Source organism: Oryctolagus cuniculus, chromosome 19, assembly GCF_964237555.1.
Source record: "Oryctolagus cuniculus chromosome 19, mOryCun1.1, whole genome shotgun sequence".
Lineage (NCBI taxonomy): Eukaryota > Metazoa > Chordata > Mammalia > Lagomorpha > Leporidae > Oryctolagus > Oryctolagus cuniculus.
The window spans coordinates 15,017,046-15,138,941 of NC_091450.1; the positions used below are offsets into that span (position 1 = coordinate 15,017,046).

The 121,896-nt window shown below is 49.2% G+C and overlaps 1 protein-coding gene and 1 pseudogene across 1 annotated transcript; both read right to left on the bottom strand.

Annotated features, from left to right (window-relative positions):
- Positions 1-22,055: 22,055 nt before the first annotated feature.
- Positions 22,056-121,361, bottom strand: CACNG3 (calcium voltage-gated channel auxiliary subunit gamma 3). The gene is made up of 4 exons (XM_002711827.5): positions 120,095-121,361; positions 34,103-34,186; positions 29,379-29,519; positions 22,056-23,177 (listed from the first exon to the last, which is right to left on the bottom strand). Exons 1-4 carry the CDS (start codon positions 120,303-120,305, stop codon positions 22,669-22,671), a joined length of 945 nt encoding a protein of 314 aa, XP_002711873.1. The 5' UTR covers positions 120,306-121,361; the 3' UTR covers positions 22,056-22,668.
- LOC127491500 (U2 spliceosomal RNA) lies at positions 72,969-73,100 on the bottom strand (annotated as a pseudogene).
- Positions 121,362-121,896: the final 535 nt, after the last annotated feature.

Genomic DNA, 121,896 nt, shown 5'->3' on the forward strand with positions numbered 1-121,896 from the left:
CTAGTTTTCCTTAGTCTCTTGATCTCCTTCCCTTAGCTTAAATCTTCTTTGCCAGTCAACCTTTTACTACGATGCGTTCACTACTTTGAGGGAGTGGTCATTCCCTATAGGTAACATCTTGGCATCCCATATGGATGCCGGTTCTAGTCCAGGTTGCTCCTCTTCCAGTCCAGCTCTCTGTTGTGGCCAGGGAGGGCAGTGGAGGATGGCCCAAGTTCTTGGCCCCTGCACCCACATGGGAGACTGGGAGGAAGCACCTGGCTCCTGGCTTCGGATCAGCGTAGTTCCGGCCATTGCGGGCATTTGAGGAGTGAACCAATGGAAGGAAGACCTTTCTCTCTGTCTCTCTCTCTCACTGTCCACTTTGCCTGTCTAAAAAAAAAAAAAAAAAAAAAAAAAGAGAGAGAGAGAGAGAGAGAACAGATTTCATGTATTTCATAGACACAATTTTTTTTAAAGATTTATTTATTTGGAAATCAGAGTTACAGAGAAAGGGAGATACAGAGAGAATCTTCCACCCACTGGTCCACTTCTCAAGTGGCCACAATGGCCAGGACAGAGCCAGGTCGAAGCCAGAAGTCAGAAGCTTCTTCTGGGTTCTCCCATGTGGGTGAGGGGCCCAAGCACTTGGGCCATCTTCTGCTGCTTTTCTCAGACCATTGGCAGGGAGCTGGATCAGAAATGGAGCAGCTGGGATAGGAACTGGCCCATATGGGATGCCATTGTGGTAGGTGGTAGCATTACCAGCTACGCTAAAGTGCCAGCCCCGAGAGGTACAATTCTAAGGTGTCTGGTCTTGTCTTGAGGAATTTTTTCAGGCATTTTACAGGCACTCCAGGCCCGGAACAAGACATAATGACAACGTGACTGATGGACACTCACTCTGCCACCATCAAGATTCCCAAGGGAACATGGGATCCCTGGCCAATGGATCGAAGGAGGGCTACAAGTACAGCAGACCCATCTGGAACTTGCACATGGGCCAAGCACAGACATCTCAACTCCAATTTCAATCTATAATAACCGATGCTCCTAACTCTGTGGGGAGCCTGGAAGTGAAGTGCCAGCTGCCAGCTCTGTGCTGTGCAGTAAATCTCCCTTTCTTCAATGACCCCGTTTCAGTGACTGGCGGCTGCATGTTGGCTAAGTGGGCTCAAGTTTTAGGGGGGTTCCATAACACTTTCCCACAAGCTCCAGCCACCCAGCCTGCTAAAAATTCACTTCCCACGGGTCTATGATCCTCTGCTGTCTCCTGCTAGGGGAGAAGGGTGAGCTTGGATCTCTTTTTCCTGGTGGTGAGAAAGAAGATTCCCAGCCCCATGGATCAGGGGTATAAGCATCAAGCAGAGAGACAGATTGTGGGCGTGTCTGTGTGTGTGTGTGTGTGTGTGTGTGTGTGTGTAGAGAAGAAAAGAAATATGGGAGCCGGCGCTGTGGCTCAATGGGCTAATCCTCCGCCTTGCAGCGCCGGCACACCGGGTTCTAGTCCCGGTCAGGGTGCGCCGGATTCTGTCCCGGTTGCCCCTCTTCCAGGCCAGCTCTCTGCTGTGGCCTGGGAGTGCAGTGGAGGATGGCCCAAGTGTTTGGGCCCTGCACCCCATGGGAGACCAGGAGAAGCACCTGGCTCCTGGCTTCGGATCAGTGTGGTGCGCCGGCCGCGGTGGCCATTGGAGGGTGAACCAATGGCAAAGGAAGACCTTTCTCTCTGTCTCTCTCTCTCACTGTCCACTCTGCCTGTAAAAAAAAAAAAAAAAAAAAAAAAAAAAAAAAAAAAAAAAGAAAAGAAAAGAAAAGAAAGAAATATGGGAAGTTTGTTTAATGAGGGAAGGGATCTAGATGTCTTAGAAGCAAGCCAGGCAGCCAACTGATGCTGGCACATCAGAAGTCCTACCTGATCACACTGTCAGGGCGACTGGAAGCCCAGGAATCTTCCTGTCCAACACCACTCCAAAGGAGGGGAGTCCCACCTTGCTGGGGACATCACCGGGGCATCTTCCTGGCATGGTGCCCAGGGACCTTTCGGTCCTAGAACCCTGTGTGATGACACTCCCCAGAGAGGAATCTCGTGCCAGGAAGCCTTCAGCCAAGCAAATCCCCAGAAGGTGGCAGGGAGGGAGAGGAAAAACGACAGGAAAAGTTCACTCCCTATTCACACACAGCTGAGCCTGGATGCAGACGGGGTGCTCAGTTCTCCACTGAGCTGCTCCCGAGGCCTGTCAGGTGCAGCTCTTTGTTAAACCTCGCTAGCTTGCTCACTGCCAGCCTGTGACTCGATGGCATTTCTTCCTCTCTTCCTTCCTTCCTTCCTTCCTTCCTTCCTTCCTTCCTTCCTTCCTTCCTTTTTTTTTTTTTTTAAAGATTTTATTTATTTATTTGAGAGGTAGAGTTACAGACAGTGAGAGGGAGAGACAGAGAGAAAGATCTTCCATCCACCGGTTCACTCTCCAAATGGCCACAATGGCCAGAGCTGGGTGGATCCAAAGCCAGGAGCCCAGAGCTTCTTCCTAGCCTCCCATGTGGGTGCAGAGGCCCAAGCACTAGGGCCATCTTGTACTGCTTTCCCAGGCCATAGTAGAGAGCTGGATCGGAAGTGGAGCAGCCAGGACTCGAACTAGTGCCCATTTGGGATGCTGATGCTGCAGACAGAGGCTTAGCCCCCTATGCCACAGGGTTGGCCCCAGCATTTTTTTTCCTATGGGGACACAAGGACTTGAGTTCCAGCTGTACGGGAACCCAAGGGAAGAGGGGTATGGCTCCCATCCAGCTGCGGCCTGCCTTCCCCCAGGGTTGCTGGACTCAGATGCTACTTGCCTCTCTGAGAACTGACCACCTGCCATTAAGTAGACCCCCCCCCCCAAAAAAAAACCAGATAAACAGGGGAAACCTGCAAAAAACCAAACCAAAACAAAACAAAACCACACCCGGGAGATAGATTTCGACCCCAGCCAGGTGTAAGTTATTCTGGAGAAATGTACGGTTTATGACTGTACTTACTCCCATCCACTGCTGTGAGACGTTTAAAACTGAACACACTTAATACCGGAATAGGAAAGTGTTAATGTTTTAGAGGCCTGATGCTATCCTGGCTTAACATTAATCATGAGGAAGCTTAAGATTCAAACAGAATTGGAATGAACTGGGCTACTTTAAACTCCTTCCCTTGTGTTCAAAGAGGACATTATCTTCTCAAGGTGGAATGACCCCTGCATTTGCATAATGTCTTTCTTTTTATTCTTCCTCTTGTCCCAACTAATTGCTTTAGGATACTCAACCTCTGCTATTTCCTCTCTCTTTCTTGCCAATAGTGATTTACGGACCTTTTCCCTCTTGATATGTAAAGTGGAGAAGAGTTGAGACACTTCAAAGGCACAAGACTTCGTGGGACTCCCCCACATCTGGGGGTGGGTGGGTATTGATCCTGGGGTGCCAAAGAGCTGATCAGAATAGGGGAGCAACAGCTGGCTTCCTCGGCTTCCTGGCTTAGGAGAAGATCTTGTGTGATGGGAGGGTGGGTTCAAAGGAAATATTGTAGGATTTTTTTTTTTAACAGTTCTCATGGAAGTTCCTTTTCCTGGGATATGGTTGGAGTGGGGATTGCCTGCTTCTCTGTGGTTGATAAAGTCAGTGGAAGTTCCTGTGACAAAGTGGTTCTACTGATGTGGGCCCTGGTGTCTTAATTTTCAAGCCGGGTTCTTGCTCCCCACAGAGATCAGAATGCTAAGTGGAGCTGTATGTAAGGTGAACAGGTGGGAACTGGATTTACTTAAAAGGTGAGAGAGTGAGCATACATTCATGCTTACATGGAGAGATACCCATCATGACTATGCCAGAGGATTGCTGAGAGAGAGAGAGAGAGAGAGAGGGAGAGAGAGAGAGGCTGAATAATAATCCCAATGGCGATTAGAGGCAAAAAGAGAGGTCTCTCCCTTCTCAGCCTCTTTTAGAAGGTAGAGATTGAATAAACAAGTCGGTGGGGCCTCAACATGCAGGAAGACATCTGGTATTTTTATGGAGCTTCCACATGGAGTTTAACATCCGTGTGGTCACCATGATGTCTCCTCCTCCCTGGTCCCAGGTGGGACACAGGTGCATCTTGCGACAACTGGTGTTTTAGATTCACAAGTAAAGGGATAAGTTTACACTGCAGGGCTGGCAAGAATTCCAGCTCACGAGGCCTAGCTATCTCCCTTTCCAGTTCACACTGTATCACTGCCTTCTCTAAATTCTCCTAGAACCTTAAGAGCTAGGATCCTGGGGCTGGGGGCGGGTAGGATGTGTAACTGGCTAACAAATTCTCATTTTATTTATTTATTTATTTTTTAATGAGGAGCCCCAGAGGCCTCCTGATCCTTTTATTTAAAATTTATTTATTTACTTTAGAGGTAGAGTTGCAGACAGAGAGAGAAGTCTTCCATCCACTGGTTCACTTCCCAGATGGCCACAATGGCTGGGGCTGGGTCAGGCTAAAGCCAGGAGCCAGGAGTTTCTTCCAGATCTCCCACATGGGTGGCAGGGGTCCAAGTATTTCGGCCATTTTCTACTGCTTTCCCAGGCCATCAGCAGGCAGCTGGATCAGAAATGGAGCAGCTGGGACTTGAACCAGTGCCCATTTGGGATGCCGGTGTCACAGGCAGATACTTAACCTACTATACCATGGTGCCAGCCCCACAAAATCTCATTTATTAAGGGTTATGAGCCAGTCATGTGGTAGGTACCACCCAGGCATTTTTTGGTTAATCCTCACTGCATCCAGTGAGGTGGATCTTATTGTCATACCTGTTTTTGCAGCATAGAGGAGGTAAAAATATTCCCTTTAAGCATTTATGTTTAATACCTGAGGTCCTGCAATTAAACCAACAAAAGAGATTAACAAAAGAAAAGGCATACAAAAATTTTATTTTATATTAATTTTTTTAAAGATCTATTTTTTTTATTTATTTGAAAGGCAGAGCTACAGAGAGGGAGAGACAGCGAGAGATCTTCCATTCTCTGGTTCACCCCCCAAATGGCTACAAAGGCCAGGACTGGGTCAGGCCTATGCCAGGAGCCAGGAGCTTCCTTCAGGTCTCTCACGTGGGTGCAGGGGTCATCCTCCTAGTCGGCCTGGGCCAACCTCCACTGCTTTCTCAGACACATCAGCAGGGAGCTGGATTGGAAGTGGAGCAACCTGGTCTCAAACCAGTGCCTATATTTGTTAGGTAGGAAGTCAGATGTGACATAAAGGCCTAAAGAAAAGACATCTATGTCCAGCATATGCACCTGCATCTCAAAGTCATCCGTTTCGGGGCAGCCCAGTGTTCCGCATCCTGCCCTGCCCCTTCTACCTGATAACCTGCCAGGTGGGGGTCCCAGCCCCTTCTGCCTGACAAATCTTCCACAATCTCCCAGATGCAGCCCAGTATCTGCATGTCAAACACCCTGCTCCGGATCCTGATTCTCTAGGGGGTCTTGCTCACCCTTCCTCTGTACCCAGGATGACGCCAGCTAGGCTTCCTCCTGTCTGATACCTTCAGGGGAAAACTCAGATAGGAGCTTCTTAATATTTACAGCCATAAAATCCTTTGTGTCAGGAGGAGATGTGTGACGACAAAGACCCATCTCCTTAAAAACCCCCGGCCTCAACAGGACTACGCGCTCAGCCCTCTGCCTCTCTTCTGAGCCGCCCGACTGGCCTGCCCAGGTGTAATCTCTCCACTCAACCATGTAACCTTGCTCTCCCCCCGCTCCCCCCATCCGAGCAGCTGGGCACTCTCTCTCAGGTCCTGTCTGGAGAGGTGCCTATCCGTTCTTGCGGATGTCCCTACCCTAATAAACTTTGCTACTTTTTACTTTCCACTACTCTGTCTCACGCCTGAATTCTTTCTTGTGCGAAGACAAGAACCCTGCCATTTCTCCGGTAACATTATTGCAGGCAATGGCGTTAACCTGTTACACCACGATGCTGGCCCATTGATATGAATAATTTAATTTTCGGCATGTACTATATGGATGTCACAGAAAGGGAAGTCATGGGGCAAGAAGAGCACTGGGCAAGTCCCAAAACTAAGGGTGGTGCAGAGTCCCCGGCTCCACCCAAAAATGCAAATCACCTACCAAGGAAAAGCTGGATCATGGGGAGGAATGCTCACTCTGACTGAGAAGAGACTACGGTTACAGGATGCCTCCTGCCTTGTAGCGTGTGGTACAGCAGACAGCCTCTGGCTGTCCTGCCTGCTGCTCGCTTGCAGTGAATGGCAGCAGCTGTCAGTAGCTAACTGTTTTGCCTGTCACGCTGCTGCCTTGCAGTGTGTTCAATAAATCCAACTCTGTTCACTGTCTCCGACTGCTCTGGAGAATTCCTCCACCACAAGCCAACCCCAGATGACTGCTTCCCACAACAGAAGTGGAAAATGCAGAGGAGTGAGGCCTGAGAGTGATGTAGAACTCCCCCACCTCTAAGTCTTCTCACCTCAAACACAGCATGCAATCACGGGCATCAGGGTGCTGGGAGAAGTAGGCATTTACTTAGGAGTGCAGAGCAAGGAGCCAGGCAGAGTTGCTCAATTCCCAAGCTCCCCAAGGAGATGGGGGTGGAGGTTCCCACAGACGGAAGTTGGGGTTGAGAGGTAGCCTGCTCAGCTCCTGTGCAGGTCCCGGGTTGCTCTGCCCTTTGATTGGCCCATGATATGGGGTTGCTTTGGAAATGTTGCTGATGGCAAAGTGGTCTCCAGTCAACAGGGGGCAGTTACTTCTTCTTGCTCAGGGCCTGGGGTTCCTGAGTGTTGGGAACCTTCAAGACCAGACCAGACATCAAGGTGTTGTCTGTAAGGGAGATAAATGACCTCATGGGTCTTGCGTTTAGGGATCTTGTAGGGTCGGCTGTTCTGCTCCCTCCATGCAGCAAATTAATTGTAATAAGAGATTGATTTGCAGTCATAAAGGAAGGACATGGAAACTTGAGGCTAAGGGAGGAGGCTAGGAGACTCGGGGGCGGTTAGGATCCGAGAGTCTCTAACATCTACAGCCAAGAGACTTTAGACACCATTTTTAACAAAGAGCAACAAATTCGTGGAGGAGTGACAAGACAAGGGAAAGTGATCTGGGCTTCTGGGTAGGGGTGGCAAATGGCGGGAAGGTAGGACTATAGATATACAGGGAATACTAATGGAAGACCAGGGCTATTTTAATAAGATCCGCTTCTGCTGCTCCAAGTGGGACCCTCTCCAGTTCATCTCTTCTTCCTGGTACGGGGATTGGGGAAAGACGCCGTCACACAGGGACACGCACACCCTACCTTGAGGTTGAAAGGAGGAGGTAGCAGCTTTTCTCGCATCTGCTACTTCTTAATTGCCTTCAGCTCCGCGGAGTTTTGCTGCCAAAGCAGCAGATTTCAGGGTGCCATGCTCTGATCCCCTTCAGCAGCTGAGTAAACAGAAGCCTGAAAGACAGCTTGCTTGAAATCCCAGGGCGGGGCTCCAGCTGGGTCTGTCCTGCGGACAGGGAGGGTGGGCTGGAGGGGTAGGGGCAGAGCCTCCCGTGGCCAGGTGGGCGTGGCCGCAGAGCTCCCTCTCTGTTCTCCTAGTCCCGTAGCCTTGGGACACTCTGCCTGGGATAAGAAGCGATTTGACCTGTAAGGAGGTGAGCAATAGGAGGCGAAGGAAGGAGTCAAACCGGGAACCTGGGTGCGGGGGGCGTGGTCAGGACCAGACCAGAGGACCAGGAATCAGAGAGGCGCCAACACCGGAAGTGAGGAATAAGATCCAGGATTCACGGCTTTTAGCAAAGTGCTGGGGGAAGAGTAGAACAGGCAGAGTGGGGGAAAAGGATGTCGAGGATTAAGGCGGTAAAGAGATTTACCATGAAGAACCGGTGTATGTGGCGGTCTGAGATCTGAACTCTGCAGGGGAGGCTGGTAGGAAAGACAGGCTAGACGCTCTTGGTGCAGGAATGGACGCCGCTGTCCACAGGGAAGCCTCAGTTTGGCTCTTAAGGCCTTTCACTGATGGCACAAAGCCCCCACCCACCCACCCAGATTGTTGTGCACAGTCCCCTTTGTTAGACTCAACTTGAGGTGTTGATGGCATCAGCAAGAGTCCCTCACCGCTGTCCCTAGATTAAATCCTTCTGAATAGCTGGTTACTGGGGTTGGCCAGGTTGCCAAATAAAACTGACCATTTTAGTATGCAGTAAATGCTTGCTGACTTAATAACATTAAGCTAAATGCCAGATGCAGTCCTAAGAACTTTGTATGTGTTCATTCATTTACTGACCCAAACGAACATCTGAAGGTGGTGTTCTTACCTGTGTTAGATGTGAGGGCTGCTTCTTAGTCCGTGTTTCCTCTTCTCCCTTTTCCAGACAGGTGCAGGTTTTTATTTTGTAGTGTCCTTCTCACTTGGTACAGCCACATGACCTCGCCCTCCCCCCCTTTAAAGATGTATTTATTTATTTGAAAGGCAGAGTGACACACACACACACACACACACACACACAGAGACACAGAGAGATCTTCCATCCACTGGTTCACTCCCCAAATGGCTGCAATGCCTGGGGCTGCGCCAAGTAGAAGCCAGGAGCTTGGAACTCCATCCAGGTCTCCCACATGGGTGGTAGGGGCCCAAGGACTTGAGCCATCTTCCACTGCTTTCCCAGGAGCATTGTCAAGGAGCTGGATCAGAAGCCCAGTAGCTGGGACTCAAACTGGCGCCCGGATGGAGTGCTTGTGTCCCTCGTTGTAGTTTAACCCACTGTGCCACAGGGCAGGCTCCAACTCCATGACTTGTTTTGGTCAATGAGTTATGAGCAGATGTCAACATTTAATGACTAGTTTTTTCTTTTTTTCTTTCTGTTAACTGTTTTCTTGTGGGCACAAGGGACCCTAAAAATCAAGTCCTTCATTTGGTTTTGTGAAACTGAGGGACTGAGGGGTCATAGAGAAAGTAGGATGACAGGAATAAAGGGGAGGAGGATGATACTAAATTGGTTTTCTGGGAATAAGGGAGCCGCCTTTTTTTTGTCCTTTCATGGTCTCTTCTGTTGTGATGATTGTCAACTGTGAGTGTTAGTGTGGGACTGAGATTAGAATGAGTCTTCAGGATGTGCGAGGGCACATTGGCAGCCATCTTGGATCTCTCCGAGCTCCATCAGTTGGCTTGGGAGGAACTCGTGTTGTTAGAACCCCCTGTCGTCAAGGAGAACTAGTGTGAGGGTGGGCTAGAAATGCAGGCATTGCCCCTGGAGCACTCCCTGTCATTCTGACCAGCAATGCTTGGATGGTGGAGCCTCTATCAGCTTTGGTCTTCTGTAGTGAGCAAGACGGACGGAGCCCCCGCTGGCCATATGGGAGGCATAGCTTGTGTTTTAGGCTGATGATTTCAGAGGGTTATATGTTATTTCCTTTTATTGATAGGGAAACTGAGGCACAGAAAAAGGAAGTCATTTGTCAAGTCACACAACTAATAAAGGCTGCAGCTGTTGGGTAGCTGCGAGGTCCAGGTTCTTGTCTCTAATGCACAAAATCATTCAAGGATGAGAGGTAGATAAAAGCTGGCAGAGGGGCTGGTGTTTTGGACTAGCAGGTTAACTCACTGCCTGTGATGCCAGCATGCCATATTGGAGTGTGGGTTCGAGTTCCAGCTGCTCTACTTCCAATGCACACGAGAAGGCAGCAGATGTTCCAAATGCTTAGGGCCCTGCCACCCTTGTGGGATAGCTGGATGGAGTTTCTAGCTCCTGTCTGAGAGCTGGCCCAGCCCTGGCTGTTGTGAGCATCTAGGGAGTGAACCAACAGATAGATGACCAATGTGTCTCCTCTCTGGTCACTCTGCCTTTGGAATACATACATACATACCCTTCCTGGCCTTTTAAGGAAGCCTCAGGAGTTTCATGGCATCAGGTGCATTATGGGAGTAGGAGTGTCAGCCATGATAACCCTACAATGATATTGTAATGGGCTACAGGCCATCTTGGGGATCCATTCAGCAGCCATGTTGGATATTTCAGCTGACACTGAGTCTGGATGGCCACTTTGCTACAATAGTGATTCCAGGCTGAGGACCCTGGGCGGAGTTTTAGAGGAAGCCCTGGGGGAGGGTGTGGTGACATAGCTCCTCTGCCTCATTTTCTCATCCCTGATTGGATCCTGTATCTGTACAACAGAGCCAGAATTCAAACTCAATCATCTATTGGTCCTGCTCTCTAGAACCCTAGGACGACTCGGGTTGCCATCTTTCCTACAGCTTAGTTCCTCAACTATCTCAGCTTGAGGTGGACAACCGGGAGGGACTTTTGCTTCTCCCACTCAGGAAACCTTTGACGATGTCTGGAGATAGATTTAGTTTTAGGTCTTAGTAGGGGAGAGGAGTTGCGGTATTGGTATTTGATGGCAGAAGCCAAGGAAACTGCACATCCTACTGTGCATAGAATGTCACCTTCACAAGGCATAATTCAGCCCCAGGGGTCGGCTCTGTGGCACAGTGGGTTAATCCTCTGCCTGTGGCGCCAGCATCCCATAAGGGCACCGGTTCTAGTCCCAGCTGCCCTCTTCCAATCCAGCTCTCTGCTATGGCCTGGGAAAGCAGTAGAAGATGGCCCAAGTCCTTGAGCCCCTGCACCTGCATGGGAGACCGGGAAGAAGCACCTGGCTCCTGGCTTCAGATCGACACAGCTCCGGCCGTAGCGGCCATCTGGGGAGCGAACCAACGGAAGGAAGACCTTTCTCTCTGTCTTTCTCTCTCACTGCCTGTAATTTTACCTCTCAAATAAATAAATAAAATCTTTTAAAAAATAACAGAGTCCCAGATGTCAGTTCTGCTGCTGCTAAGAAGCCCCGACTTGCACTGAATCCTCTGTTGCTCACGTGAGCCACAGTTGGTTCCTTCTGCTTGCAACCAGACACTTGGTGGGTTGTTATGAGTTAGTTAATTAATTAATTGACAACAGCAGGGTGTCAGAGCTGGGACAGGTCTTATCTGACATTTGCCTGAGCCGGAGGTGTAAGCAGCGATGGCTCCTCATTTGCTGATGACACTTCACTGTGCCAGGTAGTGAAATGCCAAGCCGCTGGTGATAAGCCACAGGAAGATCTCACCAGGCTGTGTGAGTGGGCAGAGGAGTTGCCAAGGAGGAGCTTCAGTGTGGGCAAGTGCAAGGTGCTGCATTTGGCAAAAAATAACCCAAGCTATACTTAGAGTTTGGAAGAGGATGGAACAGGATGGAAGAAAATGAATAAAAATTTAAAGTATGCCAGAGGGTGATTCCAAACCTACTTGATTATCAGACTCACCTGAGCTCTCGCTAACGCTACGGTAGCTAAGCCCTCACCCACAAGTACTTGATCAGAAGTCTGGAAGCCGCTTCTCTGGGCTGCTTTGAATTTTTTTGCAGGAATACAGAGCCAGTTTCTTCAGGTTTCCTGATTTTTCAAGAGATGCCCAAAACCTTGGCTTTTCTGTATAAGTTTCCATTCCCCTCTCCATTTTTGGTAAGTTTCTATTTTGATGAAATTTCAATCCATTAAAAAAAAAAAAACACCTGGAAGGATGGAATAAAATCTCCTAGCTTTTATTTACCCAGATTCCCCAATTGTTAATTTTCCTCTATTTGCTTTATCACTTTAAGTTCTCAAGTTTTATAAACACTCTATCAGTCAAACAAGAATGTCAATGGAATTCGGTCCTTAAGTTATCAACTGCTGATTTCTAAAGTCTGGCTATCCTTCAGACCAATCAAGTAATACTGGGGTGGGGACCTGGACATCTGCATTTTTAAATTTAAAAAATTTTCTCCTAGGTGATTCTAATGTGCAGCAAGAGCTGAGATCCACTTGTCTTGGTTCCTCATGCTAAGTCCAGTTCCCTTGTTGGCTTAAGGGTGGACAGGTGACCAAATTCTGTCCAGTGAGAATTAAGCAAAAAACCTAGAAGAAACCTAAGGTTTCTTCCCTCTTGGAGACACACAGAAAAGAGAGAGCTCTTTATCTGCTGGACATGGTGTCTGGATATGATGGAGTAATGGCCTACGTTGGAAGTGTGGACAAATGGAAACACTTTGGGTCCTTGAATTTACTTCTAAGCTGCTGAATTAACTAACCCTGGTGCTCCCTTACTTTGAGATTTCTTTCTATGGAGGATACACTTTTCTTTTTTTCTTTTGAAGATTTATTTATTTATTTGAAAGTCAGAGTTACACAGAGAGAGGAGAGGCAGAGAGAGAGAGGTCTTTCATCTGCTGGTTCACTCCCTAGTTGGCCGCAACAGCTGGAGCTGCATCGATCCAGGAGCCAGGAGCTTCCTCCGGGTCTCCCACGCAGGTGCAGGGGCCCAAGGATGTGGGCCATCCTCCACTGATTTCCCAGGCCATAGCAGAGAGCTGGATTGGAAGTGGAGCAGCTGGGACTCAAACTGGCATCCATACGAGATGCTGGCACTGCAGGTAGTGGCTTTATGTGCTACACTACAGCGCTGGCCCCAGGAGGTACACTTTTCTTATTTAAGTTGTATGGTGGAGAGGAGAAGTCTCCTGCTGAAGATCATATAGAAGGAACTTCTTATGTAACGTGGAGTTATTACTTGGAAGCACCTCCCCAGGCATGAGTGACATTTCCAGCACCGTGTGGATTCATTTTTACCAAATGGAGTGCGACATGAAGTGGGTTACTTCTGGGACAAAGGAATTCAGCTTCTGTGTCTGATCCTTCACCATCTCAATACCGCCCGTCCTTCTCCTCCACATCTGCCAGGTGGGTGACACCAGGACACCCTTGAAGCCCACGATGGCAGAATGACAGGGCAGGAGCAGCGTGGGCCTCTGAGTCACTGGTTGGAGCAGAGCCACTCCGAAGTGCCGCTCCGCCAGGATCTCCTGCATTGGTCTTTATGTGAGCAAAGGGGAACAAAAAGGATTGATTGTTTGAAGCACCTGAGAATCTGGAGTTATTTCCTGTGACAGAGAACCTGTCTGCCTAATACGAGCTAGTTGACTCAGAGTTCAATGTTACTTGCACCAAATAGCGTTTTACCTAAATCATCAGATAAGAGTCCGTGAAGTCCAGATTATCAGCTCAAAACTGCCTTTGGTTTTATAAATTTTAAAAAAATTTATTTTCATCATCTCTTCATCAGTATTTTCACCACTTACTTTTTAAATTTGTAAATTGAAATTTAGAATTGTGTAAATTCATGATACAAAGCAATGGTGTCATTTATGAATACAATGTGCTAAATACAGCTACCTAACATAACCATCACCTCAAATACTTTTTGTGTAGTGAAAACGTTTGAAATTTACTTTCTTTGCAATTTCAAAATGTGCAATATTCTGTTATTAACCATAGTCACCACACTGTGTACCAGAACCAAAAGCCATGACATGCAGCCAAATTCCAAAGATTTTGACTTTGACTCTCTTTTCCCACTCCTCCCCTCCCACTGATCGATTTGTGTATGATTTGATTAAGTCTTTGATTAAGACCAACCATATACAGAAGCCCTCATACCCTGCCTCTTGATTTGTTTTTTTGTTTTCTTTCTTTTCTTTTCTTTCTTTCTTTCTTTCTTTCTTTCTTTCTTTCTTTCTTTCTTTCTTTCTTTCTTTCTCTCTTTCTTTCTTCCTTTCTCTTTCTCTCTCTTTCTCTCTCTTTCTTTCTTTCTTCCTCCCTCCCTCCCTCCCTCCCTCCCTCCCTCCCTCCCTTCCTTCCTTCCTTCCTTCCTTCCTTTCAGATTTATTTATTTATTTGAAGGAGAGAAAGAGAAGGGGGTGAGAGAGAGAGAGAGGGAGATACCTTCCATCCACTAGTTGGCTTCCTAAATGGTTACAATAGCTGGGGCAGCCCAGGCCAAAGCCAGGAACCTGGAGCGCCAGCTGGCTCTCCCTTGTGGGACAGGGGCCCAAGCACGTGGACCATCCTCCTCTGCTCTCCCAGGTGCATTAGCAGGAAGCTGGATCAGAAGCGGAGCAGCCAAGACTTGAACCAGCATTCTGATTTGCAGTGCAGGTGCAACTTAGCCCACGGAACCCAATGCCAGCCCATCTTAGCTCTTTCTGAAGCAGATCTGGCTTGAGGTTCTGATTTCCTCCAAACTACCTGAATAAATACCACTGTGGCCTGGTCATCCTGCTGTCTCTAAGAGACCCTCTCAGCTGCCAGCCTGTGGCTGGCTATTCTCCACTTCGGGGAGACATAGATTCTAGGGCATGTTCGCCCAGTAACAAAGAACAGAGACCCACTGGAGGATGGCTGACGGGAAAGAGAATTGTTAGAGAAACAGAAAGCACACCTGTGGGATCGGCCAACCACAACTGAAATACAGCTGGGCCTCTGGGCAGTGGGACAGGGGAGCTGTTAGAAACCAAGGGGCCATTCTCTTCTCCATTGTGATGTTTTTGCTTTGCTCTAAACAGCTTCTACTGCAATCTCCTTCCTTCTGGATGCTATTTGAGTATCTTCCAGGGGAATAGCTCCGCTCTGTATTAGGCAGGAAGGATACAATGGAGACCATGACGCTAAAGAAACTTATTCACATGGGGATCCCTATAACAGCTAAGTAAACAAATACATACAAAACAGAAAACCGCCCAATTCTGAGCTATCAAGGGAGAAAGTAGAGTAGAGCAAAGAGTAACAGGCCATCTACTTTAGAGAATTGGGGAAGGAACTCCTTTCAGACCTGAAGAACGAGAAGGGCCAGCCATATAAAGAGCTGAAAGAACATGCAAGCAGCAGGAACTGCAAATGCAAAGGCCCTGAGGCAGAGACGTGTTTGTTCTGATCAAGGAACTGAAAAGGGAAGACCACAGGACTGGTTTGCAGGTTGGAAGAAGAAAGAAAGCCCAGCATGCTTTCAATAATGCAAGACCTTGGAGCCCATTGAAAACTTAGGATACCTATGTGACACGGCGGGAAGCCTGTGTAGCATTGCCCTCTTTACCACACATTTTTTTTTATCACGTTCACTTGCATTTGGTCCACTACTTCCCTGGTCCTGCTCCCCCCGTATCCTTTCTGTGGGGAGCAAACCGGACTAGACTGAGTTACTGGAATTAAGACTTATTCTATGCATCTGCTCTCCCACAATATGGCGCTGGGAGAGAAGTAAACAGCTTCCGCACAGCTGCCTCCAGTTCAACTAATAAACTGTAGGACTTGCTCCTGATTGGAGGAGAGCAGCGTACTCGGCGTGTGGGCAGCCGAGTTAGGATTGGCGGAGGAGGACTATAAAGGAGGAGAGAGACGGCATGCACCAGGAACATCTATGGGGAACATCTATGGGGAACATCTAGCTGAAGGAACACCCGTGCAGCCCCCGAGAGACCCGGCCGGCGGAGTGCCGCTCCCCTGCGGAAGTGGGGAATGCGGCCAGGGGGAACTGCCCTTCCAAGGAGGTGGAAGGGATAGTAGCCAACCCGGGAAGAACCAGCAGCAAACCCGGGGAGGGCCGAGCAGACGAAAGAACAGCGCAGGGTCCTGTGTCGTTCCTCCACGAAGAGGGGGAGCGACACCTTTCCGTTCTGCTCCCCATAGCCAACTACCAATTGCCGTCTGTGTCTCTCAGTTACAATTCCTGGTAGAGAGCCTCTGATTGGCTGAGCATATCATTTGAGTGCAGTCATAAATCCTAGGCCACTGGCTACCCTGAGAGTGGATTGGCTGCTCCAACTTGTCATCCACCCCCTGTGGCTAGGGGCAGGGTCATGGCCAGAACTTGGTCATAGCCACCTACCAGGGACTGTGGATGCAACAGGCAGTGATGCCAGTCCTTAAGGAGAGATTTCCACAGATGGAATTCAGAGAGCTAATTTAATAGAGAGAAAGAGAGAGAGAGAGAGACAGAGAGAGAGAGAGAGACAGAGAGAGAGAAAGACAGACACACACACACACACACAGAGTCTTCTATCCATTGGTTCACTCCCCAAATGCCCACAACATCCAGGGCTGGATCAGGCAGAAGCCAGGAGCCTGGAACCCTACTGGGTCTCTCACATGGGTGGCAGGAACCCAACTACTTGAGCCTTCACCCTGCTGCCTCCTGAGGTGCACAGTAGCAGGAAGCTGAGACAGGGAGCAGAGCTGTGACTCCAGCCCAGGCGCTCTGATATGGAATGCAGGTCTCCCAAGCAGTGTCCTAGCCACAAGGCCAAACGCCCGTCCCTAAACTTATCTCTTAATTCCATTTTCTACTAATTCCATATTTCTCAAGTACTCTGGTATATGTTGAGATTATAATAATTTCTATCACATTATAGATACTTGATAACTACTGGATGAATGAATGAATTAATGAACGCCAGGAAATGAGCTACTGTGTGGACCGGGCAGGCACTAAAGACTTCGTGGAAAGCACGAGACTTGAGCTTGGCCAGAGAGGGTTGGTAGGGTTTGGAGAGGACAAGGGAAAACAGCAGGGCTAAAGCTTATTTGCAAAGGCAGAGAATTGGGAGTAAGTGTGATTTGGCAGGCACTAGCCTAATTAGAGTAGAGGCGTAGAATGACCAGATCTGGAAAATCAGATCCTCGGGGTCGGGAGCAACCAGGAAAAATATAAATCTGAGAACTGTATTAAATAATGACAGCTAGGGTGCGTGCTGGGTGTAGTGGGTTAAACTGCTGCCCGTGACACTGATATTGCTGCCGGTTCAAGTCCTGGCTGCTCCACTTCCCGATCCAGCTCCCTGCTAATGCTCCTGGGAAAGCAGCAGAGGATGGCCCAAGTCCTTAGGCCCCTGCACCCATGTGGGAGACCCAGATGAAGCTCCTGACTCCTGGTTCCTGTCTCCTGGCTTAGGCCTGGCCCAGCCCTGTCGTTGCTGCCATTTGGGGAGTGACCCAGTAGATGGAAGATCTTTTTTACTCTCTCTCTCCCTCTATAACTCTTTCTTTCAAACAAATAAATATCTTTAAAAAGCAGTAAGAGTTAACATTTACATAGTACTTACTATGTTTCAAGTCTCCCTCCAGGGGTTTAAGAATAATCAAGTCCATGTAATCCTCACTGTGAACTTATGGAGTTAGTACTATTTATCGTGCCCATTTTACAGATGGGGAGTTTGAGGCCCAGGAAGACTTACCAAAGATCTTACGGTTGATAAACGCAGAGCTTGGATTCAAATCTGAGCGGAGTTTGTATGCTTAAATGTTTTACCAAGCTACCTCTCTCATTTGGAAAGATAGAGACATAACTTGGCAAAAGATCAGTGCCAGGGGCTGCACATTAAATAAGCATGAGAGCGATACCCAGGGGTTCTGGTCTTGAGGCTGGAAGAAGGATGCTGACGGTCCAGAAGTAAGTGAGCTGCATTTAAACGAGGGAGAAGGAGACGGAGACCTCAGCGGTGGAGTCAGAGTTCTGAGAAGCTCAACGAGGCAAGCTTGGCAAGTTGCGACCACAGAGGCTGTGGAGGCTGCGGCCATGGGTACGTGTGCCTGCTCGCTGTCTGCTTGCAGGGCGGGTTCAACAGCAACATCTCCTTTGCAGATTAGGGTCGGGGCGAGTGTTTGGCACAGTGGGTAGACACTGTTTGAAGCACCTGTGTCCCATATTGCATAGTGCCTGGCTTTGCGTCTCGGCTCCTCCACTTCTGGCTCCAGCTTCCCTGGAAAGCAGCAGGTGGACTCAGCTACTTGGGCCACTGCCCCCTGACATGGGAGTCTCAGATTGAGTTCCAGTCTCCGGCTGCAGCCTGGCCCAGCCCTGACTGTTGCAGCCATCTGGAGAGTGAACCAGCAGATGGAAGATATCTCTCTTTCCCTGTCTGTCTCTCTGCCTTTCAAATAAAGTGAATGTAAATAAGTAAAAGATACTTGAGAAAGTTGAGAACAAGCGTTAGGATTCAATGAGATAAAGTCAGTGGAGTTCATGGCCCAGTGTGACACACAGGGAGGTGGCCTGGTGCATGGGAACTCTCTTTACAGGGATTTCAGTGACAATCTGCAACCCCAAAGTGGTCATATTAGTATTCATCCAACGCCCGCCAGCTGGGTGTGGCTGAGCAGTCTGCAAGCAAAGATGCTCTGAGGTCGGTGCTGCGGCTCACTAGGCTAATCCTCTGCCTGCGGTGCCGGCACCCCGTGTTCTAGTCCCAGTCGGGGCGCTGGATTCTGTCCCGGTTGCCCCTCTTCCAGGCCAGCTCTCTGCTGTGGCCCGGGAGTGCAGTGGAGGATGGCCCAAGTGCTTGAGCCCTGCACCCGCATGGGAGACCAGGAGAAGCACCTGGCTCCTGGCTTCGGATCGGCGCAGCCCGCCAGCCGCAGCAGCCATTGGAGGGTGAACCAACGGAAGGAAGACCTTTCTCTCTGTCTCTCTCTCTCACTGTCTAACTCTGCCTGTCAAAACAAAAAAACAAACACACAAAAAAAGATGCTCTCAAAGATACTCTGAGGCTCCCTGTGCCAGAACCTTGCGTGGAGCTGGTCTCGAGGGGGCAGGGGGATTTTCCCAGGGATCAGCGTCCATTTCTCCCCTCCTGCTCTCTAACCTTTGCAGAAGGGACTTAACACGTGGCTTCTGGGGCTAGAGCTTAGCTAGGCAAGGCCCTGGTAGCTTTCTCTCCATCCCAGATCTTGTCACCAGACACTTTGTTTGAAAATCTCCCTGTTCCCAAGGCAGCTAGATACTGGTCCTTCCCATCCCATGTCCACCATCTAAAGGTGGAGAGGTGTCTTCAAAAACTTCATTAAAAATTCATATTATGGGGGGCTGGCATGGTGGCACCACAGGCTAAGCCTACCAGTGATGCCAGCATCCCATATCAGAGTGCTGGTTCCAGTCCTGGCTGCTCCACTTCCCATCCGGCTCCCTGCTAATGTGCTTGGGAAAGCAGCAAAAGATGGCCCAAATGCTGGGGCCCCTGCACCTGTGTGGGGAACTGGAGTGGAGCTCCAGGCTCTTGGCTTCGGTCTGGTCCAGCCCTGGCTGTTGCAACGATAGGGGAGTGAACTGGTGGATGGAAAATCTCTCTCTGTCGGCATCTCTCCCTCTCTCTATTCTCTGCCTTTTAAATAAATACAAGAAAATTTAAAGAAATTCATATTATAGAAAAATTACGCATGGATTAAAATTATTTTTGTGTCAAAACAAATTTATGTTTTTAAAATAAATCTTTATTTAAATTTTATTTTTTAAAAAGATTTATTTTATTTATTTGAAAGACAGAGTTACACAGAGAGGTAGACATAGAGAGGTCTTCCATCCACTGGTTCACTCCCCAGATGGCTGCAATGACCGGAGTTGCACCAATCTTAAGCCAGGAGCCAGGAGTTTCTTCCAGGTTTCCCACGCGGGTACAAGGGCCTAAGGACTTGGCCCATCTTCTACTGCTATTCCAGGCCATAGCAGAGAGCTATGAGCAGAGAGGTGCAGCCAGGACTAGAACTGGCGCCCATATGGGATGCTAGTGCTTCAAGCCAGGGTGTAAACCCACTGTGCCCCTAAAATTTATTTATTTATTTGAAAGTCATAGCTATACAGAGAGAAGGAGAGGCAGAGAGAGAGAGAGAGAGAGAGACAGAGAGACAGACAGAGAGGTCTTCCATCCGCTGGTTCACTCCCCAATTGGCCGCAATGGGCGGAGCTGTGCCGATCCGAAGCCAGGAGCTTCTTCGGGGTCTCCCACTTGGGTGCAAGGGCCCGAGGACCTGTGCCATCTTCTATTGTTTTTCCCAGTCCATAGCAGAGAGCTGGATTGGAAGTGAAGCAGCCGGGACTAGAACCAGTGCCCATATGGAGTGCCGGCACTGCAGGCGGTGGCTTTTACCTGCTATGCCACAACGTCGGCCCCACAAATTTATGTTTTAATTCCATTTTCCAGGAACTTTTGGGAGTATCCTCAGCTCTCAGACGCTTCCCTCTCGGGCTGGAGTTCCCTTTCCCTGAGAGTCGGAGGAAGTGAACCTCAGGGTGCTTGGCCATTCTCCCACGGAGCACCAGCTGGCACGGTGAGAAAGGTATTCCCTTTCTGGTTCTCCTTCGGTCTGGGTAAGCCAAGAGAAGCAACCTCTTTTGGGGCTCGAATTGCATCTTTCACACTTCTCTAGCACTTGGCTTAGACATTTTTTACGCAAAGCGGAAGCAGCTGGCTTTCCGCTGGGGACAAGCAACAGGTCAAATCCAGCCCGATGGCTTTGTTTCTATCATGTTTATTTTCCCAGCTACTGTGTGCTTATGGTAAGTAACTCCAGGCTTCATTTTACACTTGTGATGTAAAGTTCACTTTCCAAATATATTTATAGAAGGAGAAGGCAAGTCAGTGCAAAGGAGAACATTAGGTAGATAATTGTTGCTGTCATCTGTGGACGTGGAAGACCTCCCAAGAGTTATACTCAAGTAGCTGACCGTTTGGAAAATGCTGGTGCAACGGGAGCAGAGGCCCGGAGACAAGTCCCACCTCTGCCTATCAGCATCCAGGACACTGCATCCTCACCCCCAGAAGGGAGGTGATAATTTCTGCACCCTGTGGTTGTTTTGAGGATTAAATGAGATCCTGTGATATATGCCGTATTTGCATGCAATGGCTCTTTTGTGTTGAAAGGAACTAATTGATCATAATACGCACTTCGTGATAAAATTCACCATTAGTGTGAGTGTGGTAAGTCACTAGTTTCTCAGGACTTCTGTTTCATAAAATCTGTTCATAACATCTGAGCAGGGCCGGGCATTGTGGTACAGCTGGTGCCAGTTCAAGTCCAGGCGGCTCCACTTTCCATCCAGCTCCCTGCTGACGCACCTGGGAAAGCAGCAGAAGACAGCCCAAGTGCTTGGACCCCTGCCACCCAGATGGAGTTCCAGGCTCTTGGCTTCTGCTTGGCCCAACCCCAGCTATTGTGGCCATTTGGGCAGTGAACCGACAGGTAGAAGCTCTCTCTCTCCCTCTTTCTGTCGCTCCCTCTCTCTGTGTAACTCTGCTTTTCAAATAAATAAATGAATCTTAAAAGATAAAATAGGGGCTGGTGCTGTGGCACAGCGGATTAAAGCCCTGGCCTGAAGTGCCGGCATCCCATATGGGCGCCAGATCAAGTCCCAGCTGCTCCACTTCCAATCCAGCTCTCTGCTGTGGCCTGGGAAAGCAGTAGAAGATGGCCCAAGTCCTTGGGCCCTTGTACCTGCGTGGGAGACCTGGAAGAAGCTCCTGGCTCCTGGCTTCGGATTGGCCTAGCCATTTGGGGAGTGAACCAGTGGATGGAAGACCTCTCCCTCTCTTTCTCTGTCTCTACATCTCTCTGTAACTCTGCCTTTCAAATAAATAAAATAAATCTTAAAAAAAAAAAAGATAAAATAAAACCTGAGCGAGTCACACGATGTCTCTTGCTTCAGTTGCCTCTCTGGGAAATGAAGATGGTGGCAAGATCTAGTTCATGGTTGCTCAGGAGTCAGGGAGGTACCATGTGTGGCACAGAGTTAGGTAAAGATGAGCTCTTGAGACCCTGCCCCTGCCTCCCGCAGCGGCTGGAGTCCTCAGGAGGGAAGCTCTTTGGAACTGTGCAGTGCTGGGGATATGCCAGAAACACCCCGGGGCAGGCACTGCGGGCACAGGTGCATATTTCTCACGCTCATACTAACAAATATCCGTGAGTTGTTCCACTCGCTCCTTGCAGGGCCCACAGAGGGGTGCCAAATGCATCTACTCCCTGCCCCTGTGGAACTGCTCCCACTGGGCGATCCTCTACCTGCACCAGTGCTTGCCATGGACTGGACTCTGCACCTCCTCCCTCAGCTGCCTGAGGGGAAGCCCTAACCCCCAGTGTGTGTGTGTGGTGGGGGGGTGGTTGGAGGTGGGGCTTTTGGGGATGGTTCCAGGGTCGGGTGAGGTTAGAAGCCGAGACTGAGGATATGAGCTTGCCTGGGGGACCCGCCCAAGCTCCCACAGCTCCTGCGTGCCAGAACTTCGGTGTGGAACACCCACCCTGGCAGCCTCCCGGGGCTCCAGTGGAGGACCAGAGGGACCCTGACATTCCTGGGGGTCCGGGCGGCTCCCTCCTGGAGGCTGGAGCCCAGATGAGCCAAGTTCGGCTTCCAAGACAGACAAGAGCCGGGTCCGTGGGCGGGGCAGGGGGAAGCACCCAGAAGACACAAAGCACCCCCAGGTCGGTTGGTTACAACAAGGCAGAACCTTTAATAACATAAGTGCTTATTACATTAGCTGCTTCGGGGGCTCTGACATCTTTGATTTCTGGTCATGTTTGTCTAACATGGAAAGGTGAACGCCTCCCTCAGGGCCTCCTGGGCGGTTGGTTTCCTGAGGATTTGTGGGAGTGGACGATGAGGACAGCTATGCACGCACCTGATGGGGATTCAGAAATCCCCCTCGCCCCCAACCCGGCCGCCGACCCATGCCTCGGAGTAGGGTCCTCTCCCAGGGAGGGGGGAATGCGGAGGTCCTCCCGGCACAGAAGGAAGAGGTGGGGGGCGGGGGGGACATGTGGCACAGTTACACAGAGAGAGGGGGTCGACACGAAGGGCTGGGTCCGAGGAGTGAGAGAGGCATGGAGGGGCCAGGACCTGGAGGGCCAGGGGCCCAGGCGGGCGAGGGCTGAGTCCATTTGGTTTCATTCTTTGCAAAAAAAAATTAATACCATCACGAGGACCATGCCATGCAACCTCAGCGACATCTCTGCGCACGCACGCACGCACGCGCGCGCGTGCGCGCCTCCCGAGGCAGGACGGGGCGTGGGGCAGAGGTCAGAGGTCAGAGGTCAGTTCAGACGGGCGTGGTGCGCCTGTTGGGATTGTTGTGCAGCGACTCTTTGAACTCTTTGGGCGTGGAGTTGTGGAACTGTAGAAAAGCGTGGTCCCGGTCGGAGTTGAGGAGGGTCCCCATGGTGATCTTGGAGGGGTCCCGGGAGAGGGTGAACATGGATATGTCGGTGGAGGGGATGGTGTGGAAACCTTTGCTAATGGGGGACAGATCTCGCGAGCGGGGCTCCGTGGAGCGGGAACTTGACCGCCGCCGGAATCTGTACCTGTAAGGCGGGAGGCGGGCGAAGGTGGATTTCTTCAGGAGCTCCGAGTGGGACTTGGCGCGGAGCTGCTGATGTTTCTCTATGTAGATGTGCACGGCGACCACGCCCACGATCTCCGCGATGATGAAGGAGAAGGCTCCGAAGTAAAAGGACCAGCCGTAGGAGTAGCTTTTCTTGGAGTCGCGCTGCCCGGGGTCTCCGGCGTTGGCCGATATATACACTATGATGCCGATGATGTTGCTTAACCCTAAGAGGAGGGAATTAAAAAAAAAAAAAAAAAGACACCTGTTTTATCAATCCCGGAGGTAACTGGCAGGTTACTGAATACGAGGGGCTTCCAAAAGTTTTTGGAAAATGACATTGTCCTTGTATTGAGAGGAAAATATAGGGGAGGAGAAGGGACGCTGGCTGGGAAACCCCACGGCTGAGGTCTCGCTCTGGGGAAGCAAAGATGCTGATGCCGGGACCCAGGTGCCTGGCATTCAGCTAACGCCGGCGCCCTGACAGCGAGTGTGGAGGAGCTCCCAAATCATTTATCTCCCCTTAGAAGCGCTCCGTCCCATCAACACCTAATCTTTGGCATTAATGCACGAGGAAGTGAAAATGAATGAGATTCAGGTCCTCGCGCTTGAATTCATTATCATTAGTGGGAGAGATTGACACGGGAATGCAATTACGGCAACATACAGTAAGGGATCTACCCGAGACACAGTGAGATGGCCCAGGAGCAAAGGCAGAGAGAAAGGCTGAGCTCCTCGCTTTGAAGACGGGCTTGACACTCAGGCTGGATCTGAAATTGGCTGAGAGTGAGCCTGTTGACTTCACTGTGAGAAAAGCAACTGAGAAGTTTCCTAGGGTTCTAGCTTGGGCTACTGGGAGGCTGGTGGCTTCTTGAGCTAAGACAAGAGACAGCAGAGAGCCCGGGTTTAAGGACAAGGGGAGCGCTGGTACACAGAGACTCCAAGTGGAGCTGTCTAGTGGAAAATGGAGTTAAAATATTTTGATTTGGGTGCAGAAAAAAATGTGAAAACCATGCCTACGAGGGCTCTTGGGAATGTTCATGAAAAAGCTATGCATAGATTTCGAAGTCTTTGGCCGTCTTGGTTTGAACCACACTTAATTCCTCAAACCCATGCAGATGTTTAAACCCCAGAGTCTTACACCAGTGGTTAACAGATTAAGGTTAGTGGGTCAAGGCTGCAGACTGGATCCAATAGTCACATCTGGGAGGTGGGTCTAGTGGGAAGTCATAGGGGATCGTTCTCAAGAGAGGGTTGGTGACAAACTTGCTCCCCCGTCACCCTCTGCTCCCTGTGTCGCCCTCTGCTCCCTATGTCGCCCTCTGCTTCCTGCTTTGCCATGGGAGCCTTCCTCTGTGTGTGTTCTGCCACCCAGCATCCACAGGTAAGAGCGTACACCTGATCTTGGACTGTGACCGTCCTAGCTGCAAGCTGAAATACACCTTCTCTCCTAAGTAGCGTCTCTCAGGTGTCTTAGAGAAACGGGAGGCTAACACACACACCAACATAGACTTGTCTTGTCCTCTGATTTTCCAGGAGCTTGTTGAAGAACCCTCATCCATGGGTCCAGAGCTGCATTTTGGAGCACTCGTGAACCCAAGAGGAAGGGGCAGTAGCTTACCTAGGCTTTTTAATCTGTGCAGAATCAGTTAATGGTCTGCATGAGCCACCGTGTGGGCATCAGGAATTGGGAACGTCATGCTGTTCTCCCCACTAGACAAGGCCTAAAGAATCAGTTCCCCACCCACTCAGCCCGGTAGAGAAGAATTGATTCCCTAGGGAGCAGGAAGACCACTCCTGCACCCAAACGTGGGAGCCCTGGATGAAGCTCCCAGCCCCAGCTGTTAAGGCCATTTGGAGGGTAAACCAGTGGATGGAAGATCTCTCTGTCTGTCTGTCTCTGTAACTCTTTCTTTCAAATAAATAAATAAATCATTTTTTAAAAATCAAGTCCTCCTTCTAGTTCCTGAACATTCTATATTCCTTCTGGGTGTCTCCCAGATCTCCCCAGAATCAAACAACTAAAGGTTTAAAAGCATGTCATAGCGTAATAGTTTGAATGTGACTGCTGGTCATCCTTTAGGGGAGATTTGGCCCTCCCAGGGCAGGGCCAGGGTCTGCATCTGTCTCCTCTTGACTGTACCCGGCCCAGGCAATCAGCAGGCAGGCAGCAGGTTCTCGCCACGGAGCTGTTTCTTCCTATGGGGGCTGACACATCCCGCTCTGTGTCAGGCTGCAAGAAACCACAGGATGAAAAACGGCTCCTCTTCCTGGAGTGTCAATTTGGCTTGAAGATTAGTAGGGAAGACACATTCTTTTATATTAAAATGAACATGGATATAATAAGAAGGAGAAATCAGAATTCACATGAATTTTTAAGTTAAACGAGAGGCAGACTTCCAAGATGTTTCGGCTCACGGAAGGAGGCTGCTGGTGATGCCGCCCCCCCCCCAACTCCCAGGAGCCATGTTGTCTCCTGCTCTGCCAGCAGGGAAATTTTGCTGGGAAAATTTGAGAAACCTGAAAAGGAGGTTTTGATGGGGGAGGAGGTGGGAAAGGTTCAAAGAGAGGCTCCGCCGCCAGTCTAGGCTGAAGGATACAGGGAGTGAAATGAGGTGCCTATTATCTGCTCTGTGCCAGGCACGGCGCAATGTCTTTATAGAAAGCGCCATCTCAGTTAACTGCAGCAAACAGGCCGGCTTTTCAAAACGTGGCTCCCCTTTCTCAGTTGGGCGAACTGAGACACATGAGGAACTTCCCACGTTGGCTCAACTAGGAAATGGTCAGTCGAATTCGAACCCAGGACTCTTAGGTGCGGTGGATCTAGGTTTCAGTAGCAACGAGATGTGAGTGAATAATTACTTTGTCTCATCCACTGGCGTCTCAGCACTATGCTCCCCGAGGGCAGGGGCTACACTTGTCTTGTTTATTGCTATGGCTGCAGCTCCTAGCCCAGAGCCTGACTCATAGCAAGAGCACAGTGCATGGTTTGTTCAATGAGGGAATGACGGTGTTGGCATGAGGATTCAATGGTGCAATGTACAGGAAAGCAGCTATTGCCTATTTATCACACCCTTTAGGTTCTTTAGTATACCAACTCATCGAATCCTCTTAAGAGACTCAAGAAGTAGAGCTGTTATCTCCCCCATTTTACAGATGGGAAGACCAAGGCAGTTGGAGTCAAGAATTCATAACAAGCAGCTTGGTTTCTTAGCTCTTGAGTTTCATAGCTCTTGGTTTCATGCTCTTGGGCACTGTGTACAGGGCCTGGCCCACAGCAGGTGCTCAACAAGGAGTTGGTGGTGGCGTGCCTGAAACCACAAAGCTGATTATAGCCGAGCCAAAAGGCGCCTTGGAGAGTGATGAATTTCTCGTTCTACAGGAGGAAAAACTGAGACTGTCAGGATTTGTTAGGGAGGTTAATGGAGGGGTCCCGGATAAGACCCCCGCCTTCTGCCTCACCTCTGAGTTTTCTCTTCTGTCTCACCTCCTTTCTAGTTCCCATGTGTCTAATCCACCCGCTCCCGTCCCTCACAGCACCCCTCTCCAGAACAAAGCTGCTGGTGACATGCTCTTCTCTAACTAGCCCCTCGGGGGACAAAATAATGATCTCCTTTTGTTCCTAGAAATCTGTCACATCAGCACAACAGTGGGACAGATCCTCTGGGCCAGCCAGAGCCGAGGATGGGGCCACTGGTGACGGAGACGCACTCACGCTTCAAAGCCGCACGGGTCCCTGATGTTGCCAGCTGTTAACATCTGGCCACACAGAGCACGGGCAGGGGGCACCGCCCTCAGGCTGACCACCTGCCTCCCGAGCTGCATGGTGGCTTCCTCCCTGCTCTGTTGCCTGCTCAGAGACCCGGATGCAGTGTCACTTCCTCGTTTCACAGAAGGGGAAGGAACTTCAGCCACAGTCTCGGAGGGGCCAGGGCTTTGGGCTGCAGCCTTGGGGTCTGTGCTGTGGTTACTTTAAAAATAACATAGTGTTTTCCTCTATTCAGTCTCCTTCCAACAACCCTACGAAGTTGGTATTGCTATTATCTTCCATGTTATAGTTGGTTGATGAAACCAACTTGTTGGGAGTCGGTAACATTTCCCAAGGCCCCAGAGGCGGAGTCAGGGCTCAAATCCAGAAAGGCAAGCCCTGTTACTGATCCCTAAACCCTCTCCTCCATTGTCCCCCCCCCCCCCCCATGAACTAGCCTGTCATTACAGCAGGCCCCTGCCCACCTGCTCGGTTTTGCTGCTGAGGGCAACCTGGTCTGAAAACATTACATGGAAAATTCCAGAAAGAAGCAATCCATACGTTTTAGATGACTTTCGTGAGAGGATATTCTTGTCATTGCTCTGCTTGATTATTCCTGCTTGTTGTTAATTTCTTGCTACCCCTAATTTATACATTAAACTTTATCATAGGTTTGTCCCAAAGAAAATGTTTCAAAATGTCTGTTGCAAATGGAATGGAAAGATAAATTCATTTTGGTGCAAAAATGTTTTGCAATCCATGCGTATGAAGAGTCTTCCAAAAGTTCATGAAAGATTGTGTATTATGAGAAAAACTGTTTGGATTTTAGGTCTTTTTTTTTTTTGTACCCAAGCATCTTATAATTCCATTTTCCTAAAAAATTAAAATGCATTCATTTATTCACTTATTCATTCAAAAGGTAGAGACAGGCAAAGGACTCTCATCCACAGGTTAACACCCTCTACCCTGGCAAATGCCCACAACAGCACCATTCAAGGCTTGAAGCCAGCAGCAGGGAACTCAACCCAGGTCTCCCACGTGGGTGGTGGGGACTCAACTACTTAAGCCATCACCTGCAGCTCCCGGGACGCACATTAGCAGGGAGCTGGAACCCAGGCACTAGGATTGGAGACTCAGACATCCCAAGGGGCCTCTTAACTGCTAGGCCAAACACCCACCCCTCCACGAACTTCCTGAAGAAAACTAGCATCAATAGGGCTCCGTACTGTCTGCACTGCAGGCATCCACAGAGAGCAGGGTCTTGGAAGGGCTCATCCCCAGGTGAGGGGCGACAGCTGTCTGGTGCAAAAGCTGAAAACTGTCACCCGAGTCGAGGCCAAGTCTCCCCCAACCCTGCCTGCTTCATTGCTGCGCCGTGGCATTCCATCCACAGGGCACTGATCTTCCTGGAGAGGGGCGGAGCGGAAAGAGATGTGGAAGAGATGAAAGGAAGCTCAGAGACCCAGAGGAGGGAGAGGAAGACGGAGACCGCAGGAGGGATGGAGATGAAAGGGTGAGAGAGGAGGCAGAGCCCAGGGCCCTTTTTCCTGAAGACCTTGTCTCCTCTTGTCTGCTCGTGTCAACTATGAAGTCCTCCCGGAGAGCTTGGGAGGCTGCTGGTCCTCTCGGGGCGCTGGGCCTCTTTGTGCACGCGAAAAACCCTGCATAATAGCCAAGTGGCAAGCATGCATCTCCAGGGGCCAGAGGAGTCCTTTCAAACAATGAGGGGGCGGGGCCTGACCTAGTAGTTAAACTGCCTGTTGGGACGCCAGCATTGTATATCAGCTGGAGTTCGTGGGTTCGAGTCCCAGTTCCCAGCTTCCGCTTAATGCCCACTCTGGGAGGCAGCAGGGGATGGGTCAGGTGGTTGAATCCCTGCCACCCATGTAGGAGACCTGGACTGAGTTTCTGGGAACTGACTTTGGCCCCTAGCCCAGGCTCGTTGTGGGCATTTGGGGCATGGACCGGCAGAGAGGGACTTTCTCTCTTTCTTTGTGGCTTTTTATTTTATTATTATTTTGAAGGTTTATTCATCTATTTGAAAGGCAGAGTTATAAGAGAGGGGGAGAGAGAGAGGACAGAGAGAGATCTTCCATTCGCTGGTTCACTCCCCAAATGGCCGTAATGGCTGGAGCTGGGTCAAGCTGAAACCAGGAGCCAGAAACTCCATCTGGGTCTCCCACATGGGTGGCAGGGGCCCAAGCACTTGGGCCATCTTCTGCTACTTTCCCAGGCGCATTAGCAGGGAGCTGGTTCAGAAGTGGAACAGCCAGGAATTGAACCATATGGGATGCCAGCATCATGAGTTGGGGCTTAACCTCCTGCACCACAATGCTGGCCTCTCTCTCTCTTTCTTAAATAAATCAATATTAAAAAGCAGAACAATCCAAATGCATCTCTCCATTATACAAACCACCTGTGCTCACTCTCCTCTCGTGTGTATTCTCTCATTAATCCACTTCTCTCTCCCCCGACCCTGCCGCCCTCTCTCCTCCTTGTCTTACCTTCACCCAACCCTTAGCTAGACCTGAACATTTTTGATTCTAACAATTCTTATCTTCAGCACAACTTGAATTTTGCAACCAGGAGGGAACCCTGGATAGCTCTGCTCTGGCCACGCCGTGGCTTTGGCTTCCATTTGGTGTCTGTGAAACGCTCCAGGCTGGAGTCAGACACTCACCTGCAGAGACAAAAAAGATGCCGGCGCTCAGAATGACGTTGTGTCTGCTGCGGTGGAACTCGCTGGCCGCCACGCAGAGCCCGCCGAAGAACAGCAGCGTGACGCTGAGGATGGGGAAGACGCTGGAGGCCCTCACGGCCCCTGTGGAGAGAAGGAGAGAAGCTTCCGCCTGCACCCAGCCAGCCCTCAGGCCACCCGCCCTGGCGTGGGTGTTGCCCGGGGGGCAGGCAGAGCCCAAGTCGGAGAACTGAGCCTCGTCTATGCTGAGCCCATGGTAGTTGTTTGGAGCCCTGTGCTCAGAAGCCCGCCTGGCCTTGACCCTCTGCAGTCACGCTCTTAAGAATCTTGACCACTTGCCTTTGAATTTGTGTGTTGCTCATTGATGCCTGGTGCAGCAATGGGGACCTGGAGCCTAGAGTCCTGTGGGACCGCACTATCACCAAGGCAGGGGGCAGGGGAGCAGTAGGGCTGCAATGATCCGGGGCCCCAGATTGCCTAGAACCCCGTGCTGGCTGACCTGAGGCGCCCACCTGCGAGGAGTCAGATTCAGGATGCACGAATGCACTTCAAAATGTGCAAAAATGGGCTTACAAGATGAGTTTATTGTGATGCAAGACACTTATTTTGAGTCCATGCATAGTTTTTTTTTTTTTCATAATATACATCTTGTGTGAAGTCTTTGAAGACCTCTCACACTGTACATTTTGAAGGCGAAGTCAGCATTTGCTGATGGACCAGCCGTGGGCTGTGAGGAAGAGGAGACAGAAGTGACAGCCGTGCTGGGTCTTAGACGCTGAGTGAGTGATTGATGGTGCCTTCAGGGGAGGCAGGGGTGGAGCAGGAGCTCCTTCCGGTCCTGGGAGGCTCCCAGCTTAGTCCACAGTACTCAGTGTAGGCTTCCGCCTGCACAGTCACGGGGAGTTTTTCTGGCTGATTGAAATCCAGCCGTTCCTGTTTGCCGCTGCACGGCTGTGCTCAGCTCCAAGTGCAAAACTCTGCAATGCTGTGTTTGCTTGCTCGTTTGTTTATTCAGGTGTTGGGGAGGGGTCGCTGGCCACCTAGACTTCCTGGGGCCCACGCATAATCCCAGGGGAGCGGGCACTGGGGTTCTGAGTGTGGGTGTAGTATGTTTTCAGGGGATTTATCTCCACGTATGGCCTGGGGGTTTCCATTTGACCCCACAAACATCAGGGGTGAGTTTGTCCCTGGTGGTCTAAAGCATGCATCTGGAACTTCTGAACCCACCTTGAAAGTGATCATTTGCGTTGTGTATCGACAGAAGTGCTCAAATCGTCAGCGCAATGAGTTTAATTGATTACAACAGCACACCTTTTTCTTTTGTTTTCTTTTAAGAAATTTCACAGGATGATTACCCTCTGAAATATGCCCAAAGGAAACAATCTGAACCTTTGAAGTTGCTGATCTGCTTTGCTCATGGAAGTGTGGATCTGAATGTGGCAACACGAGATATGTAAATGTGGCTGCTTCCCACGCACTCTAGTGAGCATTTGGGGAACCCAATGGTGGCTAGATCCCACTGTTTCCTCCACAAGGAGGAGATGAGCAGACTTTATGAACTCGGGCCCCTGTGGTGACATTGGTGGCTTATAAGAAGAGGAAGCGGGTCCCAGGCCAGCAGGTTTGCTCTGTCTCATCACGTGACACCCTCCACCATGTGCTGTTGCAGCCAGAGGGCCCTCACCAGAAGCTGGGCAGGTGCCACGCCATGCTGTTGGATTTCCCAGTGTCTAGAACCCCATAAGCCAAATAAACTTTATTCTTTCTAAATTATCCAGTGTCCGGTTTTCTGTTAAAGCATCAGAAACCAGACTCAGACACGTGGATTTAAGCGGCGGCCTACGCAAAGCACATGCAAGCAGAGGAGACAGAAGAAAAAGATGCAGAATCCCAGTCCCACCAGGGTTCTGGGTCATGACTGGAATTGGCAGCTTACACTCGGCTAGGGGCAGGAGACCCTTGTGAGAACGTGACCTTGGCCCCATGTGGCTGGGTCAAGAATTCCAAAATCCCTTGCAAAAAATCTCTGTGCACATGAGGGTCCTTCCTGCAACCCAGCCTGATCCTGTGGCTATGGGGGAAGTGTAGGTGGGTCATGGGGCGAGGGTGAGGAGAGAGGATGGGTCAGAAGGCCTCATCTTTCTGGGGAGTGGGGAGAGAAAAGTAGTTTACTGGAAAAGCAATTCAGCTTTGCAATGAATATAAAACCAGTTTTGCAGGTTGTGGACTGGAAGTCCCAGTTCTGTGCAGTCTCCAATGGGGCAAACATCACAATGCTTCATCAAAGTAGGAAAGGAAAGCAAAGATAAACTCTGGGCACCCTGGTAAGGCCCTGCCGGTCATGGCTTCCAAGTTATCTGTGTCCTTCTGCAAGGTTTGGTCCAGCTACATCTCTAGGGCTGGCTTCTAATTTCTTTGTCCTACTGGTGGGAGGAGCTTGAACCAATTCTACTGGCTAAATAAGGACCAAAAAGCGATAAATGGTATAAACTGTTCTAAAAATGGCCTTCCACTGGCTTTGTGTCGTAATGGGTAAAGCGGTTTTCTGTGACTCCAGCATCTGATATGGGTGCTGGTTTGTGTCCTGGCTGCTCCACTTCTGATCCAGCTCCCTGCTAATGAGCCTGGGAAAACAGCAGAAGAGGGCCCAAGTGCTTGGGCTCCTGAACCACCTGGGAGACCTGGAAGAAGCTCCTGGCTCCTGGCTTTGGCTTGGCTCAGTCCTGGCTGTTGTGGCCATTTGGGGGAGTGAATCAGCAGATGAAAGCTCTCTCTCTATCTCCACCTCTCTCTCTCTGACTTTCAACATAAACAAATAACTCTTAAAAAAAAAAAAAACTAAACTAAAGGTGGCCTTTCACAGTGACACCCGTGTCATTTCTATTGCTATGTGAGTAAAGGATCCTTAAAGACCCACAACCATCTGCTGAGGGGCAGGCATATGTAAAGCTAGAAATGATTTTAATTTGGGGCCAGCGCTATGGTGTAGCTGGTAAAGCTGCCACCTGCAGTGCCGGCATCCCATATGGGTGCCCATTCATGTCCCAGCTGCTCCACTTCCGATCCAGCTCTCTGCTATGGCCTGGGAAAGCAGTAGAAGATGGTCCAAGTGCTTGGGCCTCTGCACCCTCGTGGGAGACCCAGAAGAAGCTCCTGGCTCCTGGTTTCAGATTGGTCCAGCTATGGCCATTGCAGCCATTTGGGGAGTGAACCAGCAGATGGAAGACCTCTCTTTCTCTCTCTGCCTCTGCTTCTCTGTAACTCTGCCTTTCAAATAGATAAATAAATCTTCAAAAAAAAAAAAGTGCCTTTGTGTTCTTTAAATTTTAAAAACATTTTAATTTTAATTAAAATTAATTCTTTAAATTTTAAAAACATTTTAATTTTAAAAACATTCTTCATGAACTATGCATTACAAACCTAATCCTAATAAGACAATTATTTATAATTGCAATTTTAAAATCCACCTTAAATTTAACACTCCTGAACAGTAAGTTAGCGAATGCTTTAGAATGCTCCTTTTAAGTGCACACATATTTTTGTTGAAAAAACATTTTTAAAACCCAAATCAAGATCTCTCTGGGGCTGGACTCATGTAAGGCCTGTGTCTGCAGCTGAACTTGGCTACTGTTAATCTGGTGCAACACACAGAAGCCAACCCATGACCACGTGCTGGGCTCGGGGCGAAGGGTAACGTGCTTTAACTTATTTAATTTTTATGACCTTGTCAGATGGATGACACTACAATCTCCATTTCAGAGCAGATAAAAAAAGAAAGGGGGGAGGGAGGGTTAAAGCAACTTTGCCCCAGTGGCTCCAACTCAGCAAGCTGGGAGTCAAACCAGGGTCACAGCCAAGGTCTACCGGATACAAGAGTCCTTAGCTCAAAGTCACTACACTCAGCTGGCTCCCATGTGCAGCTGGGACAGCCCATGTCACATGCAGGCTACATCGACCTTGGAAAAACGCTATGAGACACCAGCCCTGTCCCAGTAGGACTGAGAGGGAAGCGAACTCAAAGGAGAGGTGAACTTGGGTCATTAGCACCTCACCCATTAGCACTTGCCCATTAGCACCTCGAATCAACCCTCTGGGAAAGGTGAAAGCTTTTATTTGGGTTGAAGAACATTCTTTAGGTTTTTTCCTAAGTGGATGAAAAAGAATCTTTCAGTGTTGACTCACCTATCTCTCCCCTTCCCCCTTTTTTTTGTTGACAGGCAGAGTTAGACAGTGAGAGAGAGAGAGAGGCAGAGAGAAAGGTCTTCCTTCCGTTGGTTCACCCCTCAAATGGTCGTTAAGGCCAGCGCGCTGCGCCGATCTGAAGCCAGGAGCCAGGTGCCTCCTCCTGGTCTCCCATGCGGGTGCAGGGCCCAAGCACTTGGGCCATCCTCCACTGCCTTCCTGGGCCACAGCAGAGAGCTGGACTGGAAGAGGAGCAACCGGGACAGAACCAGCACCCCAACTGGGACTAGAACCCCAGGTACCAGTGCCGCAGGTGGAGGATTGGCCTAGTGAGCCAGGGTGCCGGCCTCCCCTTTCTATTTCATTGAAACCGAAGTGACTGGGCTATCAGAACCCTCTGGAAGTCTCTGTCTCAGCTCCACTTAGGGCTGGAGACAGAGGAGCCTCAGGCTCAGAGGCAACTAGGTGGTGGCCGGGGAGCCCTCCCTTCATCCCAGGGGACACTGGGGAAGCAGAGAACTTACGCAGGAGGTACTCAGCCGTATCCTGTTCGTAGTCAGCATCTTCAGGAAAGTGATCAATTTTCTTGCACACGCCTCGGAAAGCCCCTGCGGAAACAAACAGGATCCTGAACCAGGGCTGGAGACGGAGCCCTTGGGAGAAAGCTGGGTCCTCACCCACCCTGGTTGTTAGGGACCGCACGTAGGCTGGCCCAACAGCATCTTTCTTTAGGCACACACACACAAAAAGACAAAAGACTGGAGTCTTTGCATGATGTTGCATGAGGACTGTCTTGTCTCCCTAACTAATGCAGGGGAAAGGAGGTGAGTCTAAGCATATAAATCGATCCCCCCACTTTACAGATAAAGAAACTGAGTTCTGTTTGCACTCACGCAGGTGAGTAGTAGAGCCAGAATTCCAATCAGGATCCAAAGCCAGGCATGCCAGAATCCTCCGCTCTCCCCAACTGCACTCTGACCTCAGGATCTGTCCTTCTCTCCCCTCACCTAGGATCCCAGGTCCACCTGCCCTGGCTGGGTGGCTCATCCCTTTGGGAGCCATGAAGTTGCCCAATGCTGTATCCTAGAGATACCAGGAGCAATTTGCTGCTTTTCCATTTTTCAGGATGAAGGGCGCTTAACTGTTGGCGGATGTTTGATCATCGTGGTAGGTGTTTGTTAACCAGCCAATTAACCAGTCTCTGGGGCAGCTCATGGCTCTGTCAGTTATTATAAATGACAAACGGCTTTCACGGCTTCTCACCACCACACAGCATGCAGTTGGCATTCCTGGCCCCATGCCCGTGTGCAAAGACAGCACGTAGGTGAGGGATGGCGTGGTGTGGCACAGAATGGACGCGGTTCAGAAATCACACAGGCTGGGCTTGCATTTCAGAACAATGATTGTAAGAATGAGCTAAGGACAGACAGGAGTGTGAGATAATTTTTGTTAAGCTGTGGGTACATCATCATAACGGCTGCCACTCAACTACGCGATGGTCCAGGCACAGAGCAGATACCTGTATTCCTTATCCCGTTTACTCTTGCTTGCCACTTACTCCTTTTTTTTTTTTTTTTCTTTTACAGGCAGAGTGGACAGTGAGAGAGAGAGACAGAAAGAAAGGTCTTCCTTTTGCCATTGGTTCACCCTCCAATGGCCGCCGCGGCCGGCGTGCTGCGGCCAGCGAACCGCACTGATCCAAAGGCAGGAGCCAGGTGCTTCTCCTGGTCTCCCATGGGGTGCAGGGCCCAAGTACTTGGGCTGTCCTCCACTGCACTCCCAGGCCATAGCAGAGAGCTGGCCTGGAAGAGGGGCAACCAGGAAAGAATCCGGCGCCCTGACCGGGACTAGAACCCGGTGTGCTGGCGCCGCAAGGCGGAGGATTAGCCTAGTGAGCCGCGGCGCGGGCTGCCACTTACTCTTAATAGAGGCTATTGATATTGACATTTGATGATCAGACAAAGGAGGACCACAGAGGAGAGGAAGGTGCCACAGCCGGTAGTGGTGAGATTGATATTTGAGTCCAGGTTTCCAAAGACTGTGGTTTCACCGTAGTGCTATGAGTACCAGCTGTTATTCCTGTAGTCACCATTGTTATGGCTATTAGGATGTTATAATAACAAGAGTACCATGACTTTAATCTCTACTAGGTCCCAATCAAGAGATATTTCAGAACAAGTGTGGAATATCGCCTTGGTTCTGATTGTTGGCTCACCAGGCCATGAAGGGGTCCAGGAGTGACGGCTCCAGTTCTGGGAAGAAAGATCCATCATCCCACCCCTGAGGTTGGAAAAAGGCCTTCATTGTTCTTGGTCAAATTTCAGAGTTTCATTCACACAGTCCTGTTGCTGCTGACAGGATAATAAATCACAACAGGGCAGGCGTTTGGTGCAGCAATTAAGACACTGCCCGAGATGCCCACGTCTCATATCAGAATGCCTGGCTTCCAGCCCCAGCTCAGCTCCTGATGCCAACTTCCGGCTAATGCACACCCTGGGGGGTGAAGGCCACCCACGTGGGAGACCCGGATTGAGTTTGGGCTCCTGGCTTTGGTCTGACCCAGCCAAGGCTATTGTGGACAGCTGGGGAGTGAAGCAGCAGATCTCTCTCTGTCTCTATTTCTCTGCCTTCCACATAATAATAATAATAATAGTAATAATAATAATAAACCAGAAACAACCATAAGGAACTAATCTGTTGAACACTTACTATATCCCAGTGCCATTCGGAGTATTATAGGTGTTTTATCCTCTTCAGCTCTCCAAACAGCCTTAGGAGGCCTATTTTACAGACAAGGAAACTGAGGCTTAGCTAAGTAAGTGATGTTAGTTAAAGACCTAGCTGGTAACAGAGGCTTAGAGCGGTGGTCTGGCTGACACCAAAGCCAAAGTTCCTAACCACTATCATGAATTGCATCCTCTTTACCAAGTTTTAGAGTTGCAAGCAGTATTCTCTCCTAGGTAGCTTTATGATAATTTTGTGGCCTATGCCCTGCTGTTGATGGTGGCAATGAGACAGACTGTGGGGAGCAACTCGGACTAGACTAAGTTACTGGAATTAAGACTTATTCTATGCATCTGCTCTCCCACAATATGGCGCTGAGAAGGGAGTAACAGCTTCTACACAGCTGCCTCACACCAACTTGACAAGCTGCAGGAGCTGCTCCTGATTGGAGGAGAGCAGCGTGCTCGGCGTGTGGGTAGCAGAGTTGGGATTGGTGGAAGAGGACTATAAAGGAGGAGAGAGACAACATGCACCAGGAACATCTGGATAACATCTGAGCAGCCCCCGAGAGAGCCGGCCGGCGGTGTGCCGCTCCCCTGCGGAAGTGGGGAAAGTGGCAGGGGGAACCGCCCTTCCACGGAGGTGGAAGGGTCGGTAGCCAACCTGGGAAGGACCAGCAGCAAACCCGGGAAGGGCCGAGCAGACAAAAGAACAGCGCAGGGTCCTGTGTCGTTCCTCCGCGAAGAGGGGGTGCGACAACAGACCAGTTATTTTCCTATCAACTTTGTGTTTTCTATGCTGTATCGTGGGGGTCAGTGGGTAGGGCACGGGTAGCAGCAGTGGTACAGGCTCCCTGCTAGCTGTTTTCCATATCCCACGAAAGGATTCCTGGGAAGAAGAGGCTGTGGTGGAGACAGGGTGTGAAGCTCCTAAAATGGCCTGGTCAGAATTAGGAAGTGCCCGCCCACCTGCATCTTCTCATGAAATGGGTTTAAGACGGCTTCCAGCTACAACTTAGAATGAGCACACATCAGTAGCTCTTGGAGAAATTCACTTTTGGAGGTGGGGATGGAGGAGGCAGAAAGAAAGAGAGAGAAAGAAACTCCTATCAACTGGGTTCACCCCTAAATGCCCAAAATAGCTGGTGCCGAGCCAGCTGATGCTGGGAGCCAGGAACTTAGTCCAGCTCTCCCACCCGGGTGGTGGGAACCCAATTAGCTGGGCCATTGCTGCTGCCTTCCAGGGTCTGCATTAGCAGGGAGCTGGAACCAGGAGCCAGAGCCTGGAATGGAATCCAGGACCTCCTATGTGGGGTGTTGGTATCTTAATTACTCAGCTAAACACCTGCTCTTAGTCATCAGTTTCTAACGGTCAAAAGCAGCCCAACAGCTGAGAATATTCTTGTATATTTAGATGGGGAAAAAAAACGCACACTACTTCATGACATGTAAAAAACATACAGAATTCAAATTTTGGTGTCTGTAAATAAAATTGTATTGACGCACAACCACGCCCGCCTAGTTTCAGTGGTGGCTTTCCTAACACTAAGGCAGGGTTGTGCATCTGTGGCTGAGATAGCAAAGCTGAAGATATTTAGTCTCTGGCCCTTTAAGAAAAATGTCACTGAGCCCTGGTCTGATGAGTTCTGTCCTGTGAAGGGAAAAGAGCGAAAGGTTGAGCAGTATCTGGGCCTTCCTGGGATAAAGGACATAACCTAGGTCGCAGCTTCGGAAGTAGATATGAGGGGTGTTCACAAAGCCCTTGGGCAACACGTGTTGTGAAATTAGCTATGCATGGTGTGGATTTCAACTTGTTTTGCACCAAAACAAACTTCTCTTTTGACTCCAAATGCACGAAGCTTTTGAAGTCCCATCATCAGGGTGGGCTTCTTGAGTGGACTTGTTTTGTTCCATGGTTTTGTTTGCTGGCTTGAATGTTTTTAATCGGCAATATTTTATTTATTTATTTATTTTTTTGACAGGCAGAGTGGACAGTGAGAGAGAGAGACAGACAGAGAAAGGTCTTCCTTTACCGTTGGTTCACCCTCCAATGGCTGCTGCGGCCGGCGCACTGCGCCAATCCGAAGCCAGGAGCCAGGTGCTTCTCCTGGTCTCCCATGCAGGTGCAGGGCCCAAGCACTTGGGCCATCCTCCACTGCACTCCTGGACCACAGCAGAGAGCTGGCCTGGAAGAGGGGCAACCGGGACAGAATCCGGTGCCCCGACCGGGACTAGAACCCGGTGTGCCAGCGCCGCAGGCGGAGGATTAGTCTAGTGAGCCGCGGCGCCAGCCGTCAATATTTTATTTTATTAATAATATAATTCCATAACATATTATAAAATATCATAAAATAATATTATTAACTATAAGATACAATATTATATATTATAATAATAAATTGGTTATTGCTGGTTAAAAAAGTTAAATATGCTGTTGAAGTTTAGCATTCACAGTCATTGCATTTAAATTTAATTTGCAATGGCTCTTAAAAAATGGGGGGCTCTGGCCTCCCACGTTTGTTTGCGCCAAGAAGCCCTCTCTTCTTCCACTTGGGCACGTGTTCCCCAGTTGGCCACCGTCCCCACCTGGTCCTGTGGTACCTGCCTGACCCTGTAGATATTAGGGTTTGCAAATAGGGTTTACTAAGAGCCTGGTCTTTTGCATCACACTTGGGTCTGAGTCTGGACTCCATCACTCCCTGGAGGTGTTATCTGCTGTGCATCACCTCTCCCAGTCGCAGTGTCTTCTACAGAATGCAGATAAGCACAGTAGCTCCAAGGACTTGTCAAGAGAATGAATCGAGGCAGTGAGAGTATTCCAATGCCAGTCGCCGCACTCAGCCCTCTGCACAGAAATCTTTTAATCAGGCTGTGACGTAACGCGCTTAGCGCTGTTCTCAGCGTTTAGTTAAGAACTCAATAAATGACAGTCATTGCTACCACTGGTATGGGTAGCTATTTTAGGATCAGAAGAGACACATTGGCTACATGGTGAGGTTTTAAAAAGCAATAGGAAAGGAAAAAGAATCAAGAATTCCCCTGAGGAAGACACCACACTGAAAATGAAACTCTGGCACCCCAAGTCATACACCCATCCCAAAGTGAACTTGGCCATTCATATAAGTAACATATTGCTAGCTCCCAGAAATAACCACTGCGTAGCATTTCTGTATATTCCCTTCCAGGCTTTTTTTTTTTCCCCACCCCGTGCTTTCACACAAAAATGATTTTGCAAAATTGGGATCACGCTGTTCTTACTTACATTTTCTTAAGAGTATTTTCCCATATCAGTAAATCTAAGAAAAATCGGATGGGGTTGGATTTGCCTGTGAGCAGCAGAGAATGGAACCAAATACACCGATGGTGAGGATGATGTCAGGAGGCCAGGACAAGCGGAGACCAGGGATGAAGCCAGCCAGCAAGAGGCCCGAGTGTGGCTGATATGAGCCTAGGGGTGAGGGGTGATGGGAACCCAGCAGGGTATGTGTGAGACTTGGGCTGTGAGAGTTAACAGACAGGCAAAGAGGTTTGCAATGGAAGAGAGAACTTAGGAGAGCTATCTAGAGGTGATGAAGTGTGAGAGTGCTTTGAAAACTTAGTGGAAAATGGATTTAAAGGATACGTTTATATTCGTGCAAAAAAATCCTTGAAATCTGTGCGTTGATTTTTCATCAAATAGTTCATGGCAAATGCATCTTCTGAAAACGCTATGCACTCGTTTTCACAGGTTTTTGCACCAAAACATACTTATCTTTAAAAAATATTTAATTTGGAAAGGCAAAGCGATAGACGGAAAGAGAGGGAGTTCCCATCAGCCCCTAAGTGCCTCTCACAGCAGGGGGTGGGCCAGGTGGACGCTGCGAGCTGGGAACCGGGAACCCAATGTGGGTCTTCACATGAGCGGCAGGTGTGCAAGTACTTGGGCCATCACCTGCTACCTCCCAGGAAGCCGGAGTCAAGGGCAGAGCCGGAACTAGAGCCCAGGCACCCCAATATGGGATGTGAGAATCCCAAGCAGTGTCTTTAACCACTACACCAAACACCCACTCCTAAATACTTGTCATGTAATTCTATCTTCCACGAACTTTCTGGAGTGCTCCCATGGAACCATGGAGACTACATCCTCATTCTGGGCGGAGGAGATGGTCCCTCTGTTTCGTCTCTGTCCATGATGATGGAGCACTTCCTGAACAGGAGGAAGTGGTAACAGCTGATGCTCCTTCGTAAAGGCCAAACCTTTGGGATATTCCAACGAAAAGCAAAAGTGCAGAAGAGGGGCCAGCGCCGTGGCGCAGTAGGTTGATCCTCCACCCGTGGTACCAGCATCCCATATGGGCGCCGGTCCTAGTCCCAGCTGCCTTTCTTCCAATCCAGCTCTCTGCTATGGCCTGGGAAAGCAGTGGAAGATCACCCAAGTCCTTGGGCCCCGGCACCCATGTAGGAGACTGGGAAGAAGCTCCTGGCTCCTGGCTTCTGATCAACGCAGCTCCGGTCGTTGCGGCCATCTGGGGAGTGAACCAATGGAAGGAAGACCTTTCTCTCTCTCTCTCTCCCCCTCTCACTGTCTGTAATGCTACCTCTCAAATAAATAAATAAATAAAATATTTTTAAAAAATGCGGAAGAATGGACCGGCACCGTGGCTCAATAGGCTAATCCTCCACCTTGCGGGGCTGGCACACCAGGTTCTAGTCTCAGTCGGGGCGCCGGATTCTGTCCCAGTTGCCCCTCTTCCAGGCCAGCTCTCTGCTGTGGCCCGGGAGTGCAGTGGAGGATGGCCCAAGTCCTTGGGCCCTGCACCCCATGGGAGACCAGGATAAGCACCTGGCTCCTGGCTTCGGATCAGCGCAGTGCGCCGGCCACGGCGGCCATTGGAGGGTGAACCAAGGCAAAAGGAAGACCTTTCTCTCTGTCTCTCTCTCTCTCACTGTCCACTCTGCCTGTCAAAAAAAAAAATGCAGAAGAATGGCCACCATTACCTCTGTTACCATGGTTCTATGAGTTGTAGCCCATGAAGGAATCAAATAAAATTGAGTTACAAGCAATGGAAAAAAAATAGGAGAAAATCATCATTTTTTCCCCAGGATGATAGAATTAGTGTAGTAGGCTGAAGGCAAGTTACTGGAGAGAAATATTAGGATGGATGAAAGATCTCAGTCAGGTGGCTTCTCACTAGATAACAAAGCATACTACAAAGCTGCGATAGTTAGCCATTGTGGTGCTGGCATTTAAAGACAACACTTATTAGTATATTGTTCAGTGCAGCCAAATAACACACAGACAATAAGAAGCAATCTGCTATCCCAGACTCGGATCATCCTTGTTCAACTAACACAATGGGGATACCTGGCTGGAGATTCCAAATAGAACACCAGGAATTCAAAGTACAAGTTCTGGCTGGTGCCGTGGCTCACTAGGCTAATCCTCTGCCTTGAGGCGCCGGCACACCGGGTTCTAGTCCCGGTCGGGGCGCCGGATTCTGTCCCGGTTGCCCCTCTTCCAGGCCAGCTCTCTGCTGTGGCCAGGGAGTGCAGTGGAGGATGGCCCAAGTCCTTGGGCCCTGCACCCCATGGGAGACCAGGAGAGGCACCTGGCTCCTGCCTTCGGATCAGCGCAGTGCGCTGGCCGCAGTGCGCCAGCCATGGCGGCCATTGGAGGGTGAACCAACGGCAAAGGAAGACCTTTCTCTCTGTCTCTCTCTCTCACTGTCCACTCTGCCTGTCAAAAAAAAAAAAAAAAAAAACACAACAACAACAAAGTACAAGTTCTTTCCTCACCGCTAAATACTCCCCTTTTTGGTAACTCACTAGAATGACTCTTGTTAGTCATAAATGGAGGGAAATCCCATCTAAGTTGGAGTTTAAGTCAGAGGTTAATTAGAGGGGCAGGCGTTTGGCGTAGCAGTTTAAGACCCCAACTTGGGACACCTGCTTCCCATGTAGGAGAGCCTGGGTTTCAGTCCCAGCTCCATGTCTGATTTCACCTTCCTGTTAGTGCACACCTTGGAGGCAGCAGGTTATGGCCCAAGTGCTTGGGTCCCTGCCACTTATGTGGGAGACCTGCATTAAGGTCTGGGCTCCTGGTTTTGACCTGACCCAGCCCTGGCTGTTGTGGGCATCTGAGAAGTAAACCAGTAGATAGAAGATCGGCCTGCCTCTCTCTCTCTCTCTCAAAAATAAATAAATAAATACTTTTAGAAATAAGTTAATCAGAGGGAGGGAGGTGTGTTTCTCCAAGCCAAGGGAATAGCATGTGTGATGAGGGGAGAGGCGCCAGGCAAAACTCCTTTGAGAATTCAAAGTGGTTTGGGGCATCAGAAGGGCCCATGGTAGTTTGTCTGCAGCCCAGATCCAGCAGGTGCAGGTGGGAGATGGGAGACTGGGATGGAGACTGGGCTGCGGTAGGCGTGAGAACAGGGCTGCGGAGATCAGCTCTCCACCCTAGGGCCAAGAAAGAGAAGATTCTGGTCTTCAGAATGTGACTTCTCCCTGAGAAGAGAGACTACAGACTGGTAAATAAATAGGTGAGGAAAAGAAAGAGGCTGGGGGCGGGGGTGGCCGACTGCCTTGGGTGGGGACACTGCTGGGGAACTCTCAATAGGGTGGTGGGGGGTAAGATTTGAATTCATGTTTGAAAGAAGAGGAGCAGCTGCCGTTACATGAAAAGCCAGAGAAAAGACTTCCCAGGAAGAGGGAAGTTCAAGTGCGAAAGTTCTGATATGAGAATGAGGTTTTTTTTTTTTTTGAACAAATGCTTTACTAAATAAAGACATTCACAATGGAAAGCGAGGTTTGTCTCTGGGGACATGGGCTGTCTCCTGCACCGGGCCTTAGTGCCATTTCACCAGAAGCAGCCTCAGTGACGTGATTTTTCTGAGTCCGTTCAAGACTGCGATGAGAAGGGAAAGATGTTTAGCAAGTGCACTTGCAGCCGGAAATCCAACTGCCTCTGGTCCAGGGCCAGACAGAGCTTTCCTGGGGGGGGGGGGGGGGGGGGGCATTTGAAGATAGTTTTGCATTTAGTGTTTTTGGCCTGAAGCCAAGAAATATTGAACCCAGAGCAGAGAGAGGCCTACAGAAGTGAGACTGTCATTCAAGGCCCATGGTTTCCAGGTTTTTAGTCTTAGAAGGGCAGCCCCATTGGAAGGGAGGGTGTATTTCTGTAGGATGTCCCATCGGCTGGGGAGAACAGCGTAGGGACAGAGCCTCTCCTTGGCCCTGCAGAGAGAAGTCCCTGTGTCCATCATCCTGATGGTGGCGGGAGTCTCCCCAAGCTAACACAGGACATGACTTCTGAGCAGGCCCTGGACAGCAACCTTGTGCTCAGAGTTGGGGTGGGCCATCACTCAGCTTCAGCACCCAGAGCCTGGGCCATCCCAGAAACAGGGACAACCAGACACCCAGAGCTTGGCACCCACCTCGGCCACAAACCCAGCCAGGGCAACCAAATCCCACAGCCCCAGAGCCCAGCCAAGGGCTGACTAGAAACCAGCGCTCTGGTCCAGCAATGTCATCCTTTTGTTAGAAGCCTGTTGTGATGGCGTTGCCGTGAGATACCGGGAAAGAAGAGAAAATCCATTCCCTGAGAACTTGGGGTGAGAAAAAGCAACCCCAGACTGTAGGAGTGTTTGAGTCCTTGGTGTCATCGCCCATCTTTGTTATCTGATACCTTCAAGCAGAGATATTCAAAGTCGGTTCACACTGGGGTCATCTCAGGGAGGAGGAGAGGATTGAAAAATACCTAGGTGGGCTTCTTTCCCCCAGACACTCTTAGTCTGGGAGACTTGATTTTTCAGAGCACTCCCCGCCCCCCGCCAAGTGATTCTAAGTGTGCAGTTAAAGTTGAGGACCCCAACGCTCAGGCGAGTTCTCTTAAACACAGGGACAACTAGGGGCTGGCATTTGGCCAACAGTTGAGAGTCCCTGGTCAGGACACCTGTTTAGTGTCCCATATTGCAATGCCTGGTTCAGCCTCTGGCTCTCAACTACCAGCCTCCTAGTGGTGCAGAACCTTGGGAGGTACTGCTGATGGATGGCTCAAGGAATTGAGTCTCTGCCACCCACGTGGGAGCCCTGGACTGAATTCCTGAATTGATCCTAGCCCAGCCCCAGTCAATGCAGGGGGGCTCTCTCTGTCTCTCAAATAAATGCATGAATCAGTATTAACAAGGGACTAGTATTTCCCAGGAAACCATGAGGTCCAAAGGTGTGTTTCCAACTTTAACTTGCCTATGAAGTGACCACTGATGGAAGCATCTTGACTTGGTCTGGTTGCACACTCTGCTGATGTTGTTGATAAGTGCTGGCATCCCATATGGGCGCCGGTTCTAGTCCTGGCTGCTCCACTTCTGATCCAGCTCTCTGCCATGGCATAGGATAGCAGTAGAAGGTGGTCCAAGCCCTTGGGCCCCTGCACCCATGTGAGAGACCTGGAGGAAGCTCCTGGCTCCTGGCTTCGGATTGGCACAGCTCCGCCCATTGCGGCCAATTGGGGAGTGAACCAGCGGAGGGAAGACCTCTCTCTCTCTCTCTCTCTCTGCCTCTCCTTTCTCTGTGTAACTCTGACTTTCAAATAAATAAATTAAAAAAAAAAAATACAGCATAGTTCCCCTCTTCTCTAAAAAAAAAAAAAAAAAAGGATCCTGTCCCAGTCAACCTGGAATCCTTCACTTTCCCAACAGGATCACAGGATTTGACTTTCACAGCAGAATGACAAAGTGGGTCATTTTTGAAAAAAAAAAAAAAAAAGTGAATACATCATCAGTTCTCCCCAGGGCTTCTGCTAATCCTTTGATATCCAAATCATGGGGCGTGTCAATCATCCCATCGGTCCTGTCAATCTTCGCTTCTTCCATTGTTAGCTGGTGTCCCTCCGGCAGGCTCTCGTTTCTTTAGTGCGTGTTGGCCCATCATCACGTTGTGCCTCTTATTTGCATTGTATGGTCACACGCTGACAAGAACTGACAAGCACACAGAAGCAGGCAAAGCGCGGGGTGACAGAGTGCTCAGTGCGGTGTGTGTGTGTGTGTGTGTGTGATGGAGTAGAGAGAGAGAGAGAGAGAGAGAGAAAGAAGTCCGGTGGTGGATGCATGCTCCTGTTAGGACAGAGCTGCCCTGCCTGTCCACCGAGCCTCTCCTGCGCAGGGAGATGGATAATGAATTCGCGGATAATGAGCCTGCTGAACTAAGCGTGGCCTCTGAGCAAGACGAGATGCGGGGTTCGGCAACAAGAGGCTCATAACGGAGAATGAGTTAATGAGAAATAAACATCTGATGCCACGGGACGGCTGCTGGCGCACACCCCGCTCCATTCCTTTGTTCCACAGCTGTGTAGCCTACGTTGCGTGAAGCACTTGGAGTTTGTCAGGGAACAAAACCAACTAGGCTCTGAGTCTCAAAGCTATTAGATTCCAGTAGGGGAGAGACCCAGAGTGAACAGATCAATAAAGGAAGCCGATGTATCAGTAAGAAGGAACAGGTAACCTCAGACAGGAGTGCCGTGAACATAACCAAGATTGCGGTGGCTTGCGGTGTGGGTAGGGCCAGGGAGGGCCACTGTGGGATTCTTCCCCAGAAGCTAACCCAGGAGTCAAGAGGAAGATTTGAGAGAAGAGCCTTCCAGCACAGAGACTCTGAGGCTTGAGAAAGGACAGCACCCGGCAAGCATGCTGCCCGTGGAGCGGAGTGAGCGCAGGGGCAGGCGGAGGAGGGCCAGGCTCAGCAAGGAGCAGGTGCGGACCACCTAGATCTGGGCAGCTATGATGTAACATGTTTTCCCCAGTCCTTAATTATTTGGCTAATTGAGGATCCAAACTGATACATCAGTCTAGCCCACAGCCAGTGCAGTGAGTCCCAGGGCACTGGGTGTCCAGCCCGTTCTAGACAAGATGGCAGAGCATGTTCAAGTTCACCGTTGCAGCCCGGCACCAGCATCTGAAACTTCACAGGTTCCGAGTTACGATTAACCAAGGAGGCGGAATAATGGACTTGGGTTGGGTGAAGTAAAGCAAGGGTGTAGGCAGAGAATGGGAACTGCAAATTATTTGATATTTGACCTTTACATAAAAGCATTTACATACCATAGAAAAAGTCAAAAGTGTGTTGATCTTTCTGATTAAATGGCTCAGTATTATTATTTTAATGTTGATTTATCCAGAGGGTGGAGTGGGCACTTTATTTATTTAATCAAATTAATTTATAATTCTTTCCCCTATTTATTTTGTGGAATGCCAAAGTCTGTTTAATTCTGCCCAGGTAGGGATTAAAGAGAACTCGGGGCCAGCATTGGGGCGCCGTGGGTTAAGGGGTCACCTGCAATGCTGGCATCCCATATGAACGCTAGTTGAAGTCCCAGGTGCTCTGCTTCCAACCTAGCTACCTGTCCATGTGCCTGGGAAAGCAACAGAAAATGGCCCAAGTACTTGGAACCCAAATGGGAGATCCAGACGGCGCTCCGGGTGCCTGCCTTCAGGCTGACTCAGACGAACCTGGCTATTGCAGCTGTCTGGGGAGTGAACCAGCAATTGCAAGATCTCTTTCTCTGTCTCTCTCTCTTTCTCTGCCTTTGCAATAAAATTTAGAGGAAATTTTTACAAAAGCACGAACTCATGCCATCACAGGTCACAGAGGCTGCCAAGGCCACCGCAGGGGCTCTGGGGAGAAGACCTGGAAGAGAGCAAGGACCAATGGCTGTGGCCCCTTCATCTTGGCTGCTGTATATGGGGGTACCCCTCCTCCAGAGGCGCCTGGAAAAGTTGCATTCACCTGTGCAAGATAGCCTGAACTCTTCATAAAAAACAAACCAAACCAAACCTACACCACAAGTACGTTCCTGAGCCCCTCCCCTGTACAAGCATGGGAGTCCTGGCCACAGGGACCTCCGGGATCCTGACATGCGAGAGTCTGAAAGCTGTGCTGTGACCACAGGAAGGGGCTCCGGACCCAGTGGATGGACACACAGCGGCAACACCGCACCCACGAGGGCTTGGCCTCCGGGAGTATTTGAGCCCTTGGCTGGAGACCAGGCAAGGCGCGCTTGCAATTCGTGGGGTGTTCTTCTCTCCTATGAGATTTGGGGTTATGAAATGGGTTGAATGTTCTCCCTTAGAGTTCATGTGTTGGAAAAAGGAAGAGTTACTGGATTTTTTAAAAAAATATATGTGTTTATTTATTTGAAAGGCAGAAGTACAGGGGGAGTGGAGAGACAGAGAAGTCTTCCATCTGCTGGTTCACTCCCCAGATGGCCACAATGACCAGAGCTGGGCCAGGCCAAAGCCAAGAGCTTCTTCCAGTTCTCCCATGTGGGTGCAAGGGCCCAAGCACTTGGGCCGTCTTATGCTGTTTTCCTAGGTGCATCAGCAGGGAGTTGGATTGCAAGTGGAGCAGCTGGAACACAAACCTGCGCCCCCACGGAATGTCGACACTGCAGGTAGAGGCTTAACCTTCTACACCACAGTGCCGGCCTCTGTGTTGGACACTCAATCCCCAGTGCAGAAGAAAGGAGAGTAGGCCATGAGGGCTCCACCCTTGACAATGGAACGATGTTTTCCTTGTGGGAGTGAGTTTCTGATAAAAAGCATGGATTTGCTACCACCCCCACCCACCCTTTTCTCATCATCACCGTAGGATGACACAGTGAGAGAGCCCTGGCTGGTGCTGGTCCCTCCAGCTTGGTCCTCCATCTCTGTTCTTTGTGAGTGACCCAGTGTCAGGTGTTCTGTGAAAGCCGCACCAGAACCAGACTCAGGCCACCTGTTTGAGGTCCTCCAGCGACAAGCAAGTATCACAGGGGCTCGCGCTGAGACCTTGACCCCCCCGGAGTGGGTACAGAACAAGTCTCTCCCCGGGACCTGGCCTTGGCTGTCATGGGTGTCCAGGTGCCAGGTGACGAGGCCATCACTCCGGAGCGCAGCTCCTCATGGTCCCAGAGACCCACTGACCGACTGACCGCCTTGGGAAGGTCAGCCCAGGCCTCGCGACCACACTAACACTTGCTCTCCAGCTCCAGTAGGGAACGTGCAGATGACACAACACAATGTGTGGCGCTTTGCACTTTGTGAAGATTATTTTAAGTGCAATTTGGTATATTCTACATGTAAGAAAGTAATTCATTAGAATTTCTTTTTAAAGGTGGAGTCTCTTAACTCCTGAGAGACCTGGACTTGGATTTCTGCCTCCTGCACACTCGGGAAATCCGTGCAGAACCAGTGGAGCCCGTGGTTTGTATAAAGAACCACGCTTGGAGACGTTTGGTGCTGTTCTGACTGCTACACTCAGACCAGGGACACAGGCTCCTAGATCTGTTTCCAGCTACCCTTAACTGTTCATTTCAACCCTCGCCAGGGAGCTCTGCCCAGCGCTAACAGATTTGCTCCCAAGCAAATCCGTCCCGGGGCCCTGACATTTATCCGGAATCTTTCACTCTCTTCTATTCATTAAGCATGGGCGGTTGCCACGGCAACCATTAACTGCACCTGACATCCAGGAATAGTCCTGGCGCTCTGAGCAAACGCCACACTGGGCTTTAGTCCTGCAGGGTAAAGAGCCCGGCTGCCTCTGTCTCACCTGCGTGGATGTCCTGGTGTCTCCCCCCACGGGCCTCACGGCAGGACTGGCAGGAGAAGAAGGCAAAGTCTCCTCCTCCAGATTCTGTCGCCTCCCCCACCCCAGCCTGGTCGGCCCCCTCTGAGTGTTTGCAAGTGGCTCTCTGATGGGGGTGTGGCAGGGCTGTCTCTGAAGGGGGCGTGTTCCAGGCGGGGATTATCCAAGATGGATGCAAACGTGTTTGGGAAGAGTGCAGCATGTCAATGAGCACAGTGCCCTGGTGTGGAAGTGACCCTGTGTGGCTGCGCTCATGGCTGCGAGGCCTCCGTGTGTGCTGTCCTTCCTGCCTGGAACCTTCTCCAGACCCTTGGGGGAGCATCAGGGCCCTTGTTCCCTTGGACACTGCATTACTTCCCTTATGGGAATGTGGGATAAAGTTATTTTATTTAAGATGAAAGAGAGAGAGACAGAGAGAGAGAGAGAGAGAGAGAGAGAGAGAGAGATCCGCAAATACCTGGGAACCTGGAACTCAATCAAGACACATGTGGGTGCCAGGGACACAAATACTTAAGCCATCAGCTGCCGCTACCCAGGGTGCACATTAGCAGGAAGCTGGAGTCAGGAGCAGAGCTGGGTATGGAACCCAGGTCCTCTAATGTGCGTGACCCAACTGGTGTTTCAGCGACAGCACCAAATGCCCATCCCAGAGCCTGTGAGTATATGTGAGCACACTAATCATCTTGCTTATATCCATTGCTTTTATTTCCTAACCCCTTCACCACACTGTAAGTACCACTGGATCTCCAGCTCTTACACAACACTTGGTAGAGAGCAGTGGTGTGTGTGTGTGTGTGTGTGTGTGTGTGTACCTGAGGGAATCTTAGACAAGGTGACTTTCTGTTGGACACAGACAAAAACCCTTAATCTGCCCTGAGGTCCCGTGTGATCTGGCCTATGCCCACCTCCAGATCTTTCTCAATAAGCTTCCCCTGCACAGGTTTTGCTTTCCTGCCTCAGGGCCTTTGCACGTGCACCCTCTTCCTCAAACATCCCTCCCTGTCCATCTCCCATCCCTCCTTGTGCTTAAGGTCTTACCATAAATTGTCCCCAGGCTGATGCCATCCACTTATTTGCTGTCCCAACACCCTGTGCCTTTCATTCAAGAACACAGTAGATCTAATTAATTCTTGGTTTTCTTCCAAACACCTGGCACTTAGAAGGCTGTTGGGTAGATGAGTTGAGCGTTTACTTTGTCCAGCTTTGGGATTCTTCCTTACGCTTCCATGGTAGGCATCACTAACGGCCTGAGATTTTCCTTTTATTTCAGGGCCTTCTGAGCCCAGGCCCCCACTGCCTTTTTTTTTTTTTTTTTTTTTTTTTTTTTTTTTTTTTTTTTTGACAGGCAGAGTGGACAGTGAGAGAGAGAGACAGAGAGAGAAAGGTCTTCCTTTGCCGCTGGTTCACCCTCCAATGGCCGCCGCTGCAGCCGGCGCACCGCGCTGATCCAATGGCAGGAGCCAGGAGCCAGGTGCTTTTCCTGGTCTCCCATGGGGTGCAGGGCCCAAGCACCTGGGCCATCCTCCACTGCACTCCCTGGCCATAGCAGAGAGCTGGCCTGGAAGAGGGGCAACCGGGACAGAATCCGGCGCCCCAACCGGGACTAGAACCCGGTGTGCCGGCGCCGCAAGGTGGAGGATTAGCCTATTGAGCCACGGCGCCGGCTCCCCACTGCCTTTTGTCCCTCTTCCCTCTCTCAGGGCTGTAGCTCTTGTGTTTGGGGGTCCCAAACCCAGTCCACTCCTTAGAGCGGTACGGACTGCACCTCTCCAGTGAAGGGATGCTCAGGCTTGCACCGCCTTCCCTGCCACCTCCTTCAGTGTGCAGGCAGTCACCGGCTGCTGCGAGTGCCCTGCGGGTGGCCGGCCTCCGTGTCTGCCCTAAGCCTCCAGCCTGGCACCTCTGGTCGGGTGTCAATAGCTGGGTTGGCCCAGCATCAGGTGGCAGTGGAGAGAGATCAAGGTGCTTCTCTGGACTGAGGTCCCAGGGGGGCTTCTGTCCCTGCTACTTGAAGAGCGTCCTTTGTCCTTTCTGCTGGTCACACTACCCGGTTCCACTGTGGGGGATGGCTGCTCTGTGGATGTGGATGCATTTGTGTGTGTGTGTGCATGTGTGTGTATGTCTATGTATGTGTGTATGTCTGTGTGTGCATGTGTATGTGTGTGCATGTGTGCATGCATATGTGTGTATGAATGTGTATATGTATATATGTATGTGTGTGCCTGTGAATGTGTATGAATGTGCATGTGTGTATGTATATGTGTACATGTGTGCGTATCTATTGTGTGTATATGTGTATGTATTGTATGAATGCATGTGTGTATGTGTATGAATATATATGTGTGTATGGGTGTGGATGTGTATTGTACATGTGTATGTGTGTCTTTGTATGTGCATACGTGCATGTGCACGCATGCGCATGTGTGTATGTGCATGTATGTACGCGCATGTATATGCATGTGCATGTATATTGTATGTATGTGTAGGTGTGTATGTGCATTGCATGTATGTATGTTCATGTGTGTGCATGTGTATGGTATGCATATATGTGTATTGTGTGTATGTGTATGAATGTATATGTGTGTATCTATATGAATGTATGTGTTTGTGTATATATGGGTGTGTATTGTATGTGTGTATCGTATGTATGTGTATGAATGTATGTGTATGTGTGTATATGGCTATGTATGTGTATTGTATGTGTGTATGTGTATAAGTGTGTATGTGTATTGTATGTATATATGTGTATGTGTGTATGTGTATGGATGCATGTGTATGGGTATGTCTGTGTATTGTATGAATGTATGTGTGTCTTTGTATGTGTGTGTGGGGGGGGGACACTGAATCCGGAGAGGCCTAGAGGAACTTCCTGAGCCTGCCTCGAATTTGAAAACCTGTCTTTAAGTTTCAGATCCCTGGTAGCAAACCCCCCAGCCCCAGGGTGCTTCTGCCTAAGGATCATTAAGGTGGTATAATAGGAGTGGCTAGGACCCTTTTGCATCACAACACCCCACCTCTTGCCCGCATGGGCTCATCTGCTCTGTACCTCCACCTCTGTACCTCAGCTATATATACACCTCCCTTTTACAATAAAGTGAGACCCTGCTTCGACTGGGCTCCACACCGCGCCTGATTGTCCTCCGGGTTTGGGGAAGGCTGAGTGGCAGGTGGCGCAAGCTGCGGGCAGCCTGCCTAATTCTCCGGTGGTGGCGAGGAACAGTCACCGCATGTGTGTATGTGTATTGTATGTATATATGTGTATGTGTGTTTGTGTATGAATGTATGTGTATGGGTGTGTCTGTGCATTGTATGAATGCATGTGTATGTGTGTGTCTTTGTATGTGTGTGTGCATTGTATGTATATATGTGTATGTGTATGAATGTATGTGTATGGGTGTGTCTGTGTATTGCATGCATGTATGTATATGTGTCTTTGTGTGTATGTGTGTCCCTGTGCATGTGTATGCATATGTGTGTATGAATGTGTGTATATAGATGTGTATGTGTATTGTATTTATGTATGTGTATGTGTGTCTTTGTGTGTATGTGTATGTATATTGCATGTATGTATGTGTATGAATGTATGTGTATGTGTGTCTGTGTTTTGTATGTACATGTGTGTGTCTTTGTGTGTATGTGTGGGGAAGTGACCCCAATGTCAGCTTCCAGAGTGCACATGGGATTCGGTCACGGCCAATCAGAGTCCCCAGTTCACCCGCTCCTGTGGGCAGCTCCGTGACCTGGATCTGGCCAGTCAGCACATCCCACTGCCTGACCAGAGTGAGAGATTCAGGGTGGGGGGAATGACCGAGGTGGCCCTGAGAGCACAGTTCTGGGACTTGGGCTTGGATGGTTAAGGAAGTAAAATGTCCTTTTTCCACTGTGATACTAAGCCAGTCGGCTGGGGCTGCAGCTGCCTAGGGCAAGCTTGAGGGTGAAACCAAGGCAGAGAACACGCTGAGAGGTGGTGATCTAGATTCTGACGGCATTCAAGTCCCTGAGCTGGCCGGGCCTGGATCAGGTAAGTCTCTTTTGTAAAGATTTATTTATTTGTTTGAAAGTGAGAGAGAGAGAGAGAGAGAGAGAGAATGCTTCCATCTACTGGTTCACTCTTGGGATGGCTGCTACACCTGGGACTGGGCCAGGCCAAAGCCAGGAGCCAGGAGCTTCTTCTAGGTCTCCCATGTTGGCAGCAGGGGCCCAAGCACTTGAGCCATCTTCTGCTGCTTTCCCAGGCACATTAGCAGGAAGCTGGATGAGAATTGGAGCAGGCAGGACATGGGCCAGCGCCCATATGGGATGCCAGCATTGTAGGCAGTGGCTTTACCCGCTACACCACAAGGCCAGCTCCAATCAGGTAAATCTTAAGAATTTTTTAAGGACTAGCATTGCATTATAGTGGGTGAAGCTGCTGCCTACAATGCCAGCATCCCACATGGATGCCAGTTAGTGCCTTGGCTACTCCACTTCCAATCCAGCTCCTTGCTAATGGCCTGGGAAAGCAGCGGGAGATGATCCAAGTATTTGGGCTCCTACACCCATATGGGAAACCCAAATGAAGCTCCTGGCTCCTGGTCTCAGCCTGGCCCAGCCCTGGCCATTGTGGCCATTTGAGGAGTGAATCAACTGATGGAAGATCTCTCTCCCTCTCTCTCTGTAACTCTGACTTTAAAATAAATAAATAAATCTTTAAAAAAGTTTAGAAAAATAAACTTTTAGATTTATTTATTTATTTGAAACCCAAAGTGATGGGAGGAGGTGGGGGAGGGGAGAGAAAAAGAGAGACCTTCCATCTACTGGTTTATTTCCCAAGTGGCTGTAACAGCCAGGTCTGGGCTCACACACTTGGACCATCCTCTGCTGCTTTCCTAGGGGCGTTAGCAGGGAGCTGGATTGCAAGCCGAGCAGCCGGGACTCTAACTGGCACTCCAATATGAGACGCCGGCACTGCCGGAGGTAGCTTAACCTGGTGCACCCCAGTGCTGGCCTCTGAACCTTAAGTATTTCAGTCACATATCAGTCAGCTTTCGGGATTTCAGCTCAGATACCTGCGCGGAGCTTCTTGGGAAGGAACGGTTTATTTGGGCTCACAGTTTGGAGGTCACGGTTCAGGCTCAGGTGGCCCCGCAACCTGGAGTCTGTGGGAAGGCAGGCACCAGCAGAACAGGTGTGCAGGAACAGTCACACGCAGAGCCAGGAAAGAGAGAGAGAGGTGTGGGGGGGGGGGGGAACCACCTCTTTCCTGAGGCCACGCCCCCAGGGGCCTAAGGCCCGCCCACCAGACCTACTTCTCAGACCCAGTCGTCACCCTTCATCCATCAAACTATAACCTAGGACTTCAAGGCGTAAACATCCGCGTGAGCTTGGGGCGCCAAGGGCTGCTCAATCCACAAGCTGCTCGTGGCCGCTTCTGCTTGTTTGAAATCCTGTTATTTGCATCGGAAAGTCCTCACCCACACAGAACCACCTTCTTGGAACAGCAGCACCTAGGACCTACTGAGCCCCCGCCAAACAACCGTCTCCCAGTCCTGCTCTGTCCCCAGCTCCGCAGCCCCAGGCAACTCACATGGCCATGCCTGGTCTCGGTTTCCAAGCTGCTGAGGCGAGCCGAGCAGTTGCAGCTTTGCCATGGCCTGGGCTTGTGTGGGTATGCAGCCAGGCCACGGGCGGGCGGGCGGGAGGCAGCTCCTAGGCGGGAGCACTGGCCCGTGCGTGGCGCAGAACACGAGCTGCAGGGCTCGCGGTGCCGGCCAGGCTTGCCTTCAGCGGCGCGCGCTCCCAGCCTGCCTCCGCCCCATTTCTGGCTGCTGGTTCCTGGGGCTCGGGATGGGAGAGCCCAGGCCGCTGAGCGAGCTGGGTCTCAGGTGTGTGGGAGGATAAAGTGAGCTAAAACTGTGGTGGGAGACGTACTAACTGCTGGGCCTTCCACCCTTATTCCTATACACCTCACGACCTTCTTCCTGTTGCAGGGAACTAGAGTATTGGAGTACATGCTGGCGTGGACAGAGATGACCCAGACCAGTCCCCACCTCTCCTGCCTCTCAGAATTCAGTTACCTCTCTGGAGAAGGACTTGACTCAGATTACGTTCTTGCTCATACAGGAACTCCCTGCAAGCCTGTCTTTCCAGCAGTAGCTGTTGGTCGCCATGGCGGCCTTCTAGAGGGAGGGGCCTTCTAGGGGGATGCATGGTCTAGGAGCTGAATGGAGGGAAAATCAACCCATTCCATCAGGGACAAGTGCTCACGGTCAGGGAGCCGGAAGAGCTGGCCCCCGTGGCGGGAATGAGCTGGTGCATCATGGACAGAAAGCTCCACACAGAAAACCAGGGAGCGGAGGGAGAAGCAGTGACGACACCAAGGCTAAGGCCCCAGAGGGAGAACTTGGGGGATGGGCCCCGAGGGGAGGTCAGTTTTATTCCGGGGATGATGGAGCCTTGGGGGGTGGTTCAGAGGTTAAGTGGGAGAGTGACATGAGCCATGAGCCAATGTTCTTTTTTTTTTTTTTTTAATGGGAGGCAGGCAGTTGGTGCAGTGGTTAAAATGTTGCTTGAGACACCCACATCCCAAATCATAGTTCCTGGTTCAGATCTCAGCTCGTCTGCTTCCTGTCCAACTTCCTGCCAGTGTGCATGCTGGGAAGCTGCAGATTCCCAGGCTCAATCCCTGACACCTACCTGGGAGACCTGTATTGAATTCTGGGCTCCTGGCTTCAGCTTGGCCCAAGCCTGGCTGTTGCAAGCATTTGGGGAGTGAACCAGCGAATGGGAGATAGCTCTCTCTCTCTCTCTCTCTCTCTCTCTCTCTCTCTCTCGCCTTTCAAGCCAAGTTTAAAAAAATATATTTTTTAAGTCAAGTTAAAAAAAACCCTATTTTTAAGTGTCCCTTCAGACTTCAGACATTCTGGGTGGAGAGTGGTCTGGGGAGACGCGAAGGAGGGAAAAGAAGCAAACAGGGAGGTAGAGGCAGACAGGGCCTTGTAGCTATCAGGTGGGGGCAGTTGGAAGCCAGGAGCCGGGAGTTTCTTCTGGGTCTCCCACGCAGGTGCAGGGGCCCATCTTCCACTGCTTTCCCAGGTATATTGGCAGGGAGCTGGATTGGAAGTGGAGCAGCTGGGACTTGAACCGGCGCCCATGTTGGGTGCCAGTGCTGCAGACGGTGGCTTTATCTGCTGTGCCACAGGACCAGCTCTGCCAATAATAGACTTCAAAAAATTTTTTGTATCTCCAAATAAGCTTATCTTTCGACTCCATTTCTCCAGAAGTTCTCTGAAGTGCCCTCAGGTAGGGTCACCTTGTGGACTGGAAGGTAGGTGGGTAGAAATTGATTTAGATACAGGCATACTAGCTATGGACGTGGATCTGGGCATAGATCCATCTCACTATGGTAGGAAAAGATTGAGGTAGTCGCTTTCAGGTGTAGCTCCTCTGTGGGTTGGGGACGTGACAGGTTTGAGTGGTGGAATGAGAAGACAATGTTGCTCCTTACTCTCTATTTAATTTACTGTCTTTCCTTTTATTTGAGAGGAAGAGAGAGAGAGAGAGAGAGAGAGAGAGGACCTATTGATTTACTTGTTGAATGCCTGAGAGCCTGGAACTCACTGTGGGTCTCCCATGTGGGTGGCAGGGACCCAAGTTCTTTGAGCCACCATCTGCCACCTCCCAGAGGGCACCCTGGCAGGAGGCTGGGATTGGGAGTGGGGCTGGGACGGGAACCTGGCACTGGGATGCAGAATGCAGTGTCTCAAGCAACATCTTTGAACTTTTTTTTTTTTAGCTCCGTTTTCCTACAGCTTTCAAATGAAAATAAAAATCTTCTAAAAGCAGAGGTAATGCATGAGAATATGCTTAGTTGGGAATTGACTGGCATGAGGTTTGTGTGTTCAATAAAAATGGAAACAGAGGGAAAACAGGGGGTGACCAGGAGTGTATTGGGGGAGGGGACAAGGTGAGGAACCGAGAGTAACCATGGCTATGTTCCCAGTCTGTCTTGGCAGTCGGCGCTGTGTGCGTGGGGCTCCTCCAAGGTGCCAGGGATACCCCAGCACCCTTTCCAGGTGCTGGCCAGGCTGTGATCTTTCCCATCTAACTGTGGAGTGATGTCCCAGAGGACAGGGGTATGGGATATGCTGAAGTCTCCGGGCTTCCAGTTCAGGCTCCACCATGGCACCAGCTGTGTGAATGTCAGCCAGTGACTTAACCACACGAGGCCTCAGTTTCCTCATCTGGAAAATGGGTATAATCCCCGCCTTGCGCTGTTAGGGTTGTCCTGAGAAATGTATTGAATTGAACAGGTAAAGCAGGTAGCATTGTGAAATACTCATAAACTCTCAGCCAGGGTTGGCACTAGTGTGTTAGTACTAGTAGTATTTCTAAGGCCCACAATCCCTTATCCAAAATTTCTGAAAAGATAAAACGGTGTGGAGCTAGCGACGCTCTGACGTCGTCCTGGGGCTGGTTGGTTGTCTCACTTGGTCTGACCACGTCTCAGCTTGGCCACAGAGCTGGTGACACATTTGATGGCAGCGTGCGACCCTGCAGGTGTGGAGTCATTGCTGGCAATACAGCCTCAGTCCCTATATAGAAGTCCTATATACCCTTAAAGGGTTTTTTAAATTTACTTATTTTTTGTTATTTATTTGAAAGCCAGAGAGAGAGAGAGAGAGAGAGAGAAACAGAGACATCAGACAGAGTTCCCCCATCCTCTGGTTCACTCTGCAGATGGCCACGACAGCCAGGGCTGGACCGGACTGAAGCCAGGGGCCTGAACTCCATCTGGGCTCCATCCGGGTCTCCCACGTGGGTGGCAGGGACCCAAGCACTTGAGCCATCCCCTGCTGCCCCCCAGGGGGCACATTAGCGGGGAGCTGGAGTCAGAAGTAGAGGCAGGACTGGAACACAGGCACTCGGACGTGAGAGGTGGGCATTCTAGACGCACCTTAACCCCTGCACCAAATGCCCACTCGGATTCCGGAGTGCCCCTGCGCATAGCACTGCGGACCTGGGCCCTGCTAACCTGCGGTCATCGCACACCCCCCCGGTCTTCATGTCTTTCTCCACCTGCTGGCGGCACCTGCTTCCACGTTTGCCTTGTAGTTCTCCTTAAATCAACTCACTTTCCTTTTTAACTTAAATTTATTTTAAAAGACAACTTCATAACCCAACTGTAAATGGAAAGCCAGTACCTCTGGCTATAAATAGAAGGCCACTGTAAGAATAAACACAATGAAAACAAAATGATGTTATTAGATTCCAGCTAGATGCCGTGAATTGAAAAGGAAATCGCTTTCTCGCCATGTGGTGGGATGTTACTTAATGCCGTATCCAGAAGACACAGAGCCCTTTTGTAATGGGACCGGGGGGAAGCCTGCCTGGGAGAAGGAAGGGGCTAGTTACCCCCTTACCCTTTCATTCTGGGCTGGGAGCACACAAATTCTCCATACCTTAGGGACAGCCTAGAGCTGCTGCCCTTGGAATGATAGAGTGGCCGGGATATGCCCCAAATCATCCCCCTCTCCCCGATTGGTAACAGGAACTTTTGTCCTGAGTTCTAAAATCCTCAGGGATGATAATAGCCCCACCCCCACCCCCACCCCCACCCAGGCTTGGATGAGAGGATGCCTGTGAGGTTCACAGCATGCTGTCTGGCACACAGTATGTGTACAAGAAACGTCATCAGTTCAAAGGACGATGGCGACGATGAGGAGGAAGGTGGTGGGGATACGGACAGGAAGAAATGAAGGAGCAGCTGTGTTCTGATCGCTGAAGAGGGGCACCTGGGACATCCAGACGTCCCGTCCTCGCCCTAGAGGAGACTTTTCCCTGGGATGTGTGGGTGACATGGGTGCATGTGTTGCTGGGAGATTCAGCCTCAGGGCACCATGGGGGGGGGGCAGTGAGCCCATGGGGGTCCTGGCAGGAGGCAGGGCTGCAGACGCTGTTCATTCATTAATTCGTTCTAGAAAGGGCTACTGAGTGACTACTTGGCGCTACACAGCACACCTGGCTCTTGGGAGACAGAAGCGCAAAGTGCCTGCCTTGGTGGACAGAAAGGACAAGAGCAGTCCTGGGTGGAAGAGGTGCTAACAAGGAAACAAAGGACCTGTTAAGATCTCCAGGCACAGAATAGGGATGGCTGAGCTGAGGCCAGAGGCTGAGCTGGAGCAGCCATGCTGGGAGCACCAGGCAAAGAACATCGGACAGGATGACCAGTGCTCTTCAATCTTTAGGGCACGCAGCCTCCCCTGCAGGGCTGGCTGGGAAACACCTCCAGGGGTCTGGCTCAGCAGACCTGGGAGGGAGCCCAAGGGTTTGCATTTCTAACAGGCCCCCTGGGAAATGCAGGTGCTGATGGCCCAGGGGCTTCTCCTTTTGTATTCGACACTGCACCCCACCTCAAGGTCAGCTGCCCCAGGAGTCGGGAGGTGGGGAGGCTCCCACCTTCTTGCTGTGGTTTGGATGTGGTTTGTCCTCCCAGGGGACCCATGTGCTGGAAGCTTGGTCCCTGGTGTGGCCTTATGAGGGATGGTGGTGCCCTTGAGAGGCGGGGCCTGGTGGCAGGTGATTAGGCTGTTGGGGGCGTGGCCCTCGGAAGAGATTAAAGCTGGTGTTGAGGAGGGGATAGCCCTTGACGGAGTGGGCTGCTGTAATCGGGGCCACGGCATGCACTTGACCCCTTCTGCACAGGCAGCTTCCATTCCTACTTCTCCACCAGGTTGTGGTTCGGCCAAATGGGTGGGGCAGCCCCCAAAACCACGAGCCACATAAGCCTTTCTTTATAAAGTGCCTGGCCTCAGGTGTCTCATTAGCAGGGCTGTTTGTTTCTACTCCGCGTGGCCTCGGGGGATGCCAGGCAAAACTGGGCAGAGCGACACTCCTCACCCCAGCAGACCGGGGCTGATGAGGCAGGCACAGCCTGGATCTGGACGGGTGGGGAGGGGAGCATGGCTTGGGGACTTTGGGGAGGGAGGAGTTGGGGCCATCTCAGCTGGGGCTGCTGGGAGGAGGTCTGGGAAAGCATCCAGACCACAGCGAAGCCACAGATGATCAATCAGCAGATGCCCCAGTGAGCAACATGGCGCCCACGCCACACTGGTTCCGTGGCGGGCCATGACCTTCCCGCGGGAGCTTTGTCTCCTTGGGGAGCCAGAGCACAGGCTCACGGAGAGGGGGATCTGTTTCAGAACAGGCAATGAGCGCTCCCAGCATGCTGGGCGTTGGAGCTGCGCCTTGAAGGGCAGGCTGAGCGGAGCAGGTCTCGGGGGCTCCAGAGCCCAGGCCACCGCGGAAGGTGAGAAAGAAAGGTTGTGTCTGCTCTATACACCCTCGATAAAGTCCCAGTATTCCTAAGGTCCCCTCCTGGGGTGAGGGGGGAGACTGTAGCCTGGCTCCCAGACTGTGTGACCTTCGCCAAGGTACTGATCCTCTCTGAACCTGTTTCTCCCGCTGAAAAATCAGGATACTAACAGCGCATCTCCCAGGATTAAATGAGGCCGGTGTGTGGAGCACATGTGTGGGCTGGCCCGGTCCTCGTGGTATAGATATATATGTCCCTGTGTGCCCACGGACGCCCCAGCAGAATGTGGCAGAAAGCCTGGCAAATCCACCAAGGACTCTTGCTCCATTCGCTGCCCCCCCCCCCCACTTCTCCCTCGCCCTCATTTTAGTGCCTACAGGAGTCTCCCACAGTCAGGACACCCAGGTAGTCAAGGGGAGGATATAGATAGGAGGTGTGGGCTCTAAGTGTTACGGGCATCAGTGAAGACCATGGGGAGGGTGGCGAGCAGAACAGGAAGAGGCGTTCCCACAGCAGAGCAGGTGCACCCGAGAGGTCCCCCCAGGAGGTCCCAACGTCCCCTCGTTGAGGTTGGTGGAGGTCTTGCTCTCGAGAGACACAGATGGGAGAAGCCCAGTGGAAGACACAGAGGGAGTCAGCTGTGTGACAGCGCGTGACCCAGCCCCGGGGATCGCTCAATGAGTGCTTGCCCAGTGAGTAGATTTCCCAGAATAGTTCAGAGAGACATTGAGGAGGGGCTGGGGAGGCGGGGGAGTCAGGTGGGCAAGGCCACCCCCATGCTCCAGGAGCTCCCCCAAGATTCCAGGTGGAGACTAGAAACGTCCCGCCAGCACCCGCAGCTGCCTGGCGCAAGGAGCAGCCCGAGGGGCTCAGAGCTTTGCATCCCAGGGGACTTGGAGCCCACCCTTGGTCTGGCAGCATCTCCTCGCCTACCCAGGTGTCCCGACAGTGCGGGCTCTTGGAAGACACGGCAAAGAGGGAGGGGGGAGAGGGGCGGAGGAGGAGGGGGTGGAGGAGGCGAGAGTCTTTGGCGAGCGTGCTGGGTTCCAGAGTGACGCTGCCACATGTCTGCTGGGGAGTCCGTGGGAGCACAGGACATATATATATCTATACCGCGAGGGCTGGGGCGGCCCACACACGCAGCGCGTTCTGCCGGCTAATAAGTCCCAGGGAGAAAAAGCGGCTTCGGCTCAGACGTGCCGGAGGCCGAGCGAGAGCCTGCACTCTCGATTCATCCGCGAGGCTTCCTGAGCTTTTCCACATCCTGGTGCCCTGGGGTTAAAGGTCAAGGCCAGTGACAGCCCTTCAGGGCCAAGGAAGGCCTGGAGCTGCGGGCGGGCGAGGCCGCAGGGTGGTCCCTGGAGGCCTCAGGGCCAGGTTCATGGTCATGGGACCTGAGCAGCCAGCGGATGTAGCAGTCCCACGGCTGGATCTCTTCTTGATCTTGACAGGTGTAGAAAAATGAAGGGTTTTCAAGATGCAAAAATGCCACAAGATGCTCTGAGCCTCCACTCTGGAGCCTGGTCCTGGCTTCAAACCCCGCGTGTCCACTTCAAGCTGTGTGTCCTTGGGCAAGCCGCCTCACCTTTCTGAGTTTCGTTCTCTTCTTCTGCAAATGGCAGACTATGTTGGGATTGGTCTCAGAAGTGGTTGTGAGAAACCAGAGTTCCTACGGGACAGCAAGCATTCCCCTGACTCTGTTTCAGCTACTGCTTTTTTTTTTTTTTTAAGCTTTTATTTATTTATTTGAGAGGCAGCGTTACAGTGAGAGGGACAGACAGAGAGAAAGGTCTTCTATCCGCTGGTTCACTCCCCAAATGGCCACAATGGCCAGAGCTGCGCCAGTCCGAAGCCAGGAGCCAGGTGCTTCTTTGGGGTCTCCTACGTGGGTGCAGGGGCCTAAGCACTTAGGCCACCTTTTACTGCTTTCTCAGGACATAGCAGAGAGCTGGATTGGAAGAGGGGCAGCTGAGACCTGAACCGGCGCCCATATGGGATGCCGGTGCCGCAGGCAGAGGATTGACCTGCTCTATCACAGCGCCGGCCCCAGCTACTGTTATTTTTAAAAAGGTAAATCGTGGTGTCCACTGTGATCACTGCCTGATTGGTGCTTGTCGGACCGCAGAAGCAGACTTTGATCAATCTTCACACAGCCCCCTAAAGGGCTTCTTGTTATCGCCCAATTTTTTTTTTAAACAGATGAGGAAATAGGCACAGAGAGGGTAAGTAACTTGTGCAAGGACACACAGCCAGCTCAGCTTAGAACCTAGGTAGTCTGGCTTTGAACTTGATTGCCTCAGCCCTAAAGTTTTCTTTTTCTTTGGGCAAGGCTGGGGATTATCCGAGTGGAGACGCTGGCATGCTGGGTTCACATGGAAGACCTGCAGCCTCCCTACCGAGGGAACATGGCGCCCAGTAAGAAGCTGGTTTCTCCGCTGCGTGGCCTAGCCCAGCCCCAGCCACACATGTTTAGGTCTGCCACTCCTTCTTTCAAATTAGTGGAGGTGAGACTTTATCATGCGTTACCCACACAGGCTCCACACAGGTCAGGTGCAGCACAGGTGGGGAGCAGTCACGGCTTGGAGAAGCAGCACCTAGCCCCTGTGCCACCCAGCACTGATTTCTTTCTTTCTCTCTGTCTCTCAAAATCTTTTAAAATGTCTATTTGTTTATTTTCATCTACTTGAAAGGGAGAGAGAGAGAAAAGAGAGAAAGAGAGAGAGAGAGAGAACTTCTATCCATTGATTCACTCCCCAAATGCCAACAACAACCAGGACTGGGCCATGCTAAATCCAGAAGCCAAGAGCTCCATCCGGGTCTCCCATGTGGGTGGCAGGGGCCCAGGTACCAGAGCCATCGTCCGCTGCTTCCTGGGTACAACCGCAGGAAGCTGGGTTCGAAGCGGAGCAGCCTGCACGTGACAAACGATGTGGGATGTGGGTGCCCCAAGTGGCAACCTAACCTACTGGGCCCCCCTACCCACATGCTAACAGTTTATCCTGTTATTACGAGTGTAAAAGCACTCAGAATGTGCTGGGCACTTTTAGATGGCACTACGAACTCCTAAGAACCCCACAGGACTGTTCCCAGTTCACAGATGGCATAGTTGAGAAGCAGAGAGGTCAAGCCACTGGCTTTGGGTCTATCTATAGAGCTTGTGCTCTTAGCCTTGGCCCCCTCCTGTGGCTGAAAGAGCCCAGCCCAGTGCCCCAGGGCTGCTTTCTGCTCCCACTTGGAGACTGCCCGAGGACTTTCTGGTCAGGGAGCTGGACCCTGTGGAGTTCCTGGTATTCGCTGCCTCCTGGGACAGTGTGGTGAGTGTGTCCCTGGTGGGTGTCAGCCTCCGTTTGACCTCTAACAACCTCAGGAGAGTAGCTCTACTGAGCCAATCCATGAACGTGCTGGCAACCTCAGGGCAGGGTGTGGGACCAGGACGCTGTCAGGGCAGGTGGAGGTGGTGGGGGCAGCTGGGGTGGGGAGCGGGTCGTGGAAAGTCCTTGGCTTTGTCAACACCCCTCTTTGAGGAAGAGAGTGTGGCATGAAATTCTCGTGCACAGACTTCACAGCCAGACTGTCCAGGTTCAAGTCTCAGCACCGCCACCTTCTAGCTGCGTCACTCAACCTCTCTGCCCCTCAGCTTTCCCCATCTGTAAAATGGGGCTGACAACCACATCCATCTCATACGGCTTTCAGAGGATTAACGGCTTAAATGCTAGAACGGTGCCAGGCACATGGTAAACACAGTCTAAATAACAGCTGCTTTCATGGCTGGGTCAACATCTGAAGTCCCTACCAGGTACCATGAGGACCCCCCCCCCCCAAGGTGGACCCTGTCTACTTTCCAAGCCTCACCTCCTACCATCCACACCCTCGCTCACTCTGCTCCCGCCGGACTGACAGCAAACACACTGAGCTCTTTGCTGCCCCGGGGCCTTAGCATGTGCCATTCCCTCTGCCTGGACCATGTCTCTGCCATATTTTCACGTGGCTGGCCGTGCCATGAGTTTTCACATGGATGTCAGCTCCAGTATTACCTCCTCTCGGCAGGATGTGATCTGATTTGTTCTTTAGGAAAATCATTCTCCGTGCTTTGTAGAGAAATCGTTCCGTACACAGCTTGCTCCTGCATTGTTTCTGCTGCATCCCACCACACACCAGGCACCCCCGTGTGACCGGACGCGAATTGTAATTCATCTGCTCACTCAACAGGCATTGTGCTAGGAGCCGTGTGCAAAGCAAGACGAATGAGTAATGTGGGCGCCCCCCAGGGGGTCACAGTGGGGCTGGAAGCTGATCTGGTGGTCTCGGTGGTTTTCCATAAACAGGGAGGTTGCTCTCACAGGTGCTGGGTTGGAACCCTGCCTCCGCCGCTGGCTATGAGGACCTCGGGCAAGTTATGCCCCCTTCCTGCGTTTCCCCCAGCTCACAGCACAGCTGTTGGGAGTAAAAGACACAAGGCACGGGAGAACCCCTGCACGCATTGGTTTGCTGCCTGCTTTTTCTACCCTACCCACTCAGGAGTGCTCTTCGCTTTGCTTTGAGCCCCGACTTGTGCACATGGGAGGATGTAGAGCGACAGCCGAGTGCTTGCATGTGGAGCCTGCCTCCACTGCTCTGTTAGCTGTGTGACCTCAGGTGGGTTGCTTGTGCCTCTACTTCCGCATCTTCACACGAAGAATAGCCCTCTACAGGGTTCAATGAGCTGACTCAGGGGTCCTTGTTTTAGGCCAATGGCACATAATAAATGCTTAAAAGCTGTTCATTCTTGCCACTGACACTATGAAGCAGTGAAGTCCCTACAATGGATGCAGGCCTGGATGAGATGGGGTTGGGGTGCAGAGACAAGTAAGACACAGCCCAGTGCCAAGGACAGCTTGTAGAGATGATGGATAGAACTGAAAATTCAGGGCCCATAGCCAGCGAAGTCTCAGAGGCTCCCCAGATTCACAGGGACAGGGAGAGACATGGGGGTGCCTGCCCCGCCCCCAGATTGCTGTGGGCACCAGACGAACCTCGCCTGGGCTGGGAAGCGGTGAGCAGCAGAGGGGTTCCTTCCCCCGGGGCGGGCGCTGCTGCCAGCGATGGTCTGGGAGTGAGCTGGGGTGGCCCACACCCCTCCTTCACTGGCCGTCTTCCCGGATTCCAGCCTCATCTCTTCAGCCGAGCCATGTCTTTCTAGCGTCCATGAAGGCACAGGCTCCATCCCCGCCCAGAGGGGGGCGCTATAGGCAGGTGAGCGGTGACTCCTGCATGCCTAGAATTCAGAGTGGAATGGGGGAGGGCTGTGACGTCACTGTGGCTTGTCCCCCAACGGTTCATGCATTGGAAGCTTGGTCCCCAGTGGGGTGATGGTAAGAGGTGGTGGAGCCTTTAAGAGGTGGGGCTTGGTGGGAGGACTTTGGGGGTGCAGCCCGAGAAGGAATTAATGCAGTTCCCATGGGACTCTGGCTGGGTCTCACGAAAGGTCCCTCCACAGTATCCGTGTGGCTTCCCACGCCCGCCCTGGGGTGTCTCCCTGTCACAGGCACTCCCACACGGTGCCATCCACCGCAGCCACTGCCTGTTTGGGCTTTCAGCCGCCAGCACTACGAGCTAAAGAAATCTTGCTTATTTATAAGTATGCAGCCACGTCTGTTTTGTTAGGGCAGCGGACAGCGGACCAACACACTGTCAGATCTATCAGCAAGCCCCTCATTCTCTCAAAAGCAGGTGGCTGAACACAGGCCTCGCGCTGTTAGACCAAGATAGGGAGCGTCTTCCGTCCATCCCATCTTGGGAGATGCCACCAACCCTGGTCAGAAATGCGAAGAGGCAGTGAGGTCGCCCGCAGGACAGGACTTCTCCCTGTGCTCAGAGCAGTGGAGGGGTGGGGTTGCTCTGCCAGGCACCTGCTGGCTGAGCACCGCTGGGGGTACAGGTTGGGGTGGAGCGTGGGGGTTTGGTGTGTGGTTGGGCGCTGGCTGTCTTGGGCGGTGCTTCCAGGACCTGCGCTCCGAGACAGAGTGGCATGCCCAGGTTTCCTGGGACGCGTCCAGGAACAGGCCAGAAGAGAGGCCTGCAGTGCACTGTGGTAGTGAATTCTGCCAAGGGCACGTGCACTGAGATGCGCTGACGGAAGACAGGGGTCTCGAGCCTTTGTGCCTTTGTGCCCTGGCTTCGCCCGGGCACTGTGTGTAGGATGCCTCTGGGAAGGGGATGTGACCTTGAACTTCTCTTGAGCCAAAGGCAGCTCCCAGAGAGGGGCTTAGACGTGAACTCTGCTGCACTGGCAGCATGCTGACAGCACCTGGGAGGGAGAGAACAGTGATGACCCCAGCACCTGTGTCAGACACAGGCAGGACCAGTTTGCCTCTGCCTCCTATTAGCTGGGAGACCTTGGGTAAGTCAGCCACTCAGAGCCTCATTTACCCCAGCTGTGAAATGGGGACAAGGTCAAGAGGGACTTTTTTTTTTTTTTTTTTTTTTTTTTGGTAAAAGTAATATTTAAGGGGCCAGCACTGTGGTGTGCTAGGCTAAACCTCTGCTGGGGGTGCCGGCATCCCGTATGGACCACTGTTCAAATCCCGGCTGCTCCACTTCCGATCCAGCTCTCTGTTGCGGCCTGGGAAAGCAGTAGAAGATGGTCCAAGTGCTTGGGCCTCTGCATTTGCATAGGAGACCTGGAAGAAGCTCCTGGCTCCTGACTTTGGATCAGCCCAGCTCCGGCCATTGTGTCCACTTGGGGAGTGGACCAAAGGATGGAAGACCCCTCTTTTCTGTCTGTCTGTCTGTCTGTCTCTCTTTCTCTCTCCGCCTCTGCCTCTCTGTTGGTAACTCTGTCTCTCAAATAAATAAATACATCTTTTTTAAAAAGGTAACATTAACATGTTTTCCCATTTTATTTGAAAGGCATAGAGATGGAGGAATAGACAGAAACAGAGAGAGAGACCTACCATCTGGTTCACAGCCCAGATGCCCACAACAGCCAGGTCTGAGCCAAGCTGAGACCAAAAGCCAGGGATTCAGTCCAGGTCTCCCATGTAGGTGGCCAGGGTCCAGGCGCTTTTGTCATCACCTGCTGCCTCCCAGCAGGTGTGCATCTGCTGGAAGTTGGAGGAGCTTGGACTTCACCCAGGCGCTCTGATGTGGGATCCAGGTATCCTGAGCAAGAGCTTCCCGCTGCACCAAATGGCCATCGTCAAGAGGGGCTTCCTGGGCGTGAGCTTAGTGCTGAATGAGGGATTGCCAGGGAAAGTGTGGCTGGACACTTGTCACTCTTGTGGGGAGCAACTCGGACTAGACTGTTACTGGAATTAAGACTTATTCTATGCATCTGCTTTCCCACAATATGGCGCTGGGAGAGGAGGAAACAGCTTCTACACAGCTGCCTCCAGTTCAACCAATAAACTGTAGGACCTGCTCCTGATTGGAGGAGAGCAGCGTACTCGGCGTGTGGGTAGCAGAGTTGGGACTGGTGGAAGAGGACTATAAAGGAGGAGAGAGACAACATGCACCGGGAACATCTAAGAGGAACACCTGAGCAGCCCCCGAGAGAGCCGGCCGGCGGTGTGCCGCTCCCCCGCGGAAGTGGGGAAAGTGGCAGGGGGAACCGCCCTTCCACGGAGGTGGAAGGGTCGGTAGCCAACCCGGGAAGAACCAGCAGCAAACCCGGGGAGGGCCGAGCAGACGAAAGAACAGCGCAGGGTCCTGTGTCGTTCCTCCACGAAGAGGGGGAGCGACATAATGGTGCCGTGACTCGGATATGAAGCCTAGGCAGGGTCCAGTGTCGTTCCTCCATGAAGAGGGGGAGCGACATAATGGTGCCGTGACTCGGATATGAAGCCTAGGCAGGGTTTACTGTCGCTCCTCCACGAAGAGGGGGAGCGACAACTCTCACTGCGCCCGGGATGGCACAGAGTCCCACGCTGTGTGAACTGTGGGATGTGTGTGTGCATGCATGTGTGTGCATGCGTGTGCGTGTGCGTGTGTGTGTGTCAGGGGGGCAGATGGCAGTGTGCAGGAAGCTTTCTCATAGACAGCTGAACTTTGATGACACTGTATTACCTGGCCACAGAGGCAGAGGCATGGAGCAGGCAGGTGCACGGTGGATACCAGGACTAGTTACCATGAATCCAGTGGCTGGAAAGAGTCTGAGACTGCCAGGTGGTCCCGTGTTTTGGGGGGGTCAGTGCTGGAACACAGTCCTCCATTCACCCCACGCTCCCTCTGCACAGGAACCTGTAGCTTAGAGGTTTTCTGTTTCTAGGTCTACCGTCTGGCCTGTAGGCCTTGCTTGGGATCCCTGAGCTCCATGGGGCTAAGCATAAGCCCCAGCCAAACACAAAGGAGGGGGAGCAGTGACCACAGTGGCTCCCAGAAAAGCCCGCTGCAGGGATGGGACCCACTAACACCCAAATCGCTGAGGAGTGGCAGATGAGTGGCATCGAGGGAAGCGTGGCTCATGTGACATGCAGAGCTGTGCCCTGGGAACAAAACCCAAGCCAAGGGGCTCATGTTGTCGCACAGCAGGTTAAGCTGCCACCTGCTTATCCCATATGGTCGCCGGTCCAAGTTCCAGCTGTTCCACTTCCAATCCAGCTCCCTGCTAATGTCTTGGGGAAGCAGTGGAAAATGGCCCAAGTGCTTGAGCCCCTGCACCCACGTGGGAAACCTGGAAGAAGCTCCTGGCTCCTGGCTGCAGCCTGGCCCAGCCCCAGCTGTTGGAGCCATTTGGGAAATGAAGCAGCAGATAGAATAACTCCCTCCCTCCCTCTCTCTCTCTCTCTCTCTCTCTCTCTCTCTCTAACTCTGTCTTTCAAATAAATAAACAAATCTTAAATAACAATAATAATAATAAAGCCAAGACAATCTGGTAAATGTGCCAGCCAATTACTGGGCAGTGAAAGCAGGGTGTGATCTGCTCTGGGATCTTTGCTTTTCCCCCCTCTTTTTAAAGAGACTTTATTTTACTTTCCAGAGCAGTTTTAGGTTCACAGTGAAATTGAGCGTAAGTGCAAAGATTTCCCACGTCCCTGCCCCATCCTCACACATGCCCAGGCTCCCGCATGAACAGCAGCCTCGCCCGCATGGGACTTGGTCACGGTCATGGCCGATGGCCCCACACCAGCGTGTCAGACACCCAGGGCCTGGGTTTGCACTAGACCTCCTGCAGTTCAGACTCGGCAGGTGAGCCTGTGGGAGACACTCCCTAGATTCCTCCAGAAAGATGTGCATGGAGGCTACTGGAGGCAAGACAGTCATTCATTAACCAACAAACACTGATTGAATGTCTTGCATTTGCCAGGCACTGTCCGAGTCACTCCACTACAGAGGTGACCATGTTGGAGAAAAAGGGGGCTGGCACTGTGGCTCAGTAGGTTAACCCGCCATCTGCAGCACCGGCATCCCCTATGGGCACTGGTTCAAGTCTCGGCTGCTCCAACTTCTGATCTAGCCCCCTGCTAATGCGCCTGGGAAAGCAGTGGAAGATGGTCCAAGTCCTTGGCCACCTGCACCCACATGGGAGACCTGCATGGAGTTCCAGGCTTCTGGCTTATGCTTGGATGCACCCCGGCTGCAACAGCCATCTTGGGAGTGAACCAGCAGATGGAAGATCTCTCTCTCTCTGTGTCTCTCCCTCTCTCTCTATTACTCTGCCTTTCAAATAAATAAATGAATAAGTAAATAAATCTTAAAAAAACCAAGCCCAGTCTGTACTGTTAGGACTGAGCGTGTTCTCTGGGTGGGGTGGCTACCACTTTTTTTTAAAAGTTGAAAACAAATTGAAACTCTAAACAGCAAACTGATGACACCTCTTCCCGCTGCTGATTAAAAAGACCCACTGTCCCTAAAGTATACATAAGGAAGTCCAGCAAATTTGAATTTTTTTCCAGGATGATACATTTTTGACATACCAAATCTCATTTTTTTTTTGACAGGCAGAGTGGACAGTGAGAGAGAGAGACAGAGAGAAAGGTCTTCCTTTTGCCGTTGGTTCACCCTCCAATGGCCGGCGCACTGCACTGATCCGAAGGCAGGAGCCAGGTGCTTCTCCTGGTCTCCCATGGGGTGCAGGGCCCAAGGACTTGGGCCATCCTCCACTGCACTCCCGGGCCATAGCAGAGAGCTGGCCTGGAAGAGGGGCAACCGGGACTAGAACCCGGTGTGCCAGTGCCGCAAGGCGGAAGATTAGCCTATTGAGCCGTGGCGCCAGCTGCCAAATCTCATTTTTAAAAAGTCTTTCCCTTCCGACCTGCTCTGCCACGTGTTAATTGGCTGTTAATCCAGACTTGCCGATAGATAAAACCCACAAGTCCTTGTCTTCTTGGAAGCAAGATTCTAATGAAGGAAACTAGCCATTCTGTAAGGAAACACGGGCAGAACCAAGTGAGGTGCAGACAGCAGGAGTGCCACGAAGGAAGCCGCCCAGGGCAGGGGCCGTGAGGGCTGGTGGGGGTGGGGGTGGGAGCAGGAGGGGACAGTTCCCTGAGAAGTTGTATTATTGCTATTTCACTTTTTAGTCTATTTGAAAGGCAGACAATGGGCGGGGGGCGGGGGGAGAGAGAGAGAGAGATCGGCCATCCACTGGTTCACTCCCTAAATGCCTACAACACCCTGGGGCTGGTTCATGCCCAAGCCAGGAAGCAGGAACTCATTCTGGGTCTCCCACGTAGGCGGCAGACACACTAGTATCTCCCAGAGCGTGCAGGAGCTGGAATTGGAAACGGAGCCAGGATTAGAACCCAGAGCCACCTCTGTGGGATGCAGGCATCCCAACAGCCACCAGGGGTGGGGACCCTGCAGCCAACAGGCTGTTTTAAGCCAAAATAATCATTTGGTCTGACCCAGCCAAGGCAACCGCAGGTGGAACTCAAACTACAATACATTCTCTAACAGGCTCGTTTTTAAGCTGATAGTTTTGCACAACCCACGAATGATGTTATAAATAACCAAATGGCCCTTGGCAGAAAAAAGATTCCCTAGCCCTGCACCTGCCCCAAGAAGCTGAGATCTGAGTAGAGTTTCAAGCAATGAGAAAACACCAACAGGAGAACCTTCCAGTGAGCAGAAACGCAAGGGTTAGCCATCTCAGGGTACAGGGAAAGGATGGGTGTTACTGGAGCAGAGCCGCAAAGGGAAGAGGTAGGAATGACACTAGAGAGATCAACAAGAGACAGATTGGGCAAAGTGGCACGTGATGACTGGGGGGAGCTCTTTAAAAAAATAGCAGTGACCGGAAGCCACCACGGGGCATGGGGCCCAGGCATAGTTGTGTTTTGAAGCCACCCAGGGGATTCAATGTGCTGCCACCCAGGAGAATACTGGTGTGGAGCCTGGGCGCCTAGCGCTTCTTCAGCCTGCGCGTGCAGCCGCATCCCTGGAGGATTCGGTGACTGTGCAGATGCTGGCGCGGTACGCAGGCTGGCCTCACGGGGGGTGCTGATGCTCCCGTCTGAGGACCACACTCTGAGTAGCGAGGGTTTTGCCTGTGATAAGGAGACTTCTCTGTACAGAAGCCTCGGGAGCCACTGGACAATATTAAGCAGAAAGAAAGCACAGCTTTAGGGAGCTTTTCAAAAGATGACTCAGCCTTCGACGTGGAAAATGGATTGGAGGGAGAAAAGAGGAGGAGCCAGGAGACGAGGGAGGAGGAATGTAGGCTGAGTAACCCCTGCTTTCCCGGGGGCTCGAGAGCCTGGGGGTTCTGAGCCTCGGGCCAGCAGGAGAGAAGTGAGACATTTGCGGTGTCCCAGGTCTTGATCCCTTACCTGTGTCGTCCCCTGAGGCGCTCAGAACCAGCTCATCCGGGTAATGACTGCCAAACCCAGATCAAGCCCCGTGGCAGAGATCTCAGAGAGCAGAAAGGAGGCACAGGCGTGGGGCAAGTACAGACAACCAGAGGAACACGGGCTGGTTTAAAATGAAAAGAAAATGAGCGCCATGAATGTCTCAACTCTTGTTGCCAAACACCGGCGCTCTCCTGGGTGGGAGAAGCCAGACTGTAGGCCGACCCCCATGGAACGGGGGGAGTGCAGTTTTCACTAGGAGACCCGAAGCATCCAGGTGGAAATAATACCCCCAGCCCCACTTCCTGCCTTGGGGGATTCCATCAAATGAATCCTCAAAGCCCTGAGAGGAAGAATCATTGAATCCGAAAGCAAAGGAAAGAATGAAGGTCTCAGGGCATGGGGGTCTTCCCTTCTCTGCACACTCCCCACAGGTAGTCTGGGCTATAAGATGCCTGCTTCTCCCAACGCGGCAGACAGAGTTGGCTAATGTGGGTTGCTTTGCCTACGAAGGTTTGCTAAGTTCCGGTGTTGATTCTTCAGTCTCCAGAGAATCTAGATTCCAGCTGATCTGTAAACGCAGCAACCCAGGAAAGAAAGGAAAGTGTTTTTGCAAGACAACATAACCCAACATTACCCAATTCCCTAGTATGTGGAATTCCTTCTTAAAATTAAGAGAGGGGCCAGCGCTGTGGCACAGTGGGTGAAGCTGCCACCTGCAGTGTCAGCATCTCATATGGGCGCTGATTCGAGACCCGGCTGCTCCACTTCTGATCCAGCTCTCTGCTATGGCCTGGGAAAGCAGTAGAAGATGGCCCAAGTCCTTGGGCCCCTGCACCCACGTGGGAGACCTGGAAGAAGCTCCTGGCTCCTGGCTTCAGATCAGCACAGCTCTGGCTGTTGCGTTCATCTGGGGAGTGAACCAGCAGATGGAAGACCTCTCTCTCTCTCTCTCTCTCTCTCTCTCTTTCTGCCTCTCCTTCTCTCTCTGTGTAACTCTGGCTTTCAAATAAATAAATAAATCTTTAAAGAAGATTAAGAGATATATCTGTAGATTCCCACACAATTTAAGTGTTTTTCTACTAACAAGAGAGCAGATACCAAGATCCTACACTTGATCTTAGCCAAAAGGCCAAGAAGCGATACCAACATCCTACAAGACCGTCCTGCCAGAGGACATATTTTGGTTGGCTCTTCTAAAGTTTTGGAAAGATCGGCAATCACAGCCAACATTTAAAAACCGTAAGAGTTCACACAAAGATCGAGAGCCTGGTTTCTCCCCTGAAATCAGAAGACTTGGCAACAGTGGGCCCACTTTCCGGCCAGGTGATCTCCAGCTTCCCACAGCCCTCAGCCAGCCCCTTCTCTCTGGCGTAACCCGCCCGGCCTCCGTAGGCATCAGAGATTACGACCCTGTGCACGGATTCAAGAGTTCATTATTTGCCTGCTGAGGTCCACGGCCCCCACACAGAAGACCCACTCTTGATCTGGGATGGAAAGACTGCTTGGAAGCCGTTCAGATCAAACGGCCTTAGTCATAGCTCCCAAGAAGGCGCTACAAAGTGAGAAATAAACACAAAAATAACCACAGCTCTCCATCTGGAGTTCTGCTTTGATGTCCGTGGTCTCTGGTTCTCAAAGTGGGTGAGTTGTACACACAGTACTTTAGGGTTTCATCTCTTCAAGCAGGAAGGACTGCGTGTTCCTCTTATAGCAGGAAAAATGCTATCTGAGGATACGCCATGCTCTCCTTGGTGTGTGTGTGTGTGTGTGTGCAGGCGAAGAGGTTCGGGGCACACTTTTCCTACTCCCCACTTGCCTCTCACCCAAAAACTTTATCAAAGACAGTATGGCAATACACATCCCACCCACAAGGGAGACTCAGATGGAGTTCCAGGCTCTTGGCTTTGGCCTGGCCCAGGCTTGGCTGTTACGGCCCTTTGGGGAGTGAACCAGCGAAGGAATATCTCTGTCTGTCTGTCTGTCCCACTCTCTTTGTAACTCTACCTTTCAAACAGATAAATCATTAAAAAAAAAGAAGAAAAACTAAGTGACATTCTATAGGATACCTGGCCATTCCTTCCCCAACTCGTCAAGGTCATCCAAAGCCAGGATAGGCGGAGAAACTGTCACAGCCTGGAGGAGCCTTGGGAGACATGATGCTAAACACATCATGTCATCTTGGAAAAGGGTGTTCAGCAAAAACTAGGGGCGCCAGGGTAAAGCATGGAACTCAGATGCTGATCACTAAATTATTATCAACACCGCCTCAGTAGTTTGAGCGATGCATCATATTCACATAAAATATTCACAACAGCGGATCACGTGCTCAGAAACCCCCTATTCTGTCTTTGCAGGTTTTCTGTAAATCTAACACTATTCTCGAATATAAATTTTATTGATAAATTTTTTGACTCAGTAATTTGAGTCCTGGACATTGCATTTGAAGAAGTTATCCTGGCCGGCGCCGTGGCTCAGTAGGCTAATCCTCCATCTAGCGGCGCCGGCACACCGGGTTCTAGTCCCGGTCGCCCCTCTTAGGCCAGCTCTCTGCTATGGCCCGGGAATGCAGTGGAGGATGGCCCAAGTCCTTGGGCCCTGCACCCGCATGGGAGACCAGGAGAAGCACCTGGTTCCTTGCTTCGGATAGGCGCGGATAGGAGGGTGAACCAACGGCAAAAAGGAAGACCTTTCTCTCTGTCTCTCTCTCTCACTGTCCACTCTGCCTGTCAAAAAAAAAAAAAAAAGTTATCCTGAGTGTATTCAAGAGTTTAGCTACATGATGGGTATGTATATGTGTGTACCTGGTGCTTTCTCAGAAGCGAGCTAAAAACCCAGTAACTGGTTAACGAAGTACATTTGTGGCGCAATGTTTGGTGAACTACAATCCACTCATTAATGGGTACAGGAGAATATTTATTGATGTAGAAATGATCACACTGTGTTAGTAAATTAGTAAATGAAACAATACATGACAAAAAAGTATACAACACAATCCCATTTTGGTGAAAAATAAGAACACCTACATGTAGTAGAAAGTGAAAATATATATACCTGATTGGGATTATTTTGGGGGCTAAGAGAACCTAAAGTATTACTTTCAAAATAACTTTTATTGTCCAAGTTTCTATAGTGAAGAATACATTGTTTTTGTATGGAAAAAGAAAAGGAACTATACATAATTTTTTTAACGAAGAAGCAAAGGAAACACAAGTCTGCAGGCCCAGGCTTTGTGATAGGATCTGGCTTTTTCCCACACTCAAGACCGCTAGAAAAGTGCAGGTAGAGCGAGGAATCCTGCTGATCACTTTGGGAAACAAAGTGGCTCACCTGGGGTGGAGAGATTCTAGAACCTTCCAGAGGTCTGCCTATGGCCCTCTTTTTTTTTTTTTTTTTTTTTTTTTTTACAGGCAGAGTGGACAGTGAGAGAGAGAGACAGAGAGAGAAAGGTCTTCCTTTTGCCGTTGGTTCACCCTCCAATGGCTGCCACGGCCGGCGCGCTGTGGCCGGCACACCGCGCTGACCCAATGGCAGGAGCCAGGTGCTTCTCCTGGTCTCCCACGGGGTGCAGGGCCCAAGCACCTGGGCCATCCTCCACTGCACTCCCAGGCCACAGCAGAGAGCTGGCCTGGAAGAGGGGCAACCGGGACAGAATCCGGCGCCCCGACCGGGACTAGAACCCGGTGTGCCGGCGTCTCTAGGCGGAGGATTATCCTAGTGAGCCAGGGCGCCAGCACTATGGCCCTCTTTCTATGCTTCCTTTCTTGGCTGACCCTCAGACGCTGCAGCTGTCAGAGCTAAGCTGCCTGAAGCCCAGCCCCACGGAGATTTCTGTTTGCTCAGATTGCTGAGCCTGCTTGGCGTAGCTTCTCAAACAACCCTTGCCAAGGGGCGGAGTGACCGCGTGAGTGGGTGGCTGGGTGGACTCACCCTCTGCTCAGCTCACCCTAGGCCATCTCTCACTTGCAGTTCCAAGTCAAGAGGGTTTTGGTTTCAGATTTTGGAGGCTCTGCTCCCGATAGCACAAGAGTTCTCACCCCAGTTGCCTGTCTGCACCCCCTGAGCAGCTTCCACTCAGGCTGTTGCCCGGGAGTCTGGGTTCGCAGTGTCTGGAGGGGAGGGCAGCATTCTGAAGCGGTTGCCTGGGGCAACGCCGTATCCCACACCAGAATGGCTTGAGTTCCTGCTCTGCTCCCATTCCAGCTAACTACCTATGCTCCCCCGCCCCCCCGGAATCAGCAGACGATGTTCCAAGGACTTGAGTTCCTGCCACCCATGTGGGAGACCTGGGTTGAATTCCTGGCTTCCCGCTTCTGGCCTGGCCCAGCCCCAGCCATTTCAGGCACTGGAGGAGGGAACCAGCAAATGGAATCTCTGTCTGTCGTCTGTCTGTCTTGCTGCTTCTCAAAGAAATAAGTGCAAATGAGTACAAAAACTAGAGGGAAAAAAATGAAACTGCTTCCCAGGTGACCAGGGCTGAAGCCCATTGCCCCTTGCTGGAATCTCAGCTCCCAGCCCTGAGTGATGCAATCAGAAGTGACCACCATCTGCAGACCCACAAAGACCTGCAGCCCCTGTACAGACCAGGGCTCCCTCTGTGGCCCAAGACGTCAGCCCCTGGGGACTTCTATGGCTCCCATCAGGCAGCCCCTTCCACCTCCCCTTGATGGCGTTTTGAGACTCCCAGTTTTATGGTAGAAAGTGGATGTCACTATCCAGACACAGTTGTCATGCAGGCCTAGGAAGGCAAGGGTTAATTCTTTCCCATCTTCACTGAAGAGGAGAGGAGAGAAGGCATGGTGGGGGAGCCTGCAGATCTTGAAATATCCATCGGAGGAGCACACAGCACAGCAAGCCCAGCCCTTCCTTTCTGGAGAACAGTTCAGGAGTGGCTTCCGAGATAACAGCAGCCTCGTCACAGTCCCCTGAGCTGCTGCCTTGCAGCTCTTATCTCAACTGTAATTGATTAATTTTTTGTGCACAGCTGGGTGTCTGGTGAGGAAGAGGTTTAATTTTGTTTTCTGCAAGAGAGACCGTTGATATGCAGGTCTGGAAGAGCTGCAAGTGCAGAGCACACATTTACAGAAAGAATCCAAGGTGTAAAGTTGGGGAAGCCCCACGGGGACAGACGGGCTCTAATGGGGGTGGGGTGGGGGGAAGCAATGGAAACTTCTAGATGGAGGAGAGAGAATCAGGATCAAGAGTCTGGTCATTGAGAGAGAACAACTGTGGACTGGTGGATACCAGGGGCGGCCTGACCTTGTCACCCTGGGGCAGACTTGAATTTGAATCTAAAAATCTATATGTCAGGGCCGGCACTGTGGCACATTGGGTTAACACCCTGGTCTGAAGTGCCAGCATCCCATATGGGTTCTAGTCTCAGCTGCTCCTCTTCTGATCCAGCTCTCTACTGTGGCCTGGGAAAGCAGTAGAAGATGGTCCAAGTCCTTGGGCCCCTGCACCCACGTGGGAGACCTAGAAGAAGCTCCTGACTTCTGGCTTCGGATCGGTGCAGCTCTGGCCATTGCGGCCCTCTGGGGAGTGAACCAGTGGATGGAAGACCTCTCTCTCTGTCTTTACCTCTCTCTGTAACTCTGTCTTTCAAATAAATAAAATGATTCTTTAAAAAAAATCTATATGTCTTCTTGTGGCTGGATGCACCTGATGTAACATGATCCTGAATTGAAGAGACAGGACAGTGTGATGGTTACAGGTGATGGTTCTTGTTCGAATTCTGACTCTGTTGTTATTAACTAGGACCTTGGGGGCATCCTGGACCTCACCAAGCCTCAGTTTCTTCATCTGTAAAATGGACACATTCCTCATGCTCACCTCTTAGAGTTGTTTTAAGGATTAAAAGAGTTAAACACGCTCAGAAGAAGACCACGCATTATGAAATCACTCAGAAACCAGCAGTTGTTTTTGTTATTTCCACCTCAGAATTGCAGCAGCCTAGGTAGAAATTGTGCTAACTCTGGGAACTGAGGTCTAGCCACCTTCACCACCAGAAGTAGCAAGTTGAGACTTTATTTGGGGTTTCCTTTGTCCCAGAGGAAGCCAGATTGCACGTGGAGGCCAATTCCAAAGCTAGCAACTTGTTGTCGATTGGGACAGTGTATAACAGCCGCCACGGGGCATGGCTAGGCTCCAGCTCATCCTGCAAGTCTGGAGAAAGCTGGATTGGATTGACCACTTGGCCTCCAGGAAGGGACTAACAGACTTAGGAAAAGACCAGAAGAAAGAAGTTGGACTTCCGGGTCTACTGGCTGGTGAAGATTTAGGACGTGGCCTCTAGGGGGCGCTCCTGAGAAGCCATGACTCCTGCAGTGGCTCACCTGTCCTCCCACACCTGCATGTGAGAACAGGTACCACGCCTGCCTTGCACCACGTTATCCCCAGTGCCTGGCACCTCATGAATATTCATCCTCTATCATTAGAATGAAAGGCAGTCCTCTGATACCTCGTAGCTCACCCTCACCCTAGCGCTGTGAAACAGGGCAGGAGTCAGTTTGCTTTTGCCAGATGCACCTGCCACAGGGCTCTCATAACTGGCGAGATTCCAGGCCTCATTCCCCTCCGATCCTCATTGTCCTTTCTGCAGCAGCACGCTGCCTTTAAAACCTCGCGTGTTGATTTGTTTGGTCAGGACTTGAGAACAATATGGTTTCACCACCATCATCACCTAGACCTTTGGGAGAACAGAAGTCATTTGACCCACTCGCCAAGCATCCCCCCGGCTCTAAAGACAATTATCTCCTCCAGTGCCCTGGAACCCGGGCCTCCTGCCTGTTGGAGGAGACAGACGTCTCCTGCGGCCCGTGGGCAGCATTAATGAACAGCAGCTGGGAGCCCCAGGCTTGGCCCAGGCAGCTTTGCCACCTGCAGGGATGGTGTTGTGTCCCTTCGTGCTGGCCAACACAGGGGTTTTCAAAATCATACACAGGCTCAACTGCCTGGAGGGGAGGCCTGCTGGTGCCTTCTTCCAACGCCCTCTCTAAGATAAAAATTTGCAGATAAGCAAAAGGAAGTCGTTTTACTACTTCATAGATTTTTCTTCCTGCTCCCCCACCGACCATCAGGTGCACAACACCGGGTTTGCGGGAAGCATACAAATTTTTCAGAAGCAGCGAATTTTCTCCGAAGGGAGATAAGGCAAGAGCAGTTTTCGATGATAACACTTTCTCACAGCCGAGCAAGAGGCTGGAGGGAGAGGGTGAATGGGGACAAGAAGCCAGGAAATGGGGACGGAACTGGCTCATAAATCCACCTGGAAGATTCAACGGGTTTCTTTTTCTGCCCCATCCATAACGTCTCCAGCACAGACTGCAGAACCAGATGTGGGATCTTGGAGTGTGGACGGACTCCCTCTTTCTAGATCTCCCTGGCGCTTTCCACACATGAGCTGACGGATGCTGGGCAAAATGGCTTGGCGTCTCTGATCTGTGTTTCCCAAGCTGGGACTGAATTGGAGCCAGGTCAGGGCAACAACCAAATCCCACTGGCAGAATTTTTCATTAGCAGGTGCACAAGGGGGTCCCAAGCCAGGATTCAGGTGCTTCCTCCTGGTCTCCCATGCAGGTGCAGAGCCCAAGGACCTGGGCCATCCTCCACTGCCTTCCCAGACCACAGCAGAGAGCTGGAATGGAAGAGGAGCAACCGGGGCAGAATCTGGCACCCCGACCGGGACTAGAACCCGGGGTACCGGTGCTGCGGGTGGAGGATTAGCCTAGTGAGCCACGGCGCTGGCCAGTCAGCGAAGTTCTATTCTTATTCAGTTGCATTCTGATGCACTTTCTTCTATGGGAAGGCAAAGAGTAGAATGAACAGCTCTACCGTTACCCATTTGACAGATGAAGCAACTGAGGACATTCGAAGTTCAAAGCAACCTGTCCTAAGATTTACAGCCACTGGGTGTGGAGGCAAGATCCAAAGGCAAGCAGTGTGGCTCTGAAGTCCCCCAGCTGTCAGGTAGGGAGACAAAGCCGAAGAGAAGCAGGAGCCGAGTGTTGGAGCTGGAAGACCCCTGAGGCCGAGAAGTCCAGCCCTTGCTTTCTGTAAAGAGAGAAGGGAGCTCTCCCCACCCCCCTACTCTCGCCCAAGGCAGGATCATAGCAGGGTGAGTAGGTCAGGGCAGCCGAGCAGAGACCCCAGCCCAAGTTCTCACTCTTCCAATGAAAACTTCAAATCCTTTCTTATAGCACCGAGACCCTTCAATCCAAGGGGCCAGGGGAGGAGACCTACATCCTCAGTGGCCAAGATCTTAATGGCTGTGTCTACACAGGCAGTCATCCAGATGTTCCCAGGGGCTGGGTGTTTGGCACAGCATGGGAGCGATGCCCAGATGAACGAATGTCTCACTGTCTCCCTGCTGTCTCGCAGGCTCATCAGGAACCTTGGTTTCACCTCCTTTCAACACATCCCCTCTGCCCTTCCCTGTGGCCCATTCCATCTGGGGCAGCTGGGGCTCTTTGTTGTAATCCATGTCGTGTATCAGAATAATAATAATAATAATAATTATTATTATTATTATTATTGCTTCTGGTTCATTCTGGCTTAGATTTCCCCAAAATTCCTTAGGACTGGCTCAAAGGAAAAAGCATTTTGTTAAAATAGCTGCGTTGCTTTTAAACAATTTGTCCTCCTACTCACTTCTTCTTTTTGGAAGACAGAGACTGAATATAGATTTGTGGGAGAGAGATAAAGAGAGAAGCGGAGAAGAGGAGTAGAAAGGAAGAAGGGGCGAGGGGATGGGAGAGAGAGCAGGAGAAAGGAGGGAGGGGGCAGGGCTGCGTGGAGTCGCAGCTCCCAGGGGTGTTGCCAGGAAGCTAAGCAAAGCTCTTACCCATTTCTGGACTATCTGCAGCCTGTGGCCAAAGACCAGGCTGTCTTGATGTCAAAAAAGGAATAATTGCTCAGCTCTCTACTGACCCAGGATCCCCGAACACACAGCCTCACTTGGCAGAGGGCAGGGGAGGGCTCCCCCTCTCACCCCCCCCCCCCCCCCCAAGAAGAGCTGGGGAAGTCTAGAGGGAGCAGGCCCACACTGCCCTGGGCACAGCGACACCTGCTGCCTCCGTATCCCAGTGACTGAAAACCAGAGCTGCTTGGCGCAGTGGGACAGGAATGCATATTCAAATCCCTCCCTCCCTGCTCTAAACTTAGCTGCCACCCTGCTCATCCGAATGCCTGGCTCCTCCACGTACCCCCTTATCCGTTACCCACTCCACCTGTGCCCAAGGCCACAGCTGTCACTCCTTGTCCCCTCACTTTGTCAGTAACCGCCCCTCATTGGCCTCAGGCACTCTCTCCCCACATCCTAACTCCATTGTGCCTGTCTTCCTTAGGATCCCTTCCTTAAGCCCTCCTGGGACTCACCCTAGCTGGTGACCTTACCTCCCGTTCACCCCCTGACCGACCCTCACACGGAGGTGGGCTCCACTCAGCCCCATCTCACCTGCACCCCTCCCCTTAATTCTCATCAACACCATGTGAGGTCATGCTGTTGCGGTCTCCTCCCTCCCCCTTTTTTTAAGCAGATGAGGAAATGGAAAACAGAGAGGTTAGGAAACAGAACAGGCTGACTCCCAGCATCTCACTCCTAACCGTTAAGCCACGATAACTCAACCCCATGCATCCGCCTCTCCCTTAGGCTCAGTTTGTCCAAGGAGGGTCCTGAAATGGCCTTTTATCCAGGCTGTTCTTTGAAAGGTACCTTATCTTCAAGCTCCCCTATGACTCCGCTGGTTCCACTCCTCACTGTGAACCTATGGGCGCCCCGCTGTGCCCATGGATTCCGCAACCATGGATTCAACCAACCGTGGATCAAAATTACTCAGAAACAAAATTGCAGCTGCTTTGAATATGCACGGACTTCTCTGTTTTGGTCATGATTTCCTAACGTATCAGGTACTAGATGTAACCTAGAGATGAATTAAAGCAGACAGGAGATACCAATGTTATGCCATTTTATTTTTTAAAAAAGATTTGTTCATTTATTTAAAAGGCAGTTATGGGGGAAAGGGAGAGAGATCTTCCATCTACCAGGTCACTCTCCAAACGGCTGCAATGGCTGAAGCTGGGCCAGGCCAAAGCCAGGAACCTGGAACTCCATCTGAGTCTCCCACAAGGGCAGCAAGGACCCGAGCACTTAGTCCATTTTCTGCTGTTTTCCCAGGCACATTAACAGGAAGCTGGATCAGAAGTAGAGCAGCCAGGACTCAAACCAACACACTGATATGGGACGCTGGCATTGTAGGCAGTCCATCCTGCTGCACCACAATGCCAGCCCCATACTGCACCATTTCCTATGAGGGATTTGAGCTTCGGTGAGGGACAAGTGTCCCAGACCAGTGTCTGGAGGACAGCAAGGGAAACCTGTACTGTGTGGTTGGTACTGAAGTGACAAGATGGAACAGCTGCACTTGAACATGTGTGGGGTGTGCACTCCTCACGGGTGGTGTCACAAGGTCCTAGCCAGAACAGTGGCTGGGAGGAACGAGAGCTGCAGAGCTGGCCGACCCCCCGACCCCCCACCTTCTCCAAGGCATTCTGAGTGTCCCTCTGGCTCAAGACAGACCAGCAACGGTGTCTCACCTACAACCAACAACTACAGCCTGGAGTGCTAACCGCATGCCAAGGCGAAGCGAAATATTTCATCGATCATAACCTCACCTGATTTCTATAACGACCCTAAAGGGAGAAGTTCTGTTATCCGGTCCACATACAGATGAAGACCTTGAGTCTCGGGTGGGTGGCAGGATGTATCCGAGATCACGCAGTGAGTAAGTGGCAGAGCCAGGACCCACGCCCAGTGTCCGGCCTTCGGTACTCCACGTCAACACAGTGCACCTTTGCTCCGGGGGTCCCGCCATCCGCCCCCTCACAAGAACACCACATTTGATTGTAGGACCCATGGTCCTCTTCAGAAAGGGGACATTTCTACCTGATCCTGGCATCAAAGAACGTTGTGTCTCTCTATCTCTCTTTCTCTAAATTGTGTTTATTTTAGGTGTTTGTACAAAGCTGTATTCTTTTTCAATAACAAAATACTGGAGCTGAGTACTTTACACAGAAAAGAGGTTTATTTAACCCAAGGGGCAGAGAGTCTGAGCTCAGGCAGCCCCGTGTATTCAGCCGCTTGGCTGTATCACAATATGGCAGGAGAGACTGCATGGCAAACTAGGATGCCAGACAACAGCCCACTCCCCGGAGCACTAACTGAGCTCCTGTGAGAACTACATTAATCTCTTCCCAGGGTATCAACCCTCACTGACCTAAGTTCCTGGCACTGAATTGCACCTCTTAAAGGTCCCACCACCTCTCAACATCTCCACACTGGGGGGACCAAGCTTCCAACACATGAGTCTTCGGGGGTCACAGTCAAACCGTGCCCAAGCCATAACACTGCTACTCATTGAACACTTGCTAACACTTCACAATATGATTTCCTGTTACCCTCAGAATAACTCCATATCCACTTTTATTAGCCCCATCAGAGGTGGGGGAAACACAGAACTCCAAGAGAGGAAGGAATTTACCCAGGGAGAAGCTGTGGAACCTGTTTACTGGTTCAGCTCAGCTCCAGGATGGCCTCTAAGCCACCAACGTCTCCTGCGCTCTGAGCACTGCAGAAGTGCAGTTGACCAGGTGTCCCTTAGGCTAGGGGCTTGGGAAGCTTGGTTTCCAGCCAACCGTAGGACCCTCCTTCAGCGGCCATGTAGCTCATTGTGATATGAACTCACACTTGGCTCTGCTCTGTCCTCCGTTCTGAGTCCAATTTAAAAATCAACCTATCTTGTTTTATTTTGTATAACTAGAAACCTCCTCCGAAACTTTCTGGAACAAGTACATTAAATCCACAAATATGTCAAATGTTAATTTTGAATCTCAGTAGAGCTGCTTTGGCATAGCAGATCTTCAGCAGGTCTATGGCAGCCTTTGTCCTAACCTCACCTCAGCCGTGCCACTGTTCCAAGCCTCTCTTATCTCTCTGGATTGGACCAGCCCTCTGCCCCAGCATCCTTAGTCATCTACCCCAGATCTCTTCAAAGTTGAGCTCTCTGCCAATACATAGCAGTCACATTATGGAATCTCCACGGAAATTCCATCACCTAGGGATTACCCTCATTTCCAAGTAAGGAAACTGAGGCACCGAGGAATTAGGTAGCTGAATTAGATCCTACAGTGTGTAGGTGGTGGAAACAGGTGGTCTGGCTGCCCCAGCCGGAGGCCCTTGCCGCTGCGCTATGCCACCAGCAGGCAGGAGGACAGTGGAAGTAGCCTGGGCAGATGAACCCCAGAGTGTCTCCCAGAGAGAGCTCTGCAGGGAGCTAGAAGGGAGACCGCAACCCAGGCCTAAGGGGCTTCCTGCCAGTGGGTGGCCACCCATTGTGTTGAAGGCTCAGGCCCACAGGCTCATCAAAACCCTCGGATATGCAAGGCTCCTACTCCTGTCAAATTGAACCGGCTTTGCAGATTTCAGTTCCATTCTGCCAACTTGAAAGTTTTAGCATTTCAGCTGCTTCAGAGTTATAAAAGCCTATAAAATGCTAAGGTGCTTTTTTTAGAGTTTAAAAAAATGTGTCTTTTCTCCACCATCACATAACAATCTGAAGGGAATTTTTTTTTTTTTTTTGCAGATTCTTGCCAAATGTATATTTTTAAAGATTGCATTTGGCCAAAGATCAGAAGCGGAAAATCTGAGAAGAGCGATGAGGAAGTTCTAAGGTGCATTCACAGAGGAGGGAACACGCTGCTTTCTGCACAGCTCTGGCTCTGCTGGAGGGGATGCTGTTTATTTCAGCTTCTTGCCGCCTTTGTGTTGGCAGAATGTCTCCTTAGGACACAGGAACATCAGCCAGTTGGGTGACCCAGAGAACACTTGGGCTGCATTCCTGGCCAGGGAAGGCCACCATTGCACATGAACAGCTCTTGGCTGGGCAACTGTCACAGAAGCCAGATGGCCCCATGGTGGACAGTCACTGCCCCCATTGGATCAGGTGCCAGGGATCAACGCCCACTCATTAAGTGTCTGGTGTGTGTGTGCGTGTGTGTGTGTGTCACAGGCTCTCCTCCAGTGTGAATCAGTTCAATCATCATTTTGCAGCGTTTCAGCTTCAGATTGCAAACATCCACCAACAAATAGGGGCCTTGCTTTCTAACGAGCTGGGGATGTGTGGAAAATAGAATCACTCACAGTAGTAGTGAGCCACAGATGTTCCATGGAGACAGCAGGCTGTGCCAAGCACAGACAGTATGTGTGGCCATGAGACAGGATGCAGAATTTTGCTGTGAAAGTGTTGCCCACGAAGCCCAGAAAATGAGAGGACGAGGAGAGTTGGGATGGAAGCTGGTTTCTTTTTTCCCTTAGACCTGGCCTTCTGTTCAACTGTGTGAAGCTACATTTGGAAGTGGTTCAGGAAGCTGAAGGTTCGCATCTGAATCACGGCTACCAAGGCCTTCACTTTCAGAGCAAGGGGAAGAGAGGCTTCTAGGAATCAGAAAAGCCCTGGTTCGAATCCCAGCTCCAGCACTTCCTAATTGAGTGCCCTTAGCAAGTCATTTTGGGAGCTCAGTTTCTTTATCTCTGAAAGGGGACAATAGGACCTACTTGTTGAGTGGTTGTGAGGATTAAATAGGTAGTGCAAAGAAAGATCTAACATAGTGCTTATTTATCACAAGTGTTCAAAAATAATAGATATCATCATCATCATCATCTTCATCATCATCACCATGATTGCCATTTCTCACTCTGCAATCCTAGCAAAGTTACCCTAACTCTGCTAAGATTAGTTCTTCTCCTTTATTCAATGGGAACAATGATGCTTACTTCACAGAGTTGTGAATAATTCTTAAATTCTCGGATAGTGCCAAACATATAGTAGTTTCTCATTAAATGTGAATTCATTTTTCCTTCTCCCATTATCAGTCCTCAACCTTATTTGAAAACCTTGTGGTCTTTAATTACTGAAAATCAGTAGTTTGCCCAGGGCTACTATGCAGGCAACTTCAGGACCTGTGGTCGATAGGCATAGACGGTGGACCATCCCCAAGGACGTGATGCTCCTATAGGTAGGATAAGACACTGAGCAAGATGGTTATGAGGCTTAGAAAGTCTTGGGAAGATTGCTTGAGGTTAATAAATTGGGTTTCCAACCAGGCCATTCTGACTGCAGAGTCTGTAGTTTTTCTTTTTGAGGGGTATGGAGATAGAGATGATGGAGATAGAGATGTAGATGGAGATAGAGATAGAGATAGAGATAGATAAGGATAGAGATAGAGATAGAGGTAGAGATAGAGACAGAGACAGAGACATAGACATAGACATAGACATAGACATAGACATAGACATAGACATAGACACAGCTCCCAAATGCCTGCAATGGCTGGGACTGAGTCAGGCTGAAGCTGGGTGCTGAGAACTCACTCCAGGTCTCCCATGTAGGTGGCAGAAATCCAATGACTTCAGCCATCACCACTGACTCCCAGGGTCTGCATCAGCAGGAGGGTGGAATCAGGAGCTGGAGCTGGGCACTGATCTTCACACTTCTATGTGGGATGTGGTTTTCTTAACCATGAGGGCAAACGCCTGCCCCAGAGTCTGTTCTTTCTCATACAACGGTCTATTCCCTACCATGAGAGAATGAGGAGAGATCAAACCAAGGGTGCCTGGTTGCTCCTAATTTTAAGAAATAGAAAAATATATGAATGTGCATGTGTGTGTGTGTGTGTGTGTGTGTGTGTGTATGTGTGTGTTTGGGGGGAACAAAGGGAGAGGGAGAGAGAGAGAGAGAGAGAGAGAGAGAGAGAGAAAGACTGTCTTTTGAGTTGTGTGCTGGGGCAAGCACTAATTTCTCTCTGAATAGCCAAACACCACCTGCAGGTGGGGCTTGCAAAGCCCTTTGATAGCAGAATTCTTCCTTCCTCCTGAGCAGGTGGCAAGGTGTGGCATTAGAACTCATGTCACCTTGAGATGCTAAGAAAACAGCAGTTAAGAGCATAGATATTTATCCAGGCAGAACTGGATTCAAACCCCAGCTATAGCACCTATTATTGTGAGACCTTGGACAAATGACTGAATCTCTCAGGGTCTTGCTCCCCACTTCTGTGATGGTACCTGTCTCTGCTGTGGTTAGTTGTGGTTGTGTGTTGTCCCCTCCCAAACTCCTGTTGATGCTTGCTTCGCAATGTAATGATGTTGACAGGTGGAGAAACCTTGAAGATGTGTGTGGGTCATGATCACAGAGCCCTGGTGAATGGCTTAGGGCTGTCGAGTTGAGTGAGCACTCACTCTGGTGGGACTGGGTTGAGTACCGCAGGAGCTGACTGCTGGGAAGCAAATTTGGCTTCCCCAGCTTCCTCTTGCTTTGGTGGCTCTCCGTGGCTCTCCATGGCCTCCTTTTACCTGCCATGTGGTTTCTTCCACTAACGCCTGCTTCCCCTCCATTTTTCTGCCATCTGTGGAACAGCACGAGACCTTCACCAGATGCGTCACCCAACCTTGAACTTCATGGCTTACAAAAACTGTGAGCCCACGTAGAGCTCTTTCCTTTATAAGTGACCCAGTCTCAGGTATACAGTAATAGCAACAGCAGATAGACCCACAATCTCTTCTGCAGCAGTGAGAGCAAAACATGAAGACCCGAGCTAAGGCACAATGGCTTTGCTGTTGCTCAGAATGTCCTCAGTACTACACTCTTGGAGGCTAGCATGGTGGTAGTAATGCAGGACCCTAAGAGCAACTGAAACCCAGGGCTCATATTTGCACTTTCAATCCATCTGGGGGGCTCTCCTTTCAAAGTAAAAGTATTTAACCTTGCACTTGTGGGGTTGCTGTGGATGGGATATTTGTCTTCTGAGCTTATGTAGGAGTTCAATCCCCAGAGCCTTATAGCAATGGTACTAGGAAGATATAAATGTAACCCAATTATGATGTTTAGAAGCAGGGCCTTTGGGAACTGATTAGATTGGACTAGGTAATTAGGGTGGAGCTCCCATGATTGAGTGACTGCTTAAGAGAGAGAGAACCCACACATGGACAGACACCAGTGCTCCCGCCATAGAGTGGTTCAGCCAAGGAGGACCCTGGTCAAACCCTGTATTATGATGTTTGGACCTTGACTCAAACAGATCTATGACCTCAAACAAATTACTTTTCCTTCTAAAGTCGTCTGCTTCAGGCATTTCATTATAATAATGAAAAACTGACCAATACAAGGGTCCTTTATTGTAATCATTGAGATATTGCCTGGTAGTCACCCTTTCCCCTTGCTATAGTCTTTTAGGATAATAATCTGTGAATATCTATTACAATTACAGCTCTACATCCTTATAGAATCAGCAGTCTCACTTTTGATGCTTTAGTCAAAAAATAATAAAAAAAAGAAGCACCACTAGGCAGGGACACACACATGAGCATGACAACAACAGGACACAAGATGAGTGATGAGTGCCCATCATCAAGAAGGGATGAGTCAAGCAAGTGATTCCATTCTATGGGACATTATGTAGCTATTACCATGATCAAGTTAGATCTGTTGTATCTATTGTCCTGGAAAGATACCCATGAGGTCTTAAGGGAGAAAAGCAAATGTCAGATTAATATGAGGGTATTTAAAAGTTTATGGTAAAAAGGGTGCATTAGTCAGCTTTTCATGACTTTCAAGTATCTGGAAAGCTAGGAAGGAAGGAAGCTTATTTCGGGTCACAGTTTTGGAAGTTCACAGTCCAGGATTGGACTGCCCCATTAGCCTGGTGTCAGATGGGGCAATGGATGGTGGAATGCAGAGGGAAGATTGCATGGAGGGCCAGGAAGGGTCCAATTCCCTTTCACTTGTGCTAAATTTTTTAGGCTGAGATTTCTCCATCTCACTTTCCTGACCCAAAGAAGCTTTTTCTTCTTTCTTTTCTAAGATCAAGCAGTGAAAATTTTTCAATCTGCTCCCAATTCTCGCTGTCAGACTGACTGACAGCAGTCAATAATGCCCTTGTTATAGCCTGAACACTTTGCTAGCTAGAAATCTCCTCCCTCAAACAAACTTTCCATCATCCTCAAGTTCAGCCTCCTCCAGTCTCAGGATAGAGCCACAGTATAGCTAGGGTGAGTATGGTCTTTGGTCCAGACCCCACTCGGATCTGCATTTCTATCTGAAAACTCACCAGCGTTCTGCTTGTCTAAGCCCTCATCAGAATTGTCCATGATGTTCTGCTTCCAGACTCGCCATGTGACCCTCCCTCTACCTGCCTTCTCCTCTCCTCTGCCCTCATCAGACACCAGACCAATGGGACCACCCATTGTGGCACTGTGCACCTCCAAGGCTGTGAACCAAAACAAGCCTCTCCCTTCCAAGCAGCTTCTCTTGGGTTTCTGAAGTAATGAAAAGCTGATTAATAAAAATAGAATTCAAAGAGGAGTATTTTGGTGCAAAAAACTTTTGAGATCCACACATGTTCCATGAACTTACCGAAGAACCCTTGCACACGTGGGTTTAAAAGTGCTATAAATACCAAAATAAACTTCTCTTTTACTTCATTTTCCATTAACTTCTTAAGTTAAACTTTTATTATTTAGTTTATTTGAGGGGCAGAGAGACAGAGTATAAGGAAGCTTCCCCATCTGATCTCCCACTTCTTTAATATCTGCAACAGCCAAGGCTAGACCAGCAATACAGCCAGGAGCCAGCAGCTCAGTTCAAGCCTCCTACAGGAACTCAAGCCATTACCTGCTACCTTCCAGGGTGCACATTAGCAGGAAGCTGTAGTCAATAGTTGAAGCCAGACATCGAACCCAGGTACTGTGATATGGGGTGTAGATGTTTTCACTGCTAGGCTCAATGTTAGTCCCTTCCATGAGCTTTTGGAAGTACCCCTATATTTGCAGTGTGATTCGGTTTTAAAAACGAACAGTAGCTCTCATAAGTGTGTGTCTTGGTGGTGGAGAGGAGTTTGGAGGAAACATACGTAGCTGCTACCAGTGGTTACTTTGGAGTGGGTGAGAGTGGGGCAGGGCAGGAATAGAGCAAAGTATATTATTATTTCTTTTTCAATTTTTGGATAGTAAATTAGCTACTTTTTATTAAAGGGGAAATTTTATTAAATTTTTATTAAAGGGGAAATCTAAATGATTTGTGTTTGCAAATGAAAGAAATACATGGTGTAGGGCTGGTGTTGTGTGGCACAGCACTTGGGACATTGGCATCCTGTATCTGAGCCCGTTCGAGTCCTGGTCGCTCCACTTCAGATTCAGCTCTCTGTTAATGCACCTGGGAAGGCAGCAGAAGATGGGCCCTGTGCTTGGGCCCCTGTCCCAACATAGGAGACCCAGATGGAGTTCCTGGCTCCTGACTTAAGCCTGGCTCAGACTTTTGGCCTTTTGGAGAGTGAATCAGTGGTTGGGAGATCTCTCTCTCTCTGCTTCTCTCTCTCTCTCTTTTCCCTCTCTGCCTTTCAACAAAAATAAAATAAATATGAATAAAATAAAAATAAATAAAATTTTAAAAACTAACAAATAATGTGATTTAACTTTGTGATATGAGAACCATCAGAAAGATTTTTCTTCCTACTTTAAGTCCCTGAAAGTAGAAGCCATCTCTTTTGAGCTTTGCATTCTAAGACCAGTGCCAGTGCCTCACACAAAGGTCTTGGTTAGTATGAAACCTGGAGAAGACAATGTAGACTCAGCCAATGTGAGATGTGACTTTCCAGCAAGTGCAGCGAACTTAGCAAGTGTGTCTTCCGTGACGGTGGTGAGCTCAGCCTGTTCTTTACTACCCAGCTGTGTCCTTGACCTCTTCCTGTCCGGTGATTTTTGTTGGTGCTTTGGTGAGGCTAGTCAATCCCAGTGGCAGGTGACGTGTCTCTGAGAGGTCCTGTGACTGTGCTGGCTGGCAGTTGGGATCCCAAACTCTTCACATGCAACCATGCCAACCTCAACAAGATGGATTTCTAAGTCTGGGTTAAAAAATCCAAAGAGCAAAAATTTACTGCTCAAAATGGCATTTGGCTGGCTGCCTTCAAACAGCTCTTCCCAGCTTCTTAAAAAATACATGAAAAACCCCAGAAAGAGATGAAAACTCAAAGCCTAAAAATTGAAGCCTGAAAGACAACTTAATGGCACAATCTTGGAAGAGATGACACCAATTATAAATGTGGTTGGAGACAACATGAGAAAATAGAGAAGGAAAAAGACAAGCTTGGAAGTAAATAAATGATAAGCAATCGTTCTGTTCAACTCTATATGAAAACATTTATACATTTCCATGAAGTGAATGATTTTCTAGGAAACAAAGATGACTCCAGAAAAAGGGCTGATACAAGCAAATAAGACCCAAAGGCAGTTGCAAAAGGACTACTTTTTAAAAGGTCCTGGGCCCAGAGAGTTTCCTATGAACATTTCCATATGATTTATTTTCTATCAGAGCACAGAGAAATCATTTCATCAAGTTACTATGACTGATCTCAAAATAAAACAAAGATAACACACACAAGACAAACCACTGGCAAATTTGATTGGCAAATACATAGAAAAAAATCTTACCATATTTGCTAGCAAATCTATTTTAGCATTCAACAGTCAAAAATAAAACATGCCCCAAAAGAATATATTATAAGAATGAAAATTAGTTTGCCAATATGAAAGGCATTAACACAACTGGTCCTATCAATAAGCCAAAGGTGCAGAAAGCCCTTTGTAATCTCATCCCCAAAATGTAGACTTTCAGACCTGATTAAAATTCTTAGCCTTGACAGCACACAAAAGAAAACCTATCTAAACCAATAGCAAATAGCATGTGCGTTGGAGAAACTCTGGTGCTGTAATCATCCTAGGAGTTTGCTAAAACATGGATCACCAGGCTCGTGTAAATCCTGGGAAGTGTCCTCAGAGCATATCCAGATAAAGCATCCATTGCTGCTGATAGCAGGGAGAGCTGGCCCTGGACCACCGCCACTATTTCACACTATTCTCTAAGTCTCTTTTCGAGAGACAAGAGCGGAGTGGGGAAAGAGTCCTAGCTCCTGTTGCTTCCAGATGAGTTGATTATTTACCTGGAAAGCCAAATGAGATAATTATGATAATCAGCAGCAACTGTGACTGATCAGTCACTCTATGCCAGGCGCTGTTCTCAACAGTAAACAGTCTCCTTTATTTGCTCCTTGTAGCAACCTTTGGAGGTAGGTACTGTTGTTATCACCTTTCTAATCAGCGGCAATAAGAAAGTTCAGGCAGCTCACATACAGATAATGACAGATCAATAATAGCTTGCTCCTATACCAGGAACACTATCCACTTAGAAAATATCCTGGAAAACACCACCCGTGAACACGAGTAACCAAAAATATGCGAAACCACCTAGAAATAACGCTCCCCATAAATGCACAGACTTGGATAAGGAAAATGTCAACGATGTCAATATTTCTCTAGAGGACATGAAAGAGAAAGATGTATGACATGTTTAGATGTGAAGTCTCAATATTCTCATCAAAGATGTTGATTATGACCAAATTAGTCCATTAATTGAATTTTTATGAATATCCCAGTTTTTCTGGTAACTTGGCAGAAGGATCAGAATTTTTGCCAGGAAAATGAAATTGGAAAAATGAAAGATTAATTTTATTTATTTGAATGGCAGAGTTTCGGGGGGGGAGAGAGAGAGAGAGAGACAGAGAGAGAAAATCTTTTTTTTTTGACAGGCAAAGTGGACAGTGAGAAAGGGCTTCCTTTTGCCGTTGGTTCACCCTCCAATGGCCGCCGCGGCTGGCGCGCTGCGGCCGGCGCACCGCGCTGATCCGATGGCAGGAGCCAGGTACTTCTCCTGGTCTCCCATGGGGTGCAGGGCCCAAGTACTCGGGCCATCCTCCACTGCACTCCCTGGCCACAGCAGAGAGCTGGCCTGGAAGAGGGGCAACCGGGACAGAATCCGGTGCCCTGACCGGGACTAGAACCCGGTGTGCCGGCGCCGCAAGGCGGAGGATTAGCCTAGTGAGCCACGGCGCCGGCCAGAGAAAATCTTTTCTTTGCAGATTAACTCCCCAAATGGCCAGTCTGGGCCAAAGCCAGGAGCCTGGCAATCCATCCTGGACTCCCACATGAGTTGCAGGGGCCTAGATACTCTGTCAGTCTTCTGCTGTTTTCCCAGGTGGCCTTAGCATGGGGACTTGGACCAGTGCTCCTATGGGATACCCGCATCTCAGGCAGCAGCTTAACCTGCTGTGCCCTGATACCAGCCCCCAACACTAAGATGCTGACAGAGTAGCGCAGTAAAGAAGAATGAGCCTTCCGGTGTTAGGAGTCCTGTGAAGCTATACTCATTCAAACGACAGTATGGTAGAACATCAGAAATGTAAATACAGGGGCTGGCGCTGTGGTGTAGCGGGTAAAGCTGCCACCTGCAGTGCTGATATCCCATGGGGCGCTGGTTCAAGTCCCAGCTCCTCTACTTCTGATCCAACTCTCCGGTGTGGCCTGGGAAAGCAGTAGAAGATGACCCAAGTGCTTGGGCTCCTGCACCCGCATAGGAGACCCAGAAGAAGCTCCTGGCTCCTGGCTTCAGATCCGCACAGCTCTGGCTGTTGCAGGCAATTGCAGAGTGAACCAGCGGATGGAAACACCCCACCCACCCACCCACCTCTCCTTCCCTCTCTGTGTAACTTTTAAATAAATAAATAATCTTTAAAGAAAATATAAATATAGATGAAAAGAAAATAGAAAATTCAGAAATAGATCTGTTTTACATACATAAATAAAAAATATATATGTATGTACACAGATTAATAAAAGGTAAATTCAGTGTGGACATATTATTTCACAAATGGCTTAATTTGCAGTTTAAACCTTTGAGGGCAGCTTTGTGTCCCAGATCTTGGGATTCTCCTATTTGAAGAAGTAGAAAGATAATAGGGAACAGAAAAAGATAATAGGGAGAGAAAACAAAGAGTTCAACACTCAGATTCAGTCTTCAAGAAACCCAGTATGGGGGCTGGCGCTGTGGCATAGTGGGTAAAGCTGCCACCTGCAGTGCTGGCATCCCATATGGGTGCCAGTTCGAGTCTCAGCTGCTCCACTCCCAATCCACTCTCTGCTATGTCCTGGGAAAGCAATAGAAGATGAGCCAAGTCCTTGGGCCCCTGCACCCACATGAGAGACCGGGAAGAAGCTCCTGGCCCCTGGCTTCAGATTGGCACAGCTCCAGCCATTGTGGCCATTTGGGGAGTGAACCAGCAGATGGAAGACCCCCTCTCTCTCTGTGTCTCTGTTTCTCTGTAATGCTGCCTTTCAAATTAAATAACTAAATCTTATAAATAAAAAAAAGAGGGCCCGACTCTGGTGTAGTGGGTAAAGCCGCTGCCTGCAGTGCCGGCATCCCATATGGGCACCGGGTTCGAGTCCTGGCTGCTCCACTTCCTATCCAGCTCTCTGATATGGCCTGGGAAAGCCAAGTCCTTGGGCCCCTGCACCTGCATGGGAGACTGGGAAGAAGCTCTTGGCTCCTGGCTTCGGATTGGTGCATCTCTGGCCATCGCGGCCAACTGGGGAGTGAACCAGCAGATGGAAGACCTCTCTCTCTCTCGTGTATGTGTAACTCTGACTTTCAAATAAATAAATAAATCTTAAAAAAGAAAGAAACCCAATATGAGTCTCTAAGACTGTGTGGCTTTTAAACACAAAGTTCTTAAGCTACAATACTGCAGGCTTGGAAAGAGTGGTCTTCGGATTTTAGTCCTTGTTTCACTATTAACTTGGTGCTTGACCAAGAGCAAATCATTCAATTCATCTGAACCTCAATTTTCTCATTGGAAAACAGGGATAATGCCCCTGGGTCCTGCCTCATTTCATAAAGTTGTGTTGAGGAAGAATGGAGAACTCATGGAAAGCCATCATAGGTGTAAAGTGTTGGGTTGCTGTGGACTCTGCTAACCTTACCCTAACAGCCTGCTATCCCAGTCAGGTTTGCATTGCTATGATGATATACCGAAGGCTGGGTATAGTAAAAGAAAGAGGTTTATGTAGTTAACAGTTTGGGGGCCTAAAGCCCAAACAACAGGGTGTAGACTCTGATGAGGCTCTTCTGGCTGCATCACAGCCTGGCAGATGGCATCATAGAGAAAGGGTGTGCAAGAGAGATCATGTGGCAAGACAGGAAGCCAGAGAGCAGACAGGGCTCTGACTCGCTCTTTTGTAAACCCACTCTTGCAGGCCCTAACTGGCATCCCATGAGAACTACCTTAATCTTTTCCAAAGGCAGTGTCCCCAATGACCTAACCACCTCTCCTGAGGCCACCCCTCTGCTTAAAGTGCTGTTGCCTCTGCACTACCACACTGAGGACCAAGCCCCTGTTTCATGAGCCCTTTGGGGACAACCCATGCCCACTCCATGGCAGGTGGCATCACAGGGAGGTGGTTAAGAGGCCAGGTTCTCGTGAGAGGCTCCCTGAATCTTCACTGTGGCTCTTTATTTACCATCCATGGGTCCTTTAGCAAGATTAATTCACATCTCCTAGTTCTTTGGTTTTGTCATTTATCGGCTGTAGATCCTTGGGTAGATTACTTAATCTGACCATATTGTGGTTTACCTCATCATTGAAAAGATAATAACCATGGTACCTGCCTCAAAAGATTGTTGCAAGGGGCAAATATAAGAAGAATGTACACCGCTTAGGGCAGTGCCTGCCATACAGCAATCGATCCATCGCGGTTCTTGCTTAGTACTGTAATTATCTCTGGGAGCTGTGGTCCTCCTTCTCCAAGGTTAGAGCACATGACTCAGCACGTTGGGACCCTTCATCAACAGTGATTGGCCTTGTGACCCAATCAAAGTCAATAAAATGGAATGGGATATTTGCCTGCTGGGAAAGATGCTTATACGCTTAGGCTGGATTCAAGCAAAGAAGGGGAAGGGGGCTGGTATTGTGATGCAGCGTGATAAACCACTGCTTGTGACAGCCGCATCCCTTACTGGTGTGTGGTTTTGAGTCCTGGCTGTTCTGGGTTTGATTCAGCTCCCTGATAATGTGCCTGGGAAGGCAGAAGAATGTGGCCCAAGTATTTGGGCCACTGCCATCCAAGTGGGAGGCCCAGATGGAAGTCCTGGCTCCTGGTTTCATTCTGGTGGAGCCCTGGCTGTTGTGGCTATTTGGAGAGCGAACCAGCAGATGAAAGATCTCTTTCTCTCTGTCTTTCCTCCTCTCTATGCCCTTCTGCCTTTCAAGTTAATTAAAATTAATTTTTAAAAGCAGATGTTTTCTAAAAAGCACAGAAGGATATAGCCCTGAGAGGAGCTGTTGGCCACCTGGTGTCTCCAAGTCTGTCACCCATTACTCTGAAATGGAGTTCAAAGAGAAAGCAGAGGAGACAGTGGTGAGAAAGACAGTGCACTTGTGAACTGGTGGCTCTCATCAAGCCATGACTCCATTACTTGGGTGCATGAGCCAATAGGTCTCTTTTTCTCTCCCCCCTCCACCCTTACGTCAATTAGAATTTGATTTTCTGTCACTTGCAATTGAATGAAGTCTAGGCAATACAATTGTATTACTGTACTATTATGACCTCGGACAAAATGTTCCTGAATTCTCCAGAACAGATTGAGTCCAGTCTGGTTATTAACATAAGCTGAGCTAGCACCTAGTACGTTTTTCATTCTCAAACAGTATGTGGTCACACAATTATGAATGATGACCCTTCATGCGAATGATGGGCATTTTAAGGATGAAAACAACCCTGCCCTTTTCCAAATTATGGTTGAGAGCATGGGGTGAGAGACAAGTCAAGAGCTTCAAGCCCATGACCTTCAAGCAGCAGCCCCAGGGCTGGAACGGAAATTAGCCAGAAACCATCATTTCAAATTTCAAAAGGTCACCATTTATGAAAGGATTCTTTAATGTTCACTCCAAACTAGATGATAAGTCAGAAATAGAAGTCGAAGGGGCTGAAATGATTGTGGCTTACAACTCGCCTTCCTCGACCCAGCAAACTAGGTGTGCCCAATTACCCTACGACGTTGCGTTCAGACTTTTAACATCAGTTCATCTGTCACACAGAACCTCATCTAACAGCCTCTCTTTCAGTCACCTCTTAGAATTAGCAGAGGTTGAAATGTGCATGTTTGACTGTTTCCTGATGCAAAGAGTTAGCTATGTGTACGCGGAAATCAAAGACAAGAGACATTCCGTATAAGTTCCACAGCCATGAATCTGGCAGCTCAAACAATACCCCCACATGAATGTTAGACAAGACACTTCAAACTCAACATGTTCAAAATGAAACTCAGCATGTCATCATCCACCCAACTTTCCAACATCAGAAGGTACTGCTATATTCTCAAAGATCAGAAGAAGAGGCTGGCGCGGCGGCTCACTTGGCTAATCCTCCACCTGCAGTGCCAGCACTCTGCATTCTAGTCCCAGTTGGGGCGCCGGTTCTGTCCTGGGTGCTCCTCTTCCAGTCCAGCTCTCTGCTGTGGCCTGGGAGTGCAGTGGAGGATGGCCTAAGTGCTTGGGCCCTGCACCTGCACGGGAGACTAGGAGGAAGCACCTGGCTCCTGGCTTCGGATCAGCTCAGCGTGCTGGCCGCAGCAGCCACTTGGGGGGTGAACCAATGGAAAAGGAAGACCTTTCTCTGTCTCTCTCTCTCTCTCACTGTCTAAATCTGCCTGTCAAAAATAAATAAATTAATTAAAAAATAAATCAATAAAAAAAAGATCAGAGGAAGAAACTCAGGAGCCCTGTTACCCCACCCAGCCTTTACATTCTACAGAAAATGTTGTTGATCACATCCATCATCCAAAGTGATGACCAAGGTGTCATCTGTCACCTCCCCAGTATGGGAATCCAGCGTTGTTACTGGATTATTTGCAGTAAGGCCTCTTAACTCATCCTCAATTATTCCTCTTCCATTCCCAAGTTCTTTTCCCCCCTCCACTCCCTAGCCAGAATGAGCATCAAAAAATGAAAATGTGATCATGACAGAATTTTCAAACTCCCATTTTAATCTTCCCAGAGGATTCCTGCAACCTCCAGGATAAAATCTAACTTAATGTATCTTCCAGGGATCTGCATGGCCCAATACCATCTGCTTCTCCAGTCCTGCCATTCTCCTCATGCCTCCCACCCATGAACTCATGTGTAGGAACAGCCCGTCACTCAGTGTCTTGATTTCTCTCTCATGCTACCCTCCTGCTGAACTCCAGTCTTTGCATGTACTGTTCCCTCTTCCTTCCCTCTTCCCAGAACAATGTTCTCTCTTCCCAGAACAACGTTCCTTCTTCCCAGAACAATGTTCCATCCATTTATCTCTTTAACTCCCATGCATTCTTCAGCTCTTGTTGAGAGTTGTGATTTTCTGTTTGGAAGATTCTCCTCAGTCCCACGAGGCAGCTTGGTGGTTAAGGGGAAAGGTCATAGAGTCATACCATTAGAGTTCAAATTCTGTCTCAGATAATAGCTACATGTGTGGCCTTGAACCAGTTACTTAACCTCTCTGAGTTTAAATGTTCTTTTCTGGAAAATGGTGACAGTAAGTGTTGTTAAAAAGTTCAAACATGGTCGTATAAATTACCTAGCATAATAGCAGGCTCATAAGCTCTCAAACAATGTTAGCTATATTATTGTAATTTTACTTGATATACATGGATACACTCCCAAAGGCTCTGGCTTTGTTCTCTCTCTCTCTCCTCTCTCTCTCTCTTTCTCTCTCCTCTCTCTCTCTCTTTCTCTCTCAGATTTATTTATTTGAGACAGAGTAACGGGGAGGTGGGGGAGAGAGAGAGAGAGTCTTTTGTCCACTGGTTCATTCCCCAAATGGCCATTCCCCAAATGGTCCAGCCAGAGCTGGACCAATCTAAAGCCAGGAGCCAGGAGTTTCTTCAGGATCTCCCACATGGGTACAGGGACTCAAGTTCCTGGGCCATCCTCCACTGCTTTCCCAGACCATCAGCAGGGAACTGGATAGGAAGTGGAGCAGCCAGGACTCAAACTGGCTCCCATATCAGTGCTGCAGACAGAGGCTTAACCTACTACACCACAGAGTCAGCCCTTGTTCTATTCTTTTATTATTTACAAACCTTATCCTAGGTTCTTACCAAGCCTTATAGCTTTACCTTTTACCATTGATGATTATAAATGAATATTTCCAGGTCATACCCATCTAGATTTCTTATTATGACTATTGTTAATAACTGCCTTATCTCTCTATTCCACTCTTACATCTTTAAAATCTCTCTCTTCACGGCTGCTAACTCCACTTTAAAACCATCAGTTCAGAGGTGAGTGTTAGAGCAGCCATTAAAATGCTGCTAAATGTCTGCATCCCACATTGGAGACTTGGTGTTTGAACATCAGCTCAGCTTCTGATTTCAACTTCCTGTTCATGTGCACTGTAGGACACAGCACACAAGTAGTTGTGTCCCTGCTACCCATGTGGGAGACCCAGATGGAGTTCTAGGCTCTTAGCTTCTGTCTGGCCCAGCCCGGGATGTTGTGGGCATTTGGGAGTGAACCACAGAATAGAAGATCTCCCTCTGCCTCTCTTCCTCTCTTTCAAAATAAAATAAAATAATCAATCACATTGCTCTTCTGCTTAAAACCTCTGTGGCTTTCTATTACTTTCCATCAGGGTTGTCAAGTTCAGCTTGACATTTGGGGATGGAAGATTCTGGGTTGTGTGTGTGTGTGTCCAGAGCATTGCAGAGTGTGTAGCAGCACATTGGATTCACCTGTTAGAGCCACCTGCCCACCCCAAACCAAGTGTGACAACCAAAATGATCTCCTGATGTTTCCGAATGTCTCTGTTGAGAACTACTGCCTTAGTAGAGACTCTAGAGACGTGATGACAATCTTCAAGGCCACTCCTAGATCATACGTGCATCTTGAGAGCCAACCTGGAGTCACTTCCGCCAAAGCCACACGAACAGAGTAGTGGGTGGCACGGTAACTCAGAAAGAAAATCAGAACACTGTTAGCAGAAGAACGGGGACTTGACATGGAACTACCCAAACGGCAACCATTTGTGGCAACCAGCCCTGGCCTCCCTCTCACTTCTCATAGCCATAGCCAAGCACTGGGATGAGCCAAGGGAAGTGTTTATTCAGTGACCGTCCGACAGTGACCCCCTCAACTCTCAATCCCCAAGCACAGCCCCTTGCATAGTGAGTTAGAAAGCGGACAATCCACCGAGCACCTGCGGAATCACAGTTCAGTTTTCCTGTGCTTTGCTTCAGCTCAAACGCAAGGAACAGTACCCTGGCTCTTTGTGATGTCACGGCTGAGCTTTGTTGGTGTTCGTGAACAAAGGTACAAGGTGCTATGCATCCTGCAGGCCCTGTAAAACTTTATACCGGCAGGGTTGCATTTTAATCAAAGACAGCTCTTCCCCAGCCTGCTGAAATCTCCTGGTGCCTCTCACATCCCAGTGATGGTAGAGCAGCGCTTAGCTTAGCTGCAACCAAAAGGAATTCTACACAGAGGTGCTGGGATGCACCAAGGGAACTTGTTTCCTCTCTTCTTGGAGAAGAAAAGGCAGAACCAGCAGAAGACCTGACAAAATCTCTCCTCCCCTCAACCATTTGAAGTTTGTCCGCAGAATTAAGATACGGCTGTAGCAGAGGGTCTCCAAATTTTGGGTGCAGGATTCCTTTGCACTTGTACAAATTCTTGAGCTTTGCTTTCTGTGGGTTTTGTCTAATAGACAAATAGATATTTCCTAGATCACAATTTAAGTTCAAAAAGTTAGAATATTTATTACTTAATTCACTTGAAAAGAATGAGGAACTAGGGCAACGGGTTCTAGTCCCAGTTGCTCCTCTTCCAGTCCATCTCTCTGCTGTGGCCTGGGAAGGCAGTGGAGGCTGGCCTAAGTCCTTGGGCACCTGCAACTGCATGGGAGACCAGGAAAGGCACCTGGCTCCTGGCTTCGGATCGGAGCAGCACCGGCCGTGGCGGCCATTTGGGGAATGAACCAGCAGATGGAAGACCTTTCTCTCTGCCTTTTCACTGTCAAACTCTATCTGTCAAATTAAAAAAAAAAGAATGAGGAACTAAGTGGCATGTCAACATAAACAACATTTATATGAAAAATAACTATAGTTTCCAGAAAAACGGAAAGAGTGAAGAGAATGGCATATTCTTTTTACATTTTTGCAAATATCCTTATGACTGGCTTAATAGACAATAGGTAGATTCTCATTTCTACTTTTTTTTTTTTTTTAAAAAGGATTCGTTTTGGTGCCGGTGCTGTGGTGTAGTGGGTAAAGCCACCACCTGCAGTGCGGGCATCCCATTTGGGCACCGATTCAAGTCCTGGCTGCTCCACTTCTGATCCAACTCTCTGATATGGCCTGGGAAAGCAGTAGAAGATGGCCCAAGTCCTTGGGCCCCTGCACCCACATGGGAGACCCGGAAGAAGCTCCTGGCTCCTGGCTTAGGATCAGTGCAGCTCTGGCCATCGTGACCAATTGGGGAGTGAACCAGCGGATGGAAGACCTCTCTCTCTGTCTCTGTCTCTGTCTCTGTCTCTGTCTCTCTCTCTCTCTCTCTGCTTCACCTTCTCTCTCTGTGTAACTCTGACTTTCAAATAAATAAATATTCTAAAAAAGAATTAATTAGCAATTAAAAAGATTTATTTATTTATTTGAAAGAGTTAGAGAGAGAGAGAGAAACAGAAATTTTCCTTCCATCCATTGATTCACTCCCCAGATGGCCACAATGGCTGGGCCAGGCCGAAGCCAGGAGACAGGAGCTTCACCTGGATCTCCCATATGTGTGGCAAAGGCCCAAACACTTGGGCCACCTTCCACTACTTTTCCTAGGCCATTAGCAGGGAGCCGGGTTGGAAGTGGAGCAGCTGGGACTTGAACTGACACCCATAAGAGATGCTGGCACTGCAGGTGGTGGCTTTACCTGCTATGCCACAGCGCCAACCACCTCATGTCTATTTCTGCATTTGATTTGCTGCCAAATTTTGTTGGGGCTGAAGTATATGAAGAAAATCAGATCTCATACAAATACATAGTTGACAAAGAGAGGAGCATTTGGACAGGTTTCGAAGACGACTCTGAGCATTCTTCTCTGATACTATCCCAAAACTCAACAAATGGTCAGTTCTTTAAATGTTGGTGGCAATGTGGCATCTGAAACAATGATGTTACCTGCATATGCTCTAGTGCATTAAAACCCCTGATTCTATTTCGGCACCCTGAATGGATCTTGTACTCAGCTATAACTGCATAACATTATGCACTGGCCATTGGCAAAACATTGGTTCAGTGAGTTATACAGATCTCCTAAATTTGGCACCTTTTATTACACAATATAAAAAGAATCCCATTGGCTAATGGGGGTAGGACTAAGTTTTCCAAAATTGCAATTTTCACTTGAAACCTGGAGTTTTCTTTTTGGCAACAAGTACTGTCAGTTGCTTTCTTTGAAGTGACAGGCTCACTTAGCTCATTTTTGAGAAAATATCTGCCAAATACCCAAGCCCGAATAACCATAATTTGCCTGTCAGTCACTCTTTCCAGTAAATACGGTGTTTGAAGGGGAAACAAAAAGCAGCTAGTTCAGCTCGCAACTCAGTGGCATCAGGGTCCTCACTGGGGACCACCGCGGCCCCTGGATTTGTAGCTGGCATGATTTCTGTATCCTGCCCGTGTTGTTCCATAGAACAGTCAAACCTGATACTTGAGGTCTGAATTTGATGAAATTAGTCTCAGCTGACTGCTTTGTCAGGGTCATTTAAATGTGAAACTGACTCCTTTCGCTTTGAGTGAATGATGGTGATGAGAACAGTGGAACTCAGCCACTGCAGCTTTCCCATCCATGCTGTTCGCATCACCAGTGCACAAGCCAACACAGGCATAAGGCAAACCCTATTTTATTATTACTCTGAAACAGCTTTGATCTTGCCGACCCCTTGGAAGGATCTTGGAAAGCCCCCATTACCCCATGGGGCGACCTCTCCCCACTTGGAGAACACTGGACTAAGAACGTCAAGTTTTAAAAGACCTGAATTCGAATCCTATGGCTGCCAATTATTGGCCATGAGAATCTGGGACAGTTACTTCTCTGAGGGCTTGGCCGGCGCCATGGCTCAATAGGCTAATCCTCTGCCTTGCAGCGCCAGCACACCAGGTTCTAGTCCCGGTCGGGGTGCCGGATTCTGTCCCGGTTGCCCCTCTTCCAGGCCAGCTCTCTGCTGTGGCCAGGGAGTGCAGTGGAGGATGGCCCAAGTGCTTGGGCCCTGCACCCCATGGGAGACCAGGAGAAGTACCTGGCTCCTGGCTTCGGATCAGCGCGGTGCCCCGGCCGCAGCCCACTGGCCGCAGCGGCCATTGGAGGGTGAACCAACGGCAAAAAGGAAGACCTTTCTCTCTGTCTCTCTCTCTCTCTCACTGTCCACTCTGCCTGTCAAAAATAAAAAAAAAAAGATACTTCTCTGAGGTCTAGTTGCTCATTAGTAAAGTGGGTCTAATATTCCAGACGGCTCTTGAAGTAACATGACGCAAGGACTCAATATGCTTGGGTTGTCCTTGTTGATGAAGCACAAAGAGTTCCCCAGTGTCACTTGTCTGGAAAGGGGGAAAACTAGAACATGGATTTCCTCAAGGGTCTGACCACCATCCTCAACCAGTGTGCAAAGAATCAGGCTCAAAACTTGTCACCAAAGACCACGAGTCTTGTTCCTGCTAAGGTCTCCACCATCTGCATCACTGTATTGGCCTCAGGCTTCCTCAGTCTTCCAGGAGGTTTGTGAACACGCCTTGGAGCCAACAGAGCAGTGATAGCTGTGGCACCAATGAGTCCCTGCTGTTACCAAAACAATGCAGATTAGTAGATCCAGTCCCATCTACTTATCCCAGGAAAATGGTAATAATCAGTAGCAAATTAGTACTCATGTGCGCCAGGCACTGTTCTAAGTGCTGCATCAATATTCGATGCCCTAGCAACCCTAGAGTAGGTACAATGATAACCTCCACGTTATAGACAGGGAAGAGAGACACAGAGAGGTGAAGTAACATGCCTAAAGTCACAGAGCCACATGTGGTTGACCTAGGATTTGAGTCCAAACCGTCTGACAACAGAAGCTGAGTTCTAATTACTGTGATGCCCAGATGAAGAAATGAGAGAGGGTGATTTTTCCAGAAAAATACTTTCCTCAACACAGGGCTTGTGCTTAAAAACCATACTTTTATCTGCAGTGACTTTATAAATATATATATATATATATATATATATATATATAAACCCACAACTCTGATTCAATCAGAAACCCTAGAAAAAACAAAAGCCATACCCAAAATCCCAAATGTGATGCAAGCAAATACACACAACATGATTTTGAGCAACCGGTTAAGTGTTAAAAGGCTCCATTTGGACATTTTCCTTTGTTGACTCAGAGACTGTGTCATTGAAACCAGAAGGAGAAAAATGTAATCTCAGATAACAATTCAGCTTTCCATTGAACATTATCTACATAATGATGTTTATTGGGTTTCAAACTTCAGAATCGATCTCTGGCCCTGGATCGGAAGACGTCAGTCTAGCTCCTGAGGGAACGCAAATGCAATGGCTCTCACTAGTGACAAAGTAAAAATACACCTGAGAGAGAGGGGTAGGTGGACGCGGGGAATGTGGGGCTCCTCGTTTGATAAAGTGGGAAGCTGAGATGTTCTCCTCAAGGCACATGGGAAAAGCACTGGAGACTTAGGTGATTTTTAAAAATTAGAAAGCCAATCAATACAGAGGGAGGAGTGAGTTAGCTAAATCCTCTTCTAGCAGGAAGCCAATAGATTATAAATCAAGAATTAGAAGGAGGGATGCAACCACCAAAAGACTCACAGAAGAGGTGGCTACAGAAACCTTGCTCTGGGAGTAGGACTATAGCCTGCTGAGGGCTGAGGAGCCCTGGGGAAGATATTTATCTTGAAAAGCCCTCCTGGATGATGTAATTTTTAAGATAGCATGAATGATTAATTAAGCGATTAATTAAGTTGTAAGATAATTTTTAAGAAGCTGTCGAGTGAATTATGAAGAATTTTAATTTGAAGAGAAAAATATACCCCCATTAATCTCCTGGACTTGGAAGAGCAGTAAAATAAGGAAATCATATTTATCAGTAGTCATGGTTGGGAAATGGGATGAGATTTTAGTGAGAGTGCAGGGGGAACTTTGGTTTGTCCATTTTCTTCTATTTTTAGAGATCTATTTTATTTATGTGAAAGGCAGAGTGACAGAAAAAGAGGGAGAGAGAGAGGACAGAGAGAGAAGAGAGAGAGAGAGAGAGAGAGAGAGATCTTCCATCTACTGGTTCACTACCCAAATGGCCACATGACCACAATGGCTGGGGCTGAGCCAGGCTGAAGGTAGAAACATGGAACCCCATCCAGGTCTCCCATGTGGGTGCAGGGACCCATGCACTTGGGCCATCTTCCACCGCTTTCCCAGGCACATTAGCTGGAGGCTGTATTAGGAGCTGAATAGCAAGGACTCCAACTGGTGCTCAGATATGGGATGCTGGCATCATGAATGATGGCTTAACCCACTGCACCACAATGCTGGCCCCATGTAGATTGTTTTAAAATTTTTATTGAGGGGGGCTGGCGCTGTGGCACAGTGGATTAAAGCCCTGGCCTGAAGTGCCGGCATCCCATATGGGTGCCAGTTCAAGACCTGGCTGTTCTACTTCTGATCCAGCTCTCTGCTATGGCCTGGGGAAGCAGTAGAAGATGGCCCAAGTGCTTGGGCCCCTGCACTCACATGGGAGACCTGGAAGAAGCTCCTGGCTCCTGGCTTTGGCAGGTGCAGCTCTAGCCGTTGCGGCCAATTAGGGAGTGAACCAATGGATGGAAGACCTCTCTCTCTCTCTCTCTCTGCCTCTCCTCTCTCTGTGTAACTTTGACTTTCAAATAAATAAATCTTTACAAATAAAATAAAATTTGTATTGAGAATGTTTTTGCATTAAGTTTATAATTTTGAAAGTGTTTTAATTAAGAAAATGCACCAGGAAATATTTTCAAAAGAACATGATAACAACCAAATATCTAGGATTTCTTTTTATAATAAAAAGAAAATTCAAAAATGAAAGAAAAATGTGTCTAACTCACTGTGTCTTCATGGATTTCTATGAACGTGTGGAATATTTTCTGTTTTCTTTTCCCTCTGCTTAATGGTAAGAAGCTGGGATGTCTGAATTCATTTCTTCTCGAGTCTTTGGCATTAGGAGGGGCCAGATCTCCTCTGTGTGCCCTGCATAAGCCGCCTAGTGCATTTAGCAACTATGGTTTTAAAGATTTATTTATTTATTAGAAAGGCAGAGTGACAGAGAGAGGAGGAAAGTATTTGAAAAGCAGAGAGAGAGAGAAAGGAGAGAGAGAGAATCTTCCATCCACTGGTTCATTCCCCAAATGCCTGCAACAGCCAGGACTGGGCCAGGCCGAGGCCAGAAACCTGGAACTCCATGCAGGTCTCCCATGGTCCTTGGGCCATCATCTGCTGATTTGCCAGGTGCATTAGCAGGGAACCGGACAGGACACAGAGGAGCCAGGATTGGAACCGACACTCCGACATGCAATGCATTGCGAGTAGTGGCTTAGCCTTCTGTGCCACAACACCAGCCCTTGCAAATGTGTTTTGGGCACCTACTGTAGGTCAGACACCTTGGGGACTCACAGGTCCTAAGAGAACCTTTCTATGACAACGGCCATCCTGACTAATCCAGGACCTGTTCCCTGCTCTGTGCTGCAGGAGCTCCGTGCATTGCTCACCTGGGTCCTTTTGCTTTTTTTTTTTTTTTTTTAATTAAAAAATTATTTGAGAGACACAGAGAGAGTGAAACAGAAAGGCAGACAGAGACAACTCCCATTCACGGCTTCACTCCCCAAATGCCTGTGATATCTAGGGTGGAGGAGTGAGGGGGGATGGTGGGAGGATGCGGAGGCAGAAGGTAACTCAACCTGGGTCTTCCATGTGGGTGGCAGGAACCCAACGACTTGAACCATCTCCACCACCTCTCAGGGTTCACATTAGCAGGAAGCTGGAGTCAGGAGCCTGAGCCAAGGATCAAACCCCTGTACAGTGGTATGGGGGACGTGGGCATCTTAACTGCTAGGCCAAACTTCCACCCGTGGTGAGCCCTTTGTCCATACCTTCCCTGTAAAAGACAAGAACCGCGTCTACCTTGTTGTCTATCTAATCCCCAGGACTCAGCACATTTGGCACCCAGGGCCTGCCCGATAACTACTTGTAGTACATGCAAAACACTCACTTTGCGTCTGTTATTGAATCCCCAGATGGAGAAGAAAGACCTGCCTGGCCTGGAGAAGGGTGAGAATTGGTGAGTTAGGAATGATGATTCTGAAAGCTTTGCAAGGTTCTGTAAGAACTAGGAGCTTCTACATTGGTGTCATTTAAAAACTCCCACGTCCCCGCCATGAGAAATAACCCCAGGCTTGTTGGCAAGGGAAGAAGGCAGGCAATGCTGACTAGATGCTGTGCCACTGTGCTCAATGCAGAAAGGGGTAGGGCAAGGCGAGGCAAACGTTTTAAAGATGAGAGCTAACATTCTCGCCCAAAGGAGGCAGGAGAGGTGACAGGACAGAGTGCCTTCCCGGTAAAGCAGCCGAAAGTGCAGTAGAGAAGACTGGGCAAACTCGGGAACACGTCTGCGCTCAGACCCCTTCCGTGGCTTGCATTTCACTCCAAGTCAAAGATGAAGTCCTCACAGCTCCCTTCCAGGCCCTGCACAATCCAGCTTCCAGGACCCTCAGCACGATCTGGTCCTGGCCTCCAGGGCCTGCAACACATCTGCCTCGCTCCTCCTGGCTCTCCCCTCTCTGCCACCCTGGCATCCTTTGAGACCAGGGACAAATCCCCACCTGCAGGCATTTGTACCTGCTGTTCCTTCTGCCCAGATCCCCTTTCTCCAGGTAGCCGCTTGACTTGGGCTTTCTTTCACCTTCTTTACATTTTAAATTGAGCATGACCTCCTCAGTGCAGCTTACCTTAACCGCACTATTTGCAGTTCCATCCCCCAATCCCACCCTCTTACACCTTGCCAACTTTAGAGTAGTTTGAAAGATATCTATAGTGCTGGGCTAGGAGTCCCTGTTTATTTCCTTATTTATTTAATTATTTGATTTAAGAAAATGAGTGAGCACTCTGACCTGCTAGTTCACAACCCAAATGCCTGCAACAGCCAGGAGCCTAGAACTCCACTCGGGTCTCCAATACGAGTGACAAGGACCAAACTACTTAAGCCATAGCCTGCTGCCGCTCAGGGTACACATTAGTAGGAAGCTGGAATCATAAACAGAGCCATGACTTGAACCCAGGCACTCCCCTACTGAATGGAGGCAAACCAAGAAACATTGTAACCACAATACCAAACACTGGCCCTGCATTCTCTATTTCTTAAGTTAAAAAGGCATCCCTACAGTTGGCCCCCAGGGACTTTGAGTGGAAAATCATCTTTTAAGGTAGCCCAGATCTGATTTCCTTGGTTCAGTCCTCATTATCTCTGGGAGCCCAACTCCTGTCATCTTCCCACAGCTCGGGAGCAAAGCCATCACTCACTGCAGAGCGAAAAAGCAGAAAGGAGTAATTACTACACTGTACAGTAGACCTTTGGCTCAGATTAACATCATTGCCTCTAGATGTGTTCTTTTTATTTTTCTCTAAACACCCAGAGCTTTTGGATCACATGCCTGATGTGTCATTGGTGAAAAGTCTCATTTTGAAAAAAAAATCAGGATTTACTTGGTAATACATATTTTAAGGCATTATAAGCTGATAAACAGCTAATTGGTTCTGCAGTCCTGTAATTTCCAAAGGGTCAAAATGATTTGTTGTAAATATGCATCTATATTAACTGCTCTATGCCCAAACCAATTTCCACAGGTGACAGTAGAATTTTGTAATGGATGCAATGATGGAAGATGCCCCAATAGTTGTCAGTGATTTTTTTTTTGAATCACTTTAATTTAACAGGTGAGTATTATTGCATTCCAGGGCAGCTATGCACGATGTGAACAGCATATGCTGCAGAATACAGAGTGGGGGAATGCCATCTCCTCACCGTGCAGGTAACCAAATATGTATAGACTCTCAGGCACAAGGAATAGAAACAGCGTCTGCCAGATCTATGCACAATATGTCCACACAACATGTATTTGCTTTTTTCTTTCCCCAAGTTTGCACCCAGGGTATTGAGGGAATTTTAAAATGAGACTGTTGAGCTACTCTGGATAATCTTCAAGGACAGAATGGAAAATAACAGATGTACAAATAACACTAAGATTTTTCAAAGACTGGAAAGCCAGATGCCCTCAAACTATGGGCTGCTGAGTTACAAATCGTCGTGCCTGGGATTGTAGGACATATTATCAAAAGAGTGGTTTGTAAGCACTTAAGAGCAGAACAGCAAATGGTAGGGATTAACAGGGGTTTCCCAGGAGAAGCTCAAGATAATTGAATTTTTCTCCCTCCAGCAAGAAATTCAATGTATAATTATTGAGTGTCTACTATACCCGGGCCCCTGGTTCTAGGCTGGTAGTTCAGGAAAATGTTCTGCATAGAGTTTGTGGATGGCAACAGATATTTAAAATTTTTCTTACAACATGCAGGCTAGAAGGTGGGATAGATGATGTTAAGTCTTGCCTGCCCCCATCTCATCCCAGCTGCCTATTTCTGGCCCAAGGTCTGTAAGAACCAGGTTTGTTGGTGCAGTGGTCTATTGTGTCTCTATGTATGTTCTTGTAGGATGGTTTTGGCCCTCCGTGTGCTGCTTGACAACCCATCAGCAAATCTTTGTAATGGAATGATGCAAGCCAGAAATGAGGAGGTGCGGGTAGGGCAGAATCTTTGACTCCTGCCTGACTCAGGGTTTAAAGCTCAAAAAGTCAAGGAAATAATGTGCCCAAGGTTACTTCCCCAGGAAGTGGAATAGCCAGGAACCTAATGGTATCTCCAAATCTGCAAACACCCAGTTCCAGTGTGGGAGAGTATGCTGACCTGTATTCAGACACACTCCTTGTTTTTCTTATTTCCAAATGATTGGCAATACTTGTTAAAAGAAATCTTTCCATGTGCCCTCCAGAGATGGTGCTGCTTCTTACTTATGCTACAATGTCTAAATCTTATTGGCTTTACCATTTCTGCTCCTTGACCTTGCTTTCTGGATTTGGAATAAAAATTGGCTAAGGCTAATGTTTGTTTTTTTTTTTTTAATAATATTTCCAGATGTTCGGGCTGGCACCGTGACTCACTTGGTTAATCCTCTGCCTGTGGCACCGGCATCCCATATGGGTGCCAGGTTCTAGTCCCAGTTGCTCCTCTTCCAGTCCAGCTAACTGCTGTGGCCTGGGAAGGCAGTGGAATATGGCCCAAGTGCTTGGGCACCAGCACCCACATGGGAGACCAGGAGGAAGCACCCGGCTCCTGGCTTCAGATCAGCGCAGCGCCGGCAGTAGTGGCCATTAGGGGGGTGAATCAACAGAAGGAAGACTTTTCTCTCTGTCTCTCTCTCACTGTCTAACTCTATCTGTCAAATAAATTTAAAAAAAATATTTCCAGGTGTTCAATGGTTCAGGGACAGTGACTGATGCTTTGCTGTCCATGGCACAGGAAGAAATATATGGGAGATCCACCCCATCAGGTCTGGTGGTTTGGATGAGGTTATGGGTCACATCCCAGCCCTGCTATGATGAAACAGTGTGATACTGTATAAACTGCTCTAGCTCTCTGAACCTCAGTCTCCATGTTCATGGAAAAGGACAATGAATAGTCGAAAGGGCTATTCTGAGTATTGATTGAACCTTTTTTATGCTATGTGTTTATCCAAGTGCCTAGCATATAGTGAATGCAAGACAGCAGAGGGTAGGCTTTGAATCTCAGCTCTGTACCTCTCATTGAAGAATAGAGATAGTGATGGCATCTATCACTTAAAGTCATGAAAATTAAATAATATTTGTAAAGTGCTTATTTAGGACAGCACCTAGCATACACTGTGTGTCTGTTAAACGAATGAAGATTCAGGGGCTGGCCCAGAAATGAATGCTTAATCTGCCACAATAATCATAGCCTGTCACGTAAGAGAGATTCATTAAGAGTTAGCTATTTGTTATTTTTACTAGTTGCTTGGCACCTCTTTCTGGGGCTCTCATGGCCCACCCTATGGTCCTCCAAGATCACAGCAGCATCTCACCTGCTTATCAATTCCAGAAGAAGGGCAGGCTTACCCTGGAAGTGAGTCAGCTCGTGCAAACCCGGGAAATAGGCTGCACTCGGTCTTCTGCCTTGCAGAAAACTCTCTTTGCCTGGATAGCTTCTAATACTACACCTTACTGTTTATCTGCACCATTTTGGAGTAAGTTTCAGAAGACCCTCAAAATGCTAGTCAAATCCTGAATTCTACTTCTCCTTCATCTCTGCTTTTTCTTTTCTTTTTTTTCTTTTTTTCTTTTTTTCTTTTTTTTTTTTTTTGACAGGCAAAGTGGACAGTGAGAGAGAGAGACAGAGAGAAAGGTCTTCCTTTTCCATTGGTTCACCCCCCAATGGCCACTGTGGCCGGTGCACTGCGCTGATCTGAAGCCAGGAGCCAGGTGCTTCTCCTGGTCTCCCATGCAGGTACATGGCCCAAGGACCTGGGCCATCCTCCACTGCACTCCCGGGCCACAGCAGAGAACTGGACTGGAAGAGGAGCAACCAGGACAGAATCTGGCACCCCGACCAGGACTAGAACTCAGGGTGCTGGCGCCACAGGCAGAGGATTAGCCTATTGAGCGGTGGCGCCGGCCTCTGCTTTTTCTTAATTTTTCACTGGTTCTCTTCTTGGGAAACAGTAGTATTCTATGCCTCCCAAAGACAGCAAGCCCATCTCCTTCAGAGGTCCAAGCCCAGAGCAGGAAGAAGGAGTAGGCCAACGTGTCACTTCACTTAGCTGGGTGAGCTAGCAAACTTTTGCTTGTTGCTGCTGCTTCTCCAGCTGACATAAATGGCTGCAGGGCTCTCTGCTCAGTGGGGAGCTACATGTTAACCCTCTGGTAGAGGCACTCCCATTGGTTACTGGAGGGACCTATGCTGCCTTCCCATGACCACTTTTTTTCCTGATGTGGAATACTTGACTCTGGTTCAATCTTTTCCACCCTACCTTGGCTCCAACCATCAACAATTTCAGGTGCATGCTACTGGGACTGCTGTTGGCCCAAGCAGTGCCTTGTGAACATTTTCTTTAGCCCTTCCTCCTTTTGGACAGACTGAGTTCTGGACTAAGATATAAGGTTTGGTGAAAGGATCAGAGGCTGGCTTTCAGCCCCAACTGGACTACTAGGCTGGATAGCCTTGTAGCTGGGTGACATTTTCACAGATATCACGTAGTCTTGGCTAGAGCTGTCTTGGCTTATGTTCTGCTGTCTTGGGTGAGATACTGACCCAATGGTTTAAGCTCAGCTATCTGCCACGAGATCCAGTAAACTCACAGAACCTCAGTCCTTCAAATAGGCTGCCCTTTGCCATGCCCTCTTTCAGTAATGTCCCTCCAACTCCCTTGCTGAGGTTGGCGCATGAGCAGATGCACAGTTGTGTTGCCTAAACAAGTGTCCAAGCAGGGAATGAGACGTCATCTCTCTTTTTCCCAGGTGCCCTCACCCACAGTGAGTGATTCTTCTTGGAGTCTCAGTAAATCATTGAGGATCTAAAAGTGTTGGGAGGAAGAGAGTACTGGTGTAGGGAAGCCACCTTAACACTTGCCTTAGAAAATAGATATTATTTCAAATGAATAAATTAAGATTTAATAATCAACGTATTGCTTAGAGGCATGAAGGGACCACAGGAACTAAACTAAAAAGAGGTGAAAGCAATTGCTCATTAAAAATACTCATTTACAATATTTTTATTTATTTGAGAGGCAAAGAGACACACAGAGAAAGACAGATAGCAGAAGACAGACAGATGGAGAGAGGGTCCTATGCACTGGTTCATTCTCCTAAATACCTGCACTGGTCAGGATTGAGTTGGGCTGAAACGGAGAGCCAGGGACCCAATCTAGGTCTGCTGTGTGTGTGTCAGGAACCTATCATCACTGCTGCATCCCAGGATCAGCAGGAAGCTGGAGCCAGGAGCTAGAGGCAGAAATTAAGCCTCACTACTCCAATATGGGATGAAGGCCTCCCAACTAGGCTCTGAAGCAGTAGGTCAAATGTCAGTCTGTTTTCTCATTTGTTGGAGAAAGAACCTCTTGCTCAGAGGTTAAGCCATTTCCAAGATCTCATAATTAATAAATGACAGGATCCAGATAAGACCCCAGGTCCATTGGCCCTGAAGTCCCATATCATCTAATATTCTCTGCGATCTCTCATGAATTATTTTCAAATGATTTATTTATTTATTTGAAAGGTAGAGTTACAGAGAGAGAGAGAGAGAGAGAAATGTCTTCCATCTGTTGGTTCAGTCCCCAGATGGCTGCAATGGCCAGAGCTGCACCAATCTGAAGCCAGGAGCCAGGAGCTTCCTCTGTCAGGGGCCCAAGGACTTGAGCCACCTTCTACTGCTTTCCCAGCCATAACAGAGAGCTGGAAGGGAAGTGGAGCTGCTGGGACTCGAACCAGCACCCATATGGGATGCTGGCACAGCAGGCAGTGGCTTTAACCACTACGCCACAGCACCAGCCCCTCTCATAAATTATTTCTACCTACAGTGAAAAAGTGTGTTCTGGCAGGGTCATGGGATGGGGGCAAGAAAAAAACCTTGGGATTTTTTAGGCTTCTCTTTAACCTCAGAGACATTGTTTTCATTGGGGGTACTTCCATGTGTCAAAGTGTAATGTTCAAATTGTTAAAAGTATAATTCTCCTAAAATACATAATGAGCTCATGTCAAATTGTATTATAGTCAACAGCGAGGAAACAAGCAGAATGACTAAACTGGTTCAAAGGAGGATGCTACAGTTTTCTTTCAGTGAAAAAAACTTCTGCAATAAGATTGCTAAGTTAGATATAAAACTGATTAATATCCTAGCGGGCAGGCAATCAATCCACAATATTTGGGATTATCTCCTGTAGTGAGCAGAAATCATGTGCACTTCTACTGAAGAAAAATTTATGTGCATTTCCCCAGTTTTCTACGGTAAACATCTAACAGTACAGCTACTAGACCTGAATATGTAATAAAAGCTGAGTTGAACAAAGTTACCGCAGAGATTCAGATGACCCCTTAGGTAAGCTTGTTGCTAAGTACTCTATGAGAACATCACCAGAACACAGTTGTCTTTCTCCTGAGTTTGTTTTTCTTTCTTAGCACATACTAGTTATCCATACAAAATAATGCACAATGGTCACGCCACCTGGAATGCAGGTCACTGGCTTTTAACCTAATGAAGGAGATAAACTTCTGAGTGATGAAATAAGCAAAAGCATTTTCAAAGCCTCCACTCCTTAAGGTAGAGTCATGGAACCTTTGAGTCGGAAGGTAGAGGGTTAGGTTTGAGGTGGAAAGAAGAGGAGTAGGTTTTTCCTATCAAAGATGGTACAGCTAAGAGTAAGGTTCCAAATGTTTAACAATCAGTAGGATACGAGAGCAGCAAATCAGCATGAATGATTTCCTAGAGCTGGGGTGGGGTCACGATGGTGCATGCTGGGCCAGGTCTTGACCCTTTGCCTGCTAGATATTACCGAGGTCTGAGGGTCCCAGGAAGGGCGAGGGCAGGCACAGTGGTGGTGGGAAGTTGGAGGGGACTTGAGCTAGTTGATGTTTACCAACATGGAGGGAAGGATTTCAACATTTGATAAGCAATATGGCCTTATGGATACATCCTTTCTGCATTTTAGTTATGCTCACACTCCAGCTCCTACCACGTGCTCAATTCTGACACGACCCACAAGCACTTAACATGCCAGTTCATTTTGTTTTTCCATACACATCTTGGGCTTTAAGTCTGAGGGTGATGAGTACAGGCAAAGAGACTGGGGAAATGTCAGGTGTAGGGCACAGAGCTCTAGCACATCCTGCACCCATGTCTATCTATGTAATCGAGGCCTGGAGGAGCAGAAATGGTGATTGGTGCTGTCACTAAGCTCCAGGTATATAGCAGTGCCCCCAGACAAGTAAGAATCCATGTCCCTATAGAGTTTATAGTCTACTGGGAGGGGTGAGGTAGGAGATATGAAGAGTAAGAGTTATATACATGGAAGCCCCGAGCACAGGGCTGAGCAATAGGAAACACACACCCCCGTCCTCAACCATTTTTGCAGCTTCCCCGAAGGCTCTTGAACACATAAATAATGCTGGAACTGCATCTGGCTGGAAAAAGTCAACCATCTGGAGATTTGGAAATATGGGGGAACTTTTAATGACTGGCTAATTTTTTTTCTATTTTTCAGCCAGATGTTTGGTGTCATCTAGGCCCATCTGTAGCAGAAGTAGCAGTGTTTTGAAATTCTTTTCTGTAATTGAATGTCCCTCGCCTTAAAAATCCTAAGTGAGATTTCTTTTCTTAGTAGAAAAATTCTTAATCAATTGGAAAAAGAGAAAATCAAGAATCATATATGTAAAAAAAAAATTTTGGACTGAAAGAGTCATTCGAGTGATTTCCAGAGCTCAACACCGGCAGTGTGTGGGCCACATTCAGCTATAATGTGAATTTGGTTTGACTGGTTCTATGTTTTAAAAAAACTATATGAGTTACTAATATTTTAAAAATAAAGAGATTTTTACATCTGGCTTTTATTTTCTTGGAACATTGTGCAACATTTGGTGCACATTTCTCCAAGTAGAATTCAAGCCAAGGAGGAATAGCAGTTGTTACTGTCTTCTACGTGGGCCTTGTGTACCACAGTTTGCCATAGTCCCCACCACTTTCTGTTACCCTCTAACTGAAACTGAATTTCAGCTGCAGCATGTCTTTTCAAATGTACCATTGTTTTTTCCCACCATAGCCTCGGGTTAAGAGGACAGTGAAAATGCTTGCTTCACATTTGATAAGTAACTTGCCTCGTCCACTGGGACATTTGGGTTTGCTATTCCCTCATCTTTTCTGAAGTTCTCATTTTATTTTTTACATTTTTTCTTTAAAAACAGAGGGAGAGAGAGAGAGAGAGAGAGAGAGAGAGAGAGATATCTTCCCTTTACTGGATCAGTCCACAGATCTCTGCAACAGCCAGGGCTAGGCCAGACAGAAGCCAGAAGCCTGGAACTCCATTCAGGTCTCCCACATAAGTAGTAGGGGCACACACGCTTGAGTCATGCCTCCCAGGGTGTGCATTAGTAGGAAGCCGGAGCCAGGACCTGGACCCAGGTACTTGGATATGGGATACAAGACCTCGAGTGGCAGCTTAACCACTATGCCAAATGCCTATTCCCTTGAAGTTCTGATTCTTAGAATTTGATACACTGGTCCAAAAGAGATCCAAAAGAGAAAATAGTATGTACGGTTCATATAACTTTCAGTGACAGAAATGGGATTAGTGTTCTTTACTACTAGGCTAGTGGTCTTCCACTCTAAATACAACATTTTGATTGTCACTAGACCTTCAAGATTTTCTTAATGAGAAAAATCACATATTGAACATGTTCTCATTCAGAGTCACATGCTGCCATTGAAGACATTGAATGCTTAGCATGCTTTCCAGATAATGAGTCAGGCACTCGTTCGGTTTCTCAGTGTGGGTGTCTCTACATAGGTTGATTGTCTCCTCATTCAAAGCCTGTCCTTTGCTGCCTCTGAGTTTGCAGTTGTCTGGTGGCTCCTGCATCCCTGCGATTGTTACATAGACTTGCTGGGTGTTCTGAGATCTGAGACTCCTGTATGGAAATAAAAATCCCTATGTTTGGGCATTCTCATGAGCTAATGTTTGTACCAGCTGCAAACTATTCGTAGGATCGTGAATTAACATCCCTAGCAAATGCTTTTAGAAGTAGCTTGGCTCAGGTTAAGCACTGCCTCCTGAATTGAAGTGTACGACCTTGGGCAAGTTATGCAACTTCTCCAGGCCACAGTTTCCTCACTTGTAAAATGAGGGTAAAAGTGGCACCTACAACACTGAACTCCTCTGAAGATGAAAGGGTTAATTTTTCAAAATTCTTGGGACAGTGTTGGCACACAGTAAGTGCTGAACATAAATGGCATTCTGTTGAGTGACTGAAATGAAAACTGGAAACATGTTTCTCTTACTGAGTGATATGATCATCTTTTACACACTTAGCTTTCCGTGGGCCCATCGTACATACTCAATATGCATTGGTGTTACCAACATAACTGCTTGGAGGACCTGTAGAATACGCCAGTTTCAATGATCCATCATAGACTCATGGAATCAGGAACTCTGATTGTAAGAGCTGATAATCTATTTTCTTAAATGCTTTGTGTGATGTTGATGACTAGTGAAGTTTGGGAACATTTGGTGTAATATTCTTATACTTAAATATCTATGATATTGGAAGACTCATCGCCTCTTAAATGTTCCCATTCCACATTTATTGGATAGTGATACTGAGGTAAAACTCTTTTTCCTCAAGTTCTACTTCTACTTCTACTCCCTTGAGGCCACATGCAACATTTTAAATCTCCCTTCCATATGACAGCCCATCAGATATTTGTAGACAGCTGTCATGTCCCTCCTGAGCATTCTCTTCTTTCAGACAAAATAGAACATTGTCTCATGGCTCTTAAAAATTATGGAAGAATTGGCTCTTCTAATTTTATCTATAAGAAAGTTGAACTATAAGACTCTCCAGTTATCATTTGACATCTAAAAGATCAGAAAATGAGAGTGTTGAGACTCTGGGGTGCACAGGAGATGCCAAATGGGAGATGGTTGTGCATCTTCATTTGAGCAGAGGATGAAAATGCCTAAGATAGATGCTGGCTGCTGCATGTGTCTTCCCATGCAGACTCCTGCAAATTTCTTGAACACTTGATGTATTCAGTACATTAAAAAAAATCTTGGCTTCAAATTTTAGCCAGGCTTGTCTAGGTGTTAGTTGTCTGGGTGTATACCATGACTAAAAATTTACTGTGATTTGTTAATGTTTGGGCATCTACATGTGTTTAATATTTCAAAAAATATTTTTAAAAAATCAAGTCAAATTGCATGAATACTGCAACAAATATTCTAGAGAGAATTCACTTGCCCTAGCATATATCTTCTATTCAGCCAATTCCTTCCTGACTTAATTTCTCACCTCTATCACTAATTCCATAACATATCTGGGTAGAGTTCCCATTACTTATACAAACTGTAGGTATCAGGCATGGTGATTTTGGAAAATAGAGAAACCATCAGTTGAGAAATTCTAAGCAAGGATTTGGAACATTAGATCTTTACTTCTACTCTGATACATTTATTTTTTCATAGACCATAATGAGGTAACTAAAACTGATGTTTATTTGTAAATTGCAAGCCTTAGGTTTGGAAGAACTAGAAATGACTATGACATGGCATACATATGTGCCATGGTATACATATGTGCCATTTTTGACTTGAGAAAAGGCTCAGATTTTTTATGGCACCTCTAGAACATCAAAATATTTACCATATCATGATTCTACAAAAGATAATTTGATTCCTTGTTTTCAAGAAATGAAAGAAAATTGTAGAATTTCCTTAAGGTAAATGCACCATACCCAATGACAGATGATCACAAATATTAGATTTTTGTCAGCATTTAAGAAAGAATTATTCTAGAATCTCTGTCAGCGCACAGAATACAGTCTGAGCTCTGGAGAGTGCTATTCCAAACTAGTCATTTCCAGGTTGATGGACTGAGGACTGAGGGTAAATGTCTTAGCCAAGGTCACACAGAGAGTTTGCATCATTATCCATGTCTTCAGACTTCACATAAGCCTTGTTGCATTTAAAGTAGTCCTTTCCTATCTGGATTTACCACCAGTTGCAAATTTGTGTTGGATACAGAATCAATTGTAGTAGCGCTATAGTCAGGCAAGCAGTTGTTCAGAGTGTCAGGACATGGGAAGAAGGCCAAGGAATGATGCAGTATTACACTAGCAAGTGATGTCATGGCATGATTTTCTAAGTGATTTACATAAATGCAAGTTCTCAAGAATCTCTAACACATGCCAGCCAGTGGGAATGCAGGTGTGGAGAACCAATGGCAAGCAGGGGAGAGGAGCATATAGGAAACCCAGACCTCCTTGCTTATGGTTGTGACAAGCTTCACCCCAGGAGCCTCAGAAAACTCCCTCCTGCCCCTCTACTCCAATGACTTCCCTCAAGCATATAGGCTCTAAGGAGCTTTGATTTTTCCCCCTTCATCTTCCTGTTTACTTCCAATGACATCCACACATTGCCTGAGAGCAACTCTTTGTATGGTGAAGACAAGTTTAATAGACATAGGCTATACAAGGGCTTTACATGCCAAAACTGATCTGCCCTCTTCATTATAATTTACGACAAATCCTCTGATTTTTATAATTCAAGTGACAAGCTATAATTCTTGATCAGATAATTCTGATCTTATGTAAATGTCACAGTAATATATTTGTTCAATTCTGGGATAATTTAGGAATAAAGACAGAAGGATACAAAACATCAAGATTTAATGTTTCAAAAATCCAAAATAGTGAAATATGTATCAATATGGAAGTTTTATTAAAATATTGTGGGGTAGTGGTGGGAGTTGACATATGTTACCCTGGTACTGGTTGGCAAAAGAAGTTCATGACAATATCTAGTTAGATCAAACTCCAAAGAAACTGATATGACTATTTGAGAAATAAGGAAATAGCTTAGAATGTGCCAGGTCAGGTCAGAGCCCCCTCCTCCCTCCTGCTGTTCTCCACTATCCCTCCCCCAACCACTGAAATGCCATTTAAACAGAGCTAAAGGCCCCACCTCAAGCCAGATATCCAAGCAGTTCATAACACACCTAGGGATTTTGAATCTGAAGACTTTTCTCAACTGCAGAAGCCAACAAGAATGTCACCGGATCTCATCTCATGAAGCTTAATACCAAAAACAATCAACACGACTCAAACCCTTCATCCCACACAGCCCCAGTCTTTCTGGGAATAGAGGCTGGATATCTGCACATTCTCAGCAAGAATTTGAACTATTCCTCTTCTCCCATCACTGCCTCCATCTCCCAAAACCCCCAGCAGAATACCAGAAACCAGATTATTCAGAGCCATTGAGGAATTTGTAAATACCTTCTAGGCAGCAGGTCCTCCACAGCCCCGAATGGGTCATTACTTCTTCATTCTTCCTGCTGGTTTCATTATCACTTGTAGATTTAGTCCTGCACACACCTCTGGAATATAACCAGTAGTCCGTGCCCACTGCAATGGTCATTAAACTAAAAGCTGCGAAGGCTCCCACAGTGGTGATCAACATCTGGATACCTCTGTCACACATCCTCATAATTCTTCATGGTACTCTGGACGGCTGGGGGTTGAAGGGGAGACTCAGTGCCAGAGGGGAAAATCACTCTGCCGCTGGTTCACCTAGAGCAGGCTCTTCCAAAAATTCGTGTCTCCTTTTGTTGGTATCCACAGGGACTTTGGGGAAAGCTGGGATTTCCTGTCTGGAGCTCTCTCCAGTTCCCTGGGTCGCCTATGGCCCTCTGAAGCGTGCGGGCTCCAGGGGGTTGGTCCACATCACTGCTGCCTTCTGAGGGTCCCCGGGTTCCTTTCATTCCTCAGGAGCTTGGTAAGGACGAGGGTCCGTGCAGGGCATGGCTCCAGAGCCTGGGGCTGTCAGCTTGGTTTGAGATACGCCTGGCTCCTCACAGCCCCAGGAGACTCAAGGCAAAGACATCCAGAGAGGTCTGTGCGCGTGTGTGTGTGCGTGCGTGCGTGTATGTGAGAGCGCGTGTGCTGGGGGTGAGGGCGGATGGCAAAAAATAGCACTGCTGGGAGGCGAGTCGCTGAGAAGAGTGCTCACTGCTTCCCCAGCCTCCCAGGAAAGCTCTCCGCCTGCTCCTGACACCCCCGCTCAAACTGGAGAAAAGACTGTCCCGGGGCGGGGGGCCGAGCGCCTTCCTCAGAGGGCAGAGGTCCGTGGTGCTGAACGGACAGCTCCCTGCCTGTTGCCCGGCCTCCGTGGTGCTGAACGGACAGCTCCCCGCCTGTTGCCCCTGCTACAGTGGTGCTAAAGGGACAGCTCCCTTCTGCGGCTGCACCCCAGCCTTGGGAGCGCCGGGGCTAGAGACCCGGGGTCCTGCAAGGGTCCGTCTTTCCTGCACCCTTTGTTCGCCTCTTCCGAGGCCAGCCGGCTGGCTTGGCTCTGCCTAGTCAAGCCCACGCTCCGCGCAAAGTTTCGTGAGCCCAGAACAGTCAGCGCCCCGGCGGCTGGGCGCTGCAGCACCACCTTGTCCCTCCGCCCCAGGAAGGGTTAAGGAAAGGGGAAGGGGAAGGAAGCCCGCAGCGCGCTCTGGCGCTCGCTCAGCGCCCACCCAAGGCAGCCTTCTCCAATCAAACCCCCTCAACCCTCCCAGGAGCCAGACAAGTTTGCTGTTTGCTGCGGGCGCCGCTGGAGCCCGTGGAGAGACGGAAGACCCTGAAGACCGATTCTTCTTAAAGGGGCCGGCGGCTCAGGGCGACGGTTCCGCGGCTCACTTGGGCGAGCAGAAAGTGTTGCCACAGGCACATCTGTGCATAGTCTGCCTCAATTTGGTTCCCCAGAAAACAAACCAATATGTCTACCCTGCTTTCTCTGGAGCTCTGTTTTACACCGGAGACAACGTGCTCGGATCAGATCCGGAACTGTTCATATTCATATGATCATGTATTTTTAAAAGACAGAAGGAGCTAAATGTATTTAGACTCTCTTGGACCCATATCAGAGACTTTGGGTAAAGGGTTTTAAGATTTTGATCTCTGACTGCATCTCATATATTTTAACACCTCTATCTTTGAGGGTGTGATGCATTCAAGGTGGGAGAGGCACTGAAAATGTCAGAATCTTTCCAAAGGTCCTTAGGATGTTCATATGCGTGTCTGAGTCTGACCAC

Excerpts from the sequence above, each read along its gene's own strand:
- CACNG3 (XM_002711827.5), bottom strand. The coding sequence starts at position 120,305 with ATGAGGATGTGTGACAGAGGTATCCAGATGTTGATCACCACTGTGGGA. Across the intron at positions 34,187-120,094 it reads GAGGACCTGCTGCCTAGAAG|GGGCTTTCCGAGGCGTGTGC; the intron begins GTATTTACAAAT and ends TTGTTTCCGCAG. Across the intron at positions 29,520-34,102 it reads TACGGCTGAGTACCTCCTGC|GGGCCGTGAGGGCCTCCAGC; the intron begins GTAAGTTCTCTG and ends TTCTCTCCACAG.